The 121,745-nt window shown below is 34.3% G+C and overlaps 2 protein-coding genes across 14 annotated transcripts; one reads left to right on the forward strand and one right to left on the reverse strand.

Moving 5' to 3' along the window:
- Positions 1–4,119: 4,119 nt before the first annotated feature.
- Positions 4,120–45,005, reverse strand: Dnaaf6 (dynein axonemal assembly factor 6). Of its 4 annotated transcripts, XM_040283994.2 has the most exons (8): positions 44,701–44,806; positions 36,366–36,409; positions 35,946–36,116; positions 32,091–32,163; positions 29,258–29,363; positions 26,117–26,213; positions 10,259–10,344; positions 4,120–5,437 (listed from the first exon to the last, which is right to left on the reverse strand). In XM_040283994.2, the coding sequence occupies exons 2-8, from the start codon at positions 36,366–36,368 to the stop codon at positions 5,308–5,310; spliced, it is 666 nt and encodes a 221-aa protein (XP_040139928.1). In that variant the 5' UTR covers positions 36,369–36,409; positions 44,701–44,806; the 3' UTR covers positions 4,120–5,307. The 4 variants fall into 4 exon arrangements, with proteins under 4 accessions (XP_040139928.1, XP_077890559.1, XP_005323436.1 ...); XM_078034433.1 differs by lacking the exons at positions 36,366–36,409; positions 44,701–44,806 and adding an exon at positions 44,891–45,005; XM_005323379.5 differs by lacking the exon at positions 36,366–36,409 and having other exon boundaries at positions 44,701–44,800.
- Nup62cl (nucleoporin 62 C-terminal like) lies at positions 44,984–120,493 on the forward strand. Of its 10 annotated transcripts, none has more exons than XM_078034423.1 (11): positions 44,984–45,114; positions 48,156–48,207; positions 53,438–53,488; positions 70,483–70,590; positions 83,506–83,662; positions 89,209–89,359; positions 89,613–89,662; positions 89,802–89,936; positions 91,858–91,969; positions 95,177–95,243; positions 120,279–120,493. In XM_078034423.1, exons 2-11 carry the CDS (start codon positions 48,195–48,197, stop codon positions 120,371–120,373), a joined length of 939 nt encoding a protein of 312 aa, XP_077890549.1. In that variant the 5' UTR covers positions 44,984–45,114; positions 48,156–48,194; the 3' UTR covers positions 120,374–120,493. The 10 variants fall into 10 exon arrangements, with proteins under 10 accessions (XP_077890549.1, XP_077890556.1, XP_005323437.2 ...); XM_078034424.1 differs by lacking the exons at positions 44,984–45,114; positions 48,156–48,207 and adding exons at positions 53,628–53,735; positions 54,821–54,972 and having other exon boundaries at positions 53,442–53,488; XM_078034430.1 differs by lacking the exon at positions 95,177–95,243.
- Positions 120,494–121,745: the final 1,252 nt, after the last annotated feature.

A 121,745-nucleotide genomic window follows, 5' to 3' on the forward strand; every position in this document is an offset into this window, starting at 1 on the left:
ACTATATAAGTGAGTTACCTAGTATGAATGAGAGTCACTGAACATAATCATCAGCAAGATTAGGAATCTGAGAATTATTAAAATAAGGAATAATTTTAAGAAAAATCATCCAATATTAACAGCAAAGATAGATGTAAATTATGAGACAGAAGCTAAAATACATGGGGGATAGAATTAAAGGCTCAATCTTTTTTTTTTTTTTCTTAAATGGTTCAACCTTTATCCAAGAGGAATTCCAGAAGAAAACTAGAGAAAATTCGAGAAAGGTAATCTTCAAAGAAACAATGCCTGAGAATTTTCTAGGACTGATAAAAGACTGAAGAAACATAAATATCAAGTAAAACAAATAAAATTAAATCTCAGCCTAGAGGGCTGGGGATGTGGCTCAAGCGGTAGCGCGCTCGCCTAGCATGCGTGCGGCCCGGGTTCGATCCTCAGCAGCACCACATACCAACAAAGATGTTGTGTCCGCCGAGAACTAAGAAAAATAAATAAATAAATAAATGTTAAAACTCTCTCTCTCTGTCCCCCTCTCTCACTCTCTCTTTAAAAAAAACAACAACAACAAAAAAATCTCAGCCTAGACATATCATAGTCAATTTGCAGAACACCCCCACCCCCACCAAAAAAAAAGCAAAGAGTAAGCAATTTTAAAAATTACCAGAGAGGAAAAATAGACTACCTACAAAGGAACAACAATGAGACAGATGAGAGACTTTTAAATTGCAACAATATAGGTAAATAATATCCTCAGAGTTCTGAGGGAAAATAACCATTAACCTACGTTTCTTAACCCAGGTAAATTATTATTCTAGAGTGAGGGCAATAAAAACATTTGCAGAAATGAATTGAAAGAATCAAGAACTCACAAATTCTTGCTGAAGGAAATGCTAAAGTATATATTTGAGAATAGTGAGGTGGAAAAAGGAATGGTGAACAGAGATAACAGTAAAGATGTGGATAAATCTAAACAAGTATAGACTATAAAAATGATGAGGATTAATAATTTGGAGATATAAAAACAAAGTGAGAGGGGCATTGTTGGGTTAAAAGTAAGTCCTTGAATTATTTTAAGAGAGAGTAGAACTACTAACAAACTTTAGACATGTAAGTCTTTAAAAAAAAAGGAACAGAAACAGAATATATAGCTTCTAACACTTTAAAGAAAATAATAATTTAAACAATTGATTAATGGGAAAAATGCAAGGAAGGAGAAAAAGTGTAGATAAAGCACAAGAAAAGAGAACTCCAGTGCTAAGATAAGATAAATTAATTCAAATGCACCATTAGTCATAGTAAATGTAACTGGACTAAAACTTGTGAACTTAAAAACAGAATCTTGAGGGTATGGTGTTGCATGCCTGTAATCTCAGCTACTCTGGAGGCTGAGGCAGGAGGATCACAAGTTTGAGGCCAGCCTCAACAACTTTGTGAGGCCCTGTCTCAAAATAAAAAAATAAATAAATAAAGGGAGTGGTGGGGGTGTAGCTCAGTGGTAGAGTGTCCCTGGGTTCATTCTCTGGTACAGAAAAAAAAGTGCTTCTAAACACAGAATCTTTATTAAATTAAAAATTCAAATTTTATCTAAAGGCTGTCCATCTTATCTAAAACATGGAAACCATGAAAAGTGTTATAAAAAGATAACAAATATTATTAGGGACAAACAAAGAGTCACAACATACTGATAGAAGGAATAATCCACAAGGAAGATACAGCAATTCTAAATCTCACTACCTAAAAATACAGCCCCACAAATTGATAGAATTACAAAAAGAAACTGGTATATCTATAATCAGTGGTAAATTATAATATACCTTTCCATGTTGAAAAAGCAGACCAAAAATTAACAAGAATGTAAGAAATTTGAACAATACAATTTAGAAAGTACTTGAATTGACATATATAGAATTCTGTACTTAACAATTATAGAATGTTCATTTTTTAAAAATACTCATAGATCATTTACCACACTGTTTTACTACAATGCAATAAAATTAGAATTCAGGAACAAAGGATAATTGAAAATGAATGCACTTGGAAATTTTAAAAAGTAGGTTATATAACCAGTTTGTGCTAAATATCATCCCATTTAAGAAAAAGTATCTATGGTATGCATTGGGAAAAACAAACTGGAAACAGGCACTAGCTTATAGGTATTTTCTAGTTTTGTTTTATTTTAAGGGTTTTTCTATATTGTTAAAGTTTCCTGCTTCAGTGTTATCACCGTGTATTTTTTTTTCTAACTAGAAAAATCAGGAATAAATTTTATTTAGAATAACACATGGAATAATAAATTGCCTGAGCTATTGCAATAACCTTCTAATTGGTCTGCTTTTATTTTTTTTTACAATTATTGCTTCCTAATATATTCTCTTCCCCAAGCACTGAAAATAAAGTTCAATTACTAACCTTAGCCTAAAAGATTCTATAAGATACTGTTACAGCCTAATTTTCTAACCTTACTTACCTCCATTCACATTCCCCCAGGTTCACTCTACTCTAGCCTAGAGTTCTCCATGTTCTTTCCACCCTGGGTCTTCACATTTGCTATCCTTTGTACCTACTAGAAGTCTTATTGCTTTCCTTCCTGAAATGCCTTCTTTACCTAGGTATTCTTCATTTATTAGCTGAAATGTTAAATTCTTAAAGAAGCCTTTTCTACTTCCCTTTCTCAGACTAGGTTTGGTTTCTATGAGAAATAGTCTCAAAGTACCCATTCTTTGTCTTCACAGCAGTAATAATAACTTGGAAATATGTTTATGTTTTTATTTGGTTATTACTTGTCTTCCTTGCTAAAACTGTCTTCTCATGAGGGCAGGGACCACATCTGGTTTGCTCATTTCTACACCTATTACTTTGTCAAGCATGTGCTAAGTACTCAGTGGATATTTCTTGAAAGAATATATAAATGAGTGAATGAGTGAATAAAGATAAATCCCCATAACAGCTACTGGAGATTCTGGAACCAAAAAGTAAGGTGAGGAAGTTCATGAAGGAGAAGCATATATAAGCTATTCTATGCCACAACTGTGGTTTTAATTAACAGTTCTGGTAATGGCTCAGATTTACTGAAAAATGCTGACAAGGTAAAGTTCCTCTTGTACTGTCTTTTCTGCATTTGATTTAGTGGACTATTCCTTTTCAAACGAGAAAAGTGTTGTGAATTAGCTTAAAAATGAAATTACAATATAACTACTGTAGTTTTTCCTCCTAAGGCCAAGGACAGTGAAGTAGGATGATTTCTAGAGGAGTGTAAATTACTGAATCACATTTCATTATTCTTGAAGTTCTGTTTCATTAAATAATTGATACAACAGGACATAACCAAGAACCCAATTCAAGTTCGCCTGAATATACTCTATCTTATTTTCCAGAAACAACTTGTACACATTCAGTAGGCTTGTGTAATAGTGGTCTTTGTAATTAGGGCAACTATATAGGAAAAAGAGATACATTTTCAACTGACTTGACTTTTTTTTTTCCTAGAAAAGAAAAATATTGGTTATACTTGCCCCAGAGTATACAATTTAGGTTATAATCTAAAATTCTTAAAATACACCCTTTTAAAAAAGAGGCTAAGGAAACCAAAGTAGTCTGCACTTTAGGTTCTGTAACATTATTTTGGTTCTGTTACATCATGGACATTCACATTCACAAACATTAGTTTCCATCTCTTTCCAACTCTTTCCCCCACAGAAAAAAGTCATGGTGGTAGTTTACATGTCAAAATCTCTTAGTTTAGTTTTTCATCTAATCACTTTTTCTAAAATCTCAGTCTGATCCTTCTATTTAATCAAGTCACAAACTAGACGTTTGATAGTTATATACATAATTAACTCCAGAAAATCTTTTTGAGTATTTATCCCTTAATAGTTCACATAGAAGCGATATTTAGTTGTTCATTTCTTTCAAAAGTTACCGCTAATTCCACAGTTCTTTTTTTTAAAAAAATATTTTTTTTAGTTGTAGTTGGACACAATACCTTTTTTTTTCATTTATTTTTATGTGGTGCTAAGGATAGAACCCAGCACTTTGCACATGCTAGGCGGGTGCTCTACCACTGAGCCACAACCCCAGCACTAATTCCATGGTTCTATAATGATGTGTAAGGTCTAGTAATACCAGTGTAAAAAATATAATTTATTTAAAAACAATTATGAAACAAATTCGTGCAATAATACAGAATAGACAGTTCATAAAAATAGGCATGTCCAATTAAGAAGAAAGATAGGAAATGAGAGAACAGGATCTGTAAATGTGCATTTTTTTTTACAATATTCTGTTTAAATGTCAAGGATTTCGGTTGACTAAATAGAAACATAGTATGCCAAAAGGCATGGCTGTCAATTATTATTGCAGACCAAGTATGTAATTTTTTGGTGATAGGGACTGAATCCCAGGCCTAGCATAAGCTAAGACCATGCTTACCACTGAGCTACACCCTTAAGAATTTTTTTGACTTAAGTATCCAAGCACTGAAAGCATTACTAGGGAAGTCAAACAATACTGTAGGCTCAAGAGTATTGCTTATTCAAGTAAATATATGTCTGGTATGATGCTTCAAATTATTATTATTTTTTTAATATTTATTTTTTAGTATTTGGCAGACACAACATCTTTGTATGTGGTGCTGAGGATCGAACCCGGGCCGCACGCATGCCAGGTGAGCACGCTACCGCTTGAGCCACATCCCCAGCCCGCTTCAAATTATTTATAATCCTTTGTTACCTGTATTTTTCCACATTTTTATTGGTGCATTATACTTGTACATAATGGTGGGATTTGTTGTTATATATTTGTACATGCACACAGTATAACAATATAATTTGGCCAATATCCTGTCATCTGTATATTACAGAATAATATTGAGAGCCTAGACAGAACACTGTAAATCATTTGATCAAATCAATGAAAAGGCAACCAAATGAATTTGTCTGATGATAATAATGGCCTAATTAATTGGCTAAGTTCTTCATATTCCTGAACTAAGTGGAAACTATTTTGCCATCATATTTGTTATATAATTGATCATGTAGTAATCTAAACTAATAGTAATATAATTGGTTAAACTGTAATTATTCAATTCAGTAATATAGAATATAGAATAACTCATTAATATGAGAAAACAACGTTTCTTAACAGAGTAAGAGAAATGACTGGTAATGATCAGAATATCACTAGAATTCTATATCAACCATTTAAAACATGTCAGAATAATGGGACAATATAGAAAACATTAACCAAAATTTTCAGTCTTTTAATTTTTATCAATGACATATTACCGCTTTTTCTCCTATTCATGCAGTTTCAAAAGAAATTAATAAAATCCAACTCTCTTTGCATAGTCATGGTGACTTCAAGTGTCTCAGTCTCCAAAATATAGAATGCTTTAGCACTACTGCATTCCACAGGCTGGGGAAGAGTCACCAACAGCTTCCTAAAAATATAATATAAAATAAAAACCTAGAATTAGCTTCTTAAAGTGATATATCACTTTCAATAAAGCAATAGAAAGCAATATATACCACTGGAATATTTTTAAACCCCCCTCCAAAAAAATCCCCACTAATATTTAGACAGTACAAATACTGGATCAAAAATATGCCAAGTACCACAGTATACTATTTGGGGGCTTAAATATTCAGTCAGATTTTTTTACTCCTTCTCTTTTAAAAAACTGACCTCATATTGCATTGTATAAACATCATCTCAGGCGATGTTTATAAGAATAGAAGTAGAACCATGCAACCTTAAGTTTATTGGACAGATCTGTTGCCAGTCATATTTATGTGAAGATAGAATTGGCTGACTGATACAAATCTGAAAATTGGAATAGTTCTATAACACTTCTGCTAAAACAGCTTTAGGTTGAGATTCTAATACAGGTTTAGCTTTTGAAAATCAGGTTTGGAATTATTTCAATACCAGATCAATGAAAGTACTTTTCTCTGCTTGCTTCTGATTCTTTCTGCTACACATTGACAAAAATTCACTCTGATAGATTGTTGGGTTTATTTTGTGGTTTATGGCTCAGTTGCTGGTAGTTGTATGCTTTAGATGCATTGCTGGGATGAGACATCCATAATTCTGTCCTAGTGGTATGAATCTGAATTATGCATGGATTCAGCACACACTGGTATCAGAAGAAAATTAAATGCCTAAAACACTTGTTACCTCACATTCTCATTACAGAAGGCGTGAGTGTCTCTACAAAAAGTGGACAGAAAAGATTTTTTAGACACAAATCTGTAAAGGATTCTCACATTTTTTTAAGGGGCACTTCTTGATACGTGAATAGAGAACTAGTATTTCTTCCCTCATTTGCAAAGACCTATGATCAGGGGACTGGGCTTGTTACAAGTATTTATTACACATTTCTAAGAGTAATTTTCTGTGACTCTTGCTCCATTTCAGACAGGGTACCAGAAACCGTTCTTTCTACCTGAAGTAATTAAATGCTAAAGTATTTTAATGCCTCTTGTAATATTTGGCATCTCAAATCAGTAAGTACACAAAACACTTAAGAGTCCATCCTTTAAAGCTGTTTAAAATATAGTTTGTGCCAGAGTTAGATTTGCTTCATCTCATATTCTATAAATGATAATATATTCACTTTAAAAAGAAGGCAAAGCTTAATGTGGTAGCTTCATTGCACTAAAAGACATCTATAAATTAGTTCAAGAAGGAGTTCCAATGATAATGTGCACTTCTCTGTCCAGAGAGAAATAAATTCCAAAGACAGTTAGTGGCCATTGGAATGATCCATCTATTCCTGCATTTCTGTCTCGTCCTGAGTAGTATGGCCTCACATACTAAAATTTTGAACAACAGAATCATGAAAGTTGTTTAAGCTCTTAGTAGAAGGGAGGTATTTTTATCTAGTTTGTTTTATTGTCTAATATCTGTACAGAGATTTGTATTTAAATAAAATGAAAATCATACAAATACTTATCAAGTACAATTCATTGAAAGACAGCAATGTGGTGCTCCCCTAGTATCTGGCAGACTATAAATGTTTGTTGAATGAATAAATAAATGAATGAAAAACAAATATTCAGGTGAACACCAAATCACATTTTGAATGATTACCATAGAATGGTACTATAAAATATGAACATTTAAACCCAAACCCACTGCCAATATATTGATAATATATTTGCTTTTTAAGATGCTATAATTTAGGCACTAATCAAATGATCATCCAGTGTTAATTTTCATTAGAAACTAAGTGCAAAAATAATATATGAAAGTACAAACAAAAAAAATCTATAGTGTAAACTCAACTTTAGAGACTTGCATGCTGAGATTTATATTAGACAGTTTAAATTGATGTTGCTTGGAAGATATTTAAATAAAGGACAATCTTGTTCTGTTCATAAACAATAGAGTTTTATATTTTTAAAAATGTGGCATTTTTAAGCTTTCCTGTAGGAGATATGCTATTTTCAAAGAAATTGCAGAAATACTTGAGTTGTAATTCTACTATTCCATTTAGAAATTTTTTAGGTAAAGTATCTTTGAACATCAGTTAATTCTCAATTAATCTGAATTAGAGGAGCACAGCAAAGGCATGAATAATCTAAAGCAGCACTTAACCAAAAATTAGATTATATGTCTTTATAATGTACATTTAAAGTGTTCATTTAGGAGGCTCTAAGAATTCACTTTAAAAAAAAATTCAATGAAATCTCATGTTAAGATGATGGTTGAAGATTCTGGGAAACTACCTCATTTTCCCCATCTTTTCTCTCTTCTATCTATTCCATGTTGGGGATATACATGCCAGAGTGACCAACTGGGAAAAAAATGAAGAATTCAATAAACTATTATGTTTGGTTTTATAATGCTAAGTATCTGGGCTTTATGGATAATGCTAATGCCATTGACTATTGTTTGACTGAAATCACTAGTCAATTCAATTAAAATAAATTCATTTGTTCTGCCTTATAGGTACATGAAAAGAAGAATGTTTTCTCTTATATCTTTCTTAGTAGCCCAGTGTGGTGGTGTGTGCCTGTAGCTCTAGCTACCCTAAAGGCTGAGGTGGGAGGATCACTTGAGCCCAGAATTTCAAGACTAGGGATTGAACCCAGGGCCTCACTCATACTAGGCAAGCATTCTACCACTGAGATACATATCCAGCCCTCACAAAATTTTTCTTGGAGTAAATAAACAGTGTTACAGGATGTAAAAGTTAGAAACTAAAGAAAGTATGTATGAATATCAATATACTAAAAAACAAACAAATTTCTGATAATAAAATTTTGGATAACAGCCTGGGCACATGCCTGAAATTCCAGTGACTCAGGAGGCTGAGGCAGAAGGATTACAAGTTCAAAGCCAACCTCAACAATTTAGTGAGACCCTACGCAACCTAATGAGATCCTGTCTCAAAAAAAAAAAATGGTCTAGGAATTTAGCTCAGTGATAAAGTGCCCCTGGGTTCAATCCCCAGTACCAAAAAAAAAAAAAAAAAAAAAAAATTGGATAATAGCATGGATGTTAAAGGATGCTCAGATACTTAGGAAAAGTGATAAAACACACTTATTTTCTAACTTCTATCTTAATTTTCTTAAGAGATAGTACCTCTGTGTACTTACCACTTATTATTAAAGTACAGTATGCACAATATTTATCATTTGTGTATATCTTTTATATGATTTAGTATATAAGTACAGCATACAAATGACCTAGTGCAGTCCACACTCTATGTGGAAAAGTACCTCTGTGTGAGGCTTTCATTTAGTGGGTTCTGATATCTATCTGAAATGACAGCATAGCCAGAACAGCTGCCTAAAGATTGATGGAGACAGTGAGAACTGCTAGGGAAACGGAAATTAACTCCATGGTGGGTAGATATGTGTGTGCATTTAACAAGTGTGCAGCTATTATAGAAGTCTGACTGTTCACTTAACCAACTTTTCTTGCAAGGTTGTGTGGAAGAGTAAACATATGTATAAAATACAATACTCCTTTGAAGTGAATGTTAAGAATGGTGAAAGTAATTTTTACAACATGAGACTTTTTGAAATGATGTAAATAATGAGAAAATATTTGGTGTATACTCTTTTGTGGATTATTTTGGGTTAAATGCATCTATTATAGCAATCAAGATTAAGCTATGTATGTACATCAGATTGTTTAGGAGAGGTCTACTTTTTATCTTCTTAAATCCTTAAGTTCTACAAAGGAGAATTATAGGTACTGATAATGGAAGAATGAGAATGCACTAGTAACTGCCTGCTCCTTAGACTCTGTTTGAAATGTTTATGAGTTACAGAGAAAGGACTACTGCAGACAACCAATGTGTGCTTACTGTTTTATACATCCAGATGAAAAGTGAATAAAACTGACATATTTAGATATTTTATCTAACACATACCAGGTTCCATCAATTGCCTTTTTAAAGAGTTAGTTTTGAGACAGTACTGATTTATCCATTCTTTTTTTAAAAAATTGTTTTGTAGTTGTAGATGGACAGAATGCCTTTATTTTATTCATTTATTTTTATGTGGTGCTGAGGATCAAACCCAGTGCCTTACACATGCTAAGCAAATGCTCTGCCACTGAGCTACAGCCCCAGCTCTGATTTATCCATTCTTCATGAGAAACACTTTATATCAGAATTTTACTCTTTGTATTGTTTTGGCAACATGATTGGTATCTATAACAAATAACAAGTCTTGTGATAACAAGACTATATTTGAGAATATGAAAACATTTAACAGAATTATTCTTCATCTATATTATTTTAAAATATGTCCATGAAACCTGAGGATCTAGCGATGCATTAGCTCTTAGAATTTTTGTTCTAAGTAATTAATGACAAGAATTTTATTTATTTTTTTAGATGAACATAATCCAAGTTTTACCTTACAGCTCTACAACATTAGAAAAGTTAAAAGATACTGCTTCTCTTATGCCATCACTATACAAAAACATCACATGTAAGACTTAAAACTTAAGGGGTTTTCACTTCCAATTATTCTTTTCTGACAGATAAACTATCTGAATGTCAAGGATTATATTTTCATAGTATCAATCCCTCCAAATATATAAATGCAAATTGGAAAAAATCGAACTATTTCCAAACATTTGTATTTATACTATGTAAGTGAAGCATCTGAATAATTAACTGAAATTTTGCGGTTCTTAGGATTTTAGGGGGTGAGGCACAATAATTTGTATACTTGTAAAAAGATTATTTACTACTAAAGACTCATTAGTATTATAATACATTATTCTAAGTTTTACTCACTTATTAGGAGTCCGAAGATCAATGATCATTTCCTGGATATCAATTTTAATTTCAGAAGGGTTTGTATTGGGCAGTTTAATTTTAACCTGAGAGAAAATGAGAAGGAAAATACTGTTATCTTAGAACACTAAATTTGAAAAGTATAATAATATATGAAGAAGGAAAAACTAATATCTATTAAGTGCCAACTATGTGCCAGTATGCCCTCTGCTTATATCAATCTTGACAAGCAAGGATTCTTAGCTCCATTTTACAGATAGAGAAACAGAGAGGTTAAGTGAGTGACTCAAGGATAACCGCCTGTAATTTGACTAAGGTTTATCTGACTCCAAAGTTATATAGAAACAGTGAAGTTACTTTCCTATAACCTACATTGTTTGAAGTGCACAGCTAGACTTGGTGGGGACCCTTGACCACCTTTATGTCAGTGGGAAATTTGTCTGAGAAAATGTTTAGTTGTCATATTAGGTGTGAGTTGCTGATTCATTTTGTAGTCTCTAGGTAAAAATTCAAATTTCCTAGGGAGGTGTAGGAATCCAGAAATGTTATTAACATAACAAAGAGAAACAATAGTATGACTTCCACCTCCCAGAAAGGACTACTTTCTGGTGTAGTTAGATTCCTCTTACAAATGTCTCATATCTCAATTACCACATGGCCCAGCAATTCCACTCCTGGTTATATATACACAAGAGCATTGAAAATAGGTACTCAAAGAAAACATGTACGTAATGTTTTGGTTCATAGCAACATTATTCACAATAGGCAAAAGACAGAAATAAACCAAATATGCATTAACCAATGAACAGATAAACAAAAGTAGTATATCCAACAATGGAATATTATTCAGTCATAAAAGGAATGAAATTCTGTTATATTGACAAACATTGAAAACATGCTAAATGAAATAAATCAGGCACAAAACATATGTTTTTAAGAATTGTCCAGAATAGGCAAACCCAGAGAAACAGAAAGTAGATTGGAGGACCAGGGACTGGAAGGATGGAGAAAAGGGGAAGGACTGCTTAATGGGTGTGAGGTTTCCTTTTGAGTTGAAGAAAATATTCTGGGATTAGATATTGGTGATGGTTGAACAACACTGTGAATGTACTAAATGTCACTAATGGTGACTGTGTATTTTATCACAAAGGTCTCATCTCTAATTTACACTCATTATCTTTTTTGATGGATTTTTTTTCTCTCTCTGATATGGCATAAGGTTTCCATAAACAACGAAACAACGAAAAATGCAACCTAAGCTTCAGGTAAAGCATGAAGCCTTGTTTAAAATATGCTAGATATGAAATCTTGGACATTTGGATATTTCATGTCTGGAATGGCCAGAATGAAAGTAGCAAGTTATGTGGGAAATACATGTCAAATAATTAATGGGAAAAATTGGAATTCCTTGTAAAAAGCTCAAGGTAGGCAACAGCATTTTTGTAGTATCATACACTTGTGAGTTGTATGCTACCTTATTGAATCTGTGTTCAAACAAAAATTTGTAAATAGAGCTCTGGAGTTGCTACTATCTAGATACTTCATGTGATTAATATTTTCATTAAACAAACAATTACTTTCTAATATTTATTTCAAAATTTCATATCTTCATAGTTGGAAATGCTTTAAGTAAAAGAAATAGAACATTTCTCAAAGAGGCAGTTAGAGGTGCTCTTGAAAGGATAAAGAAATTGAAATGTAAAGGATAAGGTTTGTAAAGTTTTTAAGTTGCATTCAGAACCTGAAATTCATGTGGCAGTAAAACAATTCCCCGAACTGCCCATTAAATGTATGTTGAAATCTCCCCTGACTATCTGGTTGTTCTGTAAAAACAACCCACCCTCCCAGAAAGAAACCGTGCAGTGCAGCACGTATACACCTCATGGCTTAAGCCAATCAGTTCGAATGTATACCCTTCTTTGTGCTGACCAATCACCCCTACCCGACCTGTTCCTGCCAGTGAATGTGCTAATCATGTTTTAGAGTTGTTATTTGATTTTCCCGGGATGCTATGATGTATGTAAAGTCCCTGCCCTCTCCAAAGAATGTATATAAACTCTGCTTAAATTGTTCTGGGGGCTCTTTGTTCTCTGCTCCTCTGAAGTGAGCTCTGAGTCCCAGCATGTTGGACCCCTAATAAACCCTTTGCTGTTGCATGAGACAGTCTCTTGGTGGTCTTTTCCTCTGACGTTCGCCCGACCTTTACACTATGACTCAAAGTAAATGAGTATTCTATTGTATAAAATTGACCCACTTTTATTATATTACATTTGGGTTGGATAGTAAAAGAATAACTCATGTTGACTCATGTCACTTGGATTGAGGTATACAAATACTTGTTTCTTTACTCTGAAATGTTTAGATCTTTCAAGGTAAAATATTATTTACCCAGGATTGAAATGACAATTGAGAAAGGAAATTAATTATGATTTACATGAAATTTAGATGCAGTTTTTAGGGAGAACTTCAAAGTGGTTCTTGAGAACATCTGTGGTTCTAGTGAAGAGTAATTCAGAAACAACTCACTAACCTTCTCCTTAAGGAAATTAAAATTGGATACTAACATGATTTTGAAGCCAGATTTAAAGATAGTTAGTTAGTGTAGTTAGGTAAATTGGGTCTAACATCTAGTAAGATAAATAAAATGGAGGCCATTATAGAGAATGGAGCCCAGGAAAGTAGAGCAGCTCTTGGGGAAATTGAAATGTTAATGTTCCCAAGGCCTAGAGCCCATCCTAAGGAAATGTTAATGAAGCAGCTTCCAGCAAACTGAGAGGTGCTAATGGAAAGCCGACCCAGGCCCTTCTTGCCTAGATTACTCCTCTGGCCCATCTGTCTCTCACCTTTTGGGCCTTCCCACCTACATTTCATCACTTCAAGATAAAAGAACAAGACAAAAATGCATGCGACTGGAATGCAGGAAATCTGAAAGTAAACCTTAGGTATAAAAAAGGGAAGACCTCCCCCTTCCATGGATTCCATCTCTTGGTTCCCCTTCTTCCTCCAGGGAGAAGTCTTTTCTACTGTCCTTAATAAAGCTTCTACTTTCCACTCTAAACTTTCCTCCGCGTGCTTCTCTGGTGCTATACTTCAGCTTTGGGGAAGCAAAGACTTGTCACCGGTAAACAGCAGTAACAATTTCAGAGAAGAAACAAGAAAAGGAACAGATAAGTTGGAATGGTGCACATTATTTTCTCACAAGATAAAAGATTCCATGAGGGATCTTAACAGAAAAACCCCTGATGAAACATAAATCAGACTTCCTTGTAGTTTATACTTTCAGTGAATTCATGGAAAATAGACATTAGTATTAATTGACCTCTGATTGTGCTCAAAAACCTAAATTGTTTCACTATTGTATTTACTAACACCAGTAAATACAGGATGCCATTGATCAAACAATTAAAGGGATTGATGTTCTTTTCTTCATGTGGATGGCAAATTGAATTCATTTCAAAGAATTATTTTAATAAGTAAGCTATGAAAACTGCTAAAATTTTCACGGTGAGACTTTCAACTTTTTTGAGAACTTAATCTTTGGAGTCAGACTTGGGTTTGAATTCTAATTCTGTCACTAGCTATTTATTGTCTGCTACTTATCTATTATTGCAAAACCAAATACCCCTAAATTTGTGGCTCAAACAACAATAAATAGTTATTATTTCATACATTTTCAGTGGATCAGGAATTTGGGAGTGGCTTAGCTTAGTGGGTCTGGCTTAGGGTTTTTCTTGAGTTTGTGGTCAATATATTGGCGGGGCTGTAGAAGTCTGACAGTTTTTTCACATGGCTGTTGGCAGGAGGCCTCAGCTCTTTATCCCATGGAATTCTTCATAGAGTTGCTTGAGTGCCTTATGACTCAACAACTATCTTCTCCCCAGAATGACTGATCCAAAGATCAAAGCAAAAACAATGCTCTTTAAAATGCAACCTAAGAAATGACACTTTTTGTAATATCTTGTTGCTTATTCAGGTCAGCCCTATTCAATATAGAAGGTTAGTCATAACCAACAGAGGGAAGAATATCAGGAGTGAAGCTGGTTATGACTAACTTGAGTCCAAACATCTGCCTTTAAGTCTGATAAATGAAAATTAACAGGAACAATGTCCACTAATTTAAGGTTTATAAGATCCTTTCCACATCCAGCTTCTCTTCAGGCAAGTATTTAAAAAACTACTCAGTATTTTTACTATCAAGAAATTCACTTTGAGGCTTTCCTTGAAAGAGGCAGAAATAGGTCAAAGTGCTTACAAATTATTTCCATAGGCATTCATTTGTTATCCTTTATGTTTTGTAATAGAGCTAGCTCACTATATCAAAGTCTTTGGAGGTGTCTATTGTGGGATTATCACTTTGAGTTTTAAATCTCTTATTCTTTTGTTCTTATGAAAGATTTATGTGACAAGATGATTCATGAAAGATTATCTTCCTATAACCTATAAGTGATTAACATAGGCTCCCAAGCTCCTCAGATAAGCATATTTGATCTTATTACAAGATGTGTGAAAATTGACATGAGAAGTCTAAATAAGAGGTGTTCTGTGGAGATCATTCATTCTCAATTTCCTCTTGAACTATCACTTTGTCACTACCAGAAGAGAAGAATAATTTTAAAATGTCTTATATGTTACTTGGCCAATCTAAACTATTTATTGAAATTACAGTGAAACTTAAAGATATACAGAAAGTTTTGGGCTAATTCTTTGGAAGATATCCTAAATTAATGTATGGGTTATAGATATTGTAAAAATATTGCTATTTAAGGGCTGGGATTGTGGCTCAGCAGCAGAGTGCTCGCCTAGCACGTGGAAGGCTCTGGGTTTGATCCTCAGCACCACATAAACATAAATAAATAAAATAAAGGTATTGTGTCCAACTATAACTAAAAAATAAATATTTAAAAATATATTTCTATTTGATAGAAATACATAAATAGGTCTCAAAATATTTGATTCTTAGGAAAGAAGTTAAGATCACCTGAGTTTCCATTTGAAACTAAACAACATTAAAAGTTCAGATTAAGAGAAAAAATTGTTTAGTTTCATTCTGAATTGCTTCAGTAATTTTCCATAATTTAGCTATGGAAAAACACATAAAATATTTTTTATTGCAGCTATACTAAGTATAAAAATTCTCATGAGCAATAAAAACCTATATAACACCCCCAAAGTTGGTAGATCCCTACATTGAAATTATATAAATAACTGCATACACACACACACACACACACACACACACAATGGAATATTACTCAGCCATAAAGAAGAATGAAATAATGATATTTGCTGATAAATGGGTGGAACTGGAGAATATTATGCTAAGTGAAATAAGCCAATCCCCAAAATCCAAAGGATGAATATTCTCTCTGATTTGTGGATGCTAACTCAAAACAAGGGAGAGGAATAATAGAAATCCATTGGATTAGACAAAGGGAAAGGAGGGAGAAGGGATAGGAAAGACAATAGATTAACCAGACATAACTTTCCAAGCCTTGTATTTTAATACATGACAAGGATAACTCTGCATCGAGTACAACCACAAGAGTGGAATCCTAAATAGGATAAGTTATAATCTATGTATGTATAATCTGCCATACTACATTCTACTGTCATGTATAAATAAAAACAAATTCAATTGTTTTTTTAAAAAAGAAAGAGGATCTCTTAGGCTGTTTGGAAAGGCTGTAGCGATGAAAGACTTGAAGCAGGGAGATGAGTCAAGTGAGAATCATAATGGCCCAGGTGAGACATGATGGTGGTTTATAACATGAAAGCAGTTGCAGTTGTAATGAAAACCAGATGGATTTATAATATATTTTGAAGGTAGAGCAAGTAAGATTTGCTGATGGATTGAATATGGGGTATTAAGGAAAAGGGAATGAAGGGTGATTTCGATTTTTAGCTTGAGCAAATAGGTGAATGTTACTGCTGTGAGAATAAGTGGGAAAAAAGTTTGGGGAAAACAACTGAATTCTGTTTGGGGCATGTTAAGTTTGAATTGCCTATTAAACCAGTGGGAGATGCCAAGTGAACAAGAGGGATAACCTATTTAAGGGTATAGGACTACATGGAAGAGAACAGATAAAGAAAAAAAGATTCAAATCAAGACTGGGGATATAACTCAGCAGCAGAATGCTTGCTTACCATGTTGAAGACCCTGAGTCCCATCCACAGCACTGCCCACTGTTGGGGTGGGGGAGGGGAGAATGCTCATGGGAGAGTGAACAAGCACCAAAGGTCAAAGCTTAAGAAAACTGCATACAAAAGAGGAAGAGCTAGTGATTTGGGAGCAAAGGAGAGGAGGAATTCTAGTGATTTTGGAAGAAAACTACCTATAGGATTATTACAGAGAAAACTGAGTCTCAAGGAGGGAATAGTCAAGGTGGTATGCTGCTAAATGATCATTCTCATACTCTCTTTTTCTAATCAGTGTTTCTAAACTAGAGAGAAGCAATATTGGCATTTTTTTTTATAGAACAATTCTTCACTTTTCAAGACCATCCCTTCTGTGGCAAGGCTGGCCCCTGAGTACTAAATGACAATAATATTCTGCAATCATTGTGACAACTGAAAATGCCTTCACCCTTTTCTAAATGTCCCCAGGGACTCATACCATGACTAATTTTTTTTTTTACTCTTTGATCATTAGCACCAGTGACACACCATAGGAATTAAATAAATATTACACAAATGGATCTTTGTTATAAGCTGAAAAGTATACTTAAAACTCTCCTAAGAAAAACTCCCTAAACTGGGGCTGGGGTTGTAGCCCAGTGTTAAAGAACTTGCCTAGCATGTGTGAGGAACGGGGTTTGATTCTCAGTGCCACATAAAAAATAAATAAATAAAATATATTGTATCCATCTATAACTAAAAAAATTTTTTTAAACTCTCTAAATTGTGCCTCTTCCTCAATACCTATCTCTCTCCTTTTTTACACTGCTTAACTGTTCAAAGACAATCCATATTGCTGCCTTACCTTCTTCACTTCCTCTTCATTTTTCCAACTTTCTTCAATCCACATTAGCCATAATGCTGAAGTTTCTCTCTTCCAAAGATCACTGAACACTTGATTGACAAATCTAGAAGTTCCTTCTGCATCCTAATCCTGGCTTTACTTCTGTTATAGCATTAGACACTATTGTGGTTTCTCTCCCATCTGAGAATCCTTCTCAGATCCTTTTCTTTTTTTAACTCTTAAATTTATTTTTGCAACTGATATATAAAACCATAAAAATTATACATAACATTGGGGTGCCATGTGATGTTTCATTGCATGTATACATTGAATAATGTTTAAATCAGGTTAATACATTATCTATTTCCTCAAACATTTATCTTTTTGGTAAAAAAATTCAAAATCATTTCTTCTAGCTTTTTGAAATATACCGATCATTATTGTTATCTATAGTCATCCTACTGTATAATCATACACAAGAACTTCTTGCTCTTATCTAACTATAATTTAGATCCACTCATTCCTCCCTATCCCAACTCTCTTCAAACGCTGCTACTCTCAACTTCTATAACATCAGATTTTTATATTCCATGTATCCTCCTTTGTTCATCCATCAAATATTGGTATTTTCCAAGGTCAACCTATGAAACCCCTTGCATTGAATTAAAAGTTTTTGCCAGTTCCAGCTCAATGATTCTGGACCATGTAGTCTAGATATTTTGATTAAACATCCTCAAATGACATCATCAAAATGTGATATTACTGATTTTTATTACCAATTATATGTATACCCTAATTTCTTTCCTAATTTTAAGTCCATCTCTCAATTTCTCTGTATTTCACTATAGGGGACTTTTATTTTCAACTCTGCTAATTGTGGTATTAACATTTTAAATAGATATTATTTTCACAACTAGAAATACCTTAATTCTCTACAATTAGATTAGCTCTATTTTTGTGGTACTGAGGATTGAACCCTTGAACCCAAAGCTCACACATGCTAGGCAAGTGCACTAACACTGAGCTACATCCCCAGCCCTAAATTAACTTTTTTAATATTTAATTTTAGTTGCAGTTTGACACAATACCTTTATTTATTTTTATGTGGTCTGAGGATCGAATCCAGGGCTCACAAGTGCTAGGCAAGCGCTCTACTGCTGAGCCACAACCCCAGCCTCCTAAATTAACTTTTAAGGAGACATTAGTTCCTCACTCCCACTACTACCATCATTGTGAAGGAATACTATAAGCTATAAATGTCTATATGTTTGAGAATTATTAGAAATTTAACTGAAGTTTGACTGTGCTGCCTGCAGCTGATAATAAAAAAATCACATTACATCACAAATATCCTTCTCCTTAACACACAGTCTGATATATAACACATCAAACAAGGTCAGCATAATCAGGAAGCCTAACAAAAGAGAACAAAATAAAGCAGATATCTATCCTCTAGAATTTTAAATGGAAAAAGAGATTCCATTTACTTATCAAGCAGTCAAATCTACTTATTCATTAAAAGTAAATGAATATGAATGTTTTAACCTTAGGAGACAAATCATGATTCGAGGAGCAGACCATTCAAGAAAAAGTGAATTCTCAGAGGATGAGCAGACACTTTGCCCAGAATGATTGATAGCCCTTTCTGAGATAAATACATGTGATAAACATGTGATTCCTCATTGGGTCTGTTAGATGGTGACTGACTTCTATCCTATCCCTGACTCGGATCCTGTTCTCAGTAAGATTTAGGGATGGGAACAAGACTCATTTCCTAGGGAGGTGGTGACAATAAAAACTAAAAATAACCAGGCTTAACAGCTTGCTCATTAGGTCACATCAGAATGTCCTCTTGTCAATATAGATCCCTCAGAATAGGAGCACAAAAATATTATGCATCCATTCTACTTCAAAAATGTATTTGCAGGCTACTTCTCCCTTCTCCTCGAACAGAATAATTGGCAATATACTAAGTAAAATAATAATAACCCTAGTCCCACTCAGTTTTGAATTTTAGAGATAGTTTGTTGTTCAACATCCCTGAGTGAAAATGGGAATCCACTGACCTATATCCCCAATGTACCTACCCCACTTCCTGCCATAAACACTCCTGTGGAGAAGTCAGGCTATATTCCTACATATCTTTGATATAGTTCCTTTTTCCATATGCCTTAATTGGCACCCAAAAGTCCAGTGTCTCATTCAGTCCTGTCCTCAAGAATAGACAGATTTGCACTTTCTTACCTTGTTTCTATGATGGACTTTTTACTTCTCCCTCATCTTTGTTAGTACCTCCAAAACTATGCCACAATCCAAGCCTCACTGATCCAATCCCCCTTGTTTTTTATATTAAATTAATACCTGACTGTAGAACTGTAAGAAGACCTTATAATGTCTGTTTTGAACTGTCTCTGATTGTTGGTTTTATCTCACTGGCCCCCTTTTGTGTCCCTAATTAGCTAATTCCTTTAAGTTTCATAGTATCCTTCTCAACACCCCTCCCAAAACACACTCATATGTGAATGCAGAACATATGCATGTGCACACACACACACATGCACACTACTGAAAATCACATCAACTTTGTTCCAATCCTGATGGAAATCAGGCATTCAGTGGTAGTTGATTCTAACGCCTGCAGAAAACAAACACCATCAACTTTGAAAATCAACACCTCCAGTCTCTTTCTTCTTCTTGAGTTCCACATGGATTTGTATTTCTAACAGCCTCCTGGATACTCTCAACAAAATTTCCCACAGGCACTTCAACCTAATATAACCCAAAATTAATATCTTTCTCTTAGAACTTTGTCTTCTTTTTGAATTCCATACCCCACCCCCACAACACACAAAGAAAACCACCCTTTGACTGCTTACTGTCCTGAAAGAATTGATTGTAATTAAAAACTGAAAACATTCAGAAGATTAAAATGAAAAAAAGAACAACTCTTAGTCAACCAGTTAGAGATAGTCATATTATATTCCTATACCTTAATTAAAGCCATCATTATTCACTTAGTCACCTGGACTAGAAACCTAACTTTTGTTTTTCCTTTACATATCTCATTCAATCACTTTCAAAATTCTATCAATATTAATAATAAAATATTTACTGAAGATATTCTTTTATCTCCATCCCCATTGGCACAATCTATTCTTACTTCTTTCACTTGAACTAAGTACAGTTGCCTACCACCAGTTTTCCCAAACTCAGATTTATCTTCTATCACAATCACCACTAAATTCTATGTTCACACTGCCACCAGAGTTGTTCTGAAATATGCATGCAATCATTTAACTTCCCCACTTTATTTTTAAATTTTTATTCTTTTAATTCAGTACTGGGGATTAAACCTAGGGGTGTTCAACCACTGAGTGACATCCCCGGCCCTTTTAATTTTTTTTTTTTTAATTTTGAGACAGAGTCTCACTCAATTGCAAGTGAGACTTGCAATCCTCCTGCCTCAGCCTCCCAAGTTATTGGGATTACAGGCATGTACCACCACAGCCAGATAACTCACCCACTTTAAAATATTTACTAACACTAATATGCAGAAAATAAAGTCCAAATTTCATGGTGTTTTCTCTTCTTGAGCTTCCCTAACAAAATATCATACACTAGATAGCTTAAACGATAGAAAAAAATTGTTTATAGTTCTGGAGCCTGGATCGGATGCTAGCATGGTTTAGTGAAGATCCTCTTCCTGACTTGTACATGGCTGGGGATTCCTTGTGTCCTCATATGGTGGGAAGAGAGTAAACAAGCTCTCTGTTGTTTTTTATCAGGCCACATTAATCATGAGGGTGCTACCTCATGATCTCATGTAAACCTGCCTCATGACCTCATATAAACTTAATTATTTCTCTAAGACCCTATCTCTATATTGCATCATATTGGGAGTTTATAGTTTCAGCATATGAATTTTGGTGGGACCCAATTCAGTCCATAGCACATGATACAGCATTCAAAGGGTTTCACAACTAGCCCTAAGTCACTTATTCTATCTTCTATATTATTTTATGCCAGTGAATTCAAGGGCTCTAGTAATATCACAAATAGTTTTTAAAACATACTATCTACTTTCATAGCATTCTCTTTGCTCATACTGTTCACTTGTTTGGAGAACTTTTGACCCTTTGCTGCCTGAAAACTTATGGGTTCTTCAAATATTCTAGTGAAATGCTACTTCTGTTGCAAGTCAGCTTGGACTTCCCCTTCTTTTCATTCATATCATTTTACATAATTTTCCATTGAATTCAAATAGCCTGGGCTCAAATCTATCAAAATCTACAAGTGTGACCTTAATGTGGTTGTACTTCAGTAACATCTATAAAATAAGGGTAATAATAACATCTATTTCATAGGGTTGGTATGGTGATTAGTGAGTATATATATATAATTCTTAGAGAAATGCTTGGCACATAATATATGTTAAACAAAGTGTTTGCTATTATTATCATCATCATTATTATTTATATATCATATTAAGTGAAAATAACCAGGACAAAAACGTATTTTCATATTGTATAGATATAGGGAAATGGTTCCATTTTGGGACTCTAATGACTTTGCACATAGACCACATAGGCAAGGTTCAACTAGAGTGTGACCCAGCTCTTGGCAGAACATCCTGTGATCCTCCCGGAATATGGAAAGATAGGCAGTCTTTGAAGAACTACCTTAATTCTGTTTCTTATCTGCCTCTCTTCATTGTGGGAGGCTCTGTATTTTGCAGGAAGCTGCTGTGAGACAGTTTCTCATTCTACTCCTGAGTTCCAGAAAGGCATATAACTTCCTATCTCACTCCCCTGGGCTATAGATGAAGACTATAAAACAGCTAATTTAAGGCTAGAGTTGGCTTTTCAGCTGTAGACTGTCCCACTGATCCTGTTACTTGCCATTTGGTTTGATATCCTCTTGTGGGAAAAGGCATATGAGGAGCTGACACTATACAAGTTGTGCTAATGTTGTGTAAGTAATGATCTATTTTCTTTTGGGGATATTGTTTCCTTATTAGATCAATCAGTGAAAATCTGGCAAGTCCACCTGATAGTTCCCACTGCATTGCTGCTTATAGGTGGCTTAATATCTTGACAATAAGCTCCTAGAGAGAAGGAAACCTTGTCTATTTTGTAATACTAGCACCTGGTCTATAGCATTTGTCACACAGTAAGTGTTCCATAAGTATTTTCTAATTAAATATTTAGAGCAAACAATGATACATATGTATTTGAAGATATACTGTCAAAGATATATATCAAACCCTTCACAGTGGGAGACTTGTGAGTAAGGATGGAGAATACAGACAAAGGATGAAAAGGACAAGAAAATACAAGGTAAAAGCCTCCTATTCATGAGGTTAAAGAAAAGCATACATGTCACCTACACAGAAGAAGCCCTCTAGCTCTCTTATTATTCTTCCTTTAATTATATGAGTATTTGACACCTTGTAAGCCTAACATTAGTTTCTAAACTATAATATCAGGAGAAACTAAATCAGCATTATCCTAACTTTGTTTCAAGGAGCCTCTGCTGTTATCATAAGATATATCTCATGGGTGGTAGTACTTTTTATTTCCCCAAGGTGATAGTACTTGTATATGTTTTACATGTGGGGTTCTCTCATAAAAATTTATTTGTAGAAAAGGCATACTGGTAAAACAACAACAGCAACAAATCTGTAAAGCACAGATTTAATTCTAGCGTGAAAATACCTACATGTAGATTAAGGCCAGGGAGACTACGTAGCTACAAAATTAGGAGTAAAGCAACAGAGTATTCTCTGTACAAGAGTACAGGTAGAATTTAGAAATTGAATCTTCTTGGGTTTGGGGTTAGAAGTTTGCTGAAGATACACATATTGTTAATTCAAAACTTTGTTTAGGATTATCAGTTTGATTTAAGGTCCATAAAATTTGCATTCTTGTTTGGAATCTGGGGCAGGTAAAGGAAAGGGTGGCTTATGAATTTCTAAAGTTCAATTCACTTCTTGTACTTAAACACATTGTATTTCTATTACCTTCCTTAGAATAAGCAAGGGTATAAGCAAGGGTATTCTTATTAAAGTCTCTTGATTGAATTGTTACATACAGACCAGATCCAAGACCCAAATAAAATATTTAACCAATGTAAGGTGCAATTTTCCCACATTTTCATGTTTTTGATATTGACATGCATTACATAATGCATACATTTAATGTGGTATTGTGCCTATTCTTCTCTCAAACATTGTTATAAATAAATGGCACGTTTAGCTAGGAATAGTGGCACATGCCTGTAATCCCAGTGGCTCAGGAGGCTGAAGCTGGAGGACTGAAAATTCAAAGCCAGCCTCAGAAACTTAGCAAAGCACTAAGCAACTTAGTGAGATCCTGTTTCCAAATAAAAAATAAAAAGGGCTGGGGATGGAGCTCAGTGATAAAGCACCCCTGAGTTAAATCTCCAGTATAAAATAAATACAAATAAAAAAATAAAATAAGTAATAAATAAATAGCACATTTATAATTTGATGATGTCTTGAATTCAAGAAAACACTATATTATCAATAGGAATAATAATCATATAAGTTTGAGCAATAAACACTTGAGATGGGGTCAACAATCTCTTTATGTCTTACCGATAGGGTTAAGCAATGATGGTAAATAGCACCATCAATAAGCCTGCAAGGGGGGGGGGCTGGGGTTGTGGTTCAGCGGGATAGTGCTCTCCTAGCACGTGCAAGGCCCTAGGTTCAATCCTCAGCACCATATAAAAAGTAAATAAATAAAATAAAGGTATTGTGTCCGACTACAACTTTAAAAAAATTTAAAAATGAGCCTATAGGATAAAATTCAAACTACAAATCAGGCTTTATTTATTTTTTAGTGCTGGTGATCAAATCCAGGACCTTGAACATGCTAGGCAAGTGCTGTACCTCTGAGCTACATACCCTGAACCCAAATCAGGGTTTTAAATTGTTTTTTGAGAATAAGCTTATCAGTATGCCATTACCTACACTTATTCCTAATTCTTCTTGTACTCTTTACTTACACAAATATAGCATGCTATTTCATGCCTAGATACCTTTCCATGTGCTTTTACCTATTCTGCTTATAACTCCCTTGGAATGTTGTCTACTATAGAAATCTGATCCAACGAAATGGAGCTGGTTGATCCCTTTATGTTTTATATCACTTTGTACCTGAATATACCTCTACATATGTACTTACAAAACTGAACTGAAATTATTTATAGGGGTCTACCTCCTTTACTGTAAATTCCTTGAGGAAATGGACCATTTCTTATTTATCTTGTGTCTTGGTACTTAGGACAGTGTTTAGTATGTAGTAGTGTTCACTAAGTATTTAAAAATTGAATAAATGGGGATGCAAAGCACTTGCCTAGCCTGCACAAGGTCTTGGGTTTGGTCCCAAGCAAAACAAAAAAAAAAGTTGAATAAATAAAGAAATAAGAGTAAGAAAGGAAAGTAAGAGGACAAGAATGATATACAAGTGATAAAGTGTTATAGCACCAACAAATGTTTTATTTCCTGCTGTCCTTCAGTGAGTGGTGTCCATGCCTTATCCAAACTCTCTGAACTCCTAGTAGATTTACAATTGACTTTCAATGAGTTTGGTAATAATAAAATTAGTTCATTTATGTTAGCTTTGTCTCTTAAGTCAATTATAAATTCATTAGAGGGAAGGATCAGTTCTTCTGCATATACTTATTGAGTTTTACATAAACTGTATGTTCCTATTATGAGATGTTATTTAGTTTCCAAGATTCATTATTCAAGATACCTTTATTATTAAAACTAGTAGTAGCAATTTGCATGAGAGAAATGGAAAGGCTCACTACAGATTTATTTATTTTGGGCCTAGAATGTCTCCAGAGCTTAGAGTAATCCCCAACACTAGACATCGAAAACATAATTTTACAGTAATTTAGGAGAGAGGAATTTGAATATTACTGGTAAAACCCTGAGAACTAATTACTTCAAGATCACTTGAAATCTTAACTCATTAGAGTTTGAAAAATCTCCTGAGGTACTTAAAGTCACTTCCCATTATTTTACTTGATTCAATTGAATATCTTAGATTTTGCTAATAAGAGAAAACTTGAAGTTCATGCCAAAGAGAGATTTCATTTATCATTTGCTTAAGGAAAAAATATTAAGCATCTTCTATAGGCACCTCAGTATTCTATAATGTATTCTAAGAGAGAAGGAACAAAGATAGAAAGATAGCCCCTACCCTCAAAAATGACTTAACAGAATTACTTATGTTTGCTGCCAAAATAAGTCTAATTCTACACTAGATCAGGCCCAGACTTTTCAATAAGATCATTAGGAGGATCAAATAAGCAGAAGTAAGGTGGTTCTATTGATTTTGCTGGTATTATTATGGTTATTATATGGAAACAGCAACTTGGATACTCCCAACATGCTGTAGTGTCATTCAAATAAGGGAGTGAAGCAACATTTTAGACATCTTTTTAGTAGTTTAAATCAGATGTTTAGAGGTAAACTGATTCAGGGAAGGTGATATTTCATTCTGATTGCCTATCAGCATCAAAAGGTAATAACCAATCAGTCAGTATGCATGTGACAGCAGTAAGATGAAAGAATATTCAGTACAATCAGACTGCATGGTTTTAGTAGGAGGACCTGTAGTAATCATGTATTGTATCATATGATTTTACTATGTTTGTTTGTAAATCTTATCCAACATGTGTAAACTTCATTGGTTTTGTAAATGTCACCAATTTGAAACTGTCTGTCCCATTATTCCCATTGTGCCTGAAACATGGTAACAACTATGAAGAATTTACATCATTGCCTACAATGTTATATATATAACAGTCAGTCAATTCAGCTGTAATAGTCATACAGACAATGGGAAAAGGGAGGAGAGGCTTACCACGAGCTCCTGACAACATGCTGTTGAAGAATCCTTTCTTGTCAATCCTAGGTATATATCCTCAGTTCCCACCTGCTGTTTGAATATAATCTCATACCTGAAAAAAAAGTCAATTATGATAGGGACTCAAATGAAAGAGCAATTTCCTGTCACAAAGCAGAAAACTAGAAACATATGAGGATATGCTATTACAAAAAGTAAAAGGATTAAATAAAATGCTTGCTTTTTAGTAGTAGAACAAAAAGGAGCAGAAGTCTAGAAACACAGTAAAAAATATCAGACTCTAAAAAGCAGGATTATTATTTTGTACATACTTGTTTTCTAAAATAAACCTTAATTCTTTTGGAACTATATGGATAAAATGGATTGGGGGAATTTCTAATAATATTATAATAAGATTAAAAGTAGAACATCAAAAAAGGTCCATTCATAGAATACAATGGCTCAGGAAACACTGAGCCCATAACCCAGGATTTGATGGATAAATAGAAACCCACCTCTGCTAATTTTTAACCACAAAGTAAAGTTAGAAAATCCAGGTTTCATATTGTCTCTGTTAACTGTGTGACCTTAGTCAAGTTACAAATTCCTAAGGTCTTGGCTTCTTTGCTTATAATATTCATGGTAAGGGTGGGTGAAAACTAAATGATTTTTATGGTCTTTTCTATTTCCATAGTCTCACACTGGTAAATCAGCACAGCTACACTATGGCATGTAGAAACCGATCGTACAGAATTCTTAGTTCAATGAAGGATTTTCCTGTTATTTTATCCCATAAAGGCAATTCACAAATCTTTTCTTCCTCTTAAATTTGGGCTCTTCCTCTAAAATTTAGTGCTGATGATTGAACCCAGAGCCTCATGCATACTAGGCAATACCTGTCACTTAGCAATACCTCCTGCCCTAAAATTTAGGGGTTTTTAAAATTTTTTAGTTGTTGGTAGACCTTTATTTTATTTATTTATATGTAGTGCTGAAAATTGAACCCAGTGCCTTACACATGCGAGGCAAGTGCACTACTACTGAGCCATAGCCACAGCCCCCTAAATTTTTTTTTAATGTTTATTTATATCCTAATGAAGAAATGGTAAATTTCTGAGCTGGAAGACTAGAGGACTAGAATGAACTTCTGACCATTTGCAAATAGGAATTCCCAAGAATAAAAAAGGGATGGGGGGGTGTTTAAATAGAACTAGAAATAAGTAGATATTTGATATAGGGCACTTGTCTCTTAATAGGCTATAATGTCTACCAATATTTACAAATGTTAAGCCAGGTTAAAATAAAACAGAAAGGATCATTCCATCAGCTCATGACTCCCAGATGGATTTGCTCAGGTTCCTGCTCTTATCCTGAGCTTCAGATACAATTTTCCAACAGCCTACTACATAGGCTTGCCTTCATGTCTCAAAGGCATTTCAGGGTCTACATATCTAACACCAAACTCACTGCTTCTTCTCCACCTACATACCCTACCACAGTTAATGCATTCACCATTTTACTCAATCACCCAAGCTAGTAAGCCTAACATCATCTTAGATGCTCTCATCCATTTTATCTAATTATATACAAAACCTTCCTTCAAATTTGCTCAAATAAAGACCCTCATACTTTTCCCCAAGGTCAGGGTCTTAGCTTAAACCCTTATTATTTTTCATTTGGCCACTTATAAGTCTTCTTTTCTAAACAGTTTGTTCATGCTACCCATTTTCCTCTTTACCCACTGGGTATTATGAAATTATTTTCAAAAGGTAAAACTTTCTGGGGCTGGAGTTGTGCCTCAGTGGTAGAGTGCTCACCTAGCATGTGAAAGGCACTGGGTAAAAAAATACAGATAAAAATTGTAAAAAGCAATGTTCCTCACATATTGAATGGAGTTATTATTTATTTAAAGCTTTCATGAATGTTCTATCTACAGAACCTCAAACATGGGGATGAAAAGTGAAAATGGATTCAAATTTGGACTTTTCTGCATTCGGATGTGTGATATTCATAAGACAATGTGACAAATGAGTGACTTCTTAACTTTCATATGGATGTGTGGGCACTGTATAAACTTAACCTGAGATTTTCTTTTTTCATTCTTAAGATGCAGACAGAAATGTTGTATTAAAATCTCCTTTGATTTTTTTACAAGGTTTATATTTTTTAGCATAGTTTATTTGAAAGCTGGATACTTCTTTCCCATTAATTACCCCCACTCTCCCACTGCTTCTATTTTCAAAACTGATATAGAAGATACAAGCACTGTTTTTTTTTTAAATGAATTAGACAGTTTTTAGTCACAATTAGAAAAGTTGACAGATCACTTGCCATAAACATCTTTAATAACTAATAAAGTACATTATAATTTTACAAATATTGCTTTTGTTTTTTGGTTTATCTATATACTCAAAGTTTTATATTAAATATATATGTATATATATTTAATGCTTACTATATTTAGCAATTAATTTCATCAATATATGCAAACATACTTTATATTCCTTAGAAGTATGAGTGTTTTAAAAAAGCTGAAAGCCTTTTTTCATGATAATGATTCTAAATTTTGTATCTAGAGTTTGATGGTATTGAAAAGGCTACAAGGCTTGAATTTTGTTTGCAAAATACACTGAATACTAAGCATAATCCTGAAATATTTAGTGAGTAAGTCTGGATAATAATTGATAATTGAAGGTAATACATAGCCTTTTGCTGAAATTATAAAACACTGAGTAATTAAAAGCAGATCGTTGACACATAAACATGGTATTATAATTGGGTTTGTATGAATGCTTGCAATTTAATGGGGTGATTTTCTCCTAGTGTTACTTCTATACTAGACAACAAACTGACATTAAATATAAATTTATAATGAAAATGACAACTTTTCAGTTTTTTGCTTGATAAAACTGAAAGGAAAGTATTATGTTTTATTATTTGTTTTTGCCTTAGAAGGGGAAAAATGATCAATTATATGTGTCCTTCTATGTGTCCCTATTGTTTTATCTTTTATGTGGTATAAGCAATTATACATGCCTTCTATGTGTACCTAAAGTTTTATATTTTGTGTGGTATAAGTTACTTTATGAATTGTCAAAAATAGAATGATATCAGATGATACTTAAACCCTAAACACATTCCTGGCTTCACTTGACTTACTCTGGGATTTCTCGAACATCCCACATGTCATCATGCTCTGCTCCTTCTGGAACTTCTTCTGGATTCCAGATGTCCTCACTATTTTCATCACTGGTTTGAGAGATGGCTGTGAAAAAAGGGAAGATAAAGCTGAAGCTGTGGCTTATTTTCCTTCCATGAAGAACATGGATCGTGTTCTTCACACACTTTTGGGTTAATTGAAGTAAAACATTTTTTATTTGTAATCACTAGCTTGCTCTTTTGGCCCAGACAGGCTAAATTAGTAACAACTGATCTTAAATATTATCAGTACAGACCAATAAATTGTAGAATTATAATAATAATTGTAGAAAAATACATAAGCAAAAAAATAGATAATCTATAACCTAACTTCCTGGAGATAATTAATGTTCTCATTCTGATGTTTTATATCTTCCCAGTTCCTCTCTGTCTGTCTGCTCTCTCTCTCTCTCTCTCTCTCTCTATATATATATATATGTATATATAAATATAGATATAAGACATATAGATATATATACAAAAGAAACACTGTACCTTTTCAGAAACAAACAGGATCACATGTAAAATATTTATATGCATATATAAAAGATAAAAATCAAACATATGATCAATCTGATTTAGATAGAAATGTGAGCCTAGTATTGTGTTTTACTACATAAAACACTTGAATACCTTTTCTATGCAAACATGACATTACTTTAAAAATAATATCAATTAAGGAAACTTAAAGCAGTGGTATGAGGATCATTTTTTAATCCAGTATTTTCCTCACATATATATGAGCTTTAAAGAAAATATATCACTTCTTATCCTTCATGCAGAACTTTTGATTTTCTATGTCATCTTTAAAATATTTTTAAAGTAGACAGGCTCCAGTAGGTATGCAAAAATCCAACTTACATTTGTTCTATTGTGGCATCAATGGGAACATGCATTAGGTGCAGCACATAGAGTCCTTTCAAGTATTCCCAGAAATTCACTTGATTGCCAGGTTTTCAATTTTGCCAATTCTTTTTAAATTATCTGCTTCTATCTACCATGGTCAAATTTATATAAAACATTTTACATGTGACTCATTGTCCTCAAAATTTAGAGAGTATTAGACTTACATTATCAGAAATAACAGACAACACATAAGTACATCTGGATTTGAACTACTCTGCCATGTAGTAACCATCTCTAAGGCAAACTGCCTCTTGAATAATAACTGAAAATTTTAAATATCCTCAGACCTTATTTTAGCCATTATTTTAAACATTTTTTCAGATAATATCTTTCACAATTAGATTAATGAATGAATTCACTTCCTCTCTCTGTCCATTTTCTGGTAACTGTGATCATCACCAACAGAATTAGAGTTTCCTATATTTCTTTTAGTTGTAGTTGGATACAAAACCTTTATTTTATTTATTTATTTTTATGTGGTACTGAGGATTGAACTTGGGGCTTCGCACATGCTAGACGAGTGCTCTACCACTAAGCCACAACCCCAGCCCCTAGAGTTTCCTATATTTTTAAAGATTTGAGAAAAGCTCAATTCTGTGAAAATGTATACACCAAAATGCTAGGAAAACATTACAAAATGTCTTTATTCTAGTTTTTGGACCCATGATGATTATTATTATTGTTGTTTTTTTGAAGGACTAGGGATGGAACCCAGGACTTCTACATGCTAGGCAAATGCTCTGCCACTGAGCTACCTCCCCAAACCCTGGACCTGTGATTTTTAAAATTATTCCATGAACTTTAATTCACAAGTATCAATGTAAGATAAAATTGTGTGGTAACTTGTTTTATTGTTTTCTCCAAAAGCCTATTAGCTCAAACAAAGCAGGGACTATTTTGATATTGGTATTGATCACAGTCTCTGAGATGATCATACTGCCTGGCACATAATAGGCTCTCATAAATATTTATTGAATGAATTAATAAGGGAATTGTGTGAAATTGCCAGAATATGGAAGAATAGAAGGTGAAGAAGCTAAGCAACTTGGGAAAGAGACCCTAAACATTAAAATGATTATCTAATCATACATGACTTTCTTAGTCACATGTCAGAAAATATGTCAGTGTGGATATTTCAAGGCAATGATTTTGCATTATTAGGAAAACTGCTTCCTGCAACATTAGAGTAAAAACAATATCACAGAATTTTTATGTATAAATGGCTATTCATCATTTCCATGATTATTTCTTAATTTTTTTTTTGTACTGGGGATTGAACCCAGGAGCATTTAACCACTGAGCTATAACTCCAGCCCTTTTTTGTATTTTATTTAGTCACAGGGTCTTACTGTTTTGTTTAGTGCCTTGCTGAGTTGCTGAGGCTGGGATTATAGGTGTGGCATCACTCCCAGCTTCTTTTTTAAATTTTTTTTATATTGACAAATAAAAATTTTATATACTGGTCATGTACAGCATAATGTTTTGAAGCATGTAAACATTGTGTAATGGTTAAACCAGGCCAAGTGGCATATATATTACCTCAAATACTTTTAAAAAATTTTATATTCCTTTTTAAAAAATACTTTTTTAGATATTGATGGAACTTTATTTTTTTCATTTGCTTATATGTGGTGCTGAGAATTGAAACCAGAGCCTCACATATGCTAGGCAAGTGTTCTACCACTGAGCCACAACCCCAGCCCTCATACACTTATATTTGAGGTGAGAACACTTAAAATTTACACTCATAGCAATTTTTAACTATGAAATACATTGTTGGTTAGGTCATCTTAATAAATGCTAATTTTGGTATTACTCTCCATTTAATTCTACTACCAAGTATTTATATTGATTATATTGATCTATACTGCTTTATTAAATAACTTACCATTGAGCTCTTCTGATTTTGGTGGTCCAATATTTCCAGGACCCATGGCTCCAATAGTAGATGAACAGTTTGACTGGGAAAGAAAAAAAAATCCAACATTCTATACTACTAGTATAACTATATGACTAGTAATACTTTAAATCTAATAAGGTTTCCAACTAAAAAGCTCATAGAACTTTCCAGTTTAATTATTCACCATTGTTATACAATAGAGAGACAAATACCAAGTATTATTTTGAATGTGTTTTCCTAGTCCTTTCAAAAAGTATTCAGTTTAATTGACTCTGGGGCAGAATTGATTTTTGGTCAGACTAAATCCCCAGTTCTAGGTTCAGTGAACCATCCATCCCTAGGGATAGGGGAATGAGCCACATTCATCTTCATGAAGGTTAGAACCAAGTGTTAGTAGAAAAGCATTGACACTTTTGGATTTGGGCACTGTATCATTGTAGGAAGATGGGGGATAGAAATGTAGGAAAGTTTTATAGAAATAAAAACTAAGAAGTAAGTAGAGGTTAAATATTCAGACTTCCAAAGACCCATTCAAAAACCTTGACAACTTTCACTGTTTTCCTCTATGAGTATGAAATGTTTCCTCTTCCCACCACCTCATGACACTGAACTAGTGGATTTATACAGCAACCCCCAAATGAATATTGTCAAATACATGCTGATCCACATTATTGTACATACATTTTTATTTTGCCATCTTCTGCACAAGCTTTTATACTACAAGAGAACTGACCCTGACTCCAGAACAAGAACAGTCTTCATTTTTTCAAGTATTACAACATCAATATAATGGTAACCACCTCATTGGCCTGTCAGGGATTCTTTGGTATTTCAAGAAAGTTCCAACTTCTTACTAATTGTTCTTGATGATTTCAGGGTCTGTAGCTCTAATTCACTCCATTGTCAAATATTCTTATCTCCCTGGGTCCTGAAAACTAGCACCTCTAGTTCTCCTTTCTCAGGTCCCTGCTCTCATCTCCTAAGATTTTATACATGTTCAAAAGTTAGAATGTCCTGTTTGGGCAAGGGGAGTTTGTCTTTCCTTGAAAGCTCATAAGAAAAGTTCAACTGGGTCTTTATTATGCTAAACTATTCCAACAGTTATAAATCAGAAATTAATCTGTAACATCTCAACAGTTTCTGAAACAGTAAGTATTCTTTTTCAAAAAGAAGATTCAAAACTGCTATGTCTGCCATTAAGGCATTACTGACATTTTTATGTGAAAATCCCAAGACAGTATTCTGGGTAATTTTTTTCTTCTTTTTAATCACTAAGGTCATATAAATGTGTAGTACCTTTATTAAATTATTAATCATCAGAATACTAATAGTCAATCAGGGTAAAGCATTTCTTGGAACATGAGGATCTCTTGTTTTGTTGAGTGCCTCCTTCCACAGAAAATTAAAATCAGTAGAAATAAAACCTTGAACATTCCTGAAAAAAATTGGTATGCTCCTCATGGAAAGTGATGATTAGACCAGAATGTCAGAACATAGGGGGCGTCATGATTTATTAACAATGAAAATAAATGATTAAAAATAAAAATTACAAGTGAAAATATAGAATGAGAAAATAAAAACATTAAAAACCATCTGGAAATTGTTTTCTATAAGGACATCCTTTGAGACTTTTTTTTTAAAGAGAGAGAAAGAGAATATTTACTTATTTATTTTTAGTTTTCGGCGGACACAACATCTTTATTGTATGTGGTGCTGAGGATCGAACCCAGGCCGCACGCATGCCAGGCGAGCATGCTACCACTTGAGCCACATCCCCAGCCCATCCTTTGAGTCTTTATCATGAATATATAGCCAATTATCTGAGCAATTTATTATTTCAATTCATGCCACTGTGCAATATATAAGAGAATTTGAACATCCTTGTCATAATGTCTGTGAAGAGTAGTGAACCTTATTTCTCACAGGCCTTAAAATCTCCTCAGGAGTTTGAAAAACAACACACATACTCTCTTACCAATCTCCCTGACTCTTAACAATTCATTTAGAAGAGGGATAGTATAAATGAACCAATGTGCATGCAATGGTTCTCTTGCTGTTTTCAGAGAGTATATTTTCAAAAACATATCACTCTTGTAATCATTGTACAGTTCCCCAGATTAATAGATGTTAAAAAATGAAAGACAGTTTCTCTCCTGGAAAATTTAATAGTTCATTAGAAACATTAATTATTCTCCTACTGTTCTGATACTCTAATTCTATACACTCTAATGATATCTGTACTGTGGTGTCTGAATGACCAATTATCTCAAAATTGCTTATAACCCAGATATACAGAATCATACATTATTATAGTAATTTTCCTTTATAAATTGTACAATTTGGTAAAATGATGTTACAGTCTCTCTGTTCTCATAAACATCTTTTCTCCTAGAAATACCTCTATATGCAAATAAACATCACTAAGACATAAACACCAAAGGGAAAAGGCTTTGTAACCAGGGTATATCCTTATCTCTATTCCAATTATAAGTTCCATTTTACTATATTTCAAGATCACTGTCTCTCAAATATTTGATATACTTATTAAATATTGCATAACCCTTTCTCAATATTTAAGCTTCAGAAAATTATTATTCTGCTATTTCAAGGTATCAAAAATGAATTTTATTTCCCAACATCATTGATATATTGCTCCTTTTTCCTTTTTCTCCTGTATATTTGTTGTATATATATGTGTGTACTTGTGTATATGTGTGTGTTTCACACTAGTATTTCTTTGCTAGGATCTACTCAGACTTTTCATTTTCTAAAACTTTCTGGTTCCAAGATAACTCAGTTTCCCTGTCTACAAATATAAATGACAAATGTGGCTATTTTATTTCCATTTCATGACTTATTTAATTCTACCCTGTTCCACCTAAGCTCTTCCTTGAGGGCGAACGCTCAATTCTATGTCTGAGTCATTGAATTTATATCCTATTCAGAATATACTTGCTTTTCCACACAATGGCCAAAAGGAATTTTTGGAGGAGTAAACTGATATGTATGTTCATGGAAGATGATTTATTCATAGTCACAATAATTAAAAAACTCATTAAATTGTTGTATGTAAATTGACATATTCTGTTACATTATGAGATTTCTGCCCTAAAATTTGTCTTATCATAAAGAGTCTGATAACCAAGGTTCACTGACATTTAAGAAGTGGAGAATGGAGGACAGATTTTTGTTTTGTTTCAGTTATTCTGGAAATAATGGCAGTAACCTTGGGGTTGCCAAAGCTCAGTTCAGGGAACCCTTCTCTTCCCCGGTGAAGCCCATCTTGCTGTTGCAAGGCTCAATGATCTTATCTGTCCTGAACCCAAATGCTATACAGCTAATTCAGACATGTACTAGGAAGTTGACCTTAGTAGGCCCAAACAAGTTTGTCCTATTATTTGGCTCAAAATATCTTGTCTGTTTTCATATTTACACAAATTTTTAAAAATCAAAAAACTGGCACTTGAGGGTCCAATTAATACTGTATAATTAAAAAATACTTGTTTTATAGAAATACTGTCTAGGCAAAAATAGTCTTAGCTACCACTCTGCAATGGTTGTCAAGCATTCTTTGACCATAAATATAAATGACAAACGTGGCTATTGCTACCATAGTTACAGAACTATTTTCCTATTCAGTGTTCAGGTGGTTTAGAAAAATATAATTATGTTTGCTAGAAATGTACTAGAGGTTATACTCTCATGCATAATCAGCCTTGCATCCTCCTGTGAATGTATCAGATGACACAGCTTTGCTCCCACAGCAAGGTGGGAACAAGTTGTTCAAATACAGCTCCACAACTTCACTGAACAGAACTAATTGATCTGTAAGTATATGACTACCTGTCCAAAGTCGAAATCATCCTCTTCTTCAGGATAAAGTAGATTGGAGAGGGCTTCCAGAGTAGAAATTGAAGAAATAGTCTCAATTTCCATATTTTCAGATTCAATATTTTCTGTTTCCATATTTTCAGTTTCTATATTTTCAGATTCCATATTTTCAGATTCCATATTCTAAAGAACAAGATAATCAGAAGTAAATATTTTACTTTTCTGTTTTATTTAAGACAAAGATTTTTTTATTGTCATATCTCCCTTCTTTCACTGGGTCACTCCATTGTCTCTTATTTGAAAATATTTGTAATCTACTTTAGATAGATACATGTATATTGCTAACTCACAGACCTGGGGCAGCAAGTAAACTCAAGCTTTCAGCCTGCTTTACTAAAACTTTGTATTCAATCTAACAAGCACTTCACCTACCATACTGGTTCTCAGGTTTTAGTGTGCTTCAGAATCAGAATCACCTCAAAAAAAAAAAAAAAAGAATTACTCAGGAAGTTGGATAAAGATGCAGTTTCTTACAGGTTATATACCATTACTTGAGAATATACATTTTTAGACTATATCTGTTTCATGTATGCTATTTAGGCTACATTTTCCATTTAGGGAATGGAAAAAAAAAGCTGTTGCTTCAGGGATATGCCAGATAACCTTTATTTAGTTCACACTTTTGCCTCAGATGAGCCTGTTCCTATCTGCTTTATTTCAGTTCCTTATTATTATTATTTTTTGGGGTCATGCTAGGAATGGAATCCAGAGCTTTACACAAGACAGGCAAGGGTTCTATCACTGAGCTCTGCCACCAGTCATCCCTCTTTAAAATTTTGAGACAGGGTCTCACTGAATTCCCAATCTGGTCTCTGACTTGGGATCTTTCTGCCTCAGGCTCCCTGGCTGGGATTATAGGTGTGCACCACCATGATTACTATTTCAATTCTTAATTAACCTTAGTGATACCTAGCATTATATTTCCATTTGAGATCTCTAACAGGTTGTTTCATTTACTGTAGTGAAAGTTAACACACAATTGTTTTTATGATTTTAACACCAATACTACATATGTCTGGTGTGGAACATTTTGGAAATAACATATTAAAATATAAACAATAAAATTACAAATATTTAAAATTCTGACATCAGTATTTTAAATAATCTCTGTAGTTATTTTTAGAGTAGGGATATTCAGGATCTTTAAAAATCTCAGAGGTGTCAGACTATAATGAATAACCTGAAAAAAGACTGTAGAATTAGGCCTATTGTTAGTGATTTGGGCATAACCACAATAGAAATCTTTCTACATTTCTGCTGATATTTTTAAAACATCATTTTATAAAAGTAACTCTCAGAAAACATTTCTTTATTGCTTTTATTAAAATGATCCATTAAATTTTTGTATTGTGCCTAGAAAGGTAATACAAAGAGATTCCTAAGTGTATGCTGGTATAGTCTCCTGTCATATTCAATCTGCATGTAGATGGTGTTTGACAGATCTTCTGTTTTATTATTATGTTTTACTTTTATTTTGACTTTCTTTGTTAAATATAAAACTTTCCTTAATATCTATTGGAGATGTCAAGGATGAAACAAATATTAAATTGCCCCACAACTCTAGCATACAGGCAATATATCACAAAGATTAAAAGTAAAGGTCCTGGGGTTATGCTGCCTGGATTTGTATCTATCATTTACTTCTTACCTTTGTGACCTTAGTACATTATTTAAGCTCTTTATACCTAAACTCCTTTATCTGCAAAGTGGGGATAATAATAGTGTCTATCTCTTACAGTTGTTATAAGGATTAAGTAGCTTAATGCATGTAAAAGAGCTAGGATTGTGCCTGGCACATAGTCAGACTCAACATATTAATTCTTTAAAAGTTTAATTTTGCTGGGCATGAATATAATTTCCAATAATGATGTAGACTAAGTTAATGATAAAACTCATTACATTGGAAACTCACTAAATTGGAAAAGGTGAAATAAAAGGTGCTAAAACAATTTTCTTTCTCAGTATGGTCTGGCAGTCCGCTATGGTAATGAATAATTGACACATATTAAATTAAACAAAGAGGATCCTGTTTATATTTTAAAATTCTAAGTTGATTGTGTTCATTAAATATTTACCTAATATTAAAGGCAAAAAGTTTATTGAAATATTCTCTACCTCTGACAATGAAAGGGAATAGTGCCTTCAGATATCAGTTATAATTCGTATTTTGACATGAACAATGAGATGTTGAAGAACAAATATAGCAGAAATTGTTTATTATTCCAGCATTACTTACTTTATAGAACTATTGTGATGGTTGAATTACACAATTTTGGTGAAAGAGTTTGCTAAAATATGAAAAGCTACATAAAAATTATTTTCTGGCCCTACTGCTAAAACCCACAGATACTTGATCATGAGGCTTGTGAGAGTTCAATGGTAGACTAACTGGTGAGAGGAGAATAAACTGGTACCAGTAAAGCTAACTCAGAAGAAAAGCCATCATAAATTCCAAATACAGTGTCTGAGATAACACTCAGAATAGGTATTCGTATGATTTTATCTGCTTGGCAGATACATGGCAGCAGGAGTTTCTGGACATGAGCAGTGCTTTAGGGCAGAAAGGTAGAATAGTCATGGTTACAAGGAGATGTATTTATCGTGAAGTAGGACCCTGTCCCATTGGTGGAAATATTGAATATAGGGTCTACTTTTGAGAATTGTTGGGGAGTGGGCAGCTGGATGAAGGTTCCCATAGGAAAAGAAAAAGCCAGGCATATGTCAGGCTTGTGGTATTACCTGGGTACCCACAGTGGAGATTATGAAGAAAGGCTGTGTGTTCAATGGGTGCACTAGATGTAGGATTTAGGAGAGACAGATTAATTGAAAATACCTATGAGTTAGTTGGGAAGAAACTTTGACCCTGAGTTCTCATTTAGTGAGAGACAGGGCAGTGTGGACAGTGGGAGGCTATAATTGTAGGCTGAAAATCTTCAATAACTAGAGCTGGTACACAGTCAGCAGTTTATGAATACTGAACAAAGCATGATTAGATTCATATGAATTTGGAATTTGAAAATAGTCACCTTGGAAGGTTATACATTGATGTAAATTATGCTATCAATGCTTAAAATATTTTGGAATTTTTCTTTTCTTCTGAAATTGTTCATATCTCTCTCTCTATTTTTTTTTACTAAGAAAACAGGTATCATTATGGTATCATTCAGTTTGATTATACATCAGATTTGTCTCCAAGTGAGTTTTACATATATCTAGATATCACATCTACTTTCAAAATATGAAGATTTGCTTCTCTGAGGATATTCAAAACAATGTGCTACAGGCCTCAAGGCAATTCTAAAAGAGTAGTTTCAAAAGTAATTTGAGCAATAGCAACGTCATTAGAATAAGTAGCGTAGCCTCCCAAAGTGACTGCTTCAAAAGGGATACCACTCCTTAGGAAGTATGTATTTGGATTTCTTAAACAAATCATTCACAATAATTCTTACTAATACTTTATATATTTCAAGCGTATTATGAACTGAGCCACAGTTGGATTTCTCAATTATGCTGGCATAAAATGACATAGACTACCACTCTAGCTAAATTAGAGCAGAAATATAATAACAAAATTAGCACTTTAGCAAAAATTATTTTTACTATATCATATAGAATAATAATCTGTAAACACAATAAGTTATGACAAGTTTGTTGTATTTTGAGTAAAAAAAAATCACAGATATTTTGTATGTACTAATTAAATAGTTCAAGATGTCAAAAGAGAAAAACAATTACATGAATTGGGGAAAAATTGTAAATTGAATGGAAATTAAGATTTACTGGATCTTCCATAAGTTTAACAAACCAAAATTATATTTTAAACTTTAATAAAAACATTTATTAATCCATTTTTTTCCATTGTCCCAGATGTGGAACACCAATAAAAACTTAAATTGAGCAACAAATATGCCACTTAATTTAACTTTTAAATAATATTTGAATATTTGTGATGTTCTGAGAATTGAAAACTTAGGACTTAATGAATTAAAGTTCATTTTACACAAATAGATGATATTTTTAAAAACAAGAGAATATGCCTTTTGATGAATTATTTGTAAGTTTGAAATACATTTAAGTTCACCTTGAGTCTCGCAATCATGACCCTTTACGATATAGCTCCATATATTCTAAACCCTTCCCTCCTATTATTCTCTTATATTTGTTCTCTATTCTGTCAAAAACTGAACAGGTTATTAAATATACCCTATAATTTCCTGCCTTTGTACTTTGGAGTATATTCTTCTACTTGTATAGTATGGTGTAGTGATAGAAAAAGACTCTGGAGCCACACTGCCTGTGTTTGTGGCAGTGTCACTTAAATAGGCCAAGAAAAACTTTAAATTAGAGAAAATTTTAAGTAAGAGTTTCAATAAAACCAAAATACAGAACTAAATATTTTATTTGATATTTTGTTATTTAAAAAGTAAATTTTCTGCTGGATGTGGTGGTACATGCCTCTAATCCTAGCAACTCAGGAGGTTGAGGCAGCAGGATCATAAGTTTGAAGTCAGCCGTCTCAGCAACCTTAGTGAGACCCTGGGCAACTTTAATGAGACCCTGTATCAAAATAAAAAAATAAGGGTTGGGGACTTGCTTAGCATGCATGAAGCCTTGGGTTTGATTCTCAGCACCACAAATAAATAAATAGGACCGGTGATGTAGTTCAGTGGTGAAACATCCCTGGGTCCAACCAAAGAAAGAAAAGAAGGAAGGAAGGAAGGAAGGAATTTTAGGCCCTGTGTTTTTCTTTCTCTTATTTTGCTAAGCCAATGCCAAGGAAATTATTGTCCAGGCAAAGCCTTTGTTTTTCCCACATCAATCTGAGCTTTTAGGGTCCTCACAGATAAAAGTAGTTGGGAGATCTATCTTGGTAGTAGCCACAACTGGCTTAAAAACAGATACTGCAGAACCAGCTCATTAACAGAACACTAGAGCCAGTTAGGTATTAACAAAGCTGAATCAGGATGGCTTCAGACCCATGGTATCGAAGTGATATCAGTAACTTTTGGATCAAGTCAGTTCCGTTGTGAGGTTGAGATCATGCTGTTTTGTTTGTGTCTGTCCATAGTAACAATAAGGATGACTTTCTGGTACATGCCTATAATCTCAGTGACTCAGGAGACTGAGGCAGGTGGATTACAAATTCAGGGCCAGCCTTGGCAATTCAGTGAAACCCTGTTTCAAAATAAAAAATTCAAATGTACTGTGGATGTAGCTGAGTGGTAAAATGACCTCGGGTTCAATCCCTAATATCAAAAAAGAAAAAGAGATGTAGGGTGTATAATGCTAGCTACTCTAGTGGCTGAGGTAGGAGCATTGCAATTCAAAGCCAAACTCAGCACTTTAGAGAGGCTCTGAACAACTTAGTGAGATCCTGTCTCAAAATACAATAAAATAAGATAAAAATAAAGTAAAATTAAATTAAAAGGCCTGGGGATGTGGCTCAGTGTTTAAGTGCCCCTGGGTTTAATCCCTGGCACCAAAAAAAAAAATACTCATTGATTCTAATTAGAAAAATGTCTAAATTAAATTAAGATGCTAAATTATAGATTATTTTAAAGTGATATTTTATTAATTCAAGTACATATGGTAAATAAAATCAGGATAATAAAAAATCACCAAATAGCATCCTTTTGGAATTTACTTAATAGGTTAAAAAATAACAACCAAATTCTAACTGAATTATAATTATAACTGAATGACATCAAAGTATTCAAGATCCATTTATTCTCTAAATAAATTGGGCATTTCTTCTGCAACTTTATTTATATAATGACTTATTTAGCAATTTATGCATTCAAATTCTTCTGGGAACACAAAAGTAAACATCATCTCTGCCTCTGTGTGAATTAAATTATAACATACTGGCTTGCTGGTTAATTGCTTTTTTTTTTTTTTCATTGTGCTGAGGACAAAACCTAGGATGTGGCACCTGCTAGACAAGAACTCTATCACTAAGCTATACCCCCAAATCCTGTTTTCATTCTTCTTTTCACATGTTTTGAAAACTATATTCATCAGTAATTCCCTTCAAATTAAAATAGTTCATTTGAGGCTGGAGGTGTAGTTTAGTATGCACTAAGCTGTGGGTCCAACTCACAAAAACATTCATTTTGAGTCTTTTACAAAACCCAATAACAGTTTCCTTTTAGGTTTCTACTTTTCCTACTGTCAAATAAACCAACTCATAAGTAGCTGTGGAAACTTAACAAAGCTTTTGTCGCACATTTAATGGAAGATTGATTTTTTTTTGCTCTTTTCATTTCTTTTTTTTATTAGCTACACATGACATTATAATGATCTTGGCAATTCATACATTTGAATCATTGAGGTATAATTTCTCATTTTTCTGATTGTACAGATTGCAGAATCACATTGGTCATACAGTCACCTATATACATACAGCAATCATAATGTCTATTTTATTCTGCTGCCCTTCCTAACCCCCTCCTCCTCCCCTCCCCTCCCCTCCCATCACTTCTCTCTATCCAAAATGGAAGATTGATTTTTGAAAGTGCCTGGAATCTTTTATAAACACAAACAATTAACCTCTTTTAACATTTTCTCTGTTCTTTATTTTAGCCATAAGGAAACTATACCATTCCAATTGTTTTTTTGGTCAATGTTTCTTCAGCACTGGGGATTGAACTCAGGAGTGGTCTACCACTGAGATACAACCTCAGCCCTTTTTAATTTTTATTTTTCTGAGGGTCTCACTATGTTGTTTAGGCTGACCTTGAACTTTCCATCTTCCTGCCTCAGCTTCTGGAGTTGCTTAGTTTATAGGCATGTGCTACTCCGCTTGGTGTCATCAATTATATTTTTAAATGTCCTATATATTGGATGCAGGAACATAATTGGTTAAACAATCCTTCCCAATTCAACCTCCTGAGTGCCACCATGCCCAGCTTTGAAATGGGAGGTGTGTTTTTTTTTTTTAAATTTTAGTTGTAGATGGACAGAATACCTTTATTTTATTTATTTTTATGTGGTACTGAGGATAGAACCCAGTGCCTCACAGATGCTAGTCAAGCACTGTACCACTGAGCCCCAACCCCATCCTTTTTTTTTTTTTTGTACAGGTGATTGAACCCCTGGGGCATTTAACCAGTGAGCCACATCCCCAGACCTTTTTATGTTTTATTTTGAGACAGGGACTCACTAAATTGCTTTGGACCTTGTAAATTGAGATGGTTGGTTCTCAACTCAGATCCTCCCACATCATCCTCCTCAGCCTCTGGGATTACAGATGTGTGCCTCCAGCCCCGCTTAAAAGTGTGTTTTTATGTGGAGATGAAAATCCTTAGTTTCTATAGAATTCCCTCAGACTTACCAACAGATGTGTAGTACATTTCAGAGAATACACTTGGCATTCATTTTTCTCCTTGTTTCTCTCAAGTCTTATATTCTTGTATCTCTTTTGGGGGGGGGTACTGGGAATTGAACCCAGAAGCGGTTAACCACTGACCCCCAACCCCAGGTCTTTTAAATATTTTATTTACAGACAGGGTCTTGCTTAGGGCCCTGCTAAATCCCTGAGGCTGGCTTTGAACTCACAACCTTCCTGCCTCAGCCTCCAGAGCTGCTGGGATTAAAGGCACTCACCAGGCGCCCGGCTCCATTTAGGTCTAAATGGAGATTAAGATAGCAAATTTTTGGTCTGGGGTTGTGGCTCAGTGGAAAAGTGCTCACCTACCACTTCTTGTTAGGCCCCAGGTTTCAACTCTCAGGACAACTTCAAAGTAAATAAGTAAAATATAAAGGCGTGTAAGTAAAAGAAATAAATATTAAGGAAAAAAGAGGGTAAGTTTTCTTTTTAGAGCTTTGAAATTTTCTCCTCAACAGTCCTGGCTTCGTTTTTTGTCGTTTGTGTTCTGAACCACTATCACAAAAGTAGGCTCTTAGGAGAAACAATCCCGCTGTCTCTAGGCCAAACTCAGTTCCCTCCTCTGACTCAGGTTCTTCTTCTTCTTTTTTTTTTTTTAATCTAATTCTCCTCTTTTTGACAGGAATAGTCAAACGACATAGAATACTTACTCCCTCAAATCAGCCCTTGGCGAATAGAGGGTTTTGTAGGAACAAGTAGTTTTGGCACACCACACTCTGTCTCGCTAAGTGCGAATCTAACCGCTCCCTTCTCCTCATCCGGTTTGATCGAGTTCAGTTGGAACTCTGAGGCCACAGGACCAAAATTCTCGCACACAGGTCATTGTTCACGCAGCAAGTGGCAAGGTTCACGTTTTTTCGGTCTTAACAGTGTTATCCACGCCCCCTCTCCCCACACATCCCAACCCAGACTGCAGCTGCTCCACTTGGAGCACATGGATCTACCTATAAGAAACACGATTTACACCCTCCATTTAGCCAACCTGAGGGGAAGGGAGAACCTAAGTGTGTGAAAGCTGAGGTAGCTAGTTGGAAAGTCTTCAGGTGTTTATTTTGGCTTTCTGATAGTCAGTCGACCAGTACCCATACCTTGTATGTTACTTCCAAGTCTCTCACATTCCGAGAGACTGAGTTTTGTTAAAGAAGCACCCTGCTTCTAGTGCCTACGACTGAGGGGTTGAGGAAACGGTTCACCTCTACTTTGTGCAACTTGTGGCTTTTTGAGTTATTTCTTAGAGTCTCAAGTATCTACAGTTCTCCCTGATAGTCACAGCATCTGAGGACCCTGTTTTTCCCCCTCTTGAGGTTCGGATTTCCTCACCTGGGTCAGTTTTCAGGTCGCTGGCTAGGCTCCGAAAATAGCGGAGAGCTCTGCGTCTCTCAGTTGCCTGGGTAACAACTTGGTTACCCTTTCCCCCCGCTCCCCCCTCCCCCTTCCGCACACCACCACCTCGGGCCTTCCCGCTTGACCTCCCTGGCCAATCATAGAGGAGTCTCCTTTAGAACAATACCAGAATCAGCCAATCCGGGTGCGTCCAGGTCGGGTCAATGTCCGCCCTTTCTAGTTAAGTAGGTCGACCCCAGTTAAGCCTCAGTAGCGGTTAGCGACTCTTCAGCTAGAGAGTCGTTCGTTTCCGGCTCGCGTAGGTCTGGGTCTGCCTCTGGTGGCTACACAGCCTCGGAGGCCAACCCGTTTACTTTACGGACGGGACAGAAAGCAGCGACTGCTACTACGGTAAGTTTGCAGGACTTTCGTGGGTAGGCTTCTCTCTCCGTGAAGCTTTTGTGAAGCCCTGTGAATTCCAGTTCTGAGGACTCGGTTCACACGCACGTCAGCAGCAGCGGGAGTAGAAGGGTAGGGTCGGTGGGCCAGGAGTTGAGAAGGATTTGCTGGGCTCTGAACCTTGTTCCCCCAGCCCCCTCCCTCTGACAGAAACACGTGTCATTCTTCTGTCGCGGCTCAACGCGCACGTCTGTGTAAAGTGAGGTCGCACTTTTTCTCTGCTTGGGCAAGCCTTCGTGGCCTGAAGCCCCAGGGGAGTTCTGGCTCGGCTGCCGTGAGGCACCTGTGGCGCACAAGTAATAGCCGCGCGTGGCCCCAGATCCTGAAAAAATCGCCAGACAGGCTGCCCTGCTTTTCCCGCCTTGTAGCAGAGAAACGCAAGCGTGCCTCCCTCTTGTCACTGCTTGGGAATTTGTGTGTCTTTACTTAGGGGTAGAGTTGTATTCCTAGTTTCCCTGCAGTGCGCGGTTTGATTTTAAACAAAGGGGAGGGAGGGATGGGGCAATAATTATTTGGAGTTTCCTGAACTGTGTGTGATTAATAATTGGGCTCAAAACACATTGTTTGAATGTTACAAACCAGATGTTACAAACAGGATGAATTTCATGATTAGTTGCCTTTGATAACTGTTGAATTTTGGATTGGAATTTGATTAGAATGCACTGAAACTGTTTCCCTTCTCTCTGATACCATGCTTTTCTTAACTTCCACCCCATCTGGCAGAGATGAGGGTGAAGTTTAAGTAATTTGTCCGTTCTGCTTATTGTTGTCTATGGTGAGCAAACAAACAAACAAACAAAAAAGGGGGTTTGAATGTTATTCACTAAAGTAAAGTTATTGACTTTTTGGCCAAATTACCTATACCAAAATTCCTTTATTACTGCGGGTGATCATAGTTTATGTGTCTTGTATTTTGTTAATTATCTAGATATTTGTAGAACTTATGTGTTATGCTATCCTTTTTCTTCTGTGTGTGCGTGTGCGTGTGTGTGTGTGTGTGTGTGTGTGTTTAAGTCTGCTTCAATACACGTTAAAGTCTAAAGTGCCCAACCAGTGTTTCATATACCTTTTGGCCATGATTCACAGTGAGAAATAAATTTTATGTTGTGGCTTCAGGACACATATACACTATATAGAAATGACGACTGTTTTGCAAAAACAGTACTTATTACATGCAGTGTACTCTGGCACATTCCATTATATTTTAATGAATTGTCATTAACAGTTTGCAAGACATTGACCTTAGACATTTAGTTTTTGAACTTTTGTATGCTCTTAGGGAATAACACAATGATTAGAGATGTTCAGTGTGAAGCCTCAGGTCACACTGTCATTGCATCTCAGCCAATAGAGCTCACTTGATTAAGTCTTGACTTGTTCTGCCTTGATAGCAAATCAGATCTAGAGGCAGAAATTAAGTGGGGAAAGTTTCTCTGACTTTCCAACTCAGAACAGAGGTAACTGAATTTGGCTACTAGTTTGTTTGTTTGTTTGTTTGGGTACCAGGTATTGAGCCACTTCCCTGACCTTGTTTTGTATTTTATTTAGAGACAGGGTCTCACTGAGTTGCTCAGCACCTTGCTTTTGCTGAGGCTGGCTTTGAACTCGTGATCCTCCTGCCTCAGCCTCAGGGGCTGCTGGCACCCAACTGCTAGTTTGTTTTTAATGTAACAAACCTTAAAAAATTGAAAGATAAAAAGTACAGCTAAAAATTTCTTTTTATAGCTATGAGAAAGAGATATAGTTTAGGTAATCCTTTTGTATTATATAGAGTAAGTCTTTTAAAACACTGGTGAAATGATTTATTAAACCAGCATTGAAAGAAATTAAGGATAAAAAATTGCACTCATTTCTCTACTATGATAATACCGTAGTTCTGTCCCCCTCCCTTTTTTATCCATATATACCAATATTTTTTACATAACTGTGCTTCTTGTTTATATAGTTTTTTTGTTGTTTTTGCTCATTTAATACTGTTCTGGATTTTTTTTCCTGTTTGATAGTCTTTATAATTTGAATTATTAATATTACCCTAATATTTCAGAGTGAGTCAGCCTAACTAAACCAACAGATGATTTATTTCCAATTATTTCATGTTATAAAAATAACGCTGCAAAGTGTTGATTACTTAAAATCCTTTATATTACTTTTGTCTTCCATTCACTGGGTTAAGAGGAAGCCTAATAGGTAGGCCAGGGATCTGGATCTGGACTGGGAATTTTTGCCCCACTTATGTTTGAATTTGGCCTTCCAGTTTCTGTATGCTAGAGCAATAGTGATCAACTGTGGTGTTCTTTATACATATGAGTTAGGCTGAATGTATTTTTTCCATTAATAAGTATAGACATTTTCAACATGATTTACTTTTAAAAAAGCATGAATCATAGCAGGTCCAGGCAGATTCAAGTGCCATAATAACACTCACACTGATTAAATTTCTTTCTATCTTTTCCAAAGGTTATATGAATGTGTATTAATTTTTAATATAAAATGTTTTATAAAGCAGCCAATTAAATTGATTAGAAGAATAAAAGTTATAATTGATCTATATTAGCACATCTCCCTCTTCAAAGCACACATATTGTCTTACTTTCTGTCATTTTCAAACATTAAGTAGTCCTTTTTGTGTGGGGGGGCCATACGGGGAGGGGTGTGGATACTGGGGATTGAACCCAGGGATGCTTTGCCACTGAGCTACAACCCCAGCTCTTTTTAGTTTTTATTTTGAGTCAGGGTCTCACTAAAGCCTCAATAAGTTGCTGAGGTTGGCCTTGAACTTGGAATCCTCCCACCCTCAGTCCCCCTAGTGCTGGAATTAGAGGCTTGTACCACCACTGTGCTGGGCATGCTGGGCTAGTAGTTCCTCTTTTTTAAAATTATGAAATACTTCAAAGAAAAAACACAGAGACCATTTTAACACCCACCAAAGATTTAACAACTATTAAAAATTTGCTATATTTTTCTTAGATGATGATTTTTTTTTTTTTTTTTAGGTGCTGGAGATTGAACCCAAGGCCTCACTTATACTAAGCATGGATTCTACCAGTGAGCTACACCTGCAGTTCCTTGTTTGTTTTTTTTAAGAACTAAAACATTATAGCAACTACTTAATATTACTTCCCAGTCTCATTTCCTTCCCATTGCAGTGATAATTGTATTTATGTAGTTAGTATATATTTTCCAGTGTGTGTTTATAAGTTCACTAAGATGGGTCCATAAATGATTTGTAATATTTTTGTGTCTCCAAGGTTTACATAAATGGCATACTGTACTTACTCTTCTGCAACATTTTATGGTCAATATTGGTTTTGAGATTTAAATGCAAGTAGCTATTTTTATTGCTATATAGTATTCCATTGTATGACTATACTATTTTTTTAAATTTATTTTTAGTGCATTATAAATATATCTAATAGTGAGGTTCATTTTGACATATCCATTATTGCATTTAATGTAGTTTTATCCACTTCAATCTCAAATACTACCCCCTTCTCTGCCCTTCTCCCTTCACTGATCCCCTTTCTCTACTCTATTGGTCTTCCATTTATGTGTTTATTTATTTATTTTTAAAAAAATATTTTTTAGTTGTAGTTGGACACAATACCTTTATTTTATTTATTTATTTTTATGTGGAGCTGAGGATTGAACCCAGCGTCTCACATGTGCTAGGCGAGCACTCTACCACTGAGCCGTAACCCCAGCCTGTTATGTGTTTATTTTTTAATTGATATATTATAGTTGTATACAAAACTGGAATGCATTGTAGTATAGTCATACTTGCACCTAATATAATTTGGTCAACTTCATTCCTCATTTTTCCCCTTTCCCTTCCCTCTTTCTTCTCCCTTGGTCCCCATGCTTCCACTCTACTGTTTTCCCTTCTTTTCTTGTGAGATCCCCCTTTTTATTTCTCTTTTTCTCTTTAGCTTCTGCATATGGGAGAAAACATTCAATCCTTGACTTTCTGAGTCTGGTTTATTTCACTTAGCATTATGTTCTTCTGTTCCATTTATTTACCAGCAAATGTCATGCTTTTATTCTTCTTTATAGCTGAGTAAAACTCTCTGTGTGGATATGATATACATCATATAATATACATCATACACACACACACATATACATACACACACACACACATATATGCACACACAAATACATTTTCTTTATCTATTTGTCTATTGGTGGGCACCCAGGTTGGTTCCATAACTTGGCTATTGTGGATTGTGCTACTGTACATATTGCTATGCATGTATCACTATAGTGTGCTGATTTAAGTTCTTTTGGATAAATACAAGAAGTGGGATAGCTGGGTCATATGGTGGTTCTATTCCTAGTCTTTTGAGGAATCTCCATATTCCTTTCCAAAGTGGTTGTACTAATTTGCAGTCCCACCAACAATGTATATGTGTACATTTATCCCCATATCCTTGCCAGCAGTTATTTGTGTTCTTGATGATTAGAACTGACTAGAGTGAGAAGGTGGGATAAAATCTTAGTGTAGTTTTGATTTGCTTAACATGCAAAGCTATAGTTTTGTTAATTTTAAGATTCTATAGTTAGGCTGTTTAGATAATTAAAGGCTACTAGAAGAGGACTAGAGGTTGACAGGTAGAACTCAACAAGGTAAAGACAGCTTTTCTACTGATAGCCACAAATTTTGAGTATAGACCTGTTTTCTAATTTTAAATAAGATAGTGATATGCAGAGGAATGCTAAAGTGTACTAAAATCCTGTTTGTTAAAAAGGATAGAGAATACTAATTGACTTCAGGCTTTGTTAGAAGAACATGAATTTATGCCTGTATCCTTAAACAATTCAAGAGAACTCACACAAATTAATATAATTAAAATATATAACTTGTAAACCTGGTGAAAATTAAGGGAATAAAGAAAATTCCATCAATCCAGATATGCAAAAAAGATAAAAATGCATAGAGTATGGCAAATATAAAACACAATGTAAGATGGAAAAAAAAACCCTATTATTCACATTAAAACCAAATAAGTTAAACTTGTCATATTGGTTTGAATAATTTCAGTTCTGTATGCTATTTACAAAAACTACACTTAAAATGACACAGAAAAGTTGATTGGAAGAGGATACACTAGGCAAATACCAACCAAAATAAAAATGATGAGACAATATTAGTGTTAGACAAAATATACTTTAAGGCAATTTAATAATAAATAGGCACTTTGTTTTGGTGTATAGAAGAAAATCTACCAAGAGACTATCAACCATGAACTTCAATATATGCTCCCAACAACATATTCTTGAAATATACAAAGCAGAATAATAGAATTATAATTAGAAATTGATCATTCACAATAACAATGTGAGTCTTTTAAAAACACCTTTGTCAGAAACTGGTTAAGCAAAATAGATTTAAAAAACAAACAAGAATATGAACAGTTTAAAATTTAAATGAGATGAAAAGAAGCATATAATGTTATGTGAGACATGTAATATAATATTATAGTTTATAAAAAACATAACATGTGCAACCCAGGAGGGTGGTACATTTGGGAATACAAAATTAAATACAAGTGCTTTTGTTCTGCTCAGTATGCTTCCCTGTCTGTACCTTCCAGGACTGAGTTACTACATTTGAAATCATCATTTGGAGCTCACATTTTAGAAACTTTAAGATGTGTACATGACTTAGAAATAAGTATGTTGTAACTAATACATTCAGTATTGTACTTTAGACTTATTCTTGGGAAGGCTTTTCATTATAACCATGATACTAATACTATTCAAGTTATTATTTCTCATTAATTTTAAGTGGTATACATAAATTTCATATTTTAACATTTTTGAAATGGAAATGAGTCTGCCAGTTAATAGTGTCTTTTGGCTAGGTGGTAGCTGTGACATGATAATTATTCTTGCATGCACAAGTGATATGAAAATGTCCACACTCAAAACTTGTATGATGAACAGCTGGGGTGAAAATTCCCTGAGACAATGTGGAATCACCTTTAACTCCAAGAAACCGGTAATTGTGGGGAAGAGAATGGAGGAGGTGGTAATTAGATTTAGTTACCAATATGATGAAATGAAGACAAAAGGTGACTTACCTATACATTTGCAAAACCAGCTTAAGAACATAGCAAAAATTACTTTCTTTTTCTTTTTTAAAGAAAAGCTGCTTCAATCATGTTCTTGGTGACTTAGGAAATATCCAAGAAATTGGATTTGAAAAATGGATTAGGAATATGAAGTCTAGAGATAACTTAACCAAGTTACTTGGCTTATGCTTTTTAAAAATGTATGCATGTTTGATTAAAACCTATGCTGACAATAAAAAACTATTTTGAAAAGCATAAAAAATTAAGTGATAAGGAATTATGACAGGTTGATATTTTTTCCCTTCCTTTCTTAGTTGTACACAAAATAATAAGACTCAGCTTTGTTGAAATATTTTTGAAACTGATTACTTAAAATTACCTTTCCCAGCTATTGTGTAAATATTAATTTTGGGCACATTTGATTCCATTAATCTTGACTAGGATAGGGTTATAAATTCACAGTGATTTTTCCCATAGCACTTTAAGATATTTTTTCTATTGTTTTCTAAGATTTATTGTTGGTAATGAAGAAACTAATGTCAGTCTGGCTGTTACTACTTATTAGGTATTTTTTTGTCTTTGATAACTTTCAGATTTTTTTCCCTATATTTAATATTCCAGTTTTTAAATATATTGTATGTAAGGAGATATGCATATTTGTTTGGTAGTGGTTGCTTGCTTGCACTTGGTGACCTTTTTGATCTGAGAACTTATTTTCAGTTCTAGCAAATTCACTTATAAACCCTTTGAATATTGTTTCTGCCATTCCATTTTTCCTTCTATATTCCTTCTTGATATATATTGGACCATCTCTTTCCCCTTCCTTCCTTCCTTCCTTCCTTCCTTCCTTCCTTCCTTCCTTCCTTCCTTCCTTCCTTCTTTCTTTCTTTCCCATACTTTTATCTGCCCTGTGATCTGACAGTTTCTTATGTTTCCTCTTTACAGTTCACTGATTTTTTTTCCTTTTCAATTGTGGCTAGCCTATTATTTAAGTCTATTTCTTGAGCCTCTTTCTTTCTTTCTTTCTTTCTCCCCCACCCCCAGTACTGGGCATTGATTTCAGGGGTGCTGTGCTGCTGAGGTACATCCCCATCCCTTCTTATTTTTTGAGACAAGGTCTTACTAAGTTGCTTAGAGTCTAAGTTGCCAAGGCTGGCCTTGAACTTATGATTCTCCTGCCTCAGGCTCCGAGTTGCTGGGATTACAAACATGCTAAGCCTCTTTATTTGTAATACTAAAATCTATTTCTTGGATTTTTCTTGACTCTTTTTAACATTTGCATATTTGTTTTATGGGTGATGATTTTTATCTTGAGTTCTTTAAACATATTAAACATTTTGATGTGCCATTCAGATCACTCTATTATCTCTAATTCCTTAGAAGAGAGTTCTCTCATTTTTAGTATCTAAAGATGGCTTAAATGTTTTGTCATTCTTGTCTATAAGTTTATCTTCTTGGGGCTTTTTTTTTTTTCCACCAAGTATGACCTAGGAAGTGGACACATCTCTATTGAGTGATATCATGGGTAACCTGCCTGAACTCTGGAGGTTTCATCAATTCCTAACCAGTTTTCATATTAAAATCTTAGCTTGAAGTTTTCATCCCACAAAGGTAAATTGAATTCAGGCCATTTTTGCATATGTTCTGCATTGGCTTGGGGTTCCCACATGTCTCCCCAGTCTTTTCCACTCTCCTATAGATGTTTCCCACATGTAAGCTTCACTAAGTTTCTGCTCATTGAAGAGCCAGCAGCTTTACCCTGTGGCTTTAAACATACTCGATTCAGCATTTTATTTTCAGGTGTTAGGGCACATATCTATTTCAGGTCTTCTTCTTTGACTCCAGCTGCTAGATAATTCTTTTTAGAAAAATCTTTGCTTTGCAATTAAAAATGTTTTTATTAAATGATTTCTTTTTTAAAATATTTATTTTTTAGTTGTAGTTGAACGCAATACCTTTATTTAATTAATTAATTTATTTTATGTGGTGCCGAGGATCGAACCCAGGGCCTTGGACATGCTAAGCAAATGCTCTACTGCTGAGCCACAACCTCAGTCCCTTATTAAATGATTTCTAACTGGTATTTTTAGAAATTTGGAATGACAGGATGTGATTCCAGTGTGGATTCCATTTGTCATATTCAATTGGAGGTCTCGTTGAGACCTCTTAAAATTTTTTCTTCCATTCCTCTTACCCCCTTTTAGGGTTTGGAGTCATGAGCAGGTTTAATTATGGAGAAACTGGTACCCCTACAGGTAGGTTCACTTTTGACTCTGCAGAGACAACCATCACCACTATAACCACAGGGTTTACTTTTTCTACACCTGATATAGGTAGGTTTAATTTTGGGATTCCTTCCCAACTGGTTGTAAGTACATCTTCATATTCCATCAGCCTGTTCTCATTTGATAATCCAGCTCCAGCAAAGTAGACTACAGGATTCAGCTTTGGAACACCAGTTGTATCAACTCCTGTCCTACTAGGAACTGGATTTGCCTTAGGGTAAGAGTAAACAGTTTCTGATTCTTTTAGTGACTACAAAAGGACTGTGTCTCAAACACAAATTTTCCATTTAGAGCTTAGACAGGGTGATGAAATACTATGGCATTTCTTAAGCAATTATTTGAAATTATGCCACTTATTCCCAAGAAAGTCTTATAAATTGTAGTCATCTTGGAGTTGAGGCACAAAGGACATTGAATTATGATCTGTGGTCTCCTGTCATTACGTGTGAGCCATAGACAGGAAATACACATTGAATTTTGGATACATATCATCTGGAAATTAAGCTGCTTATTTAGAATTTCTCAAGAGAGATCTTCATCTATTGATTATGGTACTGATCTTGATTATACAGTTCCCCCTTTTGCATCTCAGAATTTTAAGGGAGGCACTCTTCTAATCTAATGCCTTCTAAGTAAATCTATTTGGATCCATGTCTTTCAGTAATACCTGATGACCATATGAAAGCTGAGGCCTTACCTCTAGAATTGTTCCCTATTCTGTTATAGCTATCTAATAACTTGTAATTGAGTGCTAAATAATCTTTTTTAAGAGGGGGTAACTTAAATATTGAAGCATTTTGCCGTGGGTCATGAAATGCATTTAAAAATTCCTAGAAATTGTATTAAAGAGATGCTTGTTTGTGTGATTCTGTGTCTGAAACAAAAATGTATGTTGTTTAATGTAAAGTCTGCTAGACTGTCAGAAAGAGGAAGTATAGGGCTAGGAACATAGCTCAGTTGGTAGAGTGCTTGCCTCACATGCACAAGGCCCTGATATTAAAAAGCAAATGTGAAACAAATATTTGAGTCTTGGCTTTGCCGTTTACTATTTCTATGATTATGAGCAGGTTATTTAACTCCTCAGTGCTTAAATTAATGTAGTTAAAATGCTTAGAACCTTTTCTGGTATGCAGTGGTCACTTAATATGTGTTACCTCTTATTGTTGTTTTATGAAAATGTACATTTCTCTGCAGTGTTGCATATGTTGGATATTACCCTTTTTTTATGTGTGTTCTTGAAGTAGATGGTGTTACAGTGAAAATAGCATTGTCATAATCTGTTTTTGTTTTTTTCTGTTTCAGTACTAGGAATTGAATCCAGGTGTATTCTGCCACTGAGCTATGTCCCTAGCTCTTTTTTTTTTTATTATAGTCAAGGGTCTCACTAAAGTATTCAGAATGGCCTCAAACTTGTGATTCTCCTGCCTCAGCCTCTCGAATCTCTGGGACTATAGGCGAGTGCTACCATGCCCAGCTCATCATCTTCATTTAAATTTTTTGATTAGCAGTAAGGCAGAATTCAAGTTTTTAATTGATAAACCATATTTGTGTGTGTGTGTGTATGTGTGTGTGTGTGTGAGAGAGAGATTACCTTTTTAGTCCTTTGCTTACATTTCTAATATGATGCTTATATTTTCTCCATTGATATTTAATTACAATGCTTTAACCCTTTGATATTTTTATAAGCATTATTTTTAGAGTTTTATAAGTATCTAAAATATTAGAACTTTTAAATTAAGAATTTATTTTGACATAATTGTAGATAATCTTTCAGGTAAAAAATAATACAGAGAGATCCCACATACCCTTTGGACTGTTTTTCTACTGGTATTATTTAGCATAACTATAGTACAGTATCACTACCAGGATATTAATATTTATAAAGTCAAAATATAGAATCTCTGTCACTACAAGGATCCCTCCTTCATTTTATCCTTTTATAGCAGCATCTACTTTTTTCTGTTCCACCCACTTTTTAACCTGGCAACCATTAATTTGATCTCCATTACTAAAATTGTCATTTCAAAAGTGTTATATAATAATTTTGATCCACAGCAACACACACATAAACACAAAGTTATGTGCATGAACCATACATTATATAACCTTTTGGGAATGATTTTTTTTCAATCAGTGTAATTTTATGGAGATCCCCAGATTATTATGTGTATCAATCCTTTGTTTCTTTTTATTGCTGCATACCTTTGTGCGAAGGTACTACAAGTTGCTTAAGCATTTGCCAGTTGCCTTAGTCCATTTTGTGGTGCTGTAACAGAATATCTGGGACTGGGTAAATTTTTTGGAGTACTTGGGATCAAACCCACTTGCTATGTAAGTGCTCTACCACTCAGCTACACACTCAATCATTTTTATTTTCATTTTTTAAAAATTTTGAAACATGCTCTTATGAAGTTGTCCAGACTGACCTCAAATTTGCAATCCTCCTGCCCAAGCCTCCAAAGTAGCTGAGATTATAGGTGAGTGCTCCTGCACTTGGCCCACACTACATAACTTATAATTAATTCATTTCCAGTAGTTCTGAAGGCTGGGAAGTCCAGGGGCCTACATCTGACCAGGGCCTTCATGCTGTATCATTCAGTGGCGGAAGGTATCATGTGGGCAAGAGGCAGGGTGCAAATTCACCCTTTCATAATGAACCCACTCCCATAAACATGATGTTAATAAATTCATGAGGATAGCACCTTCATGATCTAATCACATCTTTAAGATTCTACCTCTTAACACTTTCACATTGGAGATAAATTTCTAACCCTTAAAATTTGGATAACACATTCAAACTATGGCACCCATGGATGAATATTTGTATTGTTTCTACTTTTTGACTATTACAAATAAAGCTGAAGTATTTGAGTTCAGGCTTGGGGGTTGTTGTCTTTTGCTTTTTGGATTTTGGTGAACATAAATCTTCATTTTTCTGAGATGAATGCCTAGAATTGCAATTGCTAGGTCATGTGTTAATTGAATATTCAGTTTTATAAGAAATTGCAGGATTGTTTCCAAGATTGGCTAGACCACTTTACATATGCACAGGCAATGTATATATGCTCCAGTTTCTCTGCATCCTAGCTACCATTTGGTGTTATCACTATTTTTAAATTTTAGCCTCCTATAGATAATGATAACATATTGTGGTTTTAGTTTGCAATTTCCCTGATGGCTAATGATGGTGAACATCTTTTTCAGTGATAATTTCTCATCTGCATATCTTGTCTGTTCATGACTTTTTTCAGTAAGAAAAAAAAGTATCCAAAATACCACTGTATTTTATGGGTCCTTTTTACATATAGATTTGTGTAATGCAAGTTGATAATGATTATATAAAAAGTAGAAGTGCTGTTCGTGTAGGGTTTTTTTCTAATGTTTAATTTTTATTTTATTGATTTTTAAAGAGTCAGCTCTAAAAATCAATCACATATTTTTCGTATTTTTAAAATTTCATTGATCTCTGCTCTTTATTTTCTTTCTTACACTGCTTTGAGCCTTATTTTTGCTATTTCTTTTCTAGGTTCTTGATTTAGGAAGTTAGATTATTGATTATACTTTTCTAATTTTGACATTTATGCCATAATTTTACTATCAGCATTTTTAACTGAATCCTAGAATTTAAAAAAAATTTAAATTAAAAAACATTTATTTTGGGGGCTGGGGATGTGGCTCAAGCCGTAGCGCGCTCACCTAGCATGCGTGTGGCCCAGGTTTGATCCTCAGCACCACATACAAACAAAGATGTTGTGTCTGCAGAAAACTAAAAAATAAATATTAAAATTCTCTCTCTCTCTCAAAAAATATTTTAAAAAATTGTTTAAAAAAATTTATTTTAATAGGCATAGTGTATATGAATGCATATATAGGTAAATATAAATTCATGTAAATATTCAAACTGTCAGAAAACACAGTTAAACAAAAAGTATAGAAAATGGCTATAATCTTATTTGCCTACTATTTTTAAACATCTTGGTAGGTACACTACCTGGCTCTTGAAGATGAGTACATATACACATATTCAGTAAACAGAATCACATACTCTTTCATGATGAGTCCCACAGATTTTAATATATTTTAATTTTCATTCAATTTTCTTTATTTTTAATTTCCCTTTAGTCTTCCACTTTGATCTGTCAGTTATTTAGTAGTATATTTGGTTTCCAAATGTTCAGAGATCTCCTTGTTTCCCTTTGGTTATTGATATGTAGTTGTAGTTGGAGAACACATCTTAATTCATTTAAATTTGTTGAGATTTGGTTTATGGCTCCAAATATGATCTATCTTGATATTTGTTTCATGAATGTGTTTGTATTTGTTAGGTAAAGTGTTTTATAAATGTCACTTAGATCCTGACGGTTAATGGTGTTTTTTCCCATTATAGTTGTACACAATGATGTAATTTTTTGTTATATAATCAGTCCCCAGTACTTCCCTTTCCTCCCTGCCTCCCACCCTTTGGTCCCTTTCCTCTACTGATTTCCCTTTGATCTTTACAATATCCATTTCCACCTTTCTTTTCCTTTTTCTTCTCTAATTTCCACATATGAGAGAAAACCTGACCCTTGACCTTCTGAGTTTGACTTATTTCACTTAGCATGATAGTCTCTAGTTCTATCCATTTTCCTGCAAATGCCATAATTTCATTTTTCTTTATGGCTGAAAAAATAAAATTCCATTGTGTATATATACTACATTTTCACCAAATTTTCTGTATCATCAATGGTGTTTTTGAGTTCTTGTGTATCCGCACTCTTTTTAATGACTAGTTAGTAACAGAGGTGTTGAAGGATCTTGTGTAATAGTGAATTTACGACTTCTTTCTGTTTTATCACTTTTTGTTTCACGTATTTTGAAGTTCTGCCATTTGGTGAATAAACATTATTGCTAAAAATTATTAGAGAATTGGCCCTTTTATCATTATGTACAATCTCCCTCTGTCTATGGTAATTTTCTTTGCTCTGAAGTTTACTTTATCTGGTAATAATGTACCTCCTTTTACTGTCTTTTGATTAATGTTGCTTGGTATGTACTTTTTAATCTTTTAATTTTGAGTCTGCCCTTTGTATTTTTAGAATGAGTTTCATGTAGATAATATATAGTTGAGTGGAGTTTTTAAATCCCCTCTGCTAATCTCTGTTTTAATTGGTATGTATAGGCCAATTGCATATATTATAATTATTGCTATGTTAGGGTGAAGTCTGTGTCATCTTTAAAATTTCTTTGCTGTTTCTTTTTATTTCTTATTTCTCTATTTCCATTTCCTGGTTACTTGAACATTTTTAAAATTCCATTTTCATTAATCTGTAGAACTTTTGAGACCATCTCTTTCTGTAGCTCTTTGAATAGTTGTGCTAGATATTATATATACATAATTTATCATGATCTGTTTGAATTGTTTTACCAATTTGAGTGAAGTGTAGAAACCTTTCCTCCCTATATGTTCCTTAACCCACCCACATTTGCAATATAATTCTTAAATATTTCGTTTACATAATAACTAGAACCACATCAGACAGGGTTAATTTCTGCTTCATCCATAGGTGCTATAGTTTGTGTGCCCCAAATTTTAAGTGTTAGAAAATTTATCTCCAATGTGAAAGTGTTAAGAGGTAGAATCTTAAAGATGTGATTAGATCATGAAGGTGCTATCCTCATGAATTTATTAACATCATGTTTATGGGAGTGGGTTCATTATGAAAGGGTGAATTTGCACCCTGCCTCTTGCCCACATGATACCTTCCGCCACTGAATGATACAGCATGAAGGCCCTGGTCAGATGTAGGCCCCTGGACTTCCCAGCCTTCAGAACTACTGGAAATGAATTAATTATAAGTTATGTAGTGTGGGCCAAGTGCAGGAGCACTCACCTATAATCTCAGCTACTTTGGAGGCTTGGGCAGGAGGATTGCAAATTTGAGGTCAGTCTGGACAACTTCATAAGAGCATGTTTCAAAATTTTTAAAAAATGAAAATAAAAATGATTGAGTGTGTAGCTGAGTGGTAGAGCACTTACATAGCAAGTGGGTTTGATCCCAAGTACTCCAAAAAATTTACCCAGTCCCAGATATTCTGTTACAGCACCACAAAATGGACTAAGGCAACTGGCAAATGCTTAAGCAACTTGTAGTACCTTCGCACAAAGGTATGCAGCAATAAAAAGAAATCAAGACAAAATAAAAAGAAATCCAGTTACATTCACTTCTATTTTTGTTCTTTATATTGTTGTTTCTTCCTTCCCAAGGTTCCAAGATTCTTTATCAATTTTCTTTCTGTTTACATAACTTTCTTTAGACATTGTTTTAGGGTGGCTTGCTGGGAACAAATTTTCTTGAGTTTTCCTTCATCTTTCAATGTCTTAATTTCTTCTTTATTCCTGAAGGATGGTTTCACTAGGTATGGGTTGACAGTTATTTTAATACTTGAAAAGTATTGGACTACTTCCTTGTTTCCATAGTTTCTCATGAGAAATCTGTCATTCAAATAATGTTTCCTCTATAGATTGGATGTTATTTTTTTTCTTACTGCTTTCAAAAGTGGTTTTTTTTTTTGTATTTTCAGAAGTTTGTCATGTTTCTTTGTGTAGATTTATCAGATTTATCCTTTTTGGTCTTACTTTGCTTCTTGAATATGTTGGTTTATGTTTCTTGTTTAAAGTTTTCCATTATTATTTCTTTCAACCATATTTTAAGCCTTTCTAGATCCTGTTAGATCTTTTGTCATAGTCCCATAGGAACTTCTACTTTGTTATTTTTTTTTCAGTCTGGTTTTCTAATTAGATAATTTCTATTATTTTATTATCTAGTTTACTGATTCTTATCTCTGTACCCTCTTTTCTGCTGCTCAGTCCTTCTACTGACTTTGTATTTCAGTTAAAATTTTCAACTCTAATATTTTCCTTTGGTTTTCTTAATATTCTCTGTTTTTTTGCTGGGCTTCCTTTTCTTTTTTGCTGAAGCTGTTTTTTTTTTTTTTTTTTTGTACTGGGGATTAAACCCAGGTGCACTCAACCACTGAGCCACATCCCCTGCTATATTTTGTATTTTATTTAGAGACAGGGTCTCACTGAGTTGCTTAGTGCCTTGCTTTTGCTGAGGCTGGCTTTGAACTTAAGGTTCTCCTGCCTCAGCCTCCTGAGCCACTGGGATTACAGGTGTCCGCCACCGTACCTGGCAGAATGAGTAATTTTTGATTGAAACCTGGACTTATTTATATTGTGTTATGAAAGTCTGTGCCTGACAGTCTTTAGCTGAAATTATTTGACATTGCTCTGGCAGGAGAAGGGTGCTACCTTGTTCCTGTGAGGTGAAATTAGAACTTCATTTTTCCCACTTGGCCACAGTGGATACCTGACGTGAAGGTCTTCTAAATACTGCTAGGCATGGTGGACATTCCTGCCCCCAGTGTGGTTTCTACTGACATGTAAGGACTAGGTTTATCAACTGCAGGAGGAAATTTAAAAACACTTGGCTTTCTTTGATTCCCACCCTGGCTGGGCTATTGAGATGCCTTATTTCATGCTCAGAAGGGTACAAGTCTCGGCTACCCATCTTGCTGCTTGACTGTATAGGTGGGTGTAGGACTGTGATGCTTGGAGTAGAGTGGGTTCCTACCTAAATATTTGTTATCTTGTTTGGCTCTGCCTTTCCTTATTCCTTGTCTACAGAGAGCAAGATTTTGTTGGAGACTGTTTTTGGTCTGTATGCATTGGCATTTTTAGGTTGCCAATCTATTTAACTCCAAGCCTAGGAAATATGATACAAAAAGGAAACTTAAAGAACTCAATATGATTCTCTTTCTTTAGTATTGAAATTCCTAGTTGGTTGCCTTCTCCTTTCTACCTTTCAGGGTCTTCTTATGATTGTTGTGTATATAATGTTAAAGGGTTTTAGTTGTATCTAGCAAGATAAAGTGAAAAAGGTACATGTACTGCATATTCATGGAAATGGAGTTAAGATTTTAATTTTTATTTATTTTTTAAAGAGAGAGAGAGAGAGAGAGAGAGAGAGAGAGAGAGAAAGAGAATTTTTAATGTTTATTTTTTAGTTTTCAGCGGACACAACATCTTTGTTTGTATGTGGTGCTGAGGATCAAACCCGGGCCGCACGGATGCCAGGCGAGCATGCTACTGCTTGAGCCACATCCCCAGCCCAAGATTTTAATATTTATATTGCCAATTTTTTTTATTCATCTGAGCCCTTGTCCTGGGCTTATTTACATGGGCCTTTCATCTTAATATTCTAAATTCTTTCTTATGAGTTATATTTTTAAGAGTGTTATTTTGCTGAATTACTAGTGAGTTGAACTATTGTATTTTCTTAAATCCACATCATTTCCCTATTGATGACTCTATTCCTCATACACCAAATTATTATATATACTTGACTCTGTTTCTGGACTTCTTATTTTGTTCCATTTATCTGTCTTTTATTGTTCTACTATTACTATTTTCATTATAGTAACATACCTTCTCCAAATTGTAGGGTAAGTCCACCTTCTCGAACTGTTATGTTAAGAAAAATCTTGGCTATTTTCTTTGCTTAACAATTTATTATATTTGTGTATTCTTATTGTGCTTATATCACTAAATAGAGGAAATCATGATATCAAACTTTTTCTCTAGTGGTTGTCTACTGGAGGCAATTTTGTGTACCCCCATTCTTTCTCCCCAGCAAATATTTGGCCATGTCTGGAGAGATTTTGGGTCATCAAGACTGGGGAGGTGTTACTTACATGTATTTGGTACAGCCCAGGTATCCTGTTGAACATCCTATAATATATAAGATAGTCCTCTGCATCAAAGTATTATCTGGCCCAAAAGGTCAGTAGTGCCATATTGAGAAGCCCTAGTCTAGTCCTAGAGGAAAATAGATTTTATATTTTAAATCTTTTCTATTTTAGAGTAAGTCTCATTTAACTTAAGAGCAAATCATATTAAGTGGTATTCGCTTCCTTAGTTACCCCTGGATATGTGATTTAAGGTCAAGCCCTGAAATTATGCCAGTTCTAGGACAAATGATCAACATTTAAAATATGGGCATAAATCAAGTACAAATTTAATTAGAGATAGTGAAGGTTTCACTAATACAGCCAGTTACAAAATAAATAATACAAAAATCAATAGCTTCTCTATATTTAAGCAATAGTAGTTGGGAAACATAATGGAGAAAGATCCCATTAACAATTTCAATCAAGAGTATGAAATGCCTAGAAATAAACTTTTAGAAATATGCATGACTTAAATGAAGAATTCCATAAAATTTTACTAAGGAATATAAAATAAGATGTGAATAATGATGAGACCCACTGAATGCAGATTCAGTAATACAAAAATATCCTTTATCTGCAATTTAATCTGTACATTTAATGCAATTCTTGTAAAACCATAATGGGAATCTTTGGAGGGAATAAAAGGAGAGAAGGATTTGACAAGATTCTAAAGTTCAAATGGGGAAATAAATGCATGAGATTAGCTATCTCTTGTTTTTTAAGGAAAGAAATGATTGAGTCCTTTAGGAAAATATATGAAAATGTATGAATTTATTCTATTCCTGTAGATTTAAAATGTTATGTAATGTAAAAATAAATGAATTCCGGGGCTACAATAATTGAAACTGTGTATGGAACAGGGATAGAAAGAAAAATCAGTGAAATATTTTAAAGTACAGAAACAAACCTGTGTTTAGGAAGGTGACATTTGAAATTCATGGAGGGAGAGGCTGGAATATTGAATACAGGAATTGCAATAGCAGGCTAATTGGATTTTTTTTAATTTTCATTTTTAGTTGTCAATGGACTTTATATGTGGTACTGAGAATAAAACCCAGTACCTCACACATTGTAAGCAAGTGTTCTAACACTGAGCCATACCTCATCCCCTAACTGGATTTTTGAGGAATATTTACTAAAAAGATTAATCAAAAGAAATCTTGCTTGAATTAAAGGTTAAAAAAATGGAACCAGGGGCTGGGTTTATGGCTCAGCGGTAGAGCACTCACCTTGCAGTGCAAGGCCCTGGGTTTGATCCTCAGCACTACATAAAAATAAATAAATAAAATAAAGTTATTGTGTATAACTACAAAAAATAAATATTTCAAAATATGGAACCATAAATATTTTGAAAGCATAGGTGAATGTAAAAATATGTAAATAATATTTCAGGTTATGGAGAGGAACTTTATTTATATATAATTTTTAAATAATATAGTCAAATATTTCGAAAATAAAACTATAAATGTTATCAATAGATATACTGTCCCCCATCTTTACTGTACTGCACCTGTACCCTTTCTACATTCAGTTAATGACTGCAATTGTATATATACTTCCATAACTACTTCTTGGATTTATTAGCAAATAAATACATATCCTTAGGCCTCTACCTTTTTTTGAAATAAATTATATACTCTACACAATATTATTTTATTTATCTTAATTTTTAAACTTAAATTTTATATTACACTTATTTGAAAGTTTTGCAGTTTTTCACATCAGTTAGTACATAGAGAGATTCCTCAGTATTTTCCATAGTATCATGGCATTCTGTAATCTCGATGTATAGTAATTTTCATATCCAGTTCCTTGACAATGAGAATTTGAGTTGCTTACTCTATTGCTAATACAAATAGCAATGTAATGGTTCTAATTTTCATGTCATTTTTCAGGTATACAAGCACATCATATATGCGCATAATTTTATTTTATTTTTTGATTGAACTCGGGGGCACTCAACTACTGAGCCACATCCGCAGCCCTATTTTGTATTTTATTTAGAGACAGGGTCTCAGTGAATTGCTTAATACCTTGGTTTTGCTAAGGCTGGCTTTGAACTGGTGATCCTCCCGCCTCAGCCTCCTGAGCTGCTGGGATTACAAGTGTACACCACTGTGCTGAGCTTAAATGTATACATTTTTTTATTATGGTAAAATATAAATAGCAAATTTGATCATTTTTTTAAAAATATTTTTAGCTGTAGATGGACACAATATCTTTATTTTACTTATTTTTATGTGGTGCTGAGGATCAAACTGAGTGCCTCAAACATGCTAGGCAAGTGCTCTTCTACTGAGCCACAACCCCGGTCCTTATTTTAATAATTTTGAGTGCATAGTTCTGTGGAATAAAGTACATTATTTATGGATTAATTTCCAGAGGAAGTATTTACAGGTTTAAAGAAAAGGTGAGTTTGTAATTTTTAAAACTTTGGCTACTTGCTTTTGACAGGAGTTGTACCAATTTACACTCCCATTAGGAACCTGTGAGGCTTCTTGTTTCTTCAGGGTCCTTATCAGAATGTGTTACTAGCTTTCAACTTCTTTTCATCAGTTAAGTGAAAAGTGTTCTCAATGTAGTTATAATTCCTAGTATTCTTTTAAAATGATATTGAACACTTTTCACATGTTTAAGTGGGAATGTATTTTAAAACATGGTAGGAAGACAGACCATAAAGGAAAAAGTGATGAAAATTTGGCTACATATAAAGTAAAAATAAAATTAAAGATCAAAGACAAACTGGGGTAGGGGAGTTTTTGTACCATAGGGCAAAATAAATAGCATTGTTATATACTCTTAATAAAATCAATAATAAGCAGATAGTATTTTCTAATACGAAAATGAGCAGATGACATGAATAGGCAGTTACAAATGAAGACATTAAAGTGGCTGTTAAGCCTGTAAGAAAAATTCAGCCTCAACAGTAGGTAATGATTTTTAAATATCAATGTTTCCTGTAAAACTGGTTATTTATTTGAAACTGTACATGTGGTTCTCCTCCTAAGTGAAACATAGAGATACTCCATTGCGCACATTTTAAGTAGTTGGAAGTACATGGTTAAGTTCCCAGTTCCTTCCTATCATCTGCTCCCTACCCACTTCACTCCCAGCAGACCTAAATGTTTTTGGATAGCAGAATCTTAGATTATATGTTGCCATGAATTGCTCTACATCTGGATGCAAAGTAATAATGGATGCAAGTACAGTTACTTATTAAATACCTTTTCCTTTTAGAGGGGAGATAGAATATCAGTAATTACTTGTTAGATTCTAGAAAAAGTTGGTTCAATTCTGCAGAAACATTTATTGAACACTTACTACCATGTGCCATGTACTGTGATCTATACTGAGTATGAAAAGATAGTAATTTTGTTTTTAAGTAATTCATTAATCTTATTTATGTCTTTATGCACTTAATAAGCACCCTCCCTTTTTGGGAGCCAGGATTGAACTCAGGGGCACTCAACTACTGAGCCACATCCCCAGACCTATGATGTATTTTTTTAGTTTTTTAGTCAGGATCTCACTGATTTGCTTGCTATTGCTGAGGCTGGCTTTGAACTCACAGTCCTCCTGCCTCAGCCTCCCAATATGCTGGGATTACAGTTGTGTGCCACTCCACCCAGCTCCAGCCCTTATTTGTTTTGTACTTTTCTTTTGAAATTTTAAAGCAAGAGGCAGAAAATCTATTTTCTGAAAATTTATTCTTGACTTCTCTTTGTTTATTTTGTGTTACTAGAGATAGAAGCCCATCTGAGCTGTATCCCCAGCGTTTTGATTCTGTTTTGAGTAATGTTTGTTAAATTGCCCAGGTTGACCTTGAACTTGTGATCCTCTATTCTCAGCCTCCTGAGTAGCTGGAATTACAAATGTGCACCACCATCCCTGGCCTGTTTATTATTTTTTAATCATAGTTTTGGTATGACACAACTTGCATTCCTCAGAGTTCACTCATTTAAAATAAATAATTCACCAAGTTTTAGTATATTCTAAGTTTGCAACCATCAATATAGTCAATGTTAGAACATTTTTATAATCCCCCAAAAAAACTCCATACCTATTAATAGTTACTGCCCATTCTTCTCTCTCCTCATAGTCCCTGGCAACCACTAATCTGCTTTCTGACTCTATAGAATTTCCCAATTGTGGATATTTCATATAAGTGGAATCTTAAATTATTTGGTCTTTTGTGGCTAGTTTCTTTTAATAAGCATAACATTTTCAAGGCTTATCAATGAATCAGTACTTATTCCCTCCCCCCTTTTTCTTTTCTATTGGGGATTTAACCTGTTGGCGCTTAACCACTGAGCCACATCTCCCAGCCCTTTTTATTTATTTTGAGGCAGGGGCTCACTAAGTTGCTTAGGGCCTTGCTTTGAATTTACAATCTTCCTGCTCCAGTCTCCCAAGTCTCTGGAGCATGTGCCACCATGCCCAGCTTTCTTTGCCTTTTTTAAAAAAATATTTTTAGTTGTAGATGGACACAATATCTTTTTTTAATTTATTTTTATGTGATGCTGAGGATCGAACCCAGTGCCTCATACGTGCTAGGCAAGTGCTCTACTACTGAGCTACAACCCCAGCCACTTCTTTTCCTTTTGATGGCAAATAAGATTCCATTATATGGATATACCATATTGTAGTCATACACCATCAGTTGATAGAAATTTGGATTATTTCTATTGTCTTTTAAGTCTATTATGGATATTGTTGCTATGAATATTGTGTATACATTTTTATGTGAGTATATATTTTATTCTGGGATATATATATATATATATATATATATGGAACCTTTTGAGGAAATGTCCAACAGTTGTCCAGAGAAGTTATACCATTTTATATTCCAAGAGTAGTGTGAGGTTTCTAATTTCTCTACATGCTAACCAGCAGTTGGAGTATAACCATCCTAATGCATATGAAGCAATATCTCTATGTGGCTTTGACTTACAATTCTGTAATAACTAATGACATTGAGCATATTTTCATGTGCTCATTGACTATTTTTATCAGCAACTTTTCATCTTTCTGACCATTCTTTTGTAGTCACATTTCCCTCTGACCATAACCTGGAAAGGTTTCATGTCATTAGATTTTTGTCACCTGGATAATCCAAGACAATCTCAAGATATTTAACCTTAACCCCGTTTTTATAAGTCCTTTTTGTTAAATAAGGTCACATATTCAAATGTCCTGAGAATTAGAATGTGGCCATCTTTAGGAACCACATCTGTCTACCATACTGTATTAACAATGCTAATACTTCTTTTGATCCCAAAACATGAGGTTTTCTCATTTACTAGGATATTTTTAATTTCTTTCAATGATGTTTTATATTTTTGTGTATAAGTCTTATAATTATTTTGTTAACTTTATTTTAAGCATTATATTCTTTTTAAAGCAATCATAAAAGGAATTATATTCTTAATTTTGGATTATTCATTGATATAATATAGGAAATGTAATTTTTTTATGTTGATCTTATGTACTTGTTCTTGTTGAACTTGTTTATTTTTCTAATAGATTTTCTTGGAATTTTCTGTATTCATGACCATATTATCTATGAATATAGTTTTACTTTTTCCTTTTCAATCTGGATTCCTTATTTATTTTTCTGCCTAATGGTCTTGGTTAGAATTTCAAGTGTACTATTGAATTGAAGTGGTATAAGTTTTTTTGTTCCTGATGGTAGTAGAAGTATTCAGTCTCTTACCATTAAGTATGATACTTATTAATGCTCATTAATGTTCATTAATGCTCTTTATCATGTTGAAGAAGTTCCCTTCTCTTCCTAGTTTGTTGGGGGTTTTATCATGAAAGGTATTGGATTTTTGTCAAATGCTACTTCTACTTCTTTTGAAATAATGTGTTTTTAAATAACAGCATAATTGAGATGTAATTCACATCTTAAAATTCACCCTTTGAAGGTGTACGACTCAGTGGTTTTTAATATAGGCACAGAGTGTACAACCATCACCACTATGTAATTTGAGAACATTTTCATTACCCCAAAAAGAAACCCTGTACCTATTAGCTGTCACTCCCCATTACTCCCTCCTTCAGCCCCTGACAACCACTAATAACTTTCTATCTATGGATTTGCCCACTCTGGATATTCCTTATGAATAGACTCATGTAATATGTGACCTTTTGTGTTTGGTTCTTCTATTTAGTATATTATTTCCAAAATTTATCCATGTTGTAGCATTTATCAGTACTTAATTCTTCCGAGTGCAGGCCAGATCTTTTCAAGCTTCCTTAGTCTCTGGTTATCTCTGATAAATTAAGCCTAAATTTATGCTTTTTTTTTTTGGTAGTAGGTATTGAACCCAAAGGTGCTTAACCACTGAGCCAAATCCCCAGCTGGTTTTATATTTTATATAGAGATAGCAAGTCCCTAAGCAACTCATTGAGATACTATCTCTATATAGTTGCTGAGGCTGGGCCTGAACTCCTGATCCTCCTGCCTCAGCCTCCCAAGCTGCTGGGATTACAGGCATGGACCACTGTGCCTGGCTAATTCATGCTGTCTTGAAGCTACTTGTCTCTTAATTACTTACCATCAATGCTTCATTTTTTTAAAAAAATATTTTTTTAGTTGTTGATGGACCTTTCTTTTCTTTTCTTTCTTTCATTTGCTGAGAATTGAACCTGGTGCCTCACATGTGCTAGACAAACTCTCTACCACTGAGCTACAACTCCAGCCTCCAATTCTTCATTTTTTTTAAAAAGAGAAACCTTCAGTTTGAACTTCTTCACATTGTTTTTCAAATAAATCATTTCTTTTGGGGCTAGCTTAGGAGCTCCCACTGGGCAAAATCTTTGAGCCAGTGCTTTGGATGCTACGCAGTGGTAATAAATAGCTAGTGGTTTTCTTGCATACCTCTTCACATATGGGACTTAGCCCTACAAGTGAGCTTGGGTGAAGTACTAGTGTGAAGGGCCATTGGGGCCCCAGGATTCTAAGCCCTCTGTGCCTGGGGTAGAACCACTGCCCTATGAGTGGAGGCTGGTTAAAGGAAGTGCCCCCACCGAACTCTTGGCTTTGCTTACTGAGAATTTTACACCCTGAGTTCTTTGTTGGAGGTGATAAGAGTGCTAGCTGCTTATCTCTCTCATTGAGATACTATATCTTCTGATTGAGAGCTGGGGCAGAGAGAGTCTAGTATTCTTGGCCACTCTTACCAGAAGTATATATTAAGGTAAGCAAAAGGATGGGGGAATGAAAGGAGTGGATTGTGGCTCCTATGCCATGGACTCACTTTTACATTACTGAGTTTCAGCAGATTTTCTTGAATAAATGGTTTTTTGTTTGCTCTTTGCCCTCAGGACAATTTCCAGAAGTTTCCAATTAAAAATATGTTTTGGGGCTGGGGTTGTGGCTCAGTGGTAGAGAACTTGTCTAGCATGTGTGAGGCACTGACTTTGATACCCAGCACCACATAAAAATAAACAAATAAAATGAAGGTATTGTGTCCATCTACAACCAAAGAAAATGTTTTTCCTGTTAAGGATATTTCACTGGGGAACAAACAGTTCCACAGGACTTCTGCTGCAGTTCTGGGAATGTATCCCTCTATTATGTCAAGTTTTTCAGTAAAGTAGAAATTGTGTTTTAAAAAATATTTTTAGTTGTAGATAGACAAAATACCTTTATTCAATTTATTTTTTATGTGCTACTGAGGATTGAATCTAGTACCTTAAACATGCTAGACAAGTGCTCTACCCCTAGAATTTTTTTTGAAGGTGCTAGAAGGTTGTCTATACTATTTTTAAATATGTGTCTACCTTTTTTTTGAACCTGGAATTGAGCTCAGGGGTACTCGACCACTGAGGGACATCCCCATCCCTATTTTGTATTTTTATATAGAGACAGGGTCTCACTGAGTTGCTTAGCACCTCACTTTTGCTGAGGCTGGCTTTGAACTCGAGATCCTCCTACCTCAGCCTCTGAGCTGCTGGGATTATAGGTGTTTACCACCACGGCTGGCTTAAATCTGGCTTTCACTATTTTAAAATATTTATTTATTAGGTTTAGGGTTACATGCTTTTCCTTGCTTTATTTTTGTTTTTATTTCTCCATATAAATGAATCTTGTTATAATGGGGTTTGATTCTTTTTTGGGGGGGGGGTTGATTCTTGAGAAATAAGTTTAGTGACATTTTTCTGCCTGCTACTTTGATTTTTAGGTTTGACTCTACCAACTACTACTGTCACCACTACTGCTAATTCAAGCACCATGCTGTTTACTTCAGTATCAAATGCTTTTACATCTACAGCAGCTTCAGAGCTCTCATGTAAGTTATATTTATTCCAAAGATAATACTATTATTTCCCATGAGGCCACTTAATTTGCCAATATAAGCATTGGATCTATATGAATCTCCTGCATCTCAAAAAATATTATGTTTGAACCCATTTAAGATTGTTGATATCAATAGTAGCTTTGCTTAGTGCCTAATTGTCGTGGCTTTAGCTTAAGTTATTTTTAAGTTAGTATGTTTATTTTATCTTAAAATGTGGTAAATTTAAGCATCTGGTTCATTAACACTGAGGTTTTGAAGGAGCTTCTGGAAGTTATTAAGAGTAGGAGTTTTTCTAAGTGTGTCTAAAAGAAAGAAGTTCTTATTATCTAGGTGAAGAAGATAAAAAGTAAGGAAAAAGTTTTGGAGCCTTGCTATAGTTATATTCTTCTGAATAGTCTAGGTTGTGGTCCTTAATATTGTATCTGTCAGAAATGGAACACCACAAAGGACAACTTGTAGATTTGGGTCTGATTGACACTGTGGGATATCTCATGACCTCTCTCTCTAAAGAGGAATATTCAAGTGATTTGAGCTGAGAAGTGGGATGATAATTATCTTGTAACCCTAACTTCTTTTGAACATCTTTCATTAGTAGCATAATGGTAGGGCTAGGGTTGTGGATCAGTGGTAGAGTGCTCACCAGGCATGTGTGAGGCACTGGGTTCGGTCCTCAGCACCACATTAAATAAGTAAAATAAAGGTATTATGTCCATCTACAACTAAAAAATATTTTAAAAACTAGAGTAATAGTAAATGTTGAAAATATTGAATTCTATGTATATCTTAGGTACTTTCTTCTTAATATGCTATAAATTGACTATGCTTTTGAGGTGTCTTCTTCACAGTGGCATGGTTTCCATCACTAAACTTTGTTGTATTGTAATCGTAGCTGTAATATGGTCCCCCCAAAGCCCTGTGATAGCAAGATTGTTACTATTCCTGGGACTTAAACTTGCCAACACATTAAGCATGAAGTGCAGCATACAGTCATCATCCACTTGTGTAGTTGGCATAGGTAAACATTCATTAAAATTGTTGGTTACCATGTGAGTAGTGTTTTCTACCAAGTAGACTTCTATTTTGTGACATGGCTGCAATTCTGGAATCCTTCTGATATATGTAAGCAACATCTTTCTCAACAATAATAGATTTAATGAATGTGATATGATGAATTTGATCATGTCTGAGGCTTGAATTAATTCCAGTTTCAAAGACAGTAACTCTGACTTTTTTTAAATATATATTTTTAGTTGTTGATGGACATTTATTTATTTACAGAATGCCTTTATTTTTTTTTAATGTAGTGCTGATAATTGAACCTGGGTCCTGCCTGTGCTAAGTGAGCACTCTACTGCTGAGCCACAATCCCAGCCCTATTTATGTATTTTTATGTGGTGCTGAGAATCAAACCCAGTACCTTATACATGCTAGGCGAGTACTCTACCACTGAGCCTCAGCCCCAGCCCTTACTCTGTTTTGATTGGCTTTTTGTTCCTGCCTGCCTCTAATGTCCTTGCTTACAAAATGAAAAGATATGTGGATCATACTATCTTTCAATTGCCTTTAATGAGTTATCCCTTATACATTTTAAAATTAACTTATTTATTTTAAGTATAAAATTCAGTGATTTTTAGTAAGTTTGCCAAATTGTGTACCCATCACTATGTTTAGTTTTAGAATATTCCATTCATCTCAATGAGATATCCCCAGCTATAGATAACAACTGATCTATTTTATATCTCCATAGATTTGTCTTTTCTGGAATTTCATATAAATGGATTTGACCATGATTTTTTGAAATTTAACCTACATTTTCTAAAGGACTCTTGAGGTGAAGAAGACTCTATAAATTCTTGTTTTGATTAAAAGGGCAGTTATTAATATTATGTTCTCTGCAGTTGGTGCTCCAAAATCTTTGGCTAGAATACTTGGTATAACTTTGGGATTTGGATTAAAATTCCCTGGAGCAGGTAGACCAGCTCCTACTCTTTCTAGTAAGATTTTAGAATTATTGGGATGTGTTGGGACACTCACTGGAATGTACTACATAACAAATAGTAAGTAAATTATAGTACTAAAGCACCTGGAGCTGTCAAAGTGTGTTTTGACTGTCTTATCAGAATATCCAAATAGCATACCAACATAGATGATTGCCAAAGAGTAGAATGAGACAGCTGATATCAGTATAGTGCTTTCTTGGCCATCTGTTCATGAACAAAGAAATAATATAATTGATATCCTAATTTGTTCATTACACATAATACATGTATTGAATAATCATGCCATATCCAATAAGTATGCATAACATTATGTGTCAATTAAAAATAAATAATTAGGTCTGAGAATGTAGCTCAGTGGTAGAGCACTTGCCCAGCATGTGTTTGGTCCTGGGTTTGATCCCTAGCACTATGAAAAATAATTAAAATTTATATACTCTTTTGAGAGATGACCACACTCAAAATTGTTATCAAATTGAGGTCAACATTTTTTTTTAGAGAGAGAATTTTTAATATTTATTTTTTAGTTTTTGGTGGGCACAATATCTTTGTATGTGGTGCTGAGGATTGAACCTGGGCCGCCCGCATGCCAGGCAAGCGCGCTACCGCTTGAGCCACATCCCCAACCCAACATTTTTTAAACGTAAGAATTTTTATTGTTATTAATGTTTAACTTCTTGGACTAATAGAAATTATTTTTTTTCTAAATGTAAGTTTTTCACATCTATTGAGGTCAGCCCTCTCCTAAAATTGATCCCAAACCTGTTCTAAATTTTTTTTTCAGTAAGGACCTAGTTACATTGTAGATGAAAGAGAACTTGGTTAGTCATTGCTTGTAGCTATTGTGAGCTGGCCATTTAAACCTTCCATTTAAGTTAGATTTCATTTTAGGAAACTTTTTTTTTTTTTAAGTTTACTTAGGGCTGGAATGAATCCTCAAACCTGGCATGAATTAAAGTCAACTCCTTTTAAGCCTAAAATAATTATTCCTAAACAGAGATGTATATCATCTCCTTATGTCCTCTTACAGGATTAGTACTTGCTTAGTTTCTACCAGATAGTAGCCTTACTGGCCAACCATTGAGAGTTATAAATGATGTGTTGTGATAACTTTACAAGTTACCATATTTTAAAAACATGTAATGCATACTCTCCTCCCAAAAATTACTGAAAAAAAGAACTTATTCTTTCATTTATGGAATGAGTCATTAAAACATGAATTGTAAAGACAAAAAATATGAATTGGAAAGCTCCTTGGTGACTCTTGTCTCAACCTATCTTTTATGTATCTAAGTATCAAATTCCTTCCTGCAAACTGATATTTTTGGGACTAACCCAATCCTCAGCACTATTCTATTCACACTGCCATATGTACCTACACTGCTCCTCATCAGGTATGTCTCAACTTGACACCCTCAGCTGAGAGTCCCCCCTCCCCACTTACCTTTTCTTCCCACCAAGTGTATTACTTTTTCAGAGATTTCATCTCACAAACCAGCATTGCACAACAGCTTTCAAGTGCCTGTATCTGTAGACTTACAGGTCTTTGGGATTACACTCTGGTCTAAGTATAATCATAGAGTTTTAAGAGAAGATTGTTCTTTTTTTTTTCCACTATCATAGCTTTATTCAAAACCACAGTTGCACAAAAGTAGTAACTTCAACGTTTTTTTTTTTTAGGTACTTTATATATTTTTTATTAATTCTCACAATAACCCAGTGAGATGAACAGTATTAACAGATTAGGTTTTGAGGGGCTAAACAACTCTCCCCATATCACAGAGCAGATAAGTGGTGGCCCAACATATAACAGTTTTAAAATAAATAACATGCGAAAAGGAAATGAGATAGATCATGTGCTATATTTATATTGCAAAGTGTACAGGACTTTGTCCAAGGATTCTGGTTTACTAAGTGAACCTAAATCATTTTCTCAATGTTTTTTATACTTTAATTTTATTTATTTTTATATGGTGCTGAGGATCGAACCCAGGGCCTCACACATTCTGGGCAAGGGCTCTACCGCTGAGTCACAACCTCAGCCCCTCAATTTTTTTTTTAACCTTGATTTTCTTGAGATGTGCTGGGGTTCAAGAAGAAAAGAAGCAGCTTTCTATTCCTCACAATCAAAACATGTACACATGGGTTTAGCAATATTTTTAGTTGCAGATGGACACAATACCTTTATTTTATTTTTTTATTTTTACATGTTGATAAGGATCAAACCCATTGTCTCACAAATTCAAGGCAAGTGCTCTACCACTGAGCTACAACCCCAGCTCAAGAAGCTTGTTGCCGGAGTCTGGCTGGGCACAATTCAGGAGCCACTTGTCAAAAGAAACTAACTTTATTTTTAGAACCACAAACGCCAAACAAAACAGCTCCTCAGGAAAAAAAACCCTCAGAGCCCAACTGCCACCACCAGCTTCCACAAGCCTCTCACCCACACAACCCTCACCACCTCCCACAATCCTCCTGCTCTTGAGGCCGATTGGCTGGGTCGCGTGGGCGGAGCCAAAGAAGTCCCCCAATGGGCAGCTCCGTGGTCTGAAAGGGCAGGGAAACAGTCCAATGAGCAGCTCCGTGGAGGAGCCAATCATCTAGATGTTGCTGGGGCCGCTGTGAGCCAATCATCAGCCGGCAGCTGGAAGTTTGCTGGGGCCCCTTTGGCTGTGGCTCTCAACAGCTTGTTGTTTTTTTTAATAGATAATTGAGAAATTTTATTTTATATGAAAACATTTACATTTGGAAAACTAATTTTTATTGGTTATTTTTAGTTATACATGACAGTAGAAGCCATTTTGATATAATTATGCAAACATGGAATATATCTTATTCTAATTAGGACCCCATTCTTGTGGATGTACACAATGTTGGAGATTCACTATAGTGTATTCATATGTGTACATAAGAAAATTATGTCAGATATATTCAAGTGCCTTTCCTTTCCCTATCCCTACTTCATTCTCTTCATTCCCTTTTGTCTAATTTACTTATTCTTTCCCCTGCTACACACTTATTGTGGGTTAGCTTCCATATATCAGTGAGAATATTCAGCCTTTGGCTTTTGGGGACTGGCTTATTTCACTTAGTGTGATAGTCTCCAGATCTATCCATTTACTGGGCAAATGTCATAATGTCATTCTTCTTTATGACTGAGTAATATTCCATTGTGTATATGGCTGAATAATATTTCATTGTGTACATATATCATTTTTTCTTTATCATTCATCTGTTGAAGGCTACCTAGGTTGGTTCCATATCTTAACTATTATGAATTGAGATGTTGTAAACATTGATATGGCTGTGCCACTATAATTTGCTGATTTTAAGTCCTTGAGTATATATCAAGGAGTGGGATAACTGGTTCAAATGGTGGTTTCATTCCAAGTCTTCTGAGGAATCTCCATACTGCCTTTCAGAGTGGGTGCACCAATTTTCAGCAATGTGTAAGTCAATATTTTCCCCCAATCTTCCCCAGCGTTGTTACTTGTATTCTTGATAATTGCCGTTCTTACTGAAGTGAAATGGAATCTCAGTATAGTTTTTTAAAAAAAAAAAATAAATGACAACAGAATGAATTATAGTTAATATTACATGTATGAAGCACAATTTTTCATATCTCTGGTTGTATATAATGTATATTCACACTGATTCGTGTCTTCATACATGTACTTTCTCCTTATATTAGAGAAAACATTTGGCATCTAATTTTTTTGGATTGGCTAACTTCACTTAGCATTATCTTCTCTAATTCCATCCATTTACCTGCAAATGCCATAATTTTATTCTCTTTTATTGCTGAGTGATATTCTATTGTGTATATATACCACATTTTTTTAATCCATTAATCTACTGAAGGGCACCTGGGTTGGTTCCACAGTTTAGATATTGTGAATTGTGCTTCTATAAACATTGATGTGGCTGTGTCCCTGTAGTATGCTCTTTTTAAGTCCTTTGGGTATGAATCAAGGAGAGGGACATCTGGGTCAAATGGTGGTTCCATTCCCAGTTTTCCAAGGAATTTTGCAGTCCCACCAGCAGTGTATGAGTGTACCTTTTTCCCCATATCCTTGCTAACACTTATTGTTGTTTGTCTTCATAATAGCTGCCATTCTGACAGAAGTGAGATGAAATCTTAGAGTAGTTTTGATTTGCATTTCTCTAATTGCTAGAGATGAAATTGCTATAGATGTTGAACATTCTTTCATGTATTTGTTGACCAATCATATTTCTTCTTCTGTGAATACCATTTATTGATTGGGTTATTTGTTTTTTGATGTTAAGTTTTTTGAGTTCTTTATATATCCTGGAAATTAATGCCCTATCTGTAGGCTTTCTCTTCACATTCATGATTGTTTCTTCTACTGTGAAGAAGCTTTTTAGTTTGATGCCATTCCATTTGTTGATTATTGATTATACTTGAGGAGTCTCGTTAAGGAATTCAGAACCTGAACTGATCTTCTAGTCTGTACAGGGTTTCTGGTCTAATGTGTAGGTCTTTGGTGCACTTTGGGTTGAGTTTTGTGCAGGGTGAGAAAGAGGAGTTAAATTTCATTCTACTACATATAGATTTCCAGTTTTCCCAGCACCGTTTGTTGAAGAGGCTACCTTCTCCAATGTATGTTTTTGATGCCTTTGTCTAATATGAGGAGGACTGTATTTATGTGGGTTTGTTTCTGTGTCTTCCATCCTGTTCCATTGGCCTTCTTACCGGTTTTGGTGCCAATACCATTCTGTTTTTGTTACTATAGCTCTGTTAGTATAACTTAACATCTGGTATTATGATGCTTCCTGCTTTGCTTTTCTCACTTAAGGATTGCTTTGGCAAATCTGGGCCTCTTATTTTTCCCAATGAATTTCATGACTGCTTTTTCTAGAATGTTGTTGGCATTTTGATGGGAGTTGCATTGAATACATATAGCACTTTTGGTACTATGGCCATTTTGACAATATTAATTCTGCCTATCCAAGAGTATGGGAGATCTTTGTATCTTCTAAGGTCTTCTTCAATTTCTTTCTTTAGTGTTCTATAGTTTTTATCGTGTAGGTCCCTCACCTCTTTTGTTAGATTGATTTATTATTATTATTATTATTATTATTATTGAATCCAGGGCCTTGTGTATGTGAGGCAAACACTGTACCAACTGAGCTATATTCCTAGCCTATTTTATTATTTTTTGAAGCTATTGTGAATGGGTGGTTTCTCTGATTTTCTCTTTCAGCTGATTCGTTGTTGGAGTATAGGAGCACAATTGATGTATGGGTGTTAATTTTATATGCTGCTACTTTGCTGAATTCACTTATGAGTTCTGGAAGTTTTCTGGTGGAGTTTTTGGGCTTTCTAAATGTAGAATCGGGCTGGGGTTATAGCTTAGTGGTAGAGCACTTGCTTTGCATGTGTGAGGCACTGGACTCAATCCTCAGCACCACATAAAAATAAATAAAGATATTGTGTCCATCTACAACTAAAAAAATATTTAAAAATAAATATAGAATCATATCCCCAGCAAACAGAGATAGTTTGAGCTCTTGTTTTCCTATTTGTATTCATTTAATTTCTTTCGTCTGTCTAATTGCTCTGGCTAGATTTTCAAGGACTATATTTAATAGACTTGGTGAAAGTGGGCATCCCTGTCTTGTTCCTGTTTTTAGAGGGAATGCTTTCAGTTTTTCTCCATTTAGAATGATGGTGGCCTTGGTTATTGTCATATATGGCTTTTACAATATTGAGATTTGTTCCTTCTATTCCTAGTTTTTCTAGTGTTTTAAATATGAATGAATGTTGTAATTTGTCAAATGCTTTTTGTGTTATCTATTGAGATAAACCTGTGATTTTGTCTTTAAGCCTATTTATGTGATGTATTACATTTATTTATTTCCATATGTTCAACTAGCTTTTCATCCTTGGGATGAAACCCATGTGATCATGATTCGTTACCTTTTTAATGTGTTTTTGTATGTGATTTGCCAGTATTAAGAATGTTTGTATCTGTGTTTATCTGGGATGTTGGACTGAAGTTTTATTTATTTGATGAGTCCTTGTCCAGTTTTGGTATCAGGGTAATACTAGCTTCATAGATTATGTTTGGAAGAGTTCCTTCCTTTTCTATTTTATGGAATAATTTGAAGAGGATTGGTATTAGTTCTTCTTTAAAGGTCTGGTAGATCTCTACTGAGAATCCATCCTGGGCTTTTCATTGTTGGTAGGCTTTTGATGGCTTCTTCAATTTTCTTACTTGAAATTGGTCTGTTTAAATTTTCTATATCCTCCTGATTCAATTTGGGTGTGTCATATATCTCTAGGAATTTGTCAGTGTCTTCAAGATTTTCTAGCTTATTGGAGTATAAATTTTCAAAATATTTCTGATTATCCTATTTCAATAGTGTTTGTGGTGATATTTCCTTTTTCATCACAAATTTTAATAATTTGAGTTTTTCTCTTGGTTAGCTTGGCTAAGGGTTTATCAATTTTGTTTATTTTTTTCAAATAACTAACTTGTTTCATCGATTTTTTTTCATTGTTTTAAAATCTCAATTTCATTGATTTCAGCTCTGATTTAAATTATTTCCTATCTTCTATTGATTTTGGTGTTGAATTATTTTTCTCTTTTTCTAGGGTCTTGGGATATAATAGTAGATTATTTATTTGGTACCTTTCTGTTCTTTTAATGTATGAGCTTAATGATGAACTTTCTTCTTAGAACCACCTTCATAGTGTCTCATAGATTTTTCTATGTTGTATCCCTGTTCTCATTAACTTCTAAGCATTTTTTCATTTCACCCTGATTTCTTCTCCTATTCATTCACCATTTAATAGTGAATCATTTAGTATCCAGCTTAGAGCAGTTTCTGTTTTTTATCTTATTGTTGATTTTTAATTTTATCACATTATGATCTGGTAGAATACAGAGTATTAACTCTTGCTTTATGGCCCAAGACATGTTCTGTTTTAGAAAATGTTCCATGTGCTGCTGAGAAGAAAGTGTATTCAGTCATTGATGGATAAATAATGCTATATATGTCTGTTAAGTCTAAATTATTAATTGTAATTTTTAGTTCTATGGTTTCTTTAGTTTGGAAGATCTATCTAGTGATGAAAAAGCCATGTTAAAGTCACCCAGTATTATAATGTTCTGCTCTATTTGATTCTTGATATTGAGAAGGGTTTGTTTGATGTACATAGGTGTTCATTTTGGGGGGGCATAAATATTTGCAGTTGTTATTTCTTGTCATTGTATGACTTCCCTTCTTGATCCCTTCTGATTAACTTTGGCTTGAAGTCCACTTTATCTGTTATGAGACTAGAAACCCCTGCTTGTTTACATGATCCGTGTGAATGATGTTTTTTCCCCTTCCTTTAAATTTCAGTCTGTGGATGTCTTTGCCCATGAGGTGAGTTTCATGGAGACAGCATATTGTTGGGTCTTGTTTTTTAATCCAATCTGCCAGCCTATGTCTTTAAAAAATTTTTTTTGGAGTTGTAGATGGACGGAATGCCTGTATTTTATTTATTTATTTTTATGTGGTGCTGAGGATGGAACCCAGTGCCTCACACATGCTAGGCAAGCTCTCTGCCACCGACCTACAGTCCCAGCCTCAGCCTATGTCTTTTGATTGTTATTATTGAGAGATGACTTTTTCTTGTCATTTTGATTTATTTCTAGTTTTTAATTTGAATTGGATTTTCCTTTGATTGACTATAATTCTGTATATTCATCCCTCTTGCTAGCATTGCTTATCAGCTTTCAAGTGCCTGTTTTGCAGACTTAAGGTCTTTGGGATTACTCTCTGTCTCAGGTATAATCAGCAAGTTTTAAGAGAAGCTTGCTCTTTTCAAAAAAATCAATCTCATTTTTCCTATGAGTTTGAGAAGGTGATAATGTCTAATCCCAGCATGGAGTAAAATTGTTTGTTAGGTACAGGATAGGAAAATTGAATAATAGGATCTTTTAAAGGATATTTTTTACTATTTTATATAATTTATATAATGATTTTAAGATCATTAGAATTAAATTTATTAAAATATTAATTCTAAATTTGGTATGCATTTATTTTTTATAATCTACAGAATTGTACTTCCCCTTGATTACATAGATAATATAAAATTGATTATATTAAATGGTTTAGAACAAGATTGTAACTTGCAAAATCAGACTGTGATAAAACCTTCACTCTTTCCATTTCACGTTTTCCATTGCTTCTTTTGATATTAATCGAAATATTATCGTTATTTTAATATGTAAGACCTAATTTATGCCTTTAAAATAGCATGAAAGATGAAGAACAAAAGGTGTACTATACACAAAGGTCAAAATAATTATACCATTTTTATAAGACTCAGATTCCTTTATGTTTAGGCTGACAAGTATTAATTTCCTGACGATATCATTCAGCATCTTTGGGGGAGGTATTTTGTGTTGTCTATTTAGCTGTTTCTTTTCCTGTGGTGATGCTAGTTGCTTTTTTATTTTTAAAAAAACCTCATAAATACATGTATGACTCCTGCTGGAGAGAACAGTTTGTTTATCTTTCCAGACCTTTTTTTTAAGCATATAAACATACATTAAATCTGTTTTACAAAAACAGAATCATTGCATACAATTTACAAAGAACTTGCTGTTTTCTCTTAAGTATACATCTTTATGCATCTATTCATCTCAGGAAATATAGATTATTAAACAATCCTTTTTGGATGAATATATTTTCCTTTACATGAAGAACTCTTTTACATTTTTTTCTTTTTTTCGAATCTAATAGTTACTATTTTCGAGTGAATTAATTGATAAAGTGTATCTTTTAATAGTATCATTAATTTTCAGCTTTTCTGGGGGAAGGATTTTCTTTCAATAATATTTTTATTCTCAAATGAAGAAATGATCACATTTGGCTGTAAAGAATGCCACCCCAGGGGCTGGGGTTGGGGCTGGGGCTGGGGCTGGGGCTCAGGCTCAGGCTCAGGCTCAGCCATAGAGTGCTTGCCTTGCATGTGCAAGACCCTGAGTTTGATCTTCAGCACCACATAAAAATAAAAATAAATAAGTGAAGTAAAGGTATTGTGTCCAATTGCAACTAAAAAATAAATATTTTAAAAAAAGAATGCCATACAAGATCCAATATGTAATCTTTTCAGTGTTCTCATTGATAGTGATGCCAGAGATATTTTATGATTGGGCATGGTTTTCCTCTGCAGTGTTAATTTTACCCTCACAAGGGCTAACACAGAGAACGGGAATTGTTGTAAGAATCCTTGTGCCAAAAGAGAAATTGAATTTTATGAAAATCTAGTACAGACATTGGTGTGGCACTGTTACTTCAAGAAAATTCTCAGGAATTGTGTATAAGGCGCTTTAGGGACTGCCTAAATAAAATCTTGTTAAAATGTAGTTCAGTTGTTTTTCATTTATCTGCTTTTTCTCTTTTTAAACTTCCCGTTGGTTTCATTATCTATTTTGCTGCCTTCCTATTTTACCTTATTTCTAATTTATTATTTACTTACTGTTTCTTATTACTGTCTTATATCTTTTCTCTGTCTTTTTAACTCCCTCTACCCACAACTTCCTTCTACGTTTTAGGAAATATTTTTCAGCTTCTGATTCTTGTTTCTGAAACTTTTTCCATGTTTCTATCTAGAATCAGATTCTCCCATAATTTTTAAAACTGAGATTCTATCCCATTTTATCCCTGTTTGATGAGAGCTTTTTGTGCTATACCCTTCCAAAGGTAGTAGCATATGGGATGGCTTCCTGTACTATGTATGCCCATCCTTGGCCCAATGCGAACCAGGAACAAAAGACAGAACCTATTCCCTTAGCAAGAACTGGGGAGGCCAGACTCTCTTAAAATAGTGCATGTGTCATGCATCATCATTTCCATAATTATCTAATATAGCCATTAACATAAAAGCATTACTAATTGAGAAAGCATGGGTAATATAAAACAAATAATTGCATACATGTTATATTTTTATAACAAATTTCATATTACAGAAGTAGTATTTAATTATAGGAACATTTTGAAAATATGAAGAAAATAAAACATTGCCAGTCCCCAGCAGCCACAATTTCTATACATTATTCTTTAAGTTCTCAATGTATAGTAAGAATCAAAAGTGCTGTCAAAGTTCAGAAAACCAATACAAAACCATGAGTAGGTGAGAAGTGGGTGATAAACATGGGGAACAAAGAAGTTAAGCTAGGCTATGAAGTATACTTAGGATTTCATCTATTTGGTGGCAAGGTGTTCTGTAGGGATGCAATGGAAAAAGATGTACAAAAGAGGTGTGGCCTATAGATAAAACTTTAATAGACTTTCCTTATTGGGTTTGCAAAGATTTATGCCTATTTTAGGTATGATATACAGAAATAGTCACTTTCCCCTGTTGATAGGAATGTATATTGGCAAAGTCAACTTGGTAGAGCAGTTTCACATTATATATTAAAATTTAGAGCATTCTTACCCTTTCATCTAGCAATTTCATTTGTAGAAGTTAAGTACACAGATAGTCATAAGTATGCAAAAAATGTACAGAGATTTTGCATAAATTGTTATTATCCTTTCCTTGAAAGTTTAGTAAAACTTACTAGTGAGGTCATCAAGATCTAGAGTTTTTCTGTGGAAGAGTGTTGAGGATTTCTTTAGTTTCTTTAATTATTATGGAGCTAGCTAAGATATGGGTTTTTTTTCCAATGAATTTATGTAGGAGTTTTAGTTTCCATCAGTAAGGTTAATCCAGATACCTGGCCTGTCATATATCGTTTATATTATAACAGAATTGAGTTAAAATCCACAGATTTGAGTTCAAATTCATGTCTTAACAAATGACTTTCTGGTTTTTAACCTTGAATGATCAAGGCTTAAGTGAAACAAGTTCTCATTTCTTACTAACATTGTATATTTTATTTTCCAGCTACAACTTCAACAACTACCACCACCACTGTTACCACCAATACTACTACCACAATTACTAGTGGCTTTAACCTGAATCTAAGACCACTGACATCCCCTGGGATTAATAACACTGATCCAGTCAGTGTTTCTTCTGTACCTCTTACTTCAACTGTTAAGTAAGCTTATTTATTTGAAAATTCCTTTTGTGTTTCATTTTATCATGTACAAGGCATAGTTTGCTTGTATACCTTAGAAAATACTAGAAAGTTAGATATGAGTTTTTGAAACACAGAACAATTTCTGTAATTTAGGAAGTTGAATAATCAAGGGCCTTCTGAATACCATTATAATACAATTATTAATATTACTAATAATAGCAACTTTTATTATGCAGTTACTCTGTTTAGTAAGATAACAGTACTTTAAAAATATCATGATTTAATCCTCACAATAACCTATGAGATAGACACTATTTTGTTCCCATTTTATGGATGAGAAAACTGGAGCACATAAAGATTTTATAATCTGCTTATAGTCAGGTACTAGGTAACAACAGTCGAGCCAGGATTAAAATTCAGACAAACTCTAGAGCCTGTATTCCTACATACTTTACAAAATATCCTGTATTTCCCTATTTCTTCCCCCAACAATAACATCTTGTAAATACTATAGTATAAATGTCATAACCAGGATATTGATATTGATGTAGTCAGGATATGAAATGGGTCCTTCACTATAAGGATTCCTCCTGTCACCCTTTTATAGCCACATTCACTCCTTTCCCTTACCCTGGGCAACAATTAATGTGATTTTCATTGCTGTTATCAGGATATTTCAACAATGTTACACATTGTTGATTGGCTCTTTTCATTCAGTGTAAATCCTTGACACCCCCGCCAAGTTTTCAGGTGCATCAATCAATCATTTGTTCTTTTTTATTTCTGAGTGGTACTCTATGGCATTGTTGTATATCATTATTTAAACATTCTTTCACCTGTTGATGGATATCTAGGTTGTTTCAGTATTTTTGGCTACTATGAGCATAGCTGGTAAAAACATCCATGTACAGGTCTTTTTGTGAACATATACCTCATGTCTCTAAGATGAATGCCTAGGAATGCTGATTCTGGGTGGTTTGAAAGTTTTATGTTAATTTTTTAACTAGCAATCTCTTTTTCAGAGTGGCTGTGTTATTCTACATACTTACAGCAATGTATGAGTGATAGAGATTTTACATACTCTTGTCAGGGTTTGTTGTCACTATTTTTTATCTCAGCCCTTCTGATAAATTTGATGTGATACCTTATTGTAGTTTGAATTAATATTTCCCTGATCACTAAAGATGTCGATCATTTCTTTAAGTATATGTTTTCTATTGTTATGTCCTCTTTGGTGAAGTGTCTATTCATATCTTTGTACATTTTCTACTTTTGTTATTTGGTTTTTTATTGTTCAGTTTTGAGAAGTTGTTATGTATTCTAGATACCAGTCCTTTGGCAGATATGTGCTTTTAGTATCAATTATAAGAAAACACTTTGTCTAGCTCTAGTTCTCAAAGTTTCTCCTCATTTATTTTTAAAAATTAATCTCACATCTTTTCCCATTCTTCTACTTTCAACCTGTCTGTCCTTGTCTTTGAGGTGAGCTTCTTATGGATAGTATGTTGTTGGATTTTGTTGTTGTTGTTTGTATTTTACTGGGCATCTAACACAAGGGTGCTTTACCACTGAACCACATCCCCAGCCCTGCTTATATATATATATATATTTTTATTTTGAGACAGGTTCTCACTAATTTGTTGAGGCTAGCCTTGAATTAGCAATCCTCCTTTCTCAGTCTCCCAAGTCACTGGGATAACAGGCAGGTGCCATTGCAGCTAGATTTTTTTTTTAAATCTATTCTGCCAATCTGCCTTTAAATTGGTATATTTAGCACATTGACATTTAAAGTAATCATTGATAAGTTGGGTTTAAGTCTGATGTTTTATTCTTTGTTACTTTTGATTTTTATTCTTTTGATTTTGTTTTAAACCTGGAGAATGATAATAATAAAATAGGTAATATTTGTATATTAAAAATTAGCTGGGCACTGTGGTGCATGCCTGTAATCCCAATGCTTAGGAAGCTGAGGCATGAGGATGGATCATGAGTTAAAAAGCCAGTCTCAGCAACGGCAAGGTGCTAAGCAACTCATTGAGACCCTGTCTCTAAATAAAATACAAAATAGGGCTGGGGAATATGGCTCTGTGGTTGAGTACCCTTGAGTTCAATCCCTAGTATCCAAAAAAAAAAAAAAAAAAAAAAATTCCAGGAAAAGGGGCTGGGCTGTATGTAGCTCAGTGGTAAAGCTCCTGCCTCACACGTGTGAGGCACTGGGTTCCAGCCTCAGCACCACATAAAAATAAATAAAGATATTGTATCCATTACAACTAAAAAAAATATTTAGGAAAAAAATTCCAGTAAAAGAGGAAGAGAGAACAGGACGAAAAGCATATTCAGGAAAGTAAAATTTGAAAAGTCCCCAACCTTTTGGGTTGTTTGAATATTGTGATGGTTCTACCTTGTTCTATTTATAGTGTTTTTTAATATATTGCATTATATAATTTTTATATAATATAATATATGTATATATATATTTTTTTACTCAATGCTTCTGTACATGGGTTAACTTATAATAATCTAGTGACACTATAATTTTACCACTCTGGTTGAAATATAAAAACCTTACTTCTATTTACTTCCTTTTACCCTCCTTACCTTTTATATGTAGTTGTCTCAAGTATTTCTTCTGTGTACACAGAGTATTATAAAGCATGGGGTTATATTTTTATTTGACTCATGAAATATCACAAAGAACCTCAATAGAAATAGAATAGTATATTTACTGTAATAGAAATAGTATGGTAATAGAAATAGTATATAGTATAGTAATAGAAATAGAATAGTATATTTACTGTTCTTTTTACTTATTTTGATGAGCTTCTTTCTTTTATATGATGTTCCAAGTCTTCTGTTTTTATTTCCGTTCAATTTAGCTAATCTTCAAGGGTCAGTTTATTAGTAACAAATTAATTTTACTTTGTATGAAATATCTTTATTTTCTCTTAATTTCCAAAGGACATTTTCAATAGATATGGAAATAATTAGTCAACACATTTTTTTTTTAATCTTTTGGTGCTTGAAAAATGTGCTACTTACCTCTAGCCTCCATAGTTTTAGACAAGAGATCAGCTATCACTCAGATTGTTCCCTTCCAAGAAATGCATTTTTTCCCATTCCGGTTGCTTTCAACTTTTTTTTTCCTTTGTCTTTAGTTTTCAGAAACGTAATTACTTTGTGTGTTAGCATGGATTTGTTTGAGTTTTTCTGTTTGGGGTTCATTCAACTTGAATCTGTGCATTTGTATCTTTTGCCAAATCTGGGGGACTTTTCAGCCTGTTTTTTCCTGAATACAGTTTTAGTTCTGTTCTTGCCGCCTTCTTTTTCTGGAATTTTTAATATATGACTGTTACTTCCAGCCCTTGAGACTTCCCCCACCCCACTTTTTCTTGCTTATGTTCTCTTTGTTGTTTTATAAATTCTAATTACCTGTCCTCAAGTTCAGTGATTGTATCCTCTGTCGACTCTACTAATATCCAAACTCTTAAAGTGAGCTTGTCATTTCAGTTGTTTTTACAGTTCTATATTTTCCATTTTGTTTTTTTTAATAACTTGTATTTCTTTGCTATTTTTTAATTTGTTTCAAGAGAATTTGAAATTGCTAGTTCAAATCTTTTTTAAACTATATATATATAAAAAATCATATGTGGTGCTAAGGATCAAAATCAGGGCCTTGCATATGCCAGGTGAGCGCTGTACTGCTGAGACACAACCCCAGCCCCTGTTCAAAGCTTTTTTATGGTTACTTTTTAATTTTTTTCATATAATTCCAACATTTGATACATCTTAATGTTGGTGTCTGAGTTGTCTTTTCTCTTTCAAGTTGTGATTTTCCTGGATAGTTATATAACATAGTTTTTATTATGTCCTTGACATTTTGTATAATTTATTGTATCCTATTTATATCTACTTTTCTGTTTTTAGCTACTTGGGTTGAACTTAGGGGTACTTTACCACTGAGCTACATCACCAGCCCTTTTTGATTGTTTACTGTGAGACAGGGTCTCACTAAGTTGCTTAGGGCCTCGTCACTAAGTTGCTTAGGGCCTTGTCGCTAAGTTGCTGAGATTGCCTTTGAACTTGTAATTCTCCTGCCTCAGCTTCCCAAGCCTCTGGGATTACAAGTGTGCACCACTGCACCCAGTTTATATCTACTTTTTTCATTAGTAGTCCCTTTGTTGAGATATAGTGCAAAGAATGGGTGTGCTTTTTGTTTAGCTTCTCATTGGACCTTATTCACACCACCTCAGCAGAAATGGAACACTGACTCACTTACAGTGCCTCAGTGCACATGGTTGATGTGGAAATTCAACACCTCCCTTAGCTCCACTGACTTATTCTCCATGAAAGTGGTGTACTGCATCTGCATTGTAGCACTTCTTTGCCAATGTAAACTCTGGGTCCTGGAGCCCCCAGTTCAAGGGGAAGTAGACTGACTCATATTACATAATTGATATAGGGGGAATCAGAATTTCAGCTTCTTATTGCACCCCACTGACATAAGGGGAAGGAAGAAGAAGGATGCCAGTTACTCAGCCTCATACCACTTCATTCAACATCATTGATTCTGTGTTAGCATGGAGACTTGGCTCTTAGTGTGTACTGCTGACACAAGTCTCATGGAAGAAGGGACAGATTGCTGATTAGCTTGGCTTTGCCCTGCCTTTTTCAGTCTTGCTTTTGCCAGAGGGTGTGGAGGTCAAGCTCCCCCAAAGCTTTGCTGACCTCACGGGTGATAGAAATTGGAGCCCTTACTATCCTCAAGTTGCATAGCTTGTTCAGTCTTAATAAGGCCAGGTAGATGTAAAGGTTAGGTTCCCTACTATGTCCCACTGGCACCAAAGCAAGTGGTAAAGTCTAATAGTGACTAATCCTACTCACTGTGCCACATTAAAGTCTTATTGTTGCTGGGTGGGGATTTAGATTTATCTTGCTATATTGGATCCCACCAAAAGTGGGTGGTAAATTGGGACTCTGTCTGCTTTTGCCAGACAGGGATTTGCCAGTTACCCTCTTACTGAGCCCAGCAGAGGAATCAGAGCATGACCTTGCATTTCTTCTCAGTGGATCAAAGATCTCAGCTGGATAATCAGCCTTTTTGATACCACTTGGCAGGGGAATTGGAGTTTGTCATGGTTCCACCTGGTATGGGTGGATACACATTCTTTCATGAATTCTACTCAAGATAGGAATGAGTTACTTTGACTAAGAGCTAGGGAGAAAGAGTCTTATTTCCCTGGCCACACCCACCCAGAAAGGAGCTTCATCTTGCTGAGCTGAATGAGGAAAGAGAGATCACATTGTGGTACAGACTTTCACTTTTCTTATTGTGATTTTGCATATTTCTTAATAAACCTTTATCTTGCTGGTATCCCCTTGGGATAATTTCCAGAGATTTCAAATGGTTGTTGTTAAGTCATCCTTACCTTTTATGTTTTTTTGTAGGGGAGCAGGTATGAGAAAGTTCTCACATGCTAACTGCTTCTCTAGACTTCTTGTGCTGTTTTTAAAATATGGTCATAAATATGATAATATGATCATTCTGCTTTCTTTCATTTATTTAGTTCAATAGTAACTCCAGTGATGACATATGGTCAGCTGGATGGTCTGATAAACAAGTGGAGTCTTGAGCTAGAGGATCAAGAAAAGTATTTTCTTCGTCAGGCCACTCGAGTCAATGCTTGGGACTGCACATTGATGGAGAATGCTGAGGAGGTAAGAAGATATTCTCATTAATCTACCTGCATTGTGCAAATATTTTCAGACGAACACAAGAGAATAGATTTATGTTTTATGGTTAATTTTGTATTGCAATGTTGGCAAGCAGCTTAAAAATATTTTCCTTAGGTAATAAGTGCCCTGAATTAGGAAATGTTTTATATTTAAAGTGTATATGAGAAAGTTAATATTGCACTGATGTTATTGAGTAAATTCAAATATTCTATTTTCTTCTTATTTCTCTTTAAAGATTTCTATTTTACATGGAGAAGTGGAAAAAGTGAAACTGGATCAGAAAAGGTAGAACCTTACATTTCTTTGGTTGAGGAACAAAAAACTATCTTTTTGTTCAGATTTTCCCCTTGTTGTAGTTTATTGATATTTATTTTGTTATTCTAAGTTCCTTTCATTGATTCTTCTATTGACTTTTTTTATTCAGATTGGAGCAAGAATTAGATTTTATCCTGTCACAGCAGAGGGAACTAGAAGATCTTTTGACTCCTTTAGAGAAGACTGTGAAGGACCAAAGCGAGTCTGTTTATCTGCAGCATGAAGATAAGGAATATGAGAGGATGTAAGTAACTGAATAAAGGTTGAGGAATGGGGAAGAAGTTACCTACTATGAGAGTGTTCCATAAAGCAGGGAAAAATTGAATCAGAAGGCAGAGGTTAAGTATTAGTAGAAAAGGAGATGTTCTTACAGTTGACCTTTATCAAGTTGTTTGACTATTTTGTGGGTTACTTTTTTTTTTTTTCAAAAGCTCGAAAATGAAGAAATCATTTTGGCAATTTTGTTTTATAGCATTCTATACACTGTTATTAATCTCAACCTAATGTATGCCCACTGTAAAGTTTATATTTGTCAAGTTTGTTCTTAAATTAGAAATATAAATTTTATGTGTGTGGTGTCATAGTATTATAGAATATTTATGGTCTCATATTGACTCGTCTAAACCTAATGCTCATGCAATTGCTTTAGTGATGAATTATTTGCTATTTTAAAGGCAAATTTGTTAAACTGGTGGTAAACTATATGAGTTTCAAAAATGGAATGATTTTTGTCAATGTCTCAGGGTAGGTATATTTACTGTACTATTTAGTCTTTACCTTCTGTCAGTTCATTGCCAGTGTTCCAGAGTAACTTTATCTCTGGAACTGAGATTTAGTAATCAGTCCAATTTAAAGAGTGTAAGGAGACTTTGAATGAATGTACTATACAATCTAAATTGATACTGTTTTATTGATGGCTTATTAGTGAGTTAAGACAGAAGTGCTTTTGTTCAGGCTGGCCTTGAACTCCTGGGCTCAAGTGATCCTCCTGCATCAGCCTCTGAGTAGCTCAGATTATAGGTGCTAAGCTCATTTTTAAAAGGTTTTCAAGTTGACTTTTTTTGTAGGGACATTAAATGTGGTAAGTACAGCTAATTTGTACTGACCCTAATTCTATTTCTTCTTTTGTATTTCAGCCTTTGTTGATCAATCCTTTCCCTCTCCCCCACCTATCTCCCTTTCCCTTCCTTCCTTCCTTCCTTCCTGAATTCTGTGTATTCTCTTTTTTTTTAAAACAGTTACATTTTTGTTCATAAGATCTTAACTGTACTTTGAAGAAATATTTGTAACATTAATTCCTAATTGCTCTTTTGTAGTCATATTTATATTGTGATAAAAATTTCACCATAAGCCTCAACAATTTAGGCAATCTATAAGTACTTTCACACAGAAGGGCCAGATGGTTACCAGTAAATCTAATTGAGTCTTTAATTTTTAAAGACATTAAAGTGGAAAATTATCTGGCGACTTTAATTCTTGTAAACATTTATTGGCTAGGTTAAGTGTGGGTTTGTGTGTGTGGGTGTAGTAAATAATTTGGATGGAAATATTGATAATGTAGGCCACTAATCAATTTGTCTTGAACTAAGATTTATCTACCTTTTATAATTATAAAGCTTATTTCCCAAAATAGCTTTTGTTGCCTGGTGGAATATATTTATATAAAGTTTTACCTTGGACATCTATGTATTTATGACCATTGAAGAAATCTCAGCATTTGAAATTTGCTAAACACTAACTTGTTTTGGATATCTAAATGTCCTATAGATGTATTTTGTCATTAAAAAGAGTTTCTTTGAGACTGGGGATATAGCTCAGTGGTACAGCATTTGCTTAGCATGCATGAGGCTCTGGGTTCAAACCCCAGTACTGGAAAAAAGGAAGAAAAAGAAAAAGAGTTCCTTTGCTCACCAGAGCATTAGCAAGATGGTACATAGGTGAAACTAAAATAATGGCAAGGCAAATAAAAGCTTTTACTTTTAAAATCTACATAAAATAGGATGGTGAACATTGTATCCATGAAAAATATGCCATTGGTCATAACTGATACCCGCTGAGAAGGTAGGGAAATTGAGCAAATCTAGTTGACAGTATTATCTTTGTATGTAAATAACAGTAGATATGGGGACAACATTTCGTGTTAATTTATTTACCTGCCTTTGCAGTTACAAATTAGCAGAAACTATAGATGCTCAGCTGAAACGAATGTCCCAAGATCTCAAGGACATTACTGGTCACCTGAATACATTTGGAAATCCTGCTGCCACTACTGATCGGGTATATTTTTTGCTTTATATATCTAGACAGTCAAAATGTAGTATGAAATTACCATTCTATGGATTTTTTTAGTTAGTCACTGTCTGTCCTCCATAACAGTGCTTTTTATTTATTTATTTATTTATTTTTTGATGCATAGACATATGAGGCACTTGGGTTTGGTTAGTAGGACAGGAGATACTTAGAAGCAGAGATGATTATGATTTTTTTTGTGGTTATTCCTAGGAAGGTGAAAAAAATTTACTCTTTACTTTTGATATTTTTAGGGTTTTCTCCTTTGTATGCATAATTAAATATGTTTCCCTGTACTTACTTTTCTGTTCACTTATTTATCATCTGGTTTATTCTTTTTACATATGTATTTATGTTCTCATATAAATGTGAATAGATAAGTTCAAGTCTCTTAGACATTCAGGCAATCCTTAATTTATGAGTAGGTTATATCTTTAAAATCTGGTGAGTTAACTGTTGAGACTTAACATATATTTATTCATAGAAAATTTGGTAAATGTGGTCATTAGGTTTCTACCTGCCCCATAAAATACTACTTAGCTCATGATGTAAATGTATTATATCATGTGAAAATAAAGCTGAGGCTTCAGTTAGAATAGACATGCTGTGAATTCATTAAGTGTTAAGAAAGAAGTGTATTACTTGATTTTTCTATATTTTCATTAAAGAGCTTATTTCCTCTGCTTTCTTTATTGTCTTAGCAGCTAAATAGAGTCCTCTTTTTCCTATTCTCACTCCACGGCAGTAAGAGGAATCATATATTGTGGGAATTCCTATTATATTTTCTATCAGCTAATTATAACTAGCAGTAGAGCCAAGGTCTGGGTAGATGAGAATGAATGACATATGTACAAGTAGTGATTATTCTTTAGTAAGTTCTTTGTTCAATTATATATATAGACCACTCTTAATCCACATACATATTACTAGCTTTTTTAATCATAAAGAGCACGTTATAGTTGAGAAAGCATTAGAATTTTGTTTAAGTCACTTAATCTCTCTGGGTCTGGGTTTCTTCTTTTGCAAAATGTCAAGGATAGATCATAATAAATGATCTTTAAGTCCCTTCTAGCTATGAAAATTATGCCATTCTCTACTCTAGGTGGATCTAAAGTTGAACAAAGACAAATATGAATCAGTCAGGAATTACCCATGCTGCCATCTCCCTATGTTCACACAAATGATCAAACATTAACAAAGTAGTTTTTGTTCTAATGAAATATTAGATCACCATTGTGATTCCAAAATTCAAAATTGTTTTGTTGTAATAAAATTTTGATGCATAGATAAATACATGTAGATTTAGACATGAAGCAGAGCTGGTGTCTAGTCCCTCTGTTGATTTAATATGAGAAGAATGTTCTCAGCAGAGCAAGTAAAAGGTTACTGTAATCTTATCTTCATCGTTTTTCTCTACTAAGCCCAATATTGCTTTATTTTATTCTAGTAATAGTGAATCATTTGAGTCTTTTTGGTTTTGGTGTTCCTAGCAGAGGTGATTGGGATGTTTAGTATGAATGAGTTAAAGCTTAATTACTGCTTAAGGGCAGGACAAAAGAAGCAAGAAATCTTCAACAACTCATCCCTTTTTTTCCTTCCTGATCATAAATCATCAGACAGGAAGCAGAAAAAACACTTCTGAACAATAATATTACTGAAAATAATTGATTGTATACATCAACAAAGCTTTCTTATAGTGGGCCGCATATTAGGGTATAAAAATAGCAACTATTTTCCTATTCACAGTGAGGGAATTAACCTGTTTTTATTTCCCTTTTATTTGGCAGGGGTGGAAGGAAGGGGGTATGGTAGTAATGGGAGAGACCACCTAATATTTAATTAAAGTTTTTATTAAGCAAATCCATATTATTCTTTTATTCAGTTATATTTTCTCATAAAATCCTTGAAGGAAATTAAATCACATATATTACCAGTAACCTGCTATTATATTGGTGTATTTCTTCTTAGTCACTTTGCTATGCTGGTTCTTTTTTTGAAAACAACACTGGAAACATACCATATAGATTTTTGCTTTCTGTCTTTATTTAATATTGTTTCATGGTACTTTCCCAAAGTTTTAATAGTTTTAGGATATTTTATCAGAGGAGAGTTTGCCATAATATATTTAGTCATTTCTTAATTGGTATAGATATTTTTGCAATTTGGGGTCAATATAAAACAGCCCTGTACTGACCACTTATATTTAGATTTGATTATTTTCTCTGGCTACACTCCTGGAAATAGATACAATATGCTGATTCAAAAGGTATGATTATTTAAACTTTTGATATATGTTATAAAATTATATATTTTAAAAGGTTGAGCCAATTTACATTACTATTGGCTATGTATTAATGTATGTATTTTTCTCACATATAAATTGAGCATTTCTAATGTGCAAATTTGAAATCTTAAATGCTTCAAAATCAAAACTTTTGAGTGCTGACATGCCAACACAAGTGAAAAATTCCACACCTGACCTCATGGGATGGGTCATAATCAAAATAAATGCATAGCTAGACCAGGGATGTAGCTCAGTGGTAGAGTGCTTGTCTAATGTGCATAACACCCTCAGTTTGATCTCTAGCAGTGCAAACAAACAAGCAAATAAAACACAGGCATAATAAATTATTGTGTAAAGTTATCTTTAGGCTACGTGTATGAGGTATATATGAAACATAATGATTTTAGACTTGGATCCATCTCCATGATATCACATTGTATAATATGCAGAACTTTCACAATTAAAAAAAAATCAAGTGCTTAAAACACTTAGGGCCCCAAACATTTTGGATAACAGATATTTAATCTGTACTTGGCAATTGAGTACACATTTAAAAAATACTGATTTGATTGATAAATGTTGCTTTTTAAATTTTTATATGAATTTATTTTCTTATGAAATGTCTCTTAATGTTCTTTATTTTTATGCTGTAGTAGTCACTTTCTTATTGAATTGTAGGAGTCTCATTCTTGACAGTTAAAAAAAAGTAAATGCATTGTACTAATATGTAAAAGTAATGAACATTTTAAATATGAAATATCAAAAGAAACAAAAATTCATTAATATTTAGTCTATTCTCAGTCCATGTCTTACCAGAAAAAATAAAAATCACTTCCTAATTTCAATTTACTTATTTTTTTGTTGACCACATCTGAATAATCATTATCTAAAAGTATTGAATGTATTTTTAGCTCCAGCAGATCTGCAAAATTCTGAATGCTCATCTGGACTCTCTTCAGTGGATTAATCAGAATTCAGGTGGGAGTTTATTCATATACCAGGTTCTATTTATTATAATGTGTTATAAGTCATGGTGTGTGCTCCATGACATACTCACATAATAGCTCAGTTTTAGGGGTGTTGCTTAACTCATGCCTACCATTAGTTCTGAAGAATTATCTGGAAATTAATGAAAATACAAGGTGGACAGGAATGAGATGTAGGGTATTGGGATAGAATCAGGACTTCTCTGAAGTATACCTTTTGTCCAGTTTTTTATTTGGGAACCATATAAATATTTTATATACTAAAAATTATAATTAAGCCAAAATTAACTGGAAGAAAGACAAATACTAACTTGGAATATACATTAAAACTAAACAAAGGTGCGTAACTGTAACAATCACTCAATTCAGATAACTTTTGAACATAGTATTCTTGGTAGTATATTCTTAATATGATGTTACCTGAAAAGACCTGCAGAGAAATCTTAAACTTTCTTAATGGAGCTAGGCACGGTGGTGTATGCCTGTAATCCCAGTGACTTGGGAACATGAGGCAGGAGGATTGCAAGTTGAAGGCCATCTTCAGCAATTTAGTAAGGCTCTAAGCAATTTAGCAAGACCTTGTCTCAAAAATAAATAAATGCAAAGGACTGGGAATATAGGTTAGTGGTAAAGCACCACTGGATTCAATCTACAGTATTGCAAACAAACAAAAAAACAAAAAAAAGAAAAGAAGACTTTCTTAATACATTTATTGTTAAAAAATTATGATACCAATGTTGCTACCATTTTATGTATATGGTAGAATAAAGCAAATGTGTGTGTGTGTGTGTGTGTGTATAACTGATAATAAAAATTATTGTCTTCATTAAAATATAAAAGAAATACTAGAATCTTTATTTCCTTTTATATTTGTATTATAAATTTGAATTGTAAATATTCTTATTCCTTTGTTCTATATAGAGACAGGGCCTAGAAGCAATGAAAGACACCTCAGTAGTAACGGGCATACCCAGTACCTAGCTCTTGGTTTCTAAATACCATTCCCACTAAAAGGAATCAATCTTTTTGGTTAACTATCTGATCTTAGGCAAGGAAAGTACAGGGTGAGTTTCGGACTTTTTGTTCAAGAAAGCAAACATTGTTAAATGACTAATGAGGTTATATCAGGATACAAGATTGTACTTCAAGGGATTCCTGCTGACACATTAGTATATTTAAACATGAAAAAGAATAACAAAAGTAATAGATTATAATATGTTACCATGAGTTTCCAATGATAATCCAAAAAGAGAGAGAAATAAGAAGTAAAGGAGAATGCCTTTATAAAAGTATGCCAACTAATAATTATAGAAGAAATGATAGAATTCAGAAACCATCATTAAATCAGCAGAACATTTTTATTTTATTAAGTTCACCTTGATCTTGAATATCCTGTTTCATGTATAAAATATTTCAACTGTCAGTCATTTCTTGGCAGAAAAGTAGGCTAGCAGGAAGTGGACCAGATACAGACTGCGAGTTACTGAGTTAATTTAAAAAAACAGTTTTATTGATGCATAATTTATATTCCATAAAACTCAGCATTTTAGTTGTACAATTTAGTGAGGAAAAAAATCACCACTTTGCAGCACAAGCATAACAGATGATTTAGGCAAGGCTCATCAATGGATGCTAAAACTATTGAATTCAAGATTATTGGAGAATAGCATATGTATGTCTACTCAAAAATATCACTCTACAGGTTACTTAAAAATTACAAAATAAAATATATGCCTTTACCAAGACCTTTGTGACATGTGCCACTTTAGTGAAGTGATCAAACTTGGCCTAACCAGTGGTGGGATGACTTGACATAATGTGCCTCTTGACTTGACGTGACGAGAAGTATACAATATCATATATATAGGATTCTTACCAAAATAACCTTAATCGAATGCAAGAAAAAAAATCAGACATTCTGTGTGTGAGACATTAAAAATATAATTGGCTTGGACTCTTTAAAATTCAAAACAAAAAATTTAAGGGGATGGTCTTAGATTAAACAGGCATAGGACTGGGTATATGGCTCAGTGGTAGAACACTTGCCTAATACATAGAAGGCCCTGGGTTTGATCCCAAGCACTGCCAGAGAGGGACAGACAGAGACATAGATATAACAATCAAGTGTACCATGTTAACCTATATGGACTATATATTGTATGATATTAAGGAATTGCTTATTTTCCTAGGTGTGATAGTTATGAATATGTAGGAAAATAACCTTTTTTTTCTTAGAAAATGCAGGCTACATTATTTAGAGAATTTTCATGTTTGTAGTGTACTTCCAAATTGTTCAGCCGAAACCATGTGTGAAGAGAAAGACATTTAGCAATTTGTGACAAAATGGTATGAGCAGGTTAATCTTGGTAAAAGGTATTTAAGTGTGTGATTTTTGTTATTCTTTCAACTTTCCTACAAATTTAAAATCAAAATTTGGGGAGGTCATTTTTCAAAGACTTTGCCTAAATATAGAATATAATGAGGAATATGGAATATGATGGTAGGAATTGAGGTAAATGGGAACTAGTTAAACAATCAGAGTTATTATTTTCAAGATGTGGCCTTAAAATAATACTATTTTTCTTACTTGGAATTCTGGATTCCTCATTTTCTGCATGAATGGAAGTCAGCAGCAATGAACTTCTTCAGCTTCTTTCCCTTCCAGACATACTTACATCGTTATTCATCTTTATGTCCTTCTCTCCTGTGTTAGAGAAATATATGTCTTATCCCTTTCTAAACTGTTTAGAATCATCAGAGGGAAGTTAAATAGTGTTAATATTCATTTGTGACCTGGTGAGGTTTCTGAGTCAGGTATAGGATTCAAGTCAAGGAATTAACTCTTCATAGTTGTGCACTTATTTTTCACTTGGTCTCTATGAGTCTGTACCATTGTTTTTAAACTGACAACTAATATCTACCTTTTAGATGTTTTGTAAGGATTAAAAGAAGAACCTTTGAATCTTGGCCTGTGGGTTGGTTGTCAGTGAATAGTAGTGGTAGAACTGGTTACTGGTTATCCAAATTTACTATGTATATGAGGTGGGGGAGTCAGAAAAGAAAGGTTGTGGGATTCAAAAAGTAGCTGTTAAATTGGGTCTTGAGAAGATAGTTCCAGATAGACTATCATTAAAAATCACTTACCTAGAGAAGTTGTAAGAACAACTGTGATGTGGGGAAATGTCAATAACAGGAACACTAAGGAATGAAATTATACAAAATTTCCCTGTTACATGCTTTTCTCCATTGAACATTGATTCTTGGGTAGAGCTGAGGGGGATGTCAAAAGGCAATTTGGATTATACAGAAAAATTGCAGTGATTTTTTTTTTCTCTTGGCAGGGATCCTCTTTGTCATAAACGAAATCTCAAGGCTTTCAGCCAGTGTCTCCTTTATAAAATTAAGGTTGTTGGTATTGCAAGGGACTTACTTTATATAAATGAAGGTATTGTGGCTCAGAGAAGTTGAATGGCTTCCTTAAGAACACACAGCAGGGGCTGGGGTTGTGGCTCAGTGGTAGAGTGCTTTCCTAGCACATGTGAGGCACTGGGTTTGATCCTCAGCACCACATAAAAATAAATAAGTAAAACAGAGGTTAAAAAAAAGAACATATTTATTTTGGGGAAAAAAACCCTGCAGGGCTGGGGATATAGCTTAATGGTGTTTGCCTAGTATGCATGAGGCCCTGGGTTTGATCCTCAGCACTGCAAAATAAGTAAATAAGTATAAATAACACTCCAATGTAGGCATTACTTGATACAAAAACAAAAACAAATCTTATTTGTGTACCTATCAGTAGAGGACAAAGGTTTTAAAAGTTTGATAGTACTTTGGGATATGAGTTTTGGGTATCTGGGTAAAATTCTCAGTCAAAACAGGTAACAAGAATAAGACAATGGAGAGTAATGATTACTGGGATTTGTTTTTCGGCTAAAAATTCATTTGAGCTGAAGAGGCAACAAGAGTTTGTGTACGTTCTTTACTGAGACAAGGAAGGTCATGCTGAAGAATGCGAAAATGCTTGGTAATTCTTTTTTTTTGTTTGTTTTGGGTGGTGCTATAGATTGAACCCAGAGACATTTTTACCACTAAGCTACATACCCAGCCTTTTTTTTTTTTTTTAATTTTGAGACAGGTCTCCTTAAATGGCTCAGGCTGGCCTTGAAGTTGTGATCTGCCTACCTCAGTCTCCTGAGTCCCTGGGATTATAGGGTGTGTCACCATGCCAGGAAGCATGGTAATTCTTGATACTGTATACTTTTTGTCATTCCCACTCAATGAGCCTTTCCTTTTCATATCAGGAAACTACATGATCAGGAAATGGAGCATGGCAGGGTTTAATTATACTAAGAGAGGTTTTTCTAGTTATTTTGTTTTGTTTTTTAATAGTTAAATTGGATCATGTCTGCTGAAAGGGTCTATAGTCTGAAACTTTTAAGATCAGATAAATCAATTTATTCACATTGAGATAATATAGAAAAACTAATGAATATGTTATTTTGACAATACACGCATATTTTGCTAAAGAGAAATCTTGTATATAAAGTCAAATCTTCATTTTAAAAGGTTTCTGGGAAATGTTTTTTATGATTTAATATCTTTAATGTTGGCACAGATTTTTCATCATGAAACATCAACTGTTACACTAATAGAATTATATATTTAACTGAAAAATCAGCTCTTTAAAAGTGATTTTGATGTACATTACTAAGTGAAAGAAGCTAATGCCAAAAGGCTATATGCTGTTTGAGTCCAACTTTGACATTCTGGAAAAAACAAAACTGTAGAAATATAAATTTGTATAAAGATCAATGGAGGTGGAGGAAGAATAGACAGAACATGGGAGATTTTTAGAACAGTGAAAATATTTTGTATGATGTACTATTATCAAATCATGGATGCATGTCATTATACATTTGTCAAAGCCTACAGAATATTAATGCCAAAAGTGAACATTAGTGTAAACTATGGACTTTGGGTAATAATGATTTGTTGATGTAGGTTTATCAATTGTAACAAATGTACGACTGATGTAGGATATTGTTAGTAGGGGAGGTTGTACGTTTGTGGGGGCAAGGAGTATATGGAAAATCTCTGTACCTTCTGCTCAATATTACAGTGAACCTAATACTATGTGAAAATTAATTTTATTTAAAAGGAAATATAAAAATGATTTTGAAATTAAACATTGCACGTTAAGTATATTACTTATTACACTGTCCAATCAACATTTAGAATATCTGTGAGCAAGTTATAGAGAACCAGGCCCCTTTCTTCCTTTACCTATGTCAAGCAAGTACCAGTGATGGGACTGAGATGGAAAGGAGTCAGTCATTATTAAATTAAGGAATGTCTGAATATGTGTAGGTAATGGCCAGTTTTCAGATTTGATATTTATCCATTGTTTGACAGTGTCTATACTTCTTTTCCTTATGTTTAGCATAGGTCATTGGGAGTTAATAACAGACATAACCAAATACCAGTTCTGGCTTTTATATTTATTTGTAAAAAAAATAGAGCATTATATTGAGGTATTCTTCACAGCAGTTCTGCAGTCACACATCTGTCTTCTGAGTTGGCAGTCACTAAAAATGCAGCAACTCCAGCTCTTCTGAGACCACTTATGACAGAGTTGGCAATCCATCTGAGCCAATTTGTTATTCATTTTTAGTATATGGCATTACTTCTCTCAAAGGGGAGAGGTGGAATAAAGAATAGGCATTTTCTGTTGCATCATATGCCAAACTATCATCCTATTTATTAATATTTATCAAACACCACAACAAAGAAATAGGCAGTGGGAAATCTTATACTGGTCATTGTTTAGAAGTTGGTAAGTATTTTCAATGCATTTCACTTTTTTCATGCAATGTCCCAAAGCATCAAGAATAAAATATATTTCATCCATAATTATTTTAGTCTCTTGTAGAATAGAACTGCATAATTATTTAGTAACTACTCACAACCTTGAGACAGCTATTTAGGGCAGAAAGAGTTACTCCTTAGAGTAATTAAAAATGTCATAAGAGATTTTATAATATTTCCAAAATACAGTCCCATTAGTTCTAGACTGGGTGTCTATGTTCACATTTTAAAAAAAGATATTTGTTTTAGTTGTAAGTAAACACAGTAACCTTTATTTTTTTTTATGTGGTGCCGAGGATCAAACCTAGAGCCTTATGTGTGCTAAGCGTTTTACCACTGAGCCACAATCCCAGCTCCAATGTTCACATTTTTTTTTCCGCTTAAATCATTCATAATTGTCTACTGTGAATGATGTGACAAACTTACATAAAATGCCTTAGGATCGTTTTACAGAACCAGCCTTGGGTGATATGTCATAATCATGCTTCATTTTTACTCAAGGTTGTATTTATTATTTGATAGGATTGTTTTAAATTAGATTTTTTGGTGTTTTTTATTTTCATGATTAAAAGCAAGAAAGGAAACTTTAATGATATGGCCACATTGGAAAAGCAAAGGGAGATCTGACACCTTGGCCTTGTTTTCCTGGTGCTGGTGTGAGCTTTTAGATTTAAATGGATTGGGGCAGGGGGTAAGAGGTCTGCAACATGAACTAGCCTTGGTTAAATTGTGGTCTGGTTGTTCATTCTATTCTGGTTCTGGGTCGAATTGGCTCTAGAGAAGTCCTGATAGATCACTTGAGGGACTGATTTCCACTTGCCTCTCAGGATGTTTCTTTTCTGTCTTTGTCTGTCTCTCATCCTCTCTCTCCTTCCTTCTGTCTCTCCTTCCCTCTGTCTCTCCTTCCCTCTCTCTCCCTCCCCCTCTCTCTCCCTCCTTCTCCCTCTCCCTCCCTCCTTCTCCCTCTCCCTCTGTCCCTCTCCCTCTGTCCCTCTCCCTCTCCCTCCCTCCCTCTGTCTCCCTCTCCCTCTCTCCCTCCCTTCCTCTCTCTCCCTCCCTTCCTCTCTCTCCCTCCCTCCCCCCTTCCTCCCTCCCTCCTTCCTCCCTCCCTTTCTCCCTCCCTCCCTAGTGATCCTGGAAGAGGGTGATGACTGGAGATTTCTGTGCACCACTCCAGCAGTCCGAAACAGGATGCTATAGTACTTTTTTCAAAGATAGTGGTCATGATGCAATTAGGAACACACAAATATAAGCTGAGCAATAACTCAGTTTCCAAAGCATTGTTTGATATTTTTTAAAGAAGCTTTGGTCCAGACTAGAAATGGTTTTAAAAATATTTTATTAATCGCTTTTAGCTCTCTCATCTGAAAAGCATCAAATGTTGAGACACGAAAAGATGCCTTTCAATTCCAATTGAAGTGTCTTTTTCCTCTTTCATCTTTTAGAATAGAATTTGATTTACTGATCAGGCATCAATCAAAACTGGTTCATTTACTTCTTCCTTTTCTTAAATTCTTTTAGAAATCTTGGTGACATTAGTTGATTGGTGAGGTCATTTTTTGTGTTCTGGAGTATAATGTTCTATTTCAGATACTTGAAAGTTGAATGTTCTTGATCTGCCAGAGGTGTGGCAGTAGCACAAAGACACCTCTGTTGTGAAGCTCACTTAATAGTGTCTCTTAAGCTCAACAGAGATACTTGCTTCTTCCCATTGCAGTTGATTGAAAAGTATTTCATGTCTTACATTGTTTAATGAGCACTTTTACTCATCTGTGCTCCCCTTTACAGACAAAATAGATTCATTGTCACACTTTGTCCCTTGATTCCAAAGAACTTCTTGTAGGTTAGATTAGGGTACTAAGATTAGAATTAAGTGAGTCTTCAGTTTCTGTTAGGAAAGTGTGTGTTGGTTAATATTCTCAGAGCTCCACTTCCCAAACTTCCTTTTCTATATGTAAATCCAGATTTGAAATACACTCAATACATCTGCAAAATTAGATTTCTCACTAATCCTACTTATGTACATTTTGTGCCCAAGTGAATTTCCTCAAGCTGGAGAGCCTCCCCAGATGAATTATATGTATCATAATTTAAATCACTACCAAATAGCAGAATTTATATTGTTTGTGGGAAAGAGAGATTTTTCTGCAAAGCAATTTTCTTTCTTGTTGGTAACTAAAAAACTATTACACTGGAGCCTCGCACAGTGCTGTTTTGGGGCCCATGCTGAATGGCCATCTCAAACCTGAATACTATATCACCCACTAAACCTCCCCAGATGGGATTCAGATAGGCTAGTGTCATTCTGAGAACTTCAGTGTTTGAAGGGACAACAAAGAGTGTTAAACTGTGGTGCCAGTTATTAGCTCAGCATAGTATTCTTTTATTTTATTTTGACTTAACATGTATTCATTATACATACTAATGATGTTTGATATTTAAATACATGCATTCAGTGTATGATTTTTATTAAAAAACTTAACAGCATCTGACAAACAGGTACCCTGTAATAATAGAAGCACTGTTACATGAAAGTCTAAAGATAGAGGTCCTAGAATCAATTCTCATTAGTTTACGCCTTTGGAGAGTTATTTAACCTTGTATTTTTAATTATTGCTTTTTTCCAAGAGATTGTGGAAATCAAATGAAGTAGTCCTTGTAGGCATTTTGAAAGCTGAAGTGCAAACTGGGGTTGTAGCTCAGTGGCAGAGTGCTTGCCTATCAAGTATGAGGCACTGGGTTTGATCCTCAGCACCACATATAACAAATAAAATAAAGATATTATGTCAAAAAAGAGGAATCTACTTTTTAAAAAAAGCTAAAGTACTTTATAATTGGAAGGTATTATTTTAGATGGAGGTCAAAACCACAGAGTAGTTGTGACTAAATCGGGAGCACCTACTATGTGATTAAGGCACTATGTTACTCGGTGTATTAGGTATAAACATCAACAGTACCTCTGCCATGAACAGGTACACTGTGAAGGGGTAGGGTGTGGTAAAGGAAGGAAACAATCTTTAGTTTGTTTCAAGGGAAAGGAAGGATTTAAAGTGAGATTTGAACAATAAGTAATGTTGTCACAGAATGACTGAATGAAGACCATATCATTTTATTCTACTCTCTTGACCCCCATCTCCCATTGCCTGCATCAAAGAATTCAAGATACTTTCACCATTTTTTGCATACCTTCTTCAAATGTGTTTTTTAGTTAATTTGTGTGAAGAGCAGGGCTGTACACAAGCAGAGTACCTTAATGTATCAATTGTAAAATTAGAATGTGAATTCTCATGACAGAAATGGGAGTTGTATTTCTCTCTAAGCACCATTTTTTCCAATTGCACATTAGTTGACACTAAGAACTCAATTGTATTTATTGTTACTTTAATTTTAATAAACTGATTGTCTTCTCAAAAGTAGTTATGACTAGTGGGAGGATACTGTTCTTCCTCCCTTCTTTTCTCTCTGTACACACCCATGTTCTTCATCTCTCTTTCTCTCTCTCTCCTTCCCTTTCAGGATGAGAAATGGACTTTGATTATATGAAATTCCTAAGTTTTCAAGGTTGTTTTTAAATATTAGCCTAACATAAGGCAGATTTTACAGAAGCTAAAATTATTAAAATATGTTATTGGTTTAGCAGACAGCAAGAAACAATGAAGGCGCATATATTTAAAGGCTGACAAATGGCCTACCCTGTCAAGCAGTTAAGAAAACAGATTTGATAGAATTGTTGCCTGATAGTTTTTTGGTAATATTGCTTGCATATTGAGTTGACACTTATAGAATATGTTAGTTTATGGTTTAGATATAAGGTATACCCTAAAAGCTCATGTGTGAGACAATGCAAGAATATTTAGAGGTGAAATGATTGAATTATGAGAACCTTAGCCTAATCGGTGTATTAATCCCCTGATAGGGATAGAGATTAATTGGATGGTAACTGTTGGCAGATAGAGTATGGCTGGCGGGATGAGTCCTCCTATCTGGGTGCATACCTTTGGGGTATATATTTTGTCTTTGTGAGAATAGAAGCCTACTCTCTCTCTGTGTTTCCTGGTGTCATGTCCTGAGCCACTTTCCTCCACCACACCCTTCCACCATAATATCTGCCACATCTTGGGTCCAGAACAATGGAGCTATATATTTGGAGCACCTGTGAGCTCCAAATAACTTTTCCTCCTCTAATTGTTCTTGTCAGGTTTTTAGTCAATACAGTGAAAAGCTGACTAAAACAGGAATCAAAACTTCATTTGTGTATGTGTTGGTCATTTCTCGGATTAAAATTTTTATTGAGGTAATTGTAGATTCACATGTAATTGTAAGACTTAACATAGAACTCCTTTCATTCTTTACCTTATTTTGCTCATTGAGAACACCTTACAAAACTGAGGTATGATTTCACAAACCTTGCCATTGTTACATCAACCATCATTCGTATATTTCTCCAGTTTTACTTGTATGTGTGTGTGTATATTTAATTTTCTAGTTTTTTAATGTGTAGGTTTTTATATCCATCACCATAGTCAAGATACAGAACAGTTCCATACCTCCAAGTTTCTTCACATCCCCTTTTATCATGACATTCCCCCTACCACATCCCACTATCCCCAAATTCCTAACTCCTAGAAACCATGAATCTATTTTCTGCTCCTAATTTTTTATTTCATCTTGACATATTCTGTAAATAGACTTATATAGCATGTAACCTTTGGGGATTGGCCTTTGTTTTTTCATTTAGCGTAATTCCAGATTTATATGAGGGCTGGTGGGTATGGCTCAATGGTATATCGCTTGCCTAACATGTGCAGGATTCTTAGTTCTATCCCCATAACCATAAAACAAAGAATAAAATTCATCTGAGTTATCATATATATCAACAATTTGATATTCTTTATTGCTAAGTAGTATTCCATGGCATGAGTATATCATAATTTATTTAACCATTTGTCTGTTGTAAGACATAAGGGCCATTTCTTGTTTGGGTATATTATGAGTCGAGCTGCTATAAACATTTATGTACAGCTGCTTATGTGAACATAAATTTTCATTTCTGTGAGATAAATGTTCAAGAGTATAATTTTTGGGTCATATGGCAGATGCATGCTTAGTATTATAAGAAACTATCACATTATTTCCAGAGCAGCTATACCATTTTACATTCTCCTCATTAATGTATGTGTGATGCAGTTCGTGTCCTTATGAGTATTTGATCTTTTCACTATTTTTTTAATTTTAGCCCTGTGATAGATGTGTAGTGATGTCATTGCATTTTTAATTTGCATTTCCTTTAATGATGTTGAACAACTTTTCCTGTGATTACTTGCCATCACTATATAGTCTTTATGGAAATGTTTGTTCATGTCTTTTGCCCATTTTAATTTTTTTTCTTTAAGAGTTTTATGATTTGTTCTGGTATTCTGGATGCAAGTCTCCTGTCAGATTGGTGATTTGCAAAAGCTTTCTCCTAGTCTGTAGCTTATGTATTCATCTTCTGAACATGGTTGTTCACAGAACAAAAGTTTTTAAATTTAATGAAGTTCACTTTATTATTGTTTTTATTTTTAGGTATTACACTTTTGGAATAAAGTCTATGAATGTTTTGCCTATTTTTTTATCCCCCCAATTTTTTTCTGTTTAATTTTATAAGTTTTGTCATTTTACATATAAGACTGTGATCTGTTTTTATTTATTTTTAAATTTTAATTGTTCTTTTTAGATATACATGACAGTAGAGTATATTTTAACATATTTACACAAACATGGAGTATATCTTATTCTAATTAGGATCCCAGTCTTGTGGTAGTACACGATGTGGAGATTCATTATGTTGTATTCATATTTGTATACAGGAAATTTGTGTTAGATTCATTCTGCTGTCTTTCCTATTTGTATCCTCCATCCTTTCTCTTCATTTCCGTTTGTTTAATCCGCTGAACTTCTGTCTGTCCCCCTTGTTTTTGTATTAGCATCCAAATGTCAGAGAGAACATTCAACCTTTGGGTTTTTTTTTTTTTTTTTTTTTTTGGAATTGACTTATTTCACTTAGCACGATAGTCTCCAGATCCTTCCATTTACTGGCATGTCATAACATCATTCTTTTTTTATGACTGAGAATATTCCATTGTGTATATATACCACAGTGAGATTTCATCTTACTCCAGTATAAATGCAAACAATCAAGAATACAAGTAACAGTAAATGTTGGCAAGGATGTGAGGAAAAGGGTACACTTATACATTACTAGTGGGACTGCAAATTGATACTACTACTCTGGAAAACAGTATGGAGATCCTCAGAAAATCTAGAATGGAACCACCATTTGACCCAGCTGTCTTATTCCTTGGTATATACCTAAAGGACTTAAAATCAACATACTATAGTGACATGGTCACATCAATGTTATACCAGCTCAATTTACAATAGCCAAGCTATGGAACCAACTTAGATGCTCTTCAACAGATGAATGGATGAAGAAAGTGTTTCTATTTAATTTTGTATAAGATAATATTTTTATTTAATTTTGTATAAGATATGAGGTTTAGACTAACCCCCACCCCCATGGATATTCTATTGTTCTAATACCATTTGTTGAAAAGTCTATCCTTGCTTAATTGAATTGTTTCTGCACCTTTCTCCAAAATCAGTTCAATATATTTGTTGGGGTCTTCCTCTGAAGTCTCTATTCCATGGATTTATATCTTTCCCCTAACCAATGTCATTATGATAGCTTATAATAAGCCTTAACCCATTTTGTCTCATAGTCCCAGGTATGGAACACCTATACAAACAAATTGCTCAAAACATACCACTATTATAACCTCAAAATAATATTTGAATATTTATTTGCAGAATTGAAAACTTGGGACGAATAGGTTTATGTTCAGTAGAGAAATTCCTTCCACTCAATTCTTTCCTGTCAAAATTGTTTTAGTTATTTTAGTTCCTTTGCCTTTCCACAAAATTTTCCTGGGAATTGATAGGAATTACATTTTAACTATAGATCAATTTTGGGAGAAATAGCATCTTTATTATGATGAGCCTTTCCATCCATGAACATGTTGTGTCTCAAAATTTATTTAGGTCTTCTCTGATTTCTTTCATGAGCATTTTATAATTTTCATAAACCATATTACATATTACATATGTATTTTGGTTTTGTTAGACTTTATACCATTGTATTTAATTTTCTTTATAGTGATTATAAATGGTATTGCATTTCACATAATTGCTGTTAATATATAAAAACACAATTTTTGTATATTAATCTTTTCTTTTAACTTGCTAAATTTACTTCTTAGTTCTAGGAATTTTTTTGTGGACTCCTTGGGATTTTCTAGATAGGCAGTTATGATACCTACAAATAGGTATTGTACTATTTCTTCCTTGCCAATCCATATGCCATTTATTTCTTTTTCTTGCCTTTTTAGATTATCTAGAACTTCCAATAAACTGTTGAGAAGGAGAGATAAAAGACACATCCTTGCTTTGTTCGTGGTCTTATGTGGGAAGTCTTCAGTCTTTCATCTTAAGTCTGATGTTAGCTGTAGGTGATTTTGTGTGTGTGTGTGTGTGTGTGTGTGTGTGTGTGTGTGTGTGTGTTTATGCGCACATGTACATGTGCTTGCTTGCTTGTGCATAGTAGTGGGGACTGAAGGAACCCCAAGGCCTTGCACATGCTAGGCAAGTGCTCTACCGCTGAGCTGCATGCATAGTACCCCTTTTTAAATTTTGAAATAGGATATCACTAAGTTGCCTAGGCTTACCTTGAACTCATGATCCTCCTACCTCAGCCTCCTAAGTAGCTATGATTACAGACATGTGTCATTGTACCCAAGAGCTGTGGTTTTGTGTAGATGACCTTTATCAATCTTAGGTACTTCCCCTCTGTTCCTTACTTATTGAAACTTTTATTATGAAAAGGTACTGTATTTTGTCAGAGGCTTTCTCTGCATCAATTGACAACATTTTACTTCTTTAATTTCTATGGTGGTTTAAAATAATAGGTTTCAAATGTTAAGTCAGCCTTATATATGTGAAATAAATTCTACTTGGTCATGGTTTATAATTCCTGTTATACATTGTTGGATTTGGTTTGCTACTATTTTGTATGAGATTTTTAAAAATGTTCTTGAGATTTTTTGGTCTATGGTTTTCTTGTTTTGTACTGTTTTAGTTGGTTTCATTATTAAGGTAATACTGCCCTCTATTTTTCAGAAGAGTTTGTAAAGAATTGATATTAATTCCTCTAAATGTTTGGCAGAGTTCTCCATTGAAACTTTTGGGACCTGGTTATTTCTTTTTAGGGAACTTTTAAACTACAAATTCAGTTTCTTCATTGTTTGTAAGACTATTTAGGTTATCAGTTGGCTGACTCCTCATAGATTGTGGGTTATTTTGGAATCAGTGCATTTTGCTAAGTTTTTAAATTTGTAAGTATATAATTGCTCCTAGAATTTCCTTTTTATCTTTGTAATGTCTGTAGGATCTGTAGTGGTATACCCTGTTTCTTTCTAATATTGATGATTTATGTTTTTTCTATTTTTATTTTTTTTGTCTTGGTTAAAGCTTAATTAATTTTACTGATTTTTTTTCCCTCAAAGAATTAGCCTTTTATTTCATTGATCTTTCTCTGTGTTTTTTTTTTGTATTTATATGTTTATCTTTTAGTACTGAGGATTGAACCCAGGGGCACTTAACCACTGAGCTATATTCCAGCACTTTTTTATTTTCATTTTTATTTTTTTTTTTATTTTGAGACAGGATCCTGCCAAGTTGCTTAGAGCCTCACTAAATTGCTGATACTGGCCTTCAAGCTGCAATCCTTCTGCCTCAGCCTCCTGAGTCTCTGGGATTACAGGCATGAGCCACCACATCTGGCTTTTCTATGGTATTTCTGTTTGCAGGTTTATTGATATCTGCTCTATTATTTTCTTCCTTCTGCTTGTTACAGTTTACTTTTTTAATTTTCTTAAAATAGCATGTTAGGTTATTGATGTGAGAACTCTTCTTATTTCTAATAGTTTTCTCTTTTAATGCATTTTGGATAATCAGCAGTTTTTGAAGTCCATTTGTCATCTCCAGCCATCAGTTTCACTAATGGTTATTATACTGTTTATTGTAAAGTTCCATGTTAACAAACATTTACACATTGATATCCCAAAGGCACCTCAAGTTACACTTGTCTAAAACTAAACTCAGTGTTTCCCCTATCTCCAGGATATAGGGGAAACACTATTTTGCTCTGAGATATATAACTCCTTTACTTTTGCTCAGCTAACAATTAATTCTATTTATTCAGGAATCTTAAGCAGGATATTTATGTTTCTTCATTAAGTAATAGTGATTCTACTTCTTAACTAGCTTTTGAATCCTTCCTTTTCAGTAGATTTCTACCCCCATGTCCGCATTTTAGGCCTTCTTCATCTCCCATGTTGAAAGTAGAGTAATTTTATAGGGTTTATGAAAAACACCAGCTCTTTTTATACATCACATTTCATACTCCTTATTGGCAAACACTTTTAAATTATTTTATTTGGAGTTTTAAACTATTTACATTTATTTGTCTCTAAGTATCATATATACTATTACTTTTTAATTTTACCATATAGTGTTTTTTCTACTGACTTTCCAAAATAGGAGATGAAGATTTAACTTTCAATTATATGAGTGTTATTCATGGCCTGGCCATGTAGCATACATTATTATGTCTCCTTTATTTTACAAGTTTTTGGTTTCCTTTGAATTTTGTGTCCTCGTTTGCTTAGTTTTCTGCATACCTATCAATAATTTATTCCCCAATTCCCTGCTTTTAATTTAAATCTATCGATTTCAGCTTCGATTCATCTCTTCCAGACTCCTCTAATATCTATTGTACCATCTGGAACTGTGGCTCTGTTGGTTTGCTATTCAGCTAGATTCTCCCTTCTATAGATTATTGTTTTCTCTCTACTTTGTTTGCTCTTCAGTTTAGTGGCTCTTATTTCCTGTTGCTTGATTTATTTCCTTGTTTCAATATACCACATATTCCAGCAGCTTGCATAGTAAGTGCACGGAAGGTAAATTTTTTTGAGACCTTCCATGTCTGAAAAGGTATTTATTCTACCCTCACATTTAATTGATACTATTGGGTGTTGAATTATACTCTGGAAATAATTTTCCCTTAAAGTTTATTTTATTCAATAACATCTATGAAAACATTAAATAAAGTTACTAAACATCTTTGTTATTTTTTCCTTCCTGGTCTTTCTCTTCTCTTTCTCCTTCTTTCCTTCTTTTTTGTTTTTAGATTTTTTTGGTTAGAGCATTATAGTTATATATAGTAGTTGGATTGATTTTGGCAGTCATGCATGCATGGAATTTGACTTACTCCATTTTAGTACCTATTCCCCTGCCTTTCCTTCCCCTTTTCCCTCCCCCTACTCTCCTTCCTCTACTGACTCTACTGATTGTCCTTTTACTCCTTTGTTTATTTATCATGTTTTTTCTTACATATAAAGCTGGAATTTCCTGCCATATATGCATATAGCATGGTTTTAATTTATTCTGCATTTCCTTCCCTTTCTCGTCTCTTCTCTCTTCCTCTTGTTATCCTATTCCACTGATCTTCCCTCTTTTATGATATCCAGCCCCCGTCTTTTTTTCCCTTTTCTATCTATCTTTCAACAGATGAGAGAAAATATTCATCCCTTGGTTTTCTTAGCATGGTGTTCTTCATTTCCATTATCTAACAGAAAATGCCATAATTTCATTCTTCTTTATGGCTGAATAAAACTCCTTTGTGTATATATATCATATTTTCTTTATCCATTCATCCTTTGACAGGCATCTGGGCTGGTTCCATAATTTGGGTATGTGAATTGTGCTGCTATAAACATTGATGTGGCTGTATTACTGTAGTATGCTGGTTTTAGTTCTTTTGAATAAATGCCAAGGAGTGGCTTAGCTGGATCATATGGTATTTCCACTCCTAGTTTTTTGAGTAATCTCCATACTGCTTTCCATAGTGGTCGTACTAATTTGCTGTCTTACTAATAATGTACGAGTGTCCCTTGCCCCCCACATCCTTGCCAGAATTTATTACTATTTGGTTTCTTGATGGTTATTATTCTGACTGGTATGAGATGAAATTTGAGCATAGTTTTTAAATTTTTTTGGCTGGGAAAAAAACAGCTTTAATGGCATTCAGAAATACTTTATAAAAAATGTTCTAGCACAACACTTGTTCGTAAACCAGATTATGTTGTGAACTTTTTTCTAATCTTTTAGGAGCACTGTTTGCTAAGAACTAGATCTTATTCCTATTCCAAAACTATCTTGTGCTCCTGAAAACTGCAAAAGCACTTGAAAGCTGTTAAGATATGGATTTTTTTTTATTCTTGATGGTAATGCTGCTGCACTGAGTCTTTGCAGTTTTTATTCAAGATCATGATCCTAAGAAGTTTTGTTGATAACCTGTCCATCTCTAGTTTCAACTGTCTTAATTATAAGTATCCTTTCTGAGTAGGTGTCAACCAGAGGGAGTGAATGCAGGTTCAGGGAGGAGAAGTTGGGAAGAGGCAGAGAAATCCTGTTCATGCCTTCCAGAAGCTTCCTGTAGGTGGCAATCTCAATGTCAAAAGTCATCTTAACATTGAGCAAGTCTTGGTATTCATGAAGGTGATAAGCCATTTCTTCCTTTTCATTCTGAATCTTATTCTGCAGGTAAATAGTGTCTTGGAAGTTAGCAGCTTCCACAGCAAAGTTTTCTTCTATTTCATGCATCTGGAGTTCCAGGGACTTGTTAATTCCTTTAAGCACATCCACTTTTCAGGTGAGAGACCACATCTGTCTCCAGTACTCATTTGATTCCTGCTTTGCCTGGTTCAGAGCATCATTGTTCCAGTTAGCAACCTCAGTGAAGTCAGCAAACTTAGCCTTGTATCATTCTTCTGCCTCCTGAAGTTTCTTGGCAGTCATGCTTTCATACTGCTGACGGACATCACACAGGGAAGCTTTATGAGGTCAGGCTTAGAAACATCCACATTGATTTGAACATGCTGTTCCTGAATCTGAGCCTCATCATGTAGTTTCTTCAAAAAGACAATCTCTTCTTGCAAGGATTACACTTTACAGTCAAGGTCAAGACATGTCAGAGATGCATTGTTAATATCCTATCTGAAAGACTGCAAGGTGCTCTGGACTTCCTCTCTCTGAAGCATCACTTGCAATTTCTCTGGTAGCTATGTGGTGTCCTTAGCCAAATTGTCACACTTCACTTTGACATGGGCCTTGTCATTGGTGAACTGGTCTACCTGATAGCACAGTTCCTGTATCACCTTCTCCTTCTCCTAGAGGTTCCCCAGATGCCGTGGTCCCTGAGCTGTTTGAGCTGGCCAGCAAGATCTTATTCTGCTGCTTCAGGAAGCACACCTTGGTGATATAGTTGGTGTAGTGGTCAGTGAGCTCCTGCAACTCCACCTTCTCATTGGTGTGAGTATTCTTTAATTTGGTGTTGATGGCATTGGCCAGTGAGAAGTCTACCAGTCCTGCTGCAGCTGCACCCCAGGCTTGCTACTCCACAGGTACACGGCCAAGCAGCGCGTGACATGGACTGCCCAGGGATGAGGCATAGAGGCTATAGCTGATACTGGGGTGGACGTGGTTAGGTAGTTCCAGGTGGAGCTTGGCTGGCTCATGGTGCCCAGGCCACCAAACATGCTGCAGTAGGAGGACAAGCACACGGACCTGGAGGACATAGCTACTGAGGGGGGCTATAGTCTAGATGGCTGCAGCCTTGCAAACTGGCTCCTGGAGGAGGGGCTAGTGAGGGCACAGCAGATGTAGGCATTGGGAGCATTGCTGCATCTCTAGTACAGGGACCCTAGGAAAAAAAATGGCAGAGCGTGGTGTAGTTTTGGTTTGCATTTCACTGATTGCTAGAGATGTTCACATTTATTCATATTTATATATTGTTGGTCATTTGTGTTTCTTCTTTTGAAAAATGTCTGTTTAGGTCTTTGCCAATTTATTGTTGTATTTTTGTTGTTTTATGAGTTCTTTATATAGTCTCAATATTAATCCCTTGACAGAGGAATAGCTGGCAAAGATCTTCTTCCATTCTATAGACTCTCTTTTCATGCTCTGAATTGTTTCCATTGCTGTGCAGAAGCTTTTTAATTTGATGTCATCCCATTTATTGATTCATTTATTTATTGAGCTTTAGGAATCTTGTTAGGAAGTCAGTGTCTGCACCAATATGATGGTGTATAGACACTTTTCTTTTGAAGAGTTACTAAGTTTCTTATCTAATTCCTTAGTCTTTTTTAAATTCCTTAGTCTTTAGTCTACTTTGATTTGACTTTTGTGCAGAATGAGAAATAGGAATCTAGTTTTATTCTTCTACATATGAATATCCAGTTTTCTAACTATTGTTTTTTTCCAACATGTATTTTTGGCATAGTTTTTATGTATCAGATGACTAAGTGTGTGTTTGTCTCCATGTCTTCTATTCCATTGGTCTTCATGTCTAGTTTCATGCCAAAACCATGCTGGTATTTTTTCTCTTTTTTACTATGCCTGTTATAATATGAAATCAGGTGTTTTAATTGATGCCTCTTGCATTATTGTTCTTGCTCAGAATTGATTTTAATATTATGGGTCTCTTAGTCTTCCAAATGAATTCAAAGACTGTTTTTCTAGTTCTATGAAGAATATTATTGATATTTTGATGGAGATTGCATTGAGTCTCTATATTGCTTTTGATAGTCTGACATTTTTAACAATATTCTGCCTATCTAAGGATATGAGAGGTCTTTCCATCTTTAAGGTCTTCTTCAATTTCTTTCTTCCATGTTACATAATTTTCATCATAGAGCTCTTTCACTTCCTTGGTTAGATTAATTCCATGTATTTTTTTTGTTAGCATATTGTGAATGGTATAGTTTGCTGATTTATTTCTTAGCAGAATCACTGTTGGAGTATAGCAAAACTATTGATTTTTGTATATAGATCTTCTATTCTGCTACTTTTATAAATTCCATATGAGCTTTAGAAGTCTTCTGGTGATGTTTTTAGGGTCTTCTAGATACAGGATCACGTCTTCAGCAAACGGTGATAATTTGACTTTTTCTTTTCCTATTTATGTCCCTTTAATTTCCTTCTCATGTGTTTATCTGTGGGCACTGTAATCCTTGAGTCAAAGGCTGCCGGTTGTTAAGCCCAACATCTTTGTTTTCCTCACCTAGCTGCCACCTGTTGTGGTTAAGAGCCGAAGCTGCTTGTAGTAGCTTTCATCTTCATGTCTCCCAGTACAGGGTGGGATAGACTGATCAATGCTGACAGCCCCTTATAGTGGGGCTGGTGCAGAGTTCTAAATAGCTGAGGTTTGCTCTTGGGTAACCCTTGGGAACTCTGTTAGTGGGTATTTGAGATTAGTTCACACACCCTATTGATGGAAAGATGCCAATTTCTGCTGGACATTTAGGGCATCAGCACAAAAGGAGCTCTTTCTCCTGTGTCTGGAGTCTGTATGTACTAGGCCCAATTTTCTTTGTGCCTATTTCTGTCACACTGGTCCAGGAAGACTCTGGAGTTCATAATAGGTGGGCAGCTGGCAACTTCCTTCATGAGTTCCCAGCCTCTTGCCTCTGCTTGTGGCTGTGTATCACTTATAGATGGTTTCCATGCTGATGAACCCATTTCCTTCTGAAATGTGGCCAAGAAATTTTGGTTGTTTTTCACTTAACATCTTTCCCCACTGACTCTGGGTTCATTAAGATCAACCTGCTTCTGATTCTACAGATTACCCAATCCATTTTTGTTGTTGTTCTGCTACACATTCCTCTCTACCTGTGTTCTACCTCCCCTGCCATGCTAAGGCCTGCCAAGCTGGCACATCTCTGATGTATTTTTTTCTTATGTTCACACTTTTCAATTTTCTGCATCTCTATGGTTTCTTTTACTCTCCAGTGTTGAATTTCAGTGAGTTACCTTAGTTACTCCCCTCACTGAGAAGCAGTCTTACTGCTTTTGAAGTCTGGTGCTATGGAACTGCTGGGAAGTGTACTCTTCCTCTAATCCCCCATCATCTGAGACCCTTACTTCCTTCTCCTTGAACTTTTGAAGATGCAGTTACATTATCATGTAACTTTGAAGACTGTTCTGAATCTGAACCTTCATACCTCTTCATTTGTGTGTTTTATATTTTTCCCGTGAACAATTTTGAGATCTTTCTCAGAATATGCAAATTTCATCTGATTTTTTTCATCATCACATGATGAGCTTTGATGTGGATCTCTCACCACTGAGCCTGCTATTGGTGAGTCAAGAAACCCATTTTGTTTTTGTCAGTTGCAGCTATTTTCTTGAATTAGGTTTCTGTTAATTTCCTTTTCTATGATATTTTTGTTCTTCCTGGCAATACACTTATTCTGAAGTTTGAATCCTCAACTAAACTGCATTTCTTTTCTCCTGTTTTTCTCTTTGTATTTTGTTAAGTTTTTCTGGGGTATATACTCATCTTTTCATTCAAGTTTTTTATTGATCTTTGCTTTTGGTCTTGATTTTTATTTTGCAAGAGCTCGTTGTCATGTTTCTGTCATGTTTGCCAAAAAATCATCTGCAGAAGTTGGATAGGAAGAATTGTTTAGAGGTAAGATGTGGAGGAGAGGAAGGGACTGCTTCTTAATCATTCATAATTCTGTTTTTAGCTCCAATTTCAATGACATTTTGAATTACCTAGTTCTACTAATTCCATAGCCTTTCTGGAGTTCTAGGGTTTCTGTAGTACAAATCCAGTTGCAATGTTCAAAGTTTCATGTCATTTCTTCTTATTGGTTTTGTGTTTTTATCATTTTCCTCTTTTTATTTTTGTAAATTCTTTAACTGTTTTACAGATGTTTTAGAATGGAACAGTGGTGAATACATGCATTCTTTAGAGACCTTAACGATGATTTCCTTCCCCAGTCTTATTCCACTCAAATTTACTTTCACATATTTACTCTCAGAGTAGTCTAAGAAATGATAATTGTTCTCATCTGCTCATTCTGATTGGCCAATGTAAATTTTTGTGTTTTAATTAGATTATCATGTATAATCTAACCCCTGCTTTTTTTCAACCTTACCTTTTGTTTGCAGCATTTCTTTTAGAGAAGTATTTATGGTTGTTCAAAAACCCAATATTCTTTCCTCTTCCATATTTTTGGATGAACAGTTTCTTCTCCTGGAGTACCCTAGCTCTTCATTATCTGCCTTGCAGTGGTTCCTGTATTAAGATGTAATTTAACATCTATCTCTTCTTTTAAACCTTCCTTAACTCATCATTCTAGTAGTTGTTTATTATCTTCTTTGTATCCATACTACTTATTATATTACCAGCATTTATCATACAGTATTGCAGTTACTTATTTATATGTCTGTTTCCTGGAATTTGAGTTTCTACATAGAGATTATGCCCTAATGATTTCTGTGTTTTCAGGATTTAGCTATGCTTTGCATTGGCTTGGTGTTCAATATACATTTTTCTATTCATTTGTGTTGTGATTTGTACTCAGTACACTATATTCAGCTTTTGATGGAGAGATACAAAGTTGAGAGATGTGTCCATGAATATCTTTCAGTGTTATTAAATATTCTACATTTTAATGGCTGGTAAATATTTCATTTTACATATATGCTAGCCTATTGATGTTTCCAAATGTTTTCTTTTTTCAAATTGTGCTACAGTAAACCTAGATGTAGGTAAGGTTTAAGGCACATCAGTGATTACTAGACATAAATATAATACTTAGAAGTTAAAAAACTAAGTCAGGAGTAATGTCTGCTTTAAAAACTTTTGATTTATATTTTCTTTCAGGTCAGTTGCACTGATTTATATTTTAAACAGCAATTCATTATTAGTGTACTCCCTCCTTCCAGTACTTCTGTAATCACTACCATCACCAGAAATCATCATCATTCCTTGCCAAAATTTATAGTGAAAATAATATTTCTCTGGTTTAATTTGCATCATTCTGGTTACTAATATTTTTAATGCTTAAAATGTTTATAAACATATTGTGTATCATCTTGTAGGTTCATCACTTGTATCTTAAGACCATTTTTCTGTTAATCTGTTTTTTTCTCCTACTGCCCCAATAATTTTTCTAAGAGAAGGAGATATACTATAACAATATTTATAAGAGTGCAGTGTTTACTTTGACAGTGAATTTAATGTTATATGGTAATATTTATATGTATAACTTAAAAGTAGTAATTACATTAGAAAGCTGTGTTTGGTTTTAGTGATGAAATCTCTATTTTTGTAATCTTCTATACAAATATTTGAATTGTTACCAAAAATATTTGCAAGTAGGCTAAGTTGAAGAAAACATCTGTCCCCAAATCAGAATGAGACTGGCTGCAACAATTTCACCAGTATCTTTTATGGAGAACAAATCACTTTTAGAAAATATTTTTAAGCACACAAATATATTATTTTAACCATTAACCACTAAATTAAGTCTTTAGTGTATAAACACCACACAATCCAATTTTAGAATGTTTCCATTATCCCCCAAATTTTCTTTTGTCCACTTGTAGTTATTCTCCATTCCTATCCCAAATCCTGGGCAATCCTAATCTACTTTCTGTCTTTATAGATTTGCTTTTGATGGAGAGTTTATGGAAATAGGATAATAATATATTGCCCTTTGTATCATACTTCTTGCTTGCGATGTTTTTTACAAGGTTCATGCATGTTATCACTTATTAGTACTTAATTTCTTTGTATTGCAGTATAGCATTGTATTTTATTTACATACCACATCTTGTTTATTGTGAATGGAATTGTTTTCTTGTTTTCATATTTATCAATATAATTTTAAAAAATAATATCAAGGGCTGGGGTTGTGGCTCAGTGATAGAGTGCTTGCCTAGCATGTGTGAGACACTGGGTTCAATCCCCAGCACTACATTAAAAAAAAAAAACTAAACAAAATAAAGGTATTGTGTCTATCTATAACAACAATATTTTTTAAAGTAAAAAAATAATAATAATATCAAAATGTGTATGACACATTCCCTCCTGCCACACACACAAATTTTGGCTACTGCTAGCATTTTACTTCTAATGTGATATATAATTTAATATACTGGGAAAAAAGAATCACTGATGCTTATCATTTGACTAGAACTAATTACCTTAATGCATTTTTTTCACATAAGGAATGAAAGTCTTTAAAAATCTTTAAGTATGTTAATATATAAATAGTCCTGGGAATTCAATTAGAAAACATGACAAAATATTTACAGTAAAGTTCTCATAGTAACACTGACTTGTGATTCTTGACATTTTATTGATTTTCAAAATTGTCATAAATGTACTCTTTTACACTTAAATTTTATCAGTCACTCAGCAAATTAGTAAAATGTGCTTATGTTGACACTTATGTTCTTGGGTTAATAGTTTGTTGTAGTGCTCATTTGTGTTTCTGTCACATTAAAAAAGCTTAATAAGAGAAAAAAATTGCACCATGCAATTAGTTATTACCAAAAAAAGGTGTGGGGGGTTTATTTTGCTAGCCTCAACATAACACTGTAGTTTTCTAGGCTTTTAGTAGAGAGCCATCATTTCAGTCATTTGTTGAAGTGTGATCTTGCAGAATGTTTATGTTATAAGATAGGATATGATATTATACTTTAAATACTGAATAAACATTAGGGCCATTCTAGTTGACTGGAATTTTTTTAAGAAAGTATATATAAGTTTTCATTTCATAAAATTTTTCTTTCTTTTGGGCACTAGTTATTGCTTATCCTCTAGTAAGCATTAATGAACACTGAAACAAATGACCAAATTGGTTGATGGTAGTACAAAAACTCAGCTCATCATGCTTATTTCAACAGCTTATTTTTACTGGCAGAAAATTACACTTTTAGGCTGTAATTGGTAACTGGAACAAAATACAAATGTCAAGTAGACTGTTATTTGCCTTGAAAACTAGGAGAACAGATAAAGAACAATGTTGTCCACTGTTTTCATAGTTTTTAAAAAAGTAGATGAATGTGTTTTTTCTTCTGTATTTTCTAAAACTATTTAAATTGATATGTAAAGTTTTATAAATAATAGTTTAGGGGAGAATGTGTTATAATGTTTCTGTAATATTTTGAGCTTGGATTAATGATTGTGTGACTTCCTTCCTTATAGGAATGATGCAAAAGAAGGTGGAAGAGATAACAAAGATTTTTGAGGATTTTCAAAGCAAGGAGCAGGAACGCAATGTGAAGATTACCTTTGACTAAAGGCCATATTGTTAGCATACTGATTTTGGATTGTTTCCTATAAATTTTGATGATGTTGACGTGTTTACAGTTACTACTTAATCTTTCATTGCAATAAAATGTGCATGCTCTTTATCTGAATACTCTGATATGAAGAATTATACTATAGTATTCTCAGAATTAAATAAAACTTATATTATCCCCCTTATACAGGCAGCAACCTGTTAGATATTGATTCTGTATGTGTAATACATACCTTATTCTCCTAGAATTCACATACTTCCGCCAATGCACATCTTCCTTCTCTCTCCAACTAAAATGTAGAGAGATGTCTACCCAAAAGTACATGCCAACCAATCTTGTTAGATTCAGCATAAAGTGTGATATACTGTAAAGTCTTTCTGTTCAATGGAACTTAATGTGTAGTTTGAGATAAGATTAGTTTCTGTGTAAAATGAATGTAGACAATACAAGGAAGTATGTTATGCATTATAAATGTATGTTATTGAAATTCATAGAAGGGCTAGGTGTATGGTGGCTTATGCCTATAATCCCAGTGACTCAGGAGGCTGAGGCAAGAGGCTCCTAAGTTGCCTTGGCAATTTAGCAAGACCCTGACTCAAAATAAAAATAACAAGGGCTTAGAGTATAGCTCAGTAGTAGAGTGTCCCTGGGTTAAAATAAAACCCCAGTACCACCACCACCAATGATAATAATAAAAAGAAAAATTCAGAGAAGGAAGGAATAGTTAGGATGAATTTGTGGTTTCAGTTGGATTTTATGTTTTGTTGGTTTTGTGTGTGTGTGTGTGTGTGTGTGTGTGTGTGTGTGTGTGTGTGTGGTGTGGTACTGGGAATCCTACCCAGGGTCTCATACATGCTGGGCAAGTGCTTTACCAATGAACTATACCGCATATTTGAAATAGGTTATTTTTAAAAGAGCAAGGTTCAGGCAATTTAATTATTGTTTTATTATACACATGTCCTGGTGTTTTATTTGATTTTAGCATATGATTTATAGTTATTGGTTTTTGTGTATTTCTTTATTTGCTTTTCAAGAAAATGCCATGTTCTTAGCTTTGGAACATTCTATCTCTTGTATTTCACTTAAATCATAAATAAATGTGATGCTCTACTAAATGAAAACATAACACTAAAATAAAATTAACCACTTAAAAGTTTTTAAGTTACTGGAGCTCAGCTGCCTATAATTACTGAGCTAAATTTCTGTTGTCCTGTCTTCACATGACCATCCTGACGGGTATATATTACAGGAAGAAAAATATTTTGAAGTGAATGTTAGTGATAGTGATTATTAGTGATTAGTCTTATGGATATGCTAAATGCTAGAACTTGCATGGTGTCTCTTTCTTATCCAAACTTTTCCAAGAAGC

This window comes from Ictidomys tridecemlineatus, chromosome X (assembly GCF_052094955.1).
Source record: "Ictidomys tridecemlineatus isolate mIctTri1 chromosome X, mIctTri1.hap1, whole genome shotgun sequence".
Taxonomy (NCBI): domain Eukaryota; kingdom Metazoa; phylum Chordata; class Mammalia; order Rodentia; family Sciuridae; genus Ictidomys; species Ictidomys tridecemlineatus.

Coding starts and splice junctions, on each gene's coding strand:
- Nup62cl (XM_078034423.1), top strand. Junction 70,591..83,505: donor AGCAGCTTCAGAGCTCTCAT/GTAAGTTATATT, acceptor TTTATTTTCCAG/CTACAACTTCAACAACTACC. Junction 91,970..95,176: donor CTGCTGCCACTACTGATCGG/GTATATTTTTTG, acceptor ATGTATTTTTAG/CTCCAGCAGATCTGCAAAAT.
- Dnaaf6 (XM_040283994.2), bottom strand. Junction 26,214..29,257: donor GATGTTCGAGAAATCCCAGA/GTAAGTCAAGTG, acceptor CTTTTTTTTCAG/GTATGAGATTATATTCAAAC. Junction 5,438..10,258: donor GATCTTCGGACTCCTAATAA/GTGAGTAAAACT, acceptor TTATATTTTTAG/GAAGCTGTTGGTGACTCTTC.